The sequence below is a fragment of the Microcaecilia unicolor genome, chromosome 1 (genome assembly GCF_901765095.1).
Source record: "Microcaecilia unicolor chromosome 1, aMicUni1.1, whole genome shotgun sequence".
Classification (NCBI taxonomy): domain Eukaryota; kingdom Metazoa; phylum Chordata; class Amphibia; order Gymnophiona; family Siphonopidae; genus Microcaecilia; species Microcaecilia unicolor.
In genome coordinates, this window is record NC_044031.1 from 282,941,180 (window position 1) to 283,085,358 (window position 144,179).

Genomic DNA, 144,179 nt, shown 5'->3' on the forward strand with positions numbered 1-144,179 from the left:
TGTTGAATTATTTACACAACACAAGTTGGTGGAGACAGGATTCAAGTGATGGGCCTTCTTGACATTACAAACATAATTTATTTTGGACATGTTGAATGCTCTTCACATAGGATGCAAGAGATAGCTACAGCCAGATTTGGGGGGGGGGGGGGGCTGAGGGGGTGGGTATGCAGTACACAAGCACAAATGCTGTGTGACCTGAGGTGGCCATGGGGAGAGAGAATGGCATGGTGGCCATTCTGTGGAACATTTCCACTGTTGCTGGGAGATGGGAATGGGCAGTGGGATAAAGCAGGCGTGCCTTTGGATGGCTCAATGTACTTTGGTGAGCTGCAGCCAAAGTTCCCATCGTATGTAGGTGTGGGGCATCTGGGGGGGGGGGGGGGTCCTGATATGTGCAGCCCTTCATTGCAGCATTGAATGGTTAGTGGAGAGTATCACCATCGCCCTACAATGGCCTTGCGAAACTAAAGAAATGGTCTCCATCAGCAAGTGAGAGAACTCTGGACAAAGAAGGCCACCTTTGATTTACACTTAGCTAAGCAGACCTACTTTAAGGAGGGCAACTGAGCTAGTAAGTTTCTTACATCACAACTTAAAGCTAAGTGATTCCAAGCTCATGTGGTTTCTATTCAAGACGATCAGGGTAGTAATCATAAGAATCCTGCTGCAATGAGATATTGCTTCTTAAGATACTATCTGACATTATGGGTCAGATTCTATATTTGGTGCTGAAAAAATCAGCTCAGATGTAAAATGCTGATATGCGTATTCTATAAACCTCACCTAAAGTTAGGCACAGTTTATAGAATACGCATAGTGATATCCAGGCAACTAAAGTTTAGGTACAGCCATTTACATCAATAAAAAGCTGGTGTAAATGCCCACGCCTAACTTTAGGCACGGAATAGATTGTTCTATAACCCTGCGCATAAATTTTAGGAAAGCCCATGACCACCCATGCTTCTCCAATGGCCATGCACACTTTTGAGATCCGCACAATAGAATTTACATGGACTGTTTTATAGAATACGCTTAGTGAGTAGTGCACGTAAATTCCAATTAGTGGCAATTAATGCTGATAATTGCTTGTTAACATCCAATAGTCGCCACTGATTGACTTGTCAACCAATTGAGTTGCATGCACAAATCAGAATATACATAGATTTGCGCGTACAACTCTAGTTGCACTATAGAATTTGCAGGTAAACACATCTGAAATCTCAGTTTCAGGGGAGGAATTGCAGTAATATATAAAGAATACTCGATTTTCCACATTATCAGATCAACAGAGGAATACTTTGGATGAGGACGTTCAGGTACAGGAGGAGCAAAAGGCTAAAGAGTAGCTTAAACCTGGCAATTCAGGCCTGGATGACCTCAGCTCTATATTTTATACAAAAGAAATCAGGTTTCCTGGCACCTTTCTTAACCCTTGTTTTCAATAGGATCTGGCGTGGAGATGCCCTGGTCCCATCTATGATAGAGGCAGGGATAACTGTTATTCCAAAGATGAGTAAAGGTCCTAAAGTTTGTAGTTCCTCCTCAATTTGGATGTAAAACATTTAGCTAGTATCTTAGCAACTAGAGCTAATACTTTCATTGGGGATACCAATGGAGAGGATCAATGTGGTTTTATTCCAGGCAGGAGTACAAGTGACAATGTTCACAGAGTCCTACACCTAATTTGATATGTCAGCAGAAGGGCTTACCCCTCACTATTTTAGAAATCAATGCTGAAAAAGAATTTGATAGGGTGAGTGTTTTGGATCTAAGTTTTGTTGGTGAACATCAGCTTTTTATTCTTCTCTGAGTGCACGTGTCTGAGTAAATGGTGGTTACTCTCGCCAATTGGTTGAACCCCTAGCATCCCTCATAAAGGCAGTCTAGATATTAAGGAGGTTATGGTGGGAGGGGAGAAATTTAAGATTTCACTCATTGCATATGATATTTTGTTGACTGAGGTGGACCCTGAAAACTCGCTGTGGCATATAGTTAATATTCTGAAATCCTATGGAGGAGTATCTAGGTTCAAAATGAATATTATGACATCTGAACTCTTGAATGTGAACTTAAGACCAGATTTAGTTCAAAGACTCAACGCTAAAATTTCTTTCTACTAGGCAAAGGGTAGCTTTAAATACTTAGTGATCCAGATCAGCCCTGAGTTTAAGAGACTGTATAAGCTTAATGATACATTATTTCAAGACTTCTCCCATGACTTAGATAGATGGCATGGGATAACTCACACGTGGATGGGGAGAATAGCAGTCAGTAAAATGATGATGTTACCCAAATTTTTATACATGTGTCAAACCCTACCTTTATCGCTACTGAAATGAGTTTTGCACTATTTACAATGGAAGGTCTTTTCCTATATTTGGAAGAAGAGTCTGCCTAGAGTAGTAGCAAGGCCGTACCTTGCTAAGGATGTAAAAAAGATGGAAGCGGTGCAAAGAAAAGCTACAAGAATGGTATGGGATTTGCGTTCCAAGACGTATGAGGAGAGACTTGCTGACCTGAACATGTATACCCTGGAGGAAAGGAGGAACAGGGGTGATATGATACAGACGTTCAAATATTTGAAAGGTATTAATCCGCAAACAAATCTTTTCTGGAGATGGGAAGGCGGTAGAACGAGAGGACATGAAATGAGATTGAAGGGGGGCAGACTCATGAAAAATGTCAGGAAGTATTTTTTCACAGAGAGAGTGGTGGATGCTTGGAATGCCCTCCCGCGGGAGGTGGTGGAGAAGAAAACGCTAACGGAATTCAAACATGCGTGGGATATACATAAAGGAATCCTGTGCAGAAGGAATGGATCCTCAGAAGCTTAGCCGAAATTGGGTGGTGGAGCCAGTGGGGGGAAGAGGGGTTGGTGGTGGGGAGGCGAAGATAGTGGTGGGCAGACTTATACGGTTTGTGCCAGATCCGATGGTGGGAGGCAGGACTGGTGGTTGGGAGGCGGGGAATAGTGCCGGGCAGACTTAAACGGTCTGTGCCAGAGCTGGTGGTGGGAGGCGGGGCTGGTGGTTGGGAGGAGGGGATAGTGCTGGCCAGACTTATACGGTCTGTGCCCTGAAAAAGACAGGTACAAATCAAGGTAAGGTATACACATGAGTTTATCTTGTTGGGCAGACTGGATGGACCGTGCGGGTCTTTTTCTGCCGTCATCTACTATGTTACTATGTAGTAGAAGTAGTGTTATATCTAAGAAGACCCCAGGAAGGGATGGGAGTGCCAGATCTTCAACACTATCTTTGGGCTGAACAGGTCAAATCCCTTATGGTTTGGGAAATGGAAACCCCAAAGGCATGAGTCCCTATCGAATATGCTATGTTAGGGTACGCTGTTTTGTGGGCACCAGCAGAGTTATGGGGAGTAGAGAGATTGCCATCCCATTTTGAGTCACTCAATAAATATAAGGTGTACAATCCATAAACTTTTGATGGAGGCAAAAGAGGTCTCTCTAAGGGCCCCCTTATCAGTACTGCATCACTATGATTCTGCTTAGGACTGTGCTAGACAACTTAGATGGGAGCAGAAGGGAATCAATTAAGTACACCATTTGTTTGCTGATTTGACCCTCCAGTTCTTTCAGAACCTGAGAGATACTTTTGGTATTCTGAATACAGAATTTATTTTTACCTGCAATTATGCCTTCTACTTCAGAGCAAAAATCCTGGCTGACAATGAAAGATGCACCTTTCAATGAACTAATGCATAGGAAGCCCAGACAGCGAAAACTAATATCCTTGATATATGGTTTACTTGACAGACACAGGGCCACTAAACCTAAATACCTCACTAACTGGGAACATAATTTGGGAAGAACCTTTACTGAGGAGGAGTGGTCAAATATTTAAATCAACACATTAAGAATTTCTATTTTGGCCAACCTTGTAGAAAACGGGATAAAATCTCTATATAGATGGTATCTTCTTCCTGATAAAGTAGTTTCTTTTCACCTGTCCTTGGGGAACCTATGCTGGAGGGGATGCAGGTAAAAAGTTACTTATTTTCAAATTTGGTGGGAGTGCCCTTTGGTACATTTGGGAGAAGTGCACAAGGATGCTTTCTGAAATATTTGGCCTAAGCATTAGGACTGGCCCTGCTTTATTCCTCTTATACTCACTATTAGATTCCATGCCCATGAATGTTCTTAAGGTTCTCCTGCCTTGTTTAGCAGTCCTTAGAAGGAAGGTAGCTAAACTTTGGAGATCCACTTTGCTCCCTTCTATGCAAGTTTGCGGAAGATTCTGGGATGCGTGTTATTTGAGGGAAGTTGACATGAAAGGCTGCAGACATTTGAGAAATTGTGGACATCTTCCTTGGCCTGCTGTAAGAGATACTGAGTCCAGTCTAAATGGGGCCCAGCATTGTTTTTTCTGTGTTGAATCACACCCTATTATCTCCCATTCTATGACATTTTATTTGTATTTGCTTTTTCACTTTAATTTAGTTTATCCTGCTGACTATCAGGCTCATTTTCAAAAGAGAAAAACATCCAAGAAGTGACATAAGTCTGCATTTGGACATTTATCTCACAAAAACGTCCAAATCAGTAGTTTCAAAACCTCTTTTTAAACATTTTTCTCTGAAGTCTATCAGAAGAATGTCTAAATCTAAGGGTACATGCCAGGGGCATTTGGGCGTTCCGAATACTTGGTCGTCTTTCAGCCATAATGGAACAAAACAAAAATGTCCAGGACTAAAACTTAAATGTTTTGAGCTAGACCTGTTTTTATAAAAAAACAGCTGCAGTGGGACTTGAATTCACTACCCCAGGATCAAGGTCCACTGCACTAACCACTAGGCTACTCTTCCACTCCATACAAAAAGCTGCCCTTACTCCCCCAGTGGTCACTAACCCCCTCCCACCCCCAAAAAATGTGATTAAAAATATTACTTGCCAGACTCTGATGTTATACTCAGGTCCATTAGAATAGCATGCAGGTCCGCGTGGAGTAGTCTAGTAGTGGTGCAGTGCACTGCAGACAGGTGAACCTAGGCTTCTACCTCCCCCTACCTGTTACACTTGTGGAGGAAACTGTGAGTCTTCCAAAACCTACCAGAAACCTACTGTACCAACATATTGGTGTTCCCTTCACCTGTAAGGGCTATGGTAGTGGTGTACAGTTGGGGGTAGTGGGTTTTGGGGGGGGGGGGGCTCAGCAGACAAGGTAGGGAGCAATGGTGAGATGGTGTACCTAGGGGCATTTTATAAAGTCCACTGCAGTGCTCCTAAGGATGCCCTATTGTTTTCCTGGGATGTCACTTTTCCCACTATTCTACCTGATGCCAAGCTTTCCATTTTTTTCTTTTATAACATCTGAGCCTTTATCTATTGTTTATCAGTAGATTTGGGCTTTGAATTCAGATCTATAGATAAAAATGAGGTCTCATTATATATATCTAAATACCAGAGTGCTATTTTTCCATACTTCATAGCAAGAGTGTACATTCCCTAGTTACCTGTCCCAATACAACTGAAGCTTTACCTCCTCAGTGCAGGCAAATGGTTTCATCCCAGTGTGGATTCTCTGATGCAGTGTGAGGCTATCTTCCCAATCAAAGCTTTTACCACACTCAGGACATGTAAATGGTTTCACTCCTGTGTGTATTCACTGGTGCATTGTGAGGTTTACCTTCTGACAAAGCTTTTACCAGACTCTATACATGCCAATGGTTTCTCTCCCGTGTGGACTTTCTGATGCGCTTTGAGATTTACATCACAACCAAAGCTTTTACCACACTTAGAACATGTGAATGGTTTCACTCTATTGTAGATTTTCTAGTGTATTTGGACGTTTTTTGTTTGAAAATGGACCAAACAATAAAACGTCCAAATCACAAAATGCTTTTCCAAACAGCATTTTCAAAAGGAAAAGATAGACTTTTTTTGTAGAAAATGACCTTTCCTGTTCTGATTTTGGACGTTTTACAAAGAAGTCCCAATTCAGACATAAATGTCATATCCAAAAATGCCCCTTGTGTATTTGACTTGCCCAAAGTCACAAGGAGCAGCAGTGGGAATTGAATCCATGTTGCCAGGACCAAAGGCCGCTGCATTAACCATTAAGCCACTCCTCCTCTATTTTGGATGTTTTAGATTTGGACATTTTTTGTTCAAAAATGGACCAAAAACAAAACGTCCAAATCACAAAACGTCCATAGTATTTTCGAACACAAAAGACAGACGTCTATATTTTTCGAAAATGACCTTCTTTCCTGTTCAGAATTTGAACGTTTTTGTAAAACGTCCAAATTCTGATTTAGACGTTCTATCGAAAATGCCCCTCTATGTTACTGTGTGTTATATTTGTTATGTTATATCCCAAAAAATAGAGTTCAGAGTTGGTGCACATCACCAAGAGGCCAACCAATAACAAACGCCGTGATTACAATGTAACAAAAGTAAAAACAAGCAAATAAAAGAAATCACTTTAAAAGATATTTTCTAAAAAATAGGATTTCAACATTTTACGAAACCAACGATAAGGATTTGATCAAATTTCTATATTGGGTTTGAACTTAGAATAATCATGGGGGTCCATGGTTATGATTATTATGATTAATAAGATTGTTGGTTTCCTCTGAGACCAATCTACTATATATCTAAACTATATATGGATGCTTCCTGTTTTTTCTTTATCATTCTCATCATTCTCATTCTCTACATAGATATTTCAGTGGGTGGGGGAGGGAGGGGGTGAGAGCCTTTTTTCAGATTTGACTGTTGTGTATGTTACCAGTTGTATATTGTTGTTTGTATTCAAGTTAAAAGTTTCAATAAAGATAAAGTTTTTTTTAAGTAGGAATACGCTTTCCATGCAGCTACTTTTTATGCACGTATACCTATGCACACTATTGTAAGAGCCCTTTTCTGCATGTAAAACCTGATTTACAGTCAGAAAAAGCTTTATAAAATTACCCCTCACATGCGTTAACTGTACTGCAGGCCAACCTTAGGAGTCGGCACTCAAGAAAAAGATCAAGGTGTCATTGTAGAGAATATACTGAAATCTTCTGCCCAATGTGCGGCGGTGGCCAAAAAAGCAAACAGAATGCTAGGAATTATTAGGAAAGGGATGCAAAATAAGACCAAAAATATTACAATGCCTCTGTGTCACTCCATGGTGTGACCTCACCTTAAGTATTACATTCAGTTCTGGTTGTATCTCCAAAAAGTATAGCAGAATTAGAAAAGGTTCAAAGAAGAGCGACCATAATGATAAAGGGGATGGAACTCCTCCCATATGAGGAAAAGTTAAAGAGGTTAGAATTCTTCAGCTGGAAAGAGACAGCTGAGGGGGGATATGATTGAGGTCTATAAAATCCTGAGTGGTGTAGAACGGGCAGAATATAATCGATTTTTCACTCTTTCAAAAAAAATACAAAGACCAGGATACACTCAATGAAATTACATGGAAATACTTTTAAAACAAATAGGAGGAAATATTTTTTTCACTCAAAGAATAGTTAAGCTCTGGAACTTGCAGCCGGAGGATGTCGTAACAGCAGTTAGCGTATCTGGGTTTAAAACAGGTTTATTCCTGGAGAAAAAGTCCATAGTCTGTTATTGAGATGGACATGGGGGAAGCCACTGCTTGCCCCGGGATTGGTAGCATGGAATGTTGCTACTAGTTGGGTTTCTGCCAGGTACTTGTGACCTGGATTGGCCACTGTTAGAAACAGGATACTGGGCTAGATGGACACTGGTCTGACCCAGTATGGCTATTCTTATGTTCTTACATTCTAAGAGGTGTTCCTTGGGGTGAGGTGGGGTTAAGGAGAGGCTTTCACTTGGAGACCCGCTTTTGAATTTTCAAATGCACAGATCTATTTTTCTCAGAAAAAAAATACACTGGGGAAATCAGCATGGCTAACTGTGTGGGGTTAATTTACTTGAGGCCCCTTCAAAGTCAGAGGATATATGTGTACTTTCTGGATGAAAATTGGGGGGGGGGGGGGGGGGGGGGGGGGGGGGGAAACATTTGCAGGTAAAAAGTACCTACAGACTTTGCACTAATATGGACAGTTGGAATTAACCCACCCAGCATTTAGGATTGTTTCCTCTTAAAAGGCTTTCTTCAGTTCTAGACTTATAAACATTATTAAACCTTAACCACCTTCCCAAATGATGGCTCATGCCAGCAAAACATAAATAGAAATTAGAAAAGATCAAACACTAGAGATGATTAGGAATCATCTCACATTATGGTACAATTATGTGACTCACAGTTATGTTTTCTTCTTTCTAAATTGGCAATATTTTATTTTGAAGACTTCTCTGCATCGAAATTACTCTGCATAGGGAGTTCTGTAATATGGCATGCAGGCTGATCAGAGCTGGACACAATACAAGGCAATCCTTTCACTATTGATAAGAATTACAGTGTATGTATATCAAGGGCTTGATTCACTAAAGCCTTTCTCCTATTCCATGTCTATGGGAAAAGATCTTGAAGTATCAGGCCCTACCAGTGTATTCAAACCGTTTGAATGACTAATATTCATCAGGAAAAGGCCAGCTTGGTTAGTCTTAATTCAAGCCAAGATTTTGGCCACTCAAACAATGCAAAATAATTTCTTGAGAATTCAAATGAAATGTTATTCGTTAGGCCAGGCAAATTTTCCAGGAGCATTTGTGAGCCATACCAGCTCTAGGAACTCTTAGACTTGAAATGCTGATAGACTTTACTACCTCTAGAGACTTTGATCTGGATGGTGACTGGGATAACATGGCTGCCCTTGAACTAGGCCAATAACACAGTAGCAAGGTTAAGCAGGAGTAACCTTCCTACCCTGAGTACCACAAGTTATTCGGCTTTTTTCCAGGACTTAGGAGATCACAATTCATATACCCTTGGAAAGATAGGCCTGAGATCTCAGAGGTAATGAAGGGCACTCTCTTACCTCAGGGCAGGATCCACTTAAAGAAGTGTTTCCAAACTTTTTTCTGATGTGACCCCATTTTAGGCATTGAAAATTCACGTGACCCCAAATGATAAGCAAAGCCAATTACTACTCAAATAAGCATATTCATTATGTTTCTTTAGATCAATAACCTATAAATATATAAATCTATATTTATTAAAGCAATTATCTGATGTACTCACCGTGCTAAGACACACAAGCTTACAACACAAATGACTGTTCTCAGACTCTCCCACAGCACAGCTTCTGAGCTATTGAGCAGGTTAGCCTTCCTTCTTTTAGGTGCAGGCTGTGTGTGCGGGGAAGGAAGAAATAAGAGGTATCTACAAGTACCTAGCTGAGGTCTCTGTGTGCAAGTTTATGTTTGTTTAAAAAACTTGCTATGGAAAAATTATGTTCTTACCTGATAATTTTCTTTCCTTTAATCATAACAGACCAGTCCAGACTAATGGGTTATGTCCATCTACAAGTGGAAGGAGACAGAGAAAATAGTTCCAAGTAAACCGCCCCTTAAGGGTATCGTGCAACCTAGAATGTTCAGTATTTCGAATAGCCAAGCAATGGTGCTCTGAAGTCTAGAAGAAAACACAGTTAATACCAAAAAGGCAAACTCTTGGAGCCAATATGCAGAACCTCACTGTTCCTGCTTGGCCAAAGGCAACTGCAACCTCCCCTCACAATAAAGTAAACGGGAGGGAATGGTCCATACTAAGCTTGCTCAAGCACATAGAGATCTACCCCTGAATCCAGGGAAAGAACTCCGTGATGTCAAGTAATAGGAGTCATACAGAGCTGGCACGACAACAAGTGGCAGGAGATTGAATAGAGAAGATGAAGTAGGCAGTGCTGTAGGACATTCCAGAGTATTGAAGCATTGTGGAACAGCCAGGGATACCTAAAGGAAACAACACTCTGACAGACTTTAGCCAGGGAGGGCATCTGGACTGGTCTGGTATGATTAAAGGAAAGAAAATTATCAGGTAAGAACATAAATTTTCCTTCCTTGTCATCTATACCAGACCAGTCCAGACTAATGGGATGTAGCAAAGCAGTTTCCCAAAGAGGGGGGGGGGGGGGGGGGGGGGGGAAGAAAAGAAAAATGCAGAAGGTTGAAAAATCATCAAAGCTATACACACAGCAAAAAACTGATCAGCAGAAAGGGATTTGAATATCTGAACCACCAGGCTACCAATATGGAACAGAGTTAGACATTAGAAAAGGAACTGAAGCCATAGGACGTAAAACAAACATCCTGAGCAAAAGAAATATTACGTACCCCTGTCTTGAGTCCAGTATGGTCGGATTAAGCGACCCTAACAAGTACTAGGAGTACGCAACCCCAAACAGCGCGCCACACTTCATTGAAGAAAGATAGCTAGGCCCAGGAACCACCCAGACCCGCACCTAGTGAGAGAATCAAACTCCACAGAAGAAGAAGAGACTCCAGAGTCGAGAGAACCAACTAACTGGAGCACTAGTCTCTCCAGGAGAACCATGAAGAAAAGGGCAGCAGCATACCAGGGTACAACCGTAGAAAGAATACTCCTCAACCAGCTCGCTCTGGACTTAGGGATGAAAGAACAGAGCCAAGAGAGCAAAAGGAGACAAAAAAAAAAAAAGAGAGTCAAGAGCCATACTGTGGAGAAAAGATCCCCAAGGTGCCCAGTAGCCACAAAAGGATCAGAGACGAATTCAAATTCCAGCAATGGAGAAGCTTCTCACCAGCCACCAAGAGGCTACGGCAAGAAAAGGTGCCACAGGAATGGTGGCTAACAGGAGACAAGACAGCCTTGTCTAGCAGTCTAAACTGCGGTATGCCACAACTGCTGAAAAGTTACTGTATCCAACCCACAGAAAAAAGCTGGGATTGACCAACAAGGTGAAACAGTGCCCAACAGGCAAAGGTGAAAATATGCTCCACAGTCAGAGACTGAACTGTGCTCAAGGGACAGAAAGAAGCTGCGCTCATCAGGCAGAGTAGGATCCGTGCTCAACGAGAACAAATGGATTTGCACTCAAAGCACACAAACTGAGCCACACACCACGGGCAGAGAAAGAGTTGCACGCCTCTGGCAAAGATAGAAATGCCCTGAACAAGCAGAGATGAAGCTGAGAGTAACAGACAGAGGATGAGCAGTGCCCCACTGAAAGAGCTGGATGTTAGAGGTACCTGCAGAACTGAAGCTGCGGTAGCAATGGAACTGTGTATAAAACGCAGACATGCAAACAAGGAGCTGTGCTCCTGACACCGGCAAGGAACTGCGCTCTAGACGCCAGCAAGGAGCAGCGCTCCACACGCCGACAAGGAACTATGCTTCCTACGCAGACATGAAGCTGTATAGCACCTGCAGTCACAGAGCTGTGCTCCACTTCACCCAATTTGCAGAGAAGAGTTGTGCTAAACATATAGATATGGAGCTACACTCAACTGGCGGTGGAGCTGTGCTCTGCACGCAGACAGGGAGCTGCGTTCCATACGCAAAGAGAGAGAGAGCTGCATGCCACACACAGACAAGGAGCTGCATTCCACAGGCAGACACAGGACTGTGCCCCATGCTGAGACCTGCAGAGAAAGAACTACACTCAACATGTGACAATGGAGCTGCGTTCAACGGTTGCAGAGAAGAAAGGTTGCAGAATAAGCAGTGAAGGAACTTCACTCAACATGCCATGACAGAGCTGTCCTCAACATACAGCGATGGAACTAAAGCCAACCTGGAACTGTGGAACTGTGCCCAGCATGCAGCGATGGAGCCATGCCCAACATGGAACGGTGAAACTGCATGGATTAATGAAGCTGTGCTCAACATGCAGCGATGGAGCAGCGCTCAACATGCAACGCTGGAGCTGCGCTCAACATGCAGCGATGGAGCTGTGCTCAATATGCAGCGATGGAACCGTGCTCAACATACAGCGATGAAGCCGTGTTCAACATACGGCGATGGAGCCATGCTCAACATACAGGGATGAAGCTGTGCTCATCATACAGCAATGGAGCCATGCTCAACATACAGGGATGGACCCATGCTCAACATACAGCGATGGAGCCATACTCAACATATAGGGATGGAGCCGTGCTCAACATACAGCGATGGAGCCATGCTCAACATACAGGGGTGGAGCCGTACTCAACGTACAGTGATGGATCCATGCTCAATATACAGCGATGGAGCCGTGCTCAACATACAGCGATGGAGCTGTGCTCAACATACAGCAATGGAGTTGTGCTCAACATAGAGCGATGGAGCTGTGCTCAAATGTAGCGATGGAGCTGTGCTCAAATGTAGCGATGGAGCTGTGCTCAACATGTAGCGATGGAGCTGTGATCAACATGCAGCAATGGAGCTGTGCTCAAATGTAGCGATGGAGCCATGCTCAACATACAGCGATGGAGCCGTGCTCAACATACAGCGATGGAGCCATGCTCAACATACGGCGATGGAGCCGTGCTCAACATACAGGGATGAAGCTGTGCTCAACATACAGCGGTGGAGCCTTGCTCAACATACAGGGATGGAGCCATACTCAACATATAGGGATGGAGCTGTGCTCAACATAGAGTGATGGAGCTGTGCTTAACATAAAGGGATGGAGCCGTGCTCAACATACAGCGATGGAGCTGTGCTCAATATACAGCGATGGAGCCGTGCTCAACATACAGTCAAGGAGCCGTGCTGAACATAGAGTGATGGAGCCGTGCTCAACATAGAGCGATGGAGCTGTGCTCAAATGTAGCGATGGAGCTGTGCTCAACATGTAGCGATGGAGCTGTGATCAACATATTAATAGAACTAAAAAAATGAACTTGCGGAGCTACTGTTAGAAATATGCAATCTGTCCCTAAAATCGAGTGTAGTACCGGAAGACTGGAGGGTAGCCAATGTTACTCCGATTTTTAAGAAGGGTTCCAGAGGAGATCCGGGAAATTATAGACCGGTGAGTCTGACGTCGGTGCCGGGCAAGATGGTGGAGGCTATTATTAAGAATAAAATTGCAGAGCATATACAAAAACATGGACTGATGAGACAAAGTCAGCACGGATTTAGTGAAGGGAAGTCTTGCCTCACCAATCTAATGCATTTTTTTGAGGGGGTAAGCAAACATGTGGACAATGGGGAGCCGGTTGATATTGTATATCTGGATTTTCAGAAGGCGTTTGACAAAGTGCCGCACGAAAGACTCCTGAAGAAATTGCAGAGTCATGGAATCGGAGGTAGGGTATTATTATGGATTAAGAACTGGTTGAAAGATAGGAAGCAGAGAGTAGGATTGCGTGGCCAGTATTCTCAGTGGAGGAGGGTAGTTAGTGGGGTCCCGCAGGGGTCTGTGCTGGGTCCGTTGCTTTTTAATGTATTTATAAATGACCTAGAGATGGGAATAACTAGTGAGGTAATTAAATTCGCCGATGACACAAAATTATTCAGGGTCGTCAAGTCGCAGGAGGAATGTGAACGATTACAGGAGGACCTTGCGAGACTGGGAGAATGGGCGTGCAAGTGGCAGATGAAGTTCAATGTTGACAAGTGCAAAGTGATGCATGTGGGTAAGAGGAACCCGAATTATAGCTACGTCTTGCAAGGTTCCGCGTTAGGAGTTACGGATCAAGAAAGGGATCTGGGTGTCGTCGTCGATGATACGCTGAAACCTTCTGCTCAGTGTGCTGCTGCGGCTAGGAAAGCAATAGAATGTTGGGTGTTATTAGGAAGGGTATGGAGTCCAGGTGTGCGGATGTTATAATGCCGTTGTATCGCTCCATGGTGCGACCGCACCTGGAGTATTGTGTTCAGTACTGGTCTCCGTATCTCAAAAAAGATATAGTAGAATTGGAAAAGGTACAGCGAAGGGCGACGAAAATGATAGTGGGGATGGGACGACTTTCCTATGAAGAGAGGCTGAGAAGGCTAGGGCTTTTCAGCTTGGAGAAGAGACGGCTGAGGGGAGATATGATAGAAGTGTATAAAATAATGAGTGGAATGGATCGGGTGGATGTGAAGCGACTGTTCACGCTATCCAAAAATAATAGGACTAGAGGGCATGAGTTGAAGCTACAGTGTGGTAAATTTAAAACGAATCGGAGAAAATTTTTCTTCACCCAACGTGTAATTAGACTCTGGAATTCATTGCCGGAGAACGTGGTACGGGCGGTTAGCTTGACGGAGTTTAAAAAGGGTTAGATAGATTCCTAAAGGACAAGTCCATAGACCGCTATTAAATGGACTTGGAAAAATTCCGCATTTTTAGGTATAACTTGTCTGGAATGTTTTTACGTTTGGGGAGCGTGCCAGGTGCCCTTGACCTGGATTGGCCACTGTCGGTGACAGGATGCTGGGCTAGATGGACCTTTGGTCTTTCCCAGTATGGCACTACTTATGTACTTATGTACTTATGTACTAACATGCAGCAATGGAGCTGTGCTCAAATGTAGCAATGGAGCCGTGCTCAACATACAGCGATGGAGCCGTGCTCAACATACAGCGATGGAGCCATGCTCAACATACGGCGATGGAGCCATGCTCAACATACAGGGATGAAGCTGTGCTCAACATACAGCGGTGGAGCCTTGCTCAACATACAGGGATGGAGCCGTACTCAACATATAGGGATGGAGCTGTGCTCAACATAGAGTGATGGAGCTGTGCTCAACATAAAGGGATGGAGCCGTGCTCAACATACAGCGATGGAGCTGTGCTCAATATACAGCGATGGAGCCATGCTCAACATACAGTCAAGGAGCCGTGCTGAACATAGAGTGATGGAGCCGTGCTCAACAAAGAGCGATGGAGCTGTGCTCAAATGTAGCGATGGAGCTGTGATCAACATGTAGCGATGGAGCTGTGATCAACATGCAGCAATGGAGCTGTGATCAACAAGCAAAATGCACAGATGGAGTCCCGGGGAACAGCCAGAGAAGAAGGTGCTGCCAGGAGGTCAACAGGAAAGGAGCACAACTTGTGGAAATGCAGACCTGGCGCTGCACTCCCCTGGTCCAGAGGGACTAAAACTACAAGAAGAGAAAACCCCGTGCCCCAAGAAACACTCTCGGCCCTCAAGTGGTCTCTGAGCCACAATGACCGGCCTCCTAGGCAACCGATATGGAGCAGCAGTCAACGTAGAGAAAGAACTCCCGCCAAGAGGGAGGTAAGCATCACGGAGCTGGAATCCTCAGACCATAGGGAGAAAGGCAGTGAGGAAGAAACAACTCTCGCCAGGCCAGGAACAAAGAGGAAGCTGGCCACTAACACCAAACTGAGGAAAAAGCAGCTAAGGGAGAGTCAAACTCCAGACCTAAAACAGAGCCACTTCCCTGCAGACAATTACAGAAAAGCGCAGAGCTAAGAGGCGATAATCCAGATGCACAGCAATAGATCTGCTCAGCAGGAAAGAACTGCGTCCCTTACAGAAAAATGAAGGAGTGCCAAATGTGCCAGGAGAGAGGTGCCTGAAACTACAAAAGGCAAAATCCGCCTGTGCCAGGTTAAAACTCCCACTCGAAAACAAGGGAAGCAAGGAACAGCTGTGGCAAACTAGTCCTAAAAAGGCACATTCCTGTAAAGAGACAATGAACTGAGTCCAAGCAAAAGACTGGCAAGAATGGCGCTCCCGAGGGTACTCAGAAGAGGGATTTGAGCTAGTAGTTGCACACCAAGGGCAACTTGGACCCTCACTAGAAGGAAAGTACCTTGCAGACAAACCAGAGCACACAGGAGGGATCCACGGGGATGAGAGAACCAGAACCTCCCTAAGGAAGGGAGGAAAAACTGCTGCCAAAACAAGAATCAAATAGCAGGGGCGTCTCAAGCAAGATGTCAGAAGCAGCAGAGATAGGTCAGTCTGAAAAAGAACTGACCAACAGCCATGTAAAACTGACAGGAATGAAAAAGACCGAGCCTGTAGCCAAACAGAGCCAGCGAGAGACTTCCCCCACTTTGGAAATGGCAGACTGAGACCTCCAAACCGCAAAGGTACAAGTTCCAGCAACGGTACCAGCTCAGAAGGGTCCAAGATCAGAATCAGACGCCGGCCAGCGAAATTCAAAAAAACTTCGCAAGCGGCCCCCTAGAATACATTGCCAAAGGTGGGAAAATAAATCAGGTAACAGGCAAGAGAAAGAAGGAAAAACAAAGTTTCTTCTTTTTTGTTTTTTAAACAACCTTCTTTACTAGAGACTGGAATTAAAAAAGGTTTACCTCAAAGGCAGAAAAGGAGGGAAAAACAGTTTCCTTTTTTATAAACAACCTTCTTCACTAGTGACAGAAATTTAGTAAAGGTTTACCTCAGAGGCAGAAAAGGAGGGAAAAAACAAAGTTTCCTTTTTTTTTTTCTTTTATAAACAACCTTCTTCACTAGTGACAGGAATAAATAAAGGCTTACTTCAGAGGCAGAAATTCAGATATACCTACCACCACAGAAGAGAAGAACCCCACAGGGGAGACAAGTTACTCCATGTCACAATTAACCATCACCCTGCTAGAAAGACAGCCAAGGGAGGATGGGGAGAGGAGGGAACCAGGGTCACTGGATATCACCCTAGCTGGCAGATGAGGAACTCAGGAGCACTGAGTATCATCTAAAACGCCCCAATATGACTACCCAGTGGCATTCCTAGGGGGAGGTGGTGGGTGCGGTCCGCCCCGGGTGCACGCTGTTGGGTGGTGCTGTGCGCCTGTCCGCTACGTTCTTTCTGTGCTCCCTCTGCCCCGGAACAGAGGCAGGGGGGGGGGCACGCTGCACCTGGGGGGGCGGGGCGCATCGGCGATCCGCTCCGGGTGTCAGCCTCCCTAGGACCGCCACTGTGGCTACCAGCATACCCCTGGCTCCACTGGCACCAGAAGAATCTGGGACAGGAGCTACCAGCCAGCAATCCAGAGCAGCTGCATGATCTGTCCACCATCCGCTAGGAGACAGAGAAAATACTGAATATTCCAGGCTGCATGATACCCTTAAGGGGCGGTTTACTTGGAACTATTTTCTCTGTCTCCTTCTGCTGGTAGATGGACATAACCCATCAGTCTGGACTGGTCTGGTATAGATGGCAAGGAAACCACTAATTCTGACTTGCAGGTCTAAGTGCTTTACAATCTAAAACAATATGCAAATATAGAAAATGAACATTTGTTAAAAGGACAGTGAGACTCCACACACACAAGAACACATACAGTCTGACCAATAGGTCAATTCTACTGCTCCAACAGGGTACTCAGATGTCCCATCCAACACATCACCCTGCTGGTTCACTGAGGAAAGAAGCAAGGAGGGCCAGGGAGAAATGCCATCACAGTGGGACATTATAAGCCAGTCTAAAATAATATGTTTTTTTAAATAATTTTAAACTTGGCAAAAGACAGTTCAGAGCGAATATCAGGTAGAAGATCATTGCATAATTTTGGTGATAGAAAAAGAAAGCAGAATGTCGAGTAGATTCATAATAGAAACATAGAAGCATGATGGAAGATAAGAGCCAAATGGTCCATCCAGTCTGTCCATCCTCAGCAACCACTATCTCCTTCTTTCCCTAAGAGATCCCACGTACCTGTCCCACACTTTCTTAAATTCAGACACAGTCCTTGTCTCCACTACTACTACTACTTAACATTTCTAGAGCGCTACTAGGGTTACGCAGCGCTGTACAGTTTAACAAAGAAGGACAGTCCCTGCTCGAGGAGCTTACAATCTAAAGGACGAAATGTCAAGTTGGGCAGTCTAGATTTCCTAAATAGAGGTATAGTGGTTAGGTGCCGAAGGCGACATTGAAGAGGTAGGCTTTGAGCAAGGATTTGAAGATGGGCAGGGAGGGGGCCTGGCGTATGGGCTCAGGGAGTTTTTTCCAAGCATGGGGTGAGGCGAGGCAGAAAGGGCGGAGCCTGGAGTTGGCGGTGGTGGAGAAGGGTACTGAAAGGAGGGATTTGTCTTGAGAGCGGAGGTTGCAGGTAGGAACGTAAGGGGAGATGAGGGTGGAGAGGTAGGAAGGGGCTGCAGATCGAGTGCATTTGAAGGTCAGTAGGAGAAGCTTGAACTGTATGCGGTACCTGATCGGAAGCCAGTGAAGTGACTTGAGTAGAGGGGTGATATGAGTATATCGGTCCAGGCGGAAGATAAGACGTGCAGCAGAGTTCTGAATGGACTGAAGGGGGGATAGATGGCTAAGTGGGAGGCCAGTAAGGAGTAGGTTGCAGTAGTCAAGGTGAGAGGTAATGAGAGAGTGGATGACAGTTCGGGTGGTGTGCTCAGAGAGGAAAGGGCAAATTTTGCTAATGTTGTAGAGGAAGAAGCGACAGGTCTTGGTTATCTGCTGGATAAGCGCAGAGAAGGAGAGGGAGGAGTCGAAGATGACTCCGAGGTTGTGGGCAGATGAGACGGGGACGATGAGGGTGTTATCAACTGAGATAGAGAGTGGGGGAAGAAGAGAAGTGGGTTTGGGTGGGAAGACAATAAGCTCGGTCTTGACCATGTTCAGTTCAGGTGGCAGTTGGACATCCAGGCAGCAATGTCGGATAAGCAGGCCGATACTTTGGCCTGGGTTTCCGCAGTGATGTCTGGTGAGGAGAGATAAAGCTGGGTGTCGTCAGCATAAAGATGGTATTGGAAACCATGAGATGAGATCAGGGAGCCCAGGCCAACTCACCCGGGTGGCTATTCCACGCATCCACCACCCTTTCTGTGAAAAAGTGTTTCTTTGGATTACTCCTAAGTCGATAACCTCTTAACTTCAGCCTGTGCCCTCTCATTCCAGAGTTTTCCTTCATTTGAAAAAGCCTCACCTCCTGTACATTAATGCCTCTGAGGTATTTAAACGTCTCTATCATATCCCCTCTCTCTCGCCTTTCTTCCAGAGTATACATATTGAGGTCTATGTCTGTCCTCACATGCTCTATGACAGAGACTGCTGACCAGTTTAGTAGCTGCCCTCTGGACCAACTCCATCCTGTTTACATCTTTTTGTAGGTGTGGTCTCCAGAATTCTAAATGGGGCCTCATCAGAGACTTATACGAAGACACTATCACCTCTTTTCTCCTGCTGGCCATTCCTCTGTTAATGCGCCTGAGCATCCTTCTGGCTGTGACTGTCACCTTTTCTACCTGTTTGGCCACCTTAATATCATCAAATATGATTACCCCCAAGTCCCGCTCTTCTTTTGCACACAGAAGTACTACACCCCCTATACTATACCATTATCTTGGATTTTTGTAACCCAAGTGCATGACCCTTCAAGCTTAGCTAGATCTCTCCTCATGCTATCTACACCCTCTGGGCTGTCCACTCTATTACAGAGTTTGGTACCATCTGCAAAGAGGCAAACCTTACCAGACAGTCCTTCTGCAATATCAATCACAAAGAAGTTAAAAAGAGCTGGCCCAAGGATTGATTCCTGTTATACACCACTGATAAAATCCTTTTCTTCCGAGCACACTCCATTTACCACTACTCTCTGTCTCCTTCCATTTAACTAGTTTTTAAACCAGTCTGTCACCTTAGGGCACTCAGTTTGTTTATCAGTCGCGTGTATGGAACCATGTCAAAGGCTTTGCTAAAATCCAAGTACACCACATCTAGAGCCCCTCCCATATCCAACTGTTTGGTCACCCAGTCAATCAGATTTGTCTGACGAGACTTGCCTCTAGTGAAACAATGCTGCCTTGGGTCCTGCAGTCCATTTGATTCTAGAAACCTCACAATCCTCTGTTTTAGAAGTGTTTCCATTAGTTTACTCACCACTGAGGTTAGGCTAACAGGTCTGTAATTTCCAACCTCCTCCTTACTTCCGCTCATCTGCAGAGGGACCACATTCACCCTTCTCCATTCCTCCAGGATATTGAAAAGGTCAGACAATGGAGCTGCCAGAACCTCTACGAGTTCCTTGAGTACCCTCGGATGTATCCAATCAGGCCCCATTGCTTTGTCTATTTTTAGTTTAACTAGCTCCGCACGAACACAGTGTTCTGAGAATCGGTCCTGATCTACCATGCATTTGTTTTCTGCGGTCCTACCCCTGACCTTTCATTTGTGAACACAGAGCAGAAATAATTAAGCAGTTCAGCTTTAGCCTTATCAGCTTCTACATATCCCCCCCTTCACCCTTGAACCTCACATTGCCTCATAATGGGCAGACTTTGGATTAGACAGAACAAGACATATGTACAAGTGTGTATATGTGAGTGAGTGCTAGGGATGTTTGTGTGCTTAGGTGGATTTAGGTGGTGGTATCTTTGACTATGTCAGGAGGGAGTGTGTGTGTGTGCGTGTGTGTGTGTGTGCGTGACTGGATGCTTTTTGACTTTTGAGTGACTGGGGGAAGTTTAGAAGTGCATGGGTGGGGGTTGGTGTTTGAATATGTTGTGTGTGGACAAGTAACAGGGTGAATTTGGGGTGTACATGTCCCCTTCCCCTTTTTTCTTTTCCCTCCATTCTGTCTCTTCTCAATGTCTTCTTTATCTTTTTTCTTTTCCTTATATCCCCTCTCTTGTCCTCATCTTACACCCAAGGCTCATGACACTCAGACGCAGCCACTCCTCCCCAGTTCATCCCCCACCTCAAACAATCGCAGGATCATCTCATTTTGGTCTTTTCTAGGTTCATTCCCTCTCTTCCCCTTCTTCTTCAGGCTGAACTTCCCAGACTCATCCTCTCATTCATAAAGGCTTTTTCTGTTCCCTCACCCCCCAGTTATCTCTGACAGATACATCCATGCCCTCAGTTTACCCTCCCCCAGTTTCATTCCTTGTCTCGCCCTCTCCAAGGCTGACCCTCACTTTCTGGATTATCTCATTTTGGTCTTTTCTAGGTTCATTCCCTCTCTTTCACTTCTTCTTCAGGCTGAACTTCCCAGACTCATCCTCTCATTCATAAAGGCTTTTTCTGTTCCCTCACCCCCCAATTACCTCTGACAGATACATCCATGCCCTCAGTTTACCCTCCCCCAGTTTCATTCCTTGTCTCGTCCTCTCCAAGGGTGACCCTCACTTTCTTTTTTTTTCTCATGCGCTTTGCAATGCATCTCTCTTTTTCTGTCTCCCTTCTTTTTCTCCTCTCTCTTTTTGTGTCCCCTGCCATGCAGTTTCTCTCCTTATCTCTGTTCTTCTCGTGCAGCATGTCCTCTGTATCCTATCCTTCCACTTCCTTCCTCCTCCTTACTGCCTTTCCGGGTTCGTTGGAGATGGCAGCGGCAGTGGTAAAAGTAATAGCAAGCTGCATGAGCCCATCTCCCTGGACACAATGCTGCTAGTTCTGTCTGCCCCTTCAACACAGGAAGTTTACAGCAGAGGGGACAGGGCTAGCAGAACTAGTACCATCACGTGTAGGGAGCAGGACCCACATGGCTTCCTATTACTTTTACGGCTGCTGCTGCTGCCAATGGACCAGGAAGACACAGGGTACAGTGGTGGTTGGTAGCAGGAGAGAGGAGAAGATTATGGTTGTGCTGGGCTGATAGCTTGCAACCCCAAACAAGGTTTTGTGACCCCAGTTGGGGAACCATTGATTTAAACCATCCAAGATAGATGTTTGCCAGTAGCAATCTGCACAATAGACCATAAGACTAGTGTGAGCAGAGCACATGTTTTCCTGGAAGAATAGCACAATGGTTTTGTTACAGAACTGTGAATGTCCATAAGCAGGATTCAGATTCTGCTATCACTCCTTGTGCAACCTTCACTTTCAGTACAGCACTCAAACTGAGATTGGAGGCTTTTTCTCAGTTCAAATCTCTATTCTCCCTCTGTTTGTGTTCATCCATAATTAAGCTCCTCCCTTGTCCACCAAGTAACCTGTATTCCCCTCTCCCATGCTGCTCCTCTTAACCATTGACTAGAACTTCTTCTGCTATTTGTATAGCTTTAACTATGTACAATGTTTTGTATAAGAATGTTTAATTATGTAACAGTGGTGTCTGGTGCTGTAGGAAAGGCACATGGAGGTTTTCTGTGTTGTCAGCTGAAACTGCAAAGGGATTCCCCCAGTAACCACCAACTCGCAGCTGTTTATTTTGATCTTGTTTCTGTTTGTTCCTTTGTCATATTATCTATTTATTTTTGCTGTTGTTACACTATAGTAACTGCTCAGGTTGTTTTTTTATTTTTCCCAGCAAATAAATCTCGGTTCCTATAAACAACTGCTGTTTTTGTGTTCTGTGATTACTCATCTCCAAGTTCTTGTAGCATTCATTTTTGCCTCTGTGGTTTTTGCTGCTCTGAGTCAGAAGTCTATAAGAGATTTCTTTGAATTTTGTGTCCCTCCCAGTCTCTCCTCCTGAGCAGCTGCCAAGTTAACAGGGTGGAGCTGGATATTTTTTTTTTTTAAGACAGGCTGATTCATATTAACTCCTTTAAAACACATAGACACACCACCGCCCCCCTCCCCATCATACTGCCAGACCCAACCACAGGAAACTCATAACTTCAGGAGCAGAGCCCAACCCTGCTTAGTACAGCTCCATCCACCAAGCCAGGGAGTGAAAAATACAGGGACACAGAACACAAGGTAAGCTGGCTTCAATTTCTCTGAGATCCTCAGAATACCTGGGGTTTTCTCTCTTTGCAATTTGGGTTCAAGTCCAGAGCCTCTGCTGGATATTTATAATGCACTCTGCAAGTGTCTGTATGTTCCCAGGAGTGAGACTAGATAACAGAGAGAAAGAGAGAGAGAAGAGATATGCCTTAATATTACACTAAAGTCGGGGATTTAAGCAGGGAGAGTGGGAAAAGTGTAATTTTATTTAAAATTTTCATGCCAAAGAAGAGATAGTCACTCTCCTGGAGAGAGAGAGAGAATTTGTAGCTCCCAGTCTCACTAGTGGCAGAGATTGCAGCTTCTTTCATTGGAGGGTTCAGAGCAATGCTATCAGCACACACCTTGCATGCTACCTATTCCAGATCTGCACAAGTACTGTATGTAATCGATCATGTACAACAGAAATGTTCAATCCAGAAAAGGAGAGGCAATAGAGGTCTATAGATGACAGCAATCAAAGAACAGAACGGATCTCAGTCAATGTTCAGAAACCATAAAGCTTTATTTAAAAAAAACCCAACATGGCCACATTTCGTCTTTCAAGCAGGAGGAGAAACTGTGTTTTTTGGAACTTTGATTATCAAGAATTTGTGTAGCAGCTGAGAGTGATTCAGTGCCACTAGACACTAACCACTTCTAGGTGTATGTGCCCATAGGGACCCTAGCAATGTAAAGTAAATCCCCTGATGCAGCCTCTTGGGAGGTGAAATGTGGCCACGTTGGGTTATTTTTTAATAAAGTTTTATGGTTTCTGAACGTTGACTGAGGTCCGTTCTGTTCTTTGACAACAGAAATGTACAACACATATACTAACATATTATAATCCTCAAGTTAAGTCTGGATAAAACTGTAGATTAGTCTTTCACAACCAAGTTGACTTTTTGTTTGTTTGTTTTTAACTGCTTTCCAGTGGCTTATGGTAAAGTTGATCTTTAGTGGTGGCATTTTGCAAAGCTTCATTGTTTCACAAATGTAACAGAAATAGTCAAGAAGGAAGGAGGGGCTCTGTGGTGATTTTCAATTTAAAAAATTATGCTCTAATTAAAATAAAACAACAAATCTACACTTGACAAAAAGGCAAAATGTTTTGAACCATTATATAGTGCTCAACAGCAAAAGGCAGTCTCATGGCACTCCCAACTTCCTTTTTCAAATCTCCTCTGGGGTATGAGTATGTTTTGGCATTCATGATATGAATGCTCATCACTGTATATCAGGGTAGTTTGGGTGTGATCTCTGTCTCTTAAACTTACTGTAACTGATCTTCTTAATAGCTGCATTGTATCCAAAAGAGCTTCCCTCTGGAACTTGTAAGATGTAAATTTATATAATAAACCTATGTAGATGTGCCTGTTAGGCTGCCTATGTTAGTCATGGCAGTGTAGCAAATTTAAATAAACCATAACTGTAAACCATATGTATATATAGTATATATGCACTCATGTTCTGCAGTTGGGCATAAGCATATATAACATATATGAAGCTGACATCTCCACTGAAGCAAGAATGTTCTCAACCATCACAATTCACTATATGAGCCCTCCAAAAAACTCTAACGACTAGATTCTACATATCACGCCTAAAAATTCCACGCTGAAATTAAATATGCCTAGGTGTATTCTATAAAGTACGCCTAAATTTAGGCATACTTTATAGAATAAGCCTAAAGTTCTGCGCAGTTTCTAGAATACGCTGAATGCCTGTCCATGTGACTATATTTAGTCGTGGGCAGTTACGCCAAGTACAACTTGATGTAAATTCCAACGTCTAAATTAGGTGCGGACTGGTGTATTCTATAACGCACATAGATTTTAGAAATTCCCATGACCATGTCCCCTTTTCACCCATGTGACTTAGAATTTACACGCGCATCACATTATAGAATATGATGATTAGACAGATGTGCGTGTAAATTCTAATTAATGCCAATTAGTGTCAATAATTGCTTGTTAATTGGCAGTTACTGGCACTGATTGGCTTGTTAACTAATTAAGTTGCACGTGCACATACAGAATACACCTGGATTTGTGCATGCAACCTAAGTCACACTATATAGAATCTGGGGTAAATACCTACTGTTCCTATATATAGGTGACACCTGCAGGCATAAGTGCTATTGTAGTGGTGTACAGTGGGTTTTGGAGGGCTCACCATAACAGTGAGATGTGTACCTAGGACCTTTTAAATGCAGTGCTCCCTAGGCTGCTCCATGCTTTGCTGGGACGTCTGTGTAGCCAGAATGCTGGTTCCCCCCCCCCGGCCCCCCCCCCCCCCCCCCCCCCGCCGTGCGTTTCTTCCTTGGATTTTCTTTTTCAAAAATGGTCCTAAAAGATAGAAGCACCGAGAACAATGTCTAGCAAATGGCCATTTTCGAAACAAAAAGTTGGATGTTTTTCTGGTTTGAAAATGACCACATTTGCTACTGGATTTTCGGACATTTTTTGCAAAATGTCTAAAATTGGATTTAAACATCATATCAAAAATGCCCCTCCACATCTGCTATATCCAACTTTCACCAATTTTCATCAATATCAAATATTAACCAGGCATCAGGTTTCACCAGGCAGGGAGGGAAAAACAAGCACAAGTTCTTGTGTGGTGCGGTGAGCATCTAGTAATGAAATTCTCAGATCGTTTTGAGGTCCCTTGAAGTCTGAGGCCAGTAGAAGGCTGCACAGTGAATTTTTCGAGTCCTTCTCCTTTCTGTATTTTAGGAATCGGAAAATAGATTTGGGTTTGAACTTGAGAATTCAAATAGATCTTGGGTTGGTTTGGGTTTGGGAAACCTGGATGGATAAACACAAGGTAATTCTTACAGTTACAAGTATGCCCTAAGAGACATCACAATTAGTGCCTACATAAATGTACAAAAATCACCAGCATTTGGTATTTAAATACATGGGAATTCTGGGTGCTTGTAATTTGTTCATTTAGGAGCTAACCATATGCAGATTTGAGCGCGTTCTTGTAACCACAAGCATGCCTTCAAGCATGGGCAGAGTAGTATTTAAAAATGGATCTGGAATTGCTAAATCTAAACGAGACTGCTCTGTTCAGACTTGCAAATCTAAATCCAAAACTAAATCTAAATCCATTTCTCCCTCCCTGTCTTAAGTGTTCTACTTGAAAATGCTCTTGCAGTGTAAGTGCAGTTTGCAGGCATGCTGAGGAAGGTGTGGCAGCCCTGGCTCTGACAGCAACTCAGAAGGCTGTTTGCCAGTGTGGTCATTCTGAAAAATAGCTGGAGATAGCACTCATTTTTTTCAGATGTAGAAAAATCATCCATGGCTGAATCTGTCTGTAAGACGGGAAGTTCCGCTAAATCCCACTGCACAATACAATTCTTTGTGCTAATCCTAAGCCAGGACAGGTCCTCAGGGTAAACAGCTTGCTTTTTCCTGTCAGGAAATTTTTTAGCTGCACAGAGGTGTGCCCCAGAGATTTTTCACATCTGTCTATGTAGTAATGCACTTGCAAAACCTGCCTCTCCTTTCCGATACTCTATTACAACCCGTTCCAGAATTTTTCCAAAATGCTGCTGGATGTAATCCTCCTTGCTTAGTAACAGGCATTTTTTATTCTTTTTAAGCAATGGTTTTCGAACATCTTTCCCCTGCCTTCTTTGTGGCACATTAAAAAATATATTTCTCTTTCTTTGGGCTCTGAGTTAAAAAGTGAGTGTACAAAACATATGTTTTTAAGTTTAGTAGTGAGTATAGTTTTGGCTTCATTGCTCATAATGCAAAAGCGGAATGCTTCTTCGAGTTTCTACATTTCCAGAGGGAGCCTTGATGCTAGCCCAGTATTATTTTTGAAATAACTTGCATTCAGATGCATTGTGGTGTTTGTTATCCTGCTTCTTGTAAGTGGGGGGTCAATACAAGCACCAAAGGGGATGAAAAAGGAAGTCACAAAGCCAGGGGTCAGGGCCGGTCTTAGGCAGAGGTGACCAAAGCAGCTGCATAGGGCCCCGCGCCTAAGGGGGCCCCGCTCTGCCTCCGCTCCGACCTCCGCTCGCCTCAGACAACCATCCGCATCATTCATGATGATCCCGCGGCTCGGCCACTCCACTTCTGGGGAGGGGAGGTTTCATGATAGCATTGTGCTTATTATTTCAATCATTTTTTGTCCAAGTTTAGCTTCATTTGACTTTATTTGAAATTTCATAAATAAAAAAATTTCTAAAAATGGAATAATCTTATCAATGGGGTGGAGCTAGGGTGGGGGCGGAGCTAGGGCGGGGCTAGGATGGGGCCCCACCAAATTGGTCTGCACAGGGCCCCGCACTTGCTAAGACCGGCCCTGCCAGGGGTGACTTATCTGTAAGCTGAACTACCTGGCAGCACTGCACTTCTTGTATTTTCAGGTAAGGACAGTGCTCTGGCACCATGCAGCAGTGGCATTCCCAGCCTGGATGGCACCCGGGGCGGATCGCCGATGTGCCCCCCCCGAGTGCAGCGCGCCCCCCCACCTGCAAAATGACACCTTCCCCCCCTGGCAAAATGACACCCCCCCCGGGTGCACGCCGTGGGGGGGGGGGTGCTGCGGCGCGCGCCTGTGGGCTCTGACTTCGCTAACTTCGCTCGTTCGCTGCAGCTCCCTGTTCCGGGGCAGAGGGAGCTGCAGCGAACGAGCGAAGTTAGCGAAGTCGGAACCCACAGGCGTGCGCCGCGGCACCCCCCAGCGGCGTGCACCCGGGGCGGACCGCCCCCACCGCCCCCCCCTTGGTACGCCACTGCCATGCAGAGATGCCAAGTTATTCTGTTCCAGGCTGGAGATTTTGGGATGGTCTTGGTTTTGAACTTGCATTCTAAAACAGTGTGGAATTTGTAGTATCTGATCCTGTCCATTGAAATGCACCAGGATGGAGTGGTCAGAAATCCAGGAGTGTCCCAGAATCTTCAGCCTGAAACTGGGTAACTTGACAAACCTGGATGGATAAACACCAGGTAATTCTTACAGTTACAAGCACGCCCTAAGAGATATACACAATCAGTGCCTGCATAAATGTACAAAAGTCACCAGCATTTGGTACTTAAATACATGGGAATTCTGGGTGCTTGTAATTTGTTCATTTAGGAGCTAATCATATGCAGATTTGAGCATGTTCTTGTAACCACAAGCATGCCTGCAAGCATGGGCAGAGTAGTATTTAAAAATGGATTTGGGTTTGATCTGGGAATAGCCACAAGGAGGCCTCAGGGGCCCCATCACTTTGGGCTTAAGCCCCTCCAAGATTGTGTTACCTGTGGAATGGCTGGTGAGGATGCCTAAGCCCTGCGAGCTCAAGAAGTGCACTGCCTGAGCCCTCCCCTGTGCTACCTGAGCAGTGAGGAAATCAGTGGTGTGCTTTAGCCACTGAAGCAGGCACTCTGCACTTGCTCAGTTCAGAAGCATGTTGCTGACTTCCTCACTGCTCAGGCATTAAGAGACTTGACCAATGTCACAAGGAGTTGCAGTGGGAATCTAGGTTGCCAGGATCAAAGCCCAATGTACTAACCATTAGACTACTCCTCCACTCCATATGTTAAATGCCTGATCATTTAATCACTTCAATGCAATATTACAAGCAACAGTGTATCAAATGTCTATAAATAAAATAAAGATTAATTTTACTTACATAACTTGGGTGCACCTGACAGTTACAGATACAGGCTGCACAATGAGGTTTTGTTAAATGAGCAAGATTGCAGTGCTCTTGAATTTGATTAGTAGTATGGGTGTGGTCAATGGGGAGGAACATTTTCTCTTCACACAGGCTGATGGCACCAATGCACCTGTAAGTAGACGATAAAGGGAGGACTGGGTTGATTCACTGGCTCCCAACAAGGTTAATAGAAACAGAGGATCTGATATTCCAAACCCCCCCCCCCCCCCCAAGCTCCTTAATTTAGGCTCCTAGATCTGTGCCCTATTTTCAGTCACACTTAGGAGCCTAAGTTTTCCACTGAAAATGTATCTTAATTTAGGAGCCTAAAAGTTATGGGCCCCATATTTATTTAATGTATTTATAAAATTTATAACCCGCCTAAAACTAAGCGGGTAACAATGTAACATTCACAAATTAACGTATAACATAAACAACAAAAATACCCACTGTTTCCCAACCAACCAGAAACTTTAAAAAGTCTCACCACAAAATATTAAAAGGCCTGAACAAGTAAGTGTCTTCAGAAACTTCTTAAAATGTCCTGCACTGGTACAGTAGCGCAGATAATTAGGCAACACATTCTACAATCCAGGACCTGCAACCTAGAAGGCTATTCGCAAAAAGCTGAGCTCCTAAAGTTATGCTCTTATGTTAGCCTCTGAAATTTGTGCCCTATTTTCAGACACATTTAGGAGTGTAAGTTTTCAGTTAGGAGATTAGGGGTTGATATTCAAAGTGATGTAACTGGCCAAAAATGGCTCCTGGCTGTTTATTTTATTTTAGTTACATTTGTACCCCGTGCTTTCCCACTCATGGCAGGCTCAATGCAGTTTATATATACAGGTACTTATTTGTACCTGGGGCAATGGAGGGTTAAGTGACTTGCCCAGAGTCACAAGGAGCTGTGCGTGAAGTGGGAATCAAACTCAGTTCCCCAAGACCAGAGTCCACCACCCTAACCACTAGGCTACTCCTCCACTTAAATTGCGTGTTTGGGGCTAATTGCTAATTTTCAGGCCTGTCATTTATTTGCTTAGATTTATGAGCTTAATGTATGAGCCTACTGCTGAAAATCAGTGCTAAGCTCCTAACTTTTTTTTCCTGCCCTAAATCCATCTCTGTTGCCATCCACTTTTTGTGCTTCTAAATTTAAGTTTAATGACATTTTGAGTAAAAACTTATACATTCAGCCCTAGTAAATTTTCAAAGAGGCTAATTTAAGAGTATGATTCTCAAAGTCCAGAGCATAAATCCTTTGAAAATTGTGCCCTATTTATACTTCTAAATTTAGGAATTTACTGGTCAATATTCAAGATGATTTAACCATCCAGAAACAGCTGCTGACCGGTTAAATGACTTGTTCGAGGCTATCCACTAAATTTCAGTGGTACTTAACCAGTTATCACTGCTGAAAATTTGTGACGACTACGTGAAAGCCAGCTATTTTGGGGGCATTCCGGGGTGGAATCGGCACTTGGCCAATATTCAGCACTTACTCAGCCAAGGTAACCGCATAAATGGGACCACATAATAGACAGTCAAATCTTGAGGCAACCCATGGCCGGTTAAGTTCTGAATATCGACAACCAGCCATTAGCCAGGTCTGCATAAACCGGCTATTCAATGCTGAAACCCGTATATGGCCCAGCACTGAGTGTCCGGGAACAACGCTGGCAGTGGTCATCAAAGTACTCACCACCATAGTCTGAATATTTACCCCGTAGTGATATTTTGAGTAGGAACTCAGCGCTAGCAAATTTTCAAAGTGGTCAATTTAGGTACATTATTCTTAAATTTAAGAGCATAAAGCCTTTAAATATCAGACCCAATAGGGTCTGAGTTGTTAAGTGTTTTCAAGTTGGTATCAACTCATAGTGACCCTATGGACAGTTGCCCCAAACTGTAGTTTTTAGTCAGGCAGCTAATTGTTGATAGAGTGGCATCCACAGATATTATTGTATCAATCCATCACATTTTGGATCTTCCACTTTTGCGCTGACCTTCAGCCATGCCAAGCATGTCATTTTTCTCTAATGATCTTTCTCTTTGTTTGATGTGTCGAAAGTATGAAAGTCAAAGTATTGTCATTTGAACTTCCAAGAAAAGCTTAGATTTGATTTCCTCCAATACCAATTGATTTGTTCTTTGGGCAGTCCATGTTATACACAGCATCATAATTCAAAGGCATCAGTTTTGTTCCTGTCTTGCTTTTTCATTATCCAACTTTCATATCCATATGACATTATTGAATACCATGGATTAGACAAGTCAAATCTTTATATGTTGAGATACATCTCTGCCCCTGAAGATCTTGTCTAGGTCAAAGTAGTTCTGCCAACAACAATACCTTATTAGATTTCTTGACTGCTTGCTGTTCCATTATGGATTATTGATTAACGCAGGTTGAAGTTGTCTACTATTTCTATTATTTCTCCATCAAGGATGAAATTATTGATTTTACCAGGATCTTTGCCTTTTTCACGTTAAGGTGCAGGCTAATTTTGAGACTATGTTCCTTGACTTTCATAATCAGAAATTTTAGATCATCTTCATTTTCAGCCAGTAATGTAGCATCATCAGCATTGTGAAGGCTGTTGATGAGTCTCCCACTAATTTTCACACCTCAGGTTTCTTCTTACAGTCCTGCTTCTTTGATGATCTGTTCTGCATATAGATAGAACAGATAAGTATGCAGCCTTGTCACACACGAACTACTCCCTTTCTCCTTGTTCTGTTTCAAATTTGGTTTTTGATCAATATAGAGGTTATGCATGAGAGGTATCAGGTATTCTGATGTAAACATGATTCTTAATTCTTCATGTTTTACAGAAAGGTTTTGCTGTAGCCAATGAAACACATTGGTACCCTTTTGGCAGTTGTCATCTTGTCAAGGATCTACCTCACATTTATGATGATGTCTCTTGTTCCTCACCCTTTCCTGAACTCTGCTTGAACTTCAGGAAGTTCTTGTTTCAGTTGTGGTTGCAATCTCCACTGAATGATCTTGAGTAGAATCTTACTTGCATGGTACAATAATTTCCAGTCAGTTGCATCATCTTTCGTAGTACTGGTATGAACACAGTCAGTCGGCCATGATGTTGTCTTCATCTCCAGGCTGTCTAATTTTGTTAATTGCAATGCCATAGATTGGATTGATCCCTGGCTTTCCATTCACTTCCAAGAGTGCAATCAACTTTTAATGTATAAATAATAAAAGAAAATCTATACATTTAAATCCAGGTGTATTCACAGTCTGTTGAACAGCATTATTTTAAGATTACAAATTTCAAGCGGAGAAGAAAACAAGTTGGGAAGAGTTACTCAATGCATTTTGGGTTTAGGTATACCCAAAACTGGGCCAATCTGACACAACTTTGGGAAGAACGGTAACAAATTTCAAGGCAAATCAGTAGCGGTTGTGGACGGCGCCCTTTTTGCATCAACCAAACGAAAAAGAATCTAAAATGTAAAAGTCCTTACCGAATTTGAAAAAACGAAGAATGCACTAAAAAAACAAGTCGCACATGTTCGGTGCGGTATTGTAAAGTAGAATGCATTAAAGAATCGTTAAACTGGTGTAATCCCCATCGATAATCTGCCCGTAAAGCATGTGCAGAGCCTTAAAACCTTTAAAAAAACCTACAAAACAAACACGTCCTTTATGGACGGCCTTGCCCCCCCCCCCGCCCCGCCCGAGGTCACCGCTGCTCCCTGCTACCCCCTGCATTAAAAATCAAAACTTAAGGCTGCCCCGGCCCCCTCCCTTCCTCTCTTCCTTTCTTTATTTCTCCCCAGCTCCACCTCCCACCATCCTCCGCCCCCGTGCCCCGCTCCCGCCGCCCCCCTGAGGTCGTCACTGCCGCTCCCCCCTCCACCGGGCCCCCTCCCTCTTACCAGGCCCGCGCAGTGCCTCTCAACTCTGTGTGAAGGCGCTGCACGGGCAAGAACAGCTGATACCTCTTCGCGGAGTCTTCGGGCATCCCTCCTTTCATCCTGGGCCCGCCCCCGTCTGACTTAGGTTACTTACATCAGATGGGAGCGGGGAGGATGGTGGGAGGCGGAGCTGGGGGAGATAGAGAAAGGAAGAGAGGAAGGGAGGGGGGCCGGGGCTGCTAAAATTTTGATTTTTCATTCAGGGGGAAGCGGGGAGCAGCGGGGATCTTGGGCGGGGGGGGGGGGGGGGGCAAGGCCATCCATACAGGACGCTCCTGACGAGTGCCTTTGTCCCCTCCCGATCCTTTTTTTTCCTTTTATTTTAATGCAGGGGGAGCGGGGAGCAGCGGCAACCTCGGGCGTCAATAAAGGACGCTCCAGACGTGTGTTTTTGCCCCCTTTTGCGATTTTTTTTTTGTTTTTACATTTTACTTTTTAGCCGGGCAGCCCCAACGAAAGGTACAGACCTCTCGTTAGCTTTCCGGTAGTTTTCCAGCGTTAGGGCAAGTGGAAAACTTTAGTGCATCTCATTTCAATAGGGTTTTTCTACACTAATTGCTCATCTGCATTCCGTTTTCGTTAGCTGCTAGTGTTGTCGGAAAATGGCCTTTAATGCATGCCAAGGTTAAAAATTTGTTCGTTAAAGGGTCGTTAAAGGCTCGTTTTGTTTAGTGCATCTGGGCCGCAGATGGTAAAACAGGCACTTTGTCCTGACAAATATGCCTAAAAATGTGGAAAGTTTGTAACTTCCACTTTTTAATTCGTATTTGCTATTAATACCCCTTTTAAATTGAAGTTAACTGAATAGCAGACAGCTGCCCAAGAAAATTAATTTCTTTCCTTCTTTTAATATGCACCGTAAAGCAAAGGTAGAGTTTGGGATTTTTAAGAACTTTTTTTATTCCGAGGTTGCTTCCCCCCCTCCCCCAAACCAAACCTGCCTGAAAGAAGTAAGAACCCAAGTATCTGGCATAGGGCGAGTCTTCACCAAGAAGAGCGGGAAACGTTTTGCCGAGTGACGTGGGGAGGGGGGACTGAGCACGCGCCGGCCCGTGACTCATACAGAGGGAGCAATGAGCTCCTGCAGGAGGTTAGAGAGCCTCTCTGTCTGCTTCCCTTTGGCTTTTTCTGAAAATAACAGCTCACTGCCAGAGGATATATTCCAGTAGACGAAGAAGAAAGCCTTATAAGACAGCTGAGCTGGAGACGCTTTTCACATTTTCCATTACTTTCAGCAGTGTGTCATTTGGCGGGCTAAATGTACTCTCCCTGACTCCCTCACCTCGTGCGTGCTTCTCAAGAGAGGGGCACGCCCAGATACAGAAGCAAACCACCCTTTAAAAAATATGATTATTAGAAACAGACTAGGCGTTGGAGAAACCGGAGAGCCACTCCTTTGCGGGGAGAAACTTCTTCCCCCCCTAGTTCAGACTCTTTATAGTAAGTGAAGTGAGAGCAGAAAAGGGAGCTTCTCTCCTGGTCTGTGTTTTTTTGCCTAGCTCCCTTTATGAGACTGAAGAGAGTGTGTTGGAATACGGACACTTTAGTTTCTTCTCCAGGGGGCTTGATATTTTTGGTGACAGCTGTGCTTCTTATATTCAACACTAGTGAGGAGGCAATAGTATTTTTCTTTTGTTTTTGTAGAAACATCTGCAGTGTAAAAATTAAGACCTGATAAACCTTACAGTATCTCTGATGTGAAATTAACTACGTTGTCTATTTGTACTACCAACAAACGACAGGAGTTATGATTTTTTTTCGCACTGCTCAGAAAATACAAGAAGCCATGGCATGGATTAAAAGGCAGAGGCAAAGCCAGTGGGAGGGGCATCCCACAAGAGGCACTATTTCCACATAAACTCAAGTGCTCAAAGTACTGGGAGTTCAGTGTAATTGGGAACACATTAAGGACAAGATTTAAAACAAACAAAAAAAAAACACCATGCAAAGCCATTGAAAGATAATTTTATTTTGCCTTCATAAATGAAGCATTTTTGCCTCTTGGGGTCACAGTCCATAATAGTCCACTCAGTGAGATAATGTAGGTTGGAGGTATGGCCTCCTGGACAAAAGAAAAGGATGATTTAGACTTGGTTGTCAAATCCTATTTCAGCAATTGTCCTGCTTATTGCAACAGTTGAAACACTTTAAAGTAGGAATTGTGAAGACAAGTCTGGCTCACCTGATCACTCTGACTATGCTAAATATTTGAACACCATCTTTTGGCATTGAAGCAATTGAATAACATTGTGGTTGTAAAGAGAATAATGTAACAATGCTCTTGACAGCCTATAAAGCTGAACAGATTTCATTGATAACAGGAACTAAAGGACAGTGAAAATAAATTGGAAGGTATTCATAATGACAGATTGTGACCTCTCATCAGAGCTCGCTGCCATTCAACGTAAGGAAGGCACCAAGAGCACGGATCATTGTATCCATGCAGGTGACCATCCTGCTTATAATCAAAAGAGAAAAACGCCTATATTGTGACCCAGATCGGGAGATGGGCGTCTTTCTCCCGTGGGCGCCCAAATCGGTATAATCGAAAGCCGATTTTGGGTGTTTCCAACTGCAATCCATCGCGGAAACGGGTAAAGTTGATGGGGGCGTGTCGGAGGCGTGGTGAAGGCGGAACTGGGGCGTGGTTATCGGCCGAGGAGAGATGGGCGTCTTTAGCTGATAATCGAAAAAAAGGCGTTTCTACCGCGATTTTGAGTCACTTTTTGTGGACCCTTTTTTTTCACAAACAAGTCCCAAAAAAGATGACCACTGGAGGGAATCGGGGATGACCTCCCCGGACTCCCCCAGTGGTCACTAACCCCCTCCCACCAAAAAAACCCCCACTTTAAAAACTTTTTTTCCAGCCTCTATGCCAGCCTCAAATGCCGTACCCACCTCCATGACAGCAGAATGTGTTCTATCCTGTGACAGCCTTTCCCTGGGTCAGATGTGGCTCTCGGGTGCACTACAGAGTCACATCAGCATTGCATTGTGGTGGGTGTAGGGTATTGGGCTCTGTGATTTCATTAGCTTGTGTTACAGTCTCATGATGTTGGTAGTTGGTAGGCTGTTCTCCCATGGTGCTTTTCCCCCTGCCTACTGGGTCAGAGTGTGCCCTGTTGTGTTTCCTGTTGTAGTCCATGCGGTAGTGGCCATTTTTGTAAGCCAGTTTTAGTTCCCTTTCCTGTGTTAACCACGTTAGAGAACTTAGTTCTTACCTTGAATGTGGCTGAAAGAGGGCATTGTACAGCATTCTGCCAGCTCTGACCTACTGCTAATCTCAGTACCAGGGAGACTCGTTGCTAGTGGGGCACAACCTCTGCAGTTAACTGTGAGTAAACGTGCTTATTCCAATAAAGGACGTTTTCAGAGAGATTAGTCTTCAGGTGTCAACTGGTGTGCCAATGTTATCCAGCAGCAACAAGTCCTAGAGGCCTGCGTGTATGCAGGCCCCTGGAGCACTTTTAGTGGGTACCGCAGTGCACTTCAGCCAGGTGGATCCAGGCCCATCCCCCCTACCTGTAACACTTGTGCTGGTAAATGGGAGGTCTCCAAAACCCACTGTACCCACATGTAGGTGCCCCCTTCACCCCTAAGAGCTATGGTAGTGTTGTACATTTGTGGGTAGTGGGTTTTGGGGGAGGGGGGTTGGGTGCTCAGCACCCGTCATAAGGGAGCTATGCATGTAGGAGCGTTGTCTGAAGTCCACCGCACTGACCTCTAGGGTGCCCAGTTGGTGTCCTGGCATGTCAGGGGGGCGAGTGTACTACGAATCGTGGCCCCTCCCACGACCAAATGGCTCGGATTAGGACGTTTTTGAGCTGGGCATTTTCAGTTTCCATTATCGCTAAAAGAAACAAACGCCCAGCTCAAAAACGTCCATTTTTTCAAAAATATGGTCTGTCCCGCCTCTTCACATACCCGTTTTCGGACATAGATGCCCATGGAGATAGGCGTTCACATTCAATTATGCCCCTCCACATATACTACTGCAAGGCCTGCTGACTTACAAAATATTTCTCCATATACAATACTTCCATTGTATGCATAGTATAGTGACTAGACATTTCAGATTGTAAGCTCCTTGAGCACGGACTGTCTTTTTGAGTTTGGTGTACAGCGCTGCGTATGCCTTGTAGCACTATAGAAATGATAAATAGTAGTAGTAGTAGTGCTATTACAAACCAGTACATTGTGGTAGTCTTTTGATTTATTTAGATTTAGCTCATGCCTTTTTTTTCCAGTTGTAGCTGAAGGCGAGTTACATTCAGGTATAATGGCACATAATTCTATTAGTTAAAACTTGCCAAATTAACAGGGCAGAGCAGATAATTTTTAGTTTAAGACAGACTGATTCATATTCACTTCTTAAAACACATGGACAACCCCCCTCCCTCCCATCACATTGCCAGCCCCTGACACAGGAAACTGAAAACCACAGAAGCAAAGCCCATAGCCTGCCTAGTGGAGCTGCATCTTCTAATAATCCAGTGAGTCGGTTTCATTCTAAACACAAACTATGCACAAATCAAACCTGCTGAGATCCTTAGAGTCTGCTTTTGCTGCAGGTTTGCTCTCCTTGTTATTTTTAAAATTTGTTTATTTATTTGATAGAATTTAATATATCACCCTTCAAATTTAATGTGATTTACACCCAACCATAATAAACTAGTAGAAACAAACCAATTTCAAACTCTTACACAACAGGCCACAAAAGGGTGGGAATGCATAGCAGAAAACTATATACCAAGGACTTCTTATAGCAGAGATACATGGTGAAAGCTATTTTGGTTCAAACCAGAGATTTGACAGGTAGTGCAACCCTATAGTTCACCCAGCAGAACCACACCTGTAACTTTGGATCCTGTGGCTACACCTTCCTTGCTAAACAGGCCTAGTTTCTTGGAGGCGAGGCTGTGAGTTTTGGGCTGTGAATGTTTTTTTGCTAGAAATGGGGGTAGACTCTGTACTATAAAGTAGGTGTGGGGTGTAAAGTTGTTACCTTACTCAAGATTAGCTGAAATGGCTGATTCAATCCTGGTACCATGCCACTGCAGAAATGGATTTTGAATCAGAATTTTTGGAGGGAAAATCAATAGGGATGTGCATTTGGTTCATATGGGAACCTAAAATTTAAAGCACATGCATATCGCTTGTACACGTGCATACCTATAAATTAATGTGCATTAAATCTATTTGCACAAAAAATCACAAGTTTGTGGAAAAGCATGACAAAATACACAAAAGTTGCTAAAACGTCATCTAAGATGAAGGCCAACCAAGTCTTTTTTTTGATCATGCATACTTTATTCAGAACTATAAACCCAGACTGATCATTTAACTTAGAAACAGAGAAAAATGAAGGCAGATAAAGCTGCAAAGGACTCAAATACAAATCTACTTATGCAGCACACAACTGTGGAACACACTACGAAAAGCCGTGAAAACAACGTACGACCACCTAAACTTCCGTAAATCGCTAAAAACCAACCTGTTCAAAAAGGCATACCACATTGACCCAACCTAAATGCCTAAACCTTGCAACACAACGAAACCAAAGCCTGATACAGACATTGCATAACTCTTCCTCTCAATGAATCCCAATGTGTCTATAACACCTGAACCTTCTTCAAACACAATAAATCTATGTATTTGTTTCTATGCCGGAGATGGCGAACACCTCTACGGTACCATGTAAGCCACATTGAGCCTGCAAATAGGTGGGAAAATGTGGGATACAAATGTAACAAATAAATAAATAAACCATATGGCCTAACCAGTATGCTTGTTCATGCCATCTACTATCCCTTCCTCTTAGAGATTCTATGTACAGGTCCCATGCTTTCTTGAATTCAGATACAGACTTCATCTCTACTGGGAGACCATTCTATGCATTCTCCACCCTTTCTGAGAATAAATATTTCCTCAGGTTACTTCTTACTCTGTCTCCTTTTACCTTCATTCTATGTCCCATCATTCCAGAGCTTTCAATTGAAAAAAATTTGTTTCCTGTGCATTTATGCCACATAGGTATTTAAAAGTCTCTATTATATCTCTCCTCTGCTGCCTTTCTCCCAAAGTGTACATATTAAGATATTTAAGTCCGTCTCCATATGCTTTATGTTGAAGACCACTGACTATTTTAGTAGTCACTCTCTGGAATGGCTCCATCCTTTTATATCTCATTGAGGTGAGGTACTGTCATTAGGTGGGAGAAAGTGAGTGCGTTTGTAAAAGTTTCCATATTTCCAAATTTGGAAGAATACTTAATGGTTTTCGAAGTGATACTACACAGACCTTGCATTTTACATCAAAAGAACATTTTTTATAAAACATTTAGGGGTTGTTATTTAAAACGATTTAACCAGGCAGGAGTGTCTCCTGCCCATTTAAATCACACTACCTGGCCCTAGAGCAGATATTCAGCAGCATTTAACTGCATAGTGCAGCTGCATATCTGCTCCAGTTAGTATCTGGGCAGTCCAGGGGTGCAGTTGGGGTGGAGCAGGAAGTTGTTCAGGCAGTGCAGATCTTCTGTGTCAGGCCCAAGGTAGCTAACGGGGCGTGTTGGACCACATATACTAGGGAATTCTATAAATAGTGCTTAAATTTAGGCACCAATTCTGCACCCAACCTTTGACATGGAAAAACATTCTCAGAAATGCAAGGTGCTGAAATGGGGCTGAAACGGCAAATCGACATGGAGGTACAATTACGCGCCCAGTTATAGGATAGCGCCTAAGTATATCCACTTGCAAATGCAAAGGGGGTGTTCCCATGGGAGGGGCAGGGGTGTTCTGGAACATTGCACGCAGTATTATAGATTGCCGTGGAGGTGCACTCAACTTGCCTACCAGGATTTACACCTGGTTTCAGTTGGTGTAATTGGGCATGGAATTCGGCCCCTAATGCTATTCTATATAGAGTGCTCATCCTGGAGCGTCCTTAATAGAACAATGCTGGGTGCCATTTACTGAGTCCAGCCCATAATGCTGTCCTAACTATGCTTGGTTAGCTATCTGGCTGCAGCATCGAATATCAGCTATACCCAGATAGCTCCTCGGTACCGTCAAACACCCTGATATTCAGTGCCTGTGCCCAGATAGGGGCTAGAACTGAATATCCAGGTGTAACTTCATTGGTGTTTAAAGAAATGCTGATTGTTGTCAGAGCCGGTGGTGGGAGGTGGGACTGGTGGTTGGGAGGCGGGAATAATGCTGGGCAGACTTATACGGTCTGTGCTCTGAAGAGGACAGGTACAAATCAAAGTAGGGTATACACAAAAAGTAGCACATATGAGTTTATCTTGTTGGGCAGACTGGATGGACCGTGCAGGTCTTTTTCTGCCGTCATCTACTATGTTACTATGTTACTATTAGATACTTTACTTATATCACTGATACTGAAGCTGATGCATTCTTATATTCTGCAACAACCTTATAGTTCAGTGCGGATTGCATGTATTAAAGAGTTCAGACAAACCCGTAGAATCAATTATCAATTCCAAAGATAGAATACAACATTTCAGCTTCTCATAAATTATAATATCATTCTAAGCAGCTAGAACATATTTATTAAAAATATATGTTTTAAAAATTCTCCTAAAAGCCATATGATCTGGAATTATTCGAATCTTAGCTGGTAAAGAATCCTATACTTGTTCTGCAAAGCACTGAAAAGTAATTGAAAACATCTGCTTAAAATATATTCTGCTAGGACTAGGAAACTGTAATAGCACAGGATTTCTAGTAGACGTATTCCTTGAATGAGAGCGAAGGCTAATGAAATCCTTCATGTATATTGGAACCTCACCATACAGTATTTTAAAAACAAAAATGCACAATTTAAAATGAAATCAAGTCTTGGCTGGCAACCAAATCAGCAAGGATGAAGCCCTAACAAACGTATGGCTGAAAATAAAAGGTGGACAGCTGTGTTTTAATCTTGTGAATCTTCTCACCTTATCTTTGGAAGTTTTGGGGAATACATTTACCTGTCACATTGAACTGAACCAAAGGCCTGCCTGCTGCATTTGATCCCAACCTGTTCCAGCGCCAAAACCATGCAGTGAGGAGATGGTATAAAAATGAATTCTGGTGGGAACTGAGAAAACCCCTGTTGAATAGATTGTGCAACACTTTGATGTGCTCTGAGGAAATATGATTGTGGGTAAAAATTACCAAGGTGTGGTTAACCATCTTCCCACATCTTGTACAAACAAGCACACACCTCTATGAAATCATCTCCACATTCAGCCAAGCAGCCTGCAAACTGATTACATCCTTTTAGAGTAGTGTTAATCTTTTCAAATCAGAGTCTTTGACAATCTACCAGACAACCTCAGCACCTTAATGCTGGGCCTATTCAAGGTTGGCGCAGTTGCTAGACTTGGGGGTCAGAGCTACTGTTTCATAATTTCTTGTGTGAGGAACCAAATCAGTGCATAACAGGAACACTGCATCTATGCAGGGGAAGTGGGAAGTAGAAAAAATGGCTGAATGTGAAGAATGTAGCTTTCATTCAGAGTTTGAAGGAAACAAGGAAAATTGCTGTCTTCCAAGTCATAGAGGAAGCCAGAAAAATGGCTATTTTCCAGGGCTTGAGGAAGATAAGAAAATATATAAAGCATGAACAGAAGTTGGATCAAACATACAGTGCACTATGTTCCTGTTTGCTAAGGTGTGCTAAGGATTTGGCATGCATGTGTGATAATTGCTAACATTCATGTGTGGTAACTGCAAAACTTCTCATTAACTGTTGGAGACAATGCTGGCATTTTTGGGAGGGTTGCCATACAGTTATCAGAGAGAAAAATTCACTATTAAATGTTAATTGTACAGTAAATAATGCATAATACAGATAGCTACAGCTGATGAGATGGCATCAACTGCTCCATGTTATCTGCTGCACTAGCAGGTACCACATGATAATGGCCTCCATGTTAATTGTAAGTCCCCACCCATTTGACATCCCAAAATGGCAATTTCCACATTAGGGGCCTGATTCTATATTTGGTGCCAAAAAAATCAGCGCAGATAGAAAACTCGCCTACACATATTCTATAAACTGCACCTAAAGTTAGGCGCGGTTTATAGACCTATCCATATAACTAAAATTTAGACACAGCCATCTACACCAATGAAAAGTTGTAAATGGCTGCCCATGCACTTAGGCGCGGAACAGGGTTATTGAATAACTGTGCGTAAATTTTAGGAACACCTATGACCCACCCATTCACCTCCCATGGCCACACCCACTTTTGAGATCCATGCAGTAGAATTTAGGAGGACTACTTTATAGAATGCGCTTAGTGAGTAGTGCATGTAAATTCTAATTAGTGCCAATTAGTGCCATTAATTGCTTCTTAACATCCAATTATTGGCACCGATTGGTTTGTTAACCAATTGAGTTGTGCGTGCAAATCAGAATACACCCCAGATCTGCACACGCAACTCTAGTCACAGTAGATAGAATTTGCAAGTAGCTGTTTAGCACAGCAATTAACGTACATTAACACCGTGTGATAATTCCCACATTAACCAGCTAATACAGCTTTGTAAATAGGGAAAGATGTGTGCTACATGAGTTTCAATTGTGAAGAAAGTCATTCTCATCCCCAAGTACTCCTGGGGGAATTCTGCACAAAAATTTTAAAATTATGTGCATGATATTTGAAATGTTTTCAAAATTCTGCACCTCTGTGCCACATAATCACTGTCCTTGAATCATAATGAATTAAACTACAATATGCAGGATTTTTTAGGATTCAGGGCAGAATTCCCCTAGAGGTACCCTAATACACATGATGACTATAGGTCCTGGTTTGGGGGGATTTTCCATTATACATTTTTGGAGGTCAGGATCAGCTTGGGTTTGCAGACAATGCTGAATTCTTGCAGCTGCTAATAGTGGTAGTAACAACCCAAACCAATCAGCCAGCTCTGCCTCTCTTCCTCAGGCAGCCTGCCTGCTCTCTCCAGATCATAATTCAGCCTACCTGCTACTGAAAACAGTTAGTGAGCCTTCCCTGCACCTTTCCCACAAGCAAACAGTCAATTCTGCTTAGCTCTTTTTGCAGTCTTCTAATGCATAGAACTGTTCATAGATTTGGACTCCACATAGCACTCAGTGTGTTTAATCCATGTTGGTGCCTATGCTGTCCCTCTGAGCTCTCATTTCGTTCTTCTGAGAATAGCATGTGACTACAGACACTGCAAGGCTCAAACATATTGAGAAACACATGGTATCTGACTAAACAAAGATACTGCAGATAAAGTAAACACAACAACAAAAAACAAACAACAACAAAAAAACTAACTGGTGTGCTGTACTGTGACTTTTACATTTTTTGATTCAGGCAGCTGGCCAAATTCTGTGAGCTACACCAGCTACACCTGCAGGCAGGTGGAATGCTACACAAATTCTGCATTTCACAGAATTCCCCACGGAGTGAACAGGATAGCCCTGATACAATTGTAATACCTTAACATACATACCACATCTGCTCCACATGCTGCTTTTCTAGTGCATTGCTTTCTGGTGCTAGGCAGGGCTGGGTTTTGAAGGGCTCACATTTACCACCAAAAGTGTAACATGTGGGGGGGGGGGGGGGGGGGGGATGGGCCTGGATCCACATGCCTGAAATGCACTGCACCCACTAAAACTGCTCCAGTGACCTGCATGCTGCTGTCATGGAGCTGGGTATGACATTTGAGGCTGGCATAGAGGCTGGCACAAAATATTTAAAAGGTTTTTTTTAGGGTGTGAGGGGGTTAGTGACCACTGGGGGAGTAAGGGGAGGTCATCCCCGAATCCCTCCGGTGGTCATCTGGTCAGTTTGGGTACCTTTTTGAGGCTTGGTCGTAAGAAAAAATGGACCAAGTAAAGTCGCCCAAGTGCTCATCAGGAACACCCTTCTTTTTTCCATGATCGGTCGAGGATGCCCATGTGTTATGCACGCCCCAGTCCCGCCTTCGCTACGCTTCCGACACGTCCCTGTGAACTTTGGTCGTCCCTGCGACGGAAAGCAGTTGGGGATGCCCAAAATCAGCTTTCGGTTATGCCGATTTGGGCGACCCTGTAAGAATGACGCCCATCTCCCGATTTGTGTCAAAAGATGGGCGCCCTTCTGTTTCGAAAATAAGCCTGATAGTGGAAAGAATTAGTTTATGAAGTGGGAGTTCAGGATCCTGGGGCTAGGGACCTCTTGATCACTGTAGTTAGCCTGCACAGAGGTTTGCTGTCCTTCTACTAGCCACCTGACTGTGTCATTGGAAGTGTGATCTTATGTTCCAGAATGCTGTTAGATTAGGCTGTATTACGTTTTGATGGCAGTACTACAGAAAATACAGCTCATATGCCAATCTTTCTTCAGAATTGTAGTACAAGTCATAGGCCTAAAAAACACCCCAAAACAAACAAACAAAAAAAACCCCAAAGAACTTGTCCACAGCCTGTGCATATGATGAAAATCAAAAACTTTCTTGAATAAGGCTTGCAGTTTGTATGTAAGAGTCCGACTCCTGATTAGTTGGTATTGTGGGCCTTTCTCGCTAATGAGAAACTGGAGAGGAAGAGTAGGAAATAATTCAAGTAGGTGCAGGGTTGACATCACCAGGTATCTGCAAAGGCAAAACTGAAATAGGAGCCCCACGATGGCCTTGAAAATATCTACTTACCTGTTCATTAGTTTTATTGCTTCTACCTTTCATCTTTGTCAGTTTCCTAGGATCCTTTCTCTTCAACTCTTGATATATTTAAATTGTTTTATGCTTGTTTCTGGAATAAAAGGTATACACTTTTTTTTGTTAAGGTCAGGCAGCTACTTATGAAAAACCTTTCTATCAGCCCACGCCCTATTTCCCTCTGCTACAAGGTTTGTATGTATCAGTTGATGCTTGCTTGCAGTTCTGGTAATGATTACCATAACATAATCAGAGAATCCTTAAGAGGGCAATTTTCAAGGCCAGTTTCCATAGGTAAAGTGCTTTCTGCTGTTTGAAAAGTACCTACCCTGGAGGTGGGGAAAAGTATGCAACTTGTTATACAACTCCCCCACCCAACTCTGACAGGAGACCTTTCCAAGGGCATTTTGGCCCAAGTAGGAAAAATAAAACCCTGCATAGACTACATTTTTAAATGTTTGTATGATATTTTCCTTTATAACTTTACCATGCACACAGTGCATATGTACTGCTCCAGTTGGTATCTATGACTGTAACCAAAGCAGAACTATGTGTGGAATTTTGTTTTGATTATTGACACACCCTAAGGCCCATCTAGTCTGCCCAATTTCTACACTAGTGCATTTCCATAACTACAAGAAAGTGAAGAAGAAAGGAACAGTCTCTGCTGGAGTGAAAAGCAAATGGATTAGCTGAAAAGGCCAAATATGTAGTCCAATTTCGAACGTTTATCAAAGCACAATTTTCTTATAAGGTTAAATAAAATCATGCGTTGATTAACATTTGATGTTCGGTCTTCTCTGCTAATTTGTTTTCAGTGCCATAGACTCCGGTTGATCTCTAGCTGTCGCTTTGCTTCCTCACACCTAGGGATCCTCTGGACTTATGTCAGGGCTTGCTTGAATTGTCACTGTTTTTGCCTTCATCAGGGATGCTATCCCATGCACCCATTACCCTTCCAACAACAAAAAAATATTTTCTAACATTACTCCTGAGTCTACCCTCTTTAACCTCACTTTATAACTTCTTTTTCTAGAACTTTCTGCTGAAAAAGGTTTGCTCCTTCCACATTATTTATACCATCAGAGACGTTAAATGTGTCCATCATAACTTCCTCCTTTTCCTCCATTTCAAATGTTCTTTTCTACTGTCTTTTACAAATTAATTCTTCGCATTTCAGTTACCTAAATGTCAACAAAAGTATGTTTTATTACAGCTGCTGCATTTTTCATCGTGATAAATGGCAATACTTAACAGTCTTAGCAGCTATTAACAGAAATGTATTTCTTTACAAGAAAAGGCCTGGTATCTTACCTTAAAATATAGTTTTGGATTATGCAAGGGTTCCTCCCCCCGTGATTTTCTATGTGACCAAACTCTTTTAGGTCCATAGTATACCCTCTGTAGTGGGGGTGGGGAAATGAATGCTTCCTAAAGCAGCCGCCATACGCAGAACCTTCTATAACAGTTTTTCACTAGAGCTTATACAGCGATCAAGGGTTTCAAGCACTGCAGGGCTTGATTCTGTAAAGGTTCAGGTTTAAAGATGGATGAAGCTAGAACCTCCTGCTATGGGTGCATATTGGAGTATCTAAATATTTCATAACTTCAAAATAAGTCATGATTATTTTGTGCTCTTGTAGGTAGAATAACCCAGTGGGCACTGAAGTTATAGTGGTACAGAATCAGGGCTTTTTTTGAGGGGGTACTTGGGGGGTACTGAGTACCGGCACCTTTTCCATTGTCTGCTAAAATTGACCCATGGTCCCCAAGTTTTAATGAAAGAGCTTAGGCCCTACACACCGATTCTGCCTTGTCATAGATTCTGTGACTGGTTTTGTAGGGCAGCTGGCTATTGTGGGGTGGGTCCCTCAGTGATCACCCCAACCCTCAAGGGTGGCCTGGCATTTGAGTACCGGCACCTTTTTCTCTAGAGAAAACACACTGTACAGAATACAAAGACCAGGAACCAACTGATCCTTGTGCTTTGAAATGAACTACTCTTGTATAAACTCCCTGTTCTCTCTTTGAGGCAGTAGTGAGAATTGGTATGATTCTGTGCAGTGCTAGAAGCTGCTTTAATTGTATCAAATTCCTGCTTTAGTTTGCTTAGCTCATGTTTTATACTAGCAAGCTGAAGACAGATAGGATAACCTTTAAGCCTCCAGATGGTGTACCTTAGAACTAAAGCACCACAATTATTACACAGAATAGAAGTAATCTTGATTGATTGGAATGGGTATGAACAGGTGTACTATGATAGGTTTAACAGTCTGTAAGATTGCCTGTGTATGACTGAGGAGTAACGTTTATGAATTTTGTGTGCTACTCCTGAATTGTCCAGCTATAACAAATGACTTTACTGCTGTACTTTATAAAATATGAATAAAGTATACAGAATCAATGAAAAACAGAATCAATGAAAAAAAAAACCTCCCTGTTCTTTTTGTTCAGGACCAAATGTAGATTAGATTTCTGTTGTTCACTCTTTAGTTCTGGAGTTGATCCCATGGTTTCATTCATGAACAGTATACTTAAGCTTGTATTAGTTGCTTCTGAAGTAGTTGATCCAGAGGTGTAGCCAGGTTTTGATCTCAGGGGGAGCAGACTTTTATAAAATAGGCGCCGGTTGGTGTCAGCTAGACAGCAGTGTCTGTTTTGTTGCTCAGAGGCTGTGGCGGGCAACGATTAATACAGGCTGTCTCTGTTACGTCCTGCCTACAAGGAAACAGTAAGTTACATCAGGAGGCAGGACACAGAAGAGGTCCCTGGACTGGCCAGAGCAGGCAACCTGTCTTCTTAACTTCAAATAAAAATATTCAAATCGTGACCATCACCTCAGGAATAGCACACACAGTCCTTCCACTGCTAGATACCTTGTTTAAATCAAGATGGGCTTTTGTTTGTGTGGTGACTCTACAGGATGTGAAGAACACTAGTCTTGAGCATTTTTATTTTGGGTGACAAGGGCCACCTTTGCCCCAGAGCAGTGGCGTAGGAAGGGGGGGGGGTGGTCCACCCTGGGTGCACGCCGCTGGGGGGTGTCAGCGCTTCGCTGGTTCCTTGCTCTCTCTGCCCTGGAACAGGTTACTTCCTGTTCCAGGGCAGAGAGAGCAAGGAACCAGCAAGGTGCCGACACCCCCCAGCGGCGTGCACTCGGCGGATTGGCCCTCCCGCCCGCCCCTCACGGCCTTCCAGGTATGTTCTCGCGGGCGGGGGGGGGGTGTTGCGCTACAGAGGGGGGAGGGTGCGTCGCGCTGCACCCGGGGGGGTGCGCAGCGGCGACCCGCCCCGGGTGTCAGCTGCCCTCGCGACGCCACTGCCCCAGAGCCTACTTTCAAATAGGGCTAGACACTTTGTGAAATAACACAAACCCCTGCAAAAAGACACCCAAAACCTATACTGAAAACTTACCACACCATAATAGCCCTAACCCACCTATGAAAAGACAGTGCTATAAATATTACAGTGGGACCTAGAGAAGTGTTTCCATAGGTGGTCCTGGAGTACCTCCTTGCCATTCAGGTTTTCAGGCTATCCACAATGATAGCATGAAAAGATTTGCATGTAATGGAGGCAGTATATGCAAATCAATGTCATGCATATTTATTATGGATATCCTGAAAACCTGACTGACAAGGGGGTACTCCAGGACTGCCCCAGAACACAAAACTTACCACACCATAACAGCCCTAACCCACCTATCAGACGACAGTGTTATATATAGTACACTGGGCTCTGGAGCACCAATATACTTACTATTGGGAAACTGGAACAAGCTGCACCGTTACACATTCCTACACAGATACTACATGCTAGCAGAATCCTTCACCTCAGTCACACATGCAGAACATGGACAGACCCTCATCTATATAACATAAGAGTAGCCATACTGGGTCACCTGTTTCCAATGTAGCCAACCCAGGTCACAAGCACCTGGCAGAAACCCAAATTGTGACAACATTCCATGCTACCAATCTAATGCAGAATAGGGAGCCACAAAAAAACAAAAACAACAAAAATTGAAATAGAGACCCCTCCCTGCCCAAGGAAGCCAGACTCTAAACAGTGCAATACTGGTAAAAAAACAAAAACAAAGAGACAGTCATGCATTTTCTCCTGTACTTTGTAAAATAAAAATAGAAAAAATGTACATTTTACAAAGCAGGTACATCTCAGTCCTTACAAAGTATTAAATAAAAATAATTTTTTCTACCTTTGTGGTCTGGAAATGTGGCTGGTTCCAGTCTTTTTTCCCATGTTCCATGAGTCATCCTTACAAATTCTTTTCCAGGTTGGCCTTTCCATTTCTTCGCTTGCCTCTTGTCTTCTTTCTTTCCTTCTGTACATCTGTCTCCAAGTGCACCATCCTTTTTTTCTCTGCACCACTATTTGTCCTGTCCAGCATCTCCCTTCTGTGTCCCTTTTCCCTATCCTACTCCCAAGTTCAGCATCTGCCCTTTCTGTGTCCCCATCTCACCCCTTTTTCAGCACAAGCCTATCTGGTCTCCTCATCTTCCCCTTTTCCCAGCAGTATCCCTGTTATCATCTTCTCCCTTTTCCAGCATTACCTCTTTGTCCCCATCTCACCCCTTTTTCACCATTGTCCCTATATCCCCCTTCCAGTGGTGCCCCTCTGTGTCCCTATCTCCTCCTCCCCTTTTCAGTAGTTTCCTATCTCCTCCTCCCCTTTCCAGTAGTGCCCTCTTTGTGTCCCTATCTCCTTCCCCCCTTTCCAGTAGTGCCCCTCTGTGTCCCTATCCCCCTCCTTTTCAGTAGAGCCCCTATCTCTCCCCCTTTTCCATAGTGCCCTGTGTCGCCATTTCTTCATTTTCTAGCATTGCCTCTTTGTGTTCTAGTGTCCCTACCCTCTCCCTGTCCAGTATTGACTCTGTGTCCTTCTCCCTCCTTGTCCAGCATTTACTATATCCATCTCTCTCCCCATGTTAACCTTCTTCCCCGTCCCTTTCAGCGCTCCCCATCCTCCGTAGGGCCACATATCTCCCTGGCCTGCTCCCACGGTCCATCCTCTGGCAGCTCCAAGGAGGTTTTAATAGACAGGAGACCAAGTGACGTCAAAATGTTAAAACCAACTAGGCCAGTCTCAGTTTCCTTCCCCACACAGCTGTCATCGCCGCATTCTCAAAAGAAAGCAAGCAAACCTATGAGTTGCTGCATCCACGTTGTCACTCTTTATTATTGGTAGCATTTGTATTTAATCTCACTTATATTTTCAAACATGTCAATTTGTGCAGTATACGGATGTACACAGAAGTATAATAACAGAATAACTTTTCATAGGAAGAGTAGTAATTTGTTATAAATCGTAATTGGTGTGTCATTTGGAGGGGCTGGTTATAGGGATACTCTAGCATGTGTTATACGTAAGCCACACTGAATCCGACGTTGCGTGGGATAATGTGTGATATACATGTAAAAAAAAAAAAATCCTTTATCCTCCACAACACTGCCTATCCTGCTGGATAGTGATGGCAGAAGGAAAGCAAGTTTGGTCTAGTGAAGACTAACTCAAAATAACTTGTTCCTTAGCTGGGCCCTAGTATCACTATATTAAAAATGCAACCATACTATGCCTCTGTGGCTATGTTCCACTAATGTTAAACAATTAACTGGATTTCTTGAAAGGATTATGTAAACGTAGGATGCATGACTAGGGACACAAACATATACTTATTTATCCAACATCACAATTCCTCATGTACTGTCACAAAACAACTTTTTTAGGGTGGATAGTGTTCCTTTTATTATCGACCAGATAGAGATAAGAGCTTTCAGTTTTGGCACAGTATAAGTCATCTTAAGAACAAAATATAAGAAAACAAATGGACTGCATTAGGGGCTTATTGCCCATTTTATGTTTAAACAAAAGAGATCTGCATGAAACAAAATATTTAATTTTATTTTGACTTATAAAATTACATGCTCCTGAAACATGTTCAAAAAACAGAATAATCCATTTGTATATCTAAAAGGTAAACTTCTACAACACAGATGAAGATGTGATTCCATGTGCCCCAATGAAAGGAGAGTTTAATTCTACTTCCATTTAATTTTAGTATATTCTATCATCTGAAACAGCTTTAGCATTTTTACAGATGGACCAACAATAAACAATGACAACGTGTATGCAGCAGATTGTAAGTTTGCTTGCTTTGAACGTCAACAACGGCTGCACGGGGGTAGGGGGGAGTGGAAACAGATTACTAAAATTGGCTTCACCCTCTCTTCTGCCCGTCTCTCCCATTCCGTCCGCGTGGTCACTTTTTACTTCCCTGAAGCCTTCTCCATCTCCCTCCTATGCAGCACCGTCGATTCACAGTCAGCCTTCTGCCAGCGTCGGGGCCTCTCTCTTCTCAGGCGTGTCCGGCCTACTCCATTGCAACTTCCTGTTTTGCGCAGAGGTGGGACGCGCCTGAGGAGAGAGAGGCCCTGATGCTGGCAGAAGGCTGACTGTGAATCGCCGGTGCTGCGCAGGAGGGAGATGGAGAAGGCTTCAGGGAAGTAAAAAGTGACCAAGCGGATGGGACGGGAGAGACGGGCAGAAGAGGACTCAGGAGGGAGGGAGCAGAAAAAATATTTATTGTTACGAGGCGCATAGGCACCAATTTTTCAAAACAGCTGTTTAGTGGAGCCACCGCTCCCCCTGCGCCCCACCTAGCTATGCTTCTGAGTTGATCCACAAATGGAACTGTCTTCCCCTCCCCCCCAACCCAGTGAAGTTAATTACTCCAGGATTAATTTGGCACTCCTAGTGTGAATGTGCCAGTGAATCTGGAGTGAAACCCCAAAGTTCTAAGAATTGATAAATAATCTGTACCTACCATTGTTCTAACCATTCTAGAAGAAGCTTGAAACTGATATGAGGAGACTAGTAGTGATGATGCTTCTCAAATTTGTATTTAATTGCTCACCTTTCCAAATCCAAGCTCAAGGCAAGTTTGATTCAGGTACAGGATGCATTTCTCTGCCAAAGAGGGCTCATAGTCTCATACTTATGTTTGCTAATGAGATTTACGTTTATTAAAGCAATTTGCTACAATCCCCATTATTTTTAGTGGGACCTTTTACTAATTAGGAACCATGTATTCTAACCCAGACTAAGGTTTTATAGCTGCTGCACAGTAATTGCCAAAATTACTGCATGGTAACTGCAAAAGCTCTGTGTTAAGTGTTGGAAAGGCTGTCATGTAGCTAACACAAAGAAAAAGCAGTTACCATGCATTAATTGCATGGCAGATGATGCATGATTCAGTTAACTACAATTACCCCCCGGATTCTAAAGTTGCTTGCTCAAGTTGTGCATGCAGCTTAATTGAGTAACGAGCCCTTAACTAGCAATAACTGGATGCTAACCAATTATTGCAGTTAATTGGCTCCAATTAGAATTTGTGTGCACATTTGGCTGCGTAGTATTCTATAAGGATCATTGCCTAACTTTTATAGGGGGTATGGCCAGGGGTGTGTTGTGGCATTCCAAAAGGTTACATGCGAATTTACAGAATATGGCCTCAGCGCACCCAAGTTCAGCACCAGCATGTACTCCTGGCTTTTTACCAGGCATAAGTCTGGCGCCTAAAAGTCTGATGCAGAATTGGCACTGAGCACAATTCTAGAAAGTGTGTGTACCCTTTATAGAATCGCGCTTAGTGCTGATGTTTTTGGGCACTGAAGTTTGATCATTTACTGAATCTAGTTTTTAATGTGTAGTAACTACCTCTGAATTAATGGTGACCATCTCTGTGTTAGCTGTGGTAATTTCCATGTGAAGCAGATAACACGCTTTAATAATGAGGCTCTAAGGGGGGGTGGGGCAATTCTACAACTGGATATCTATTCCATAAAGGAACATAGGCACTTACTTTCCTTTATAGAACACTAGCCTAACAGTGAACATTATAATTTAGGCATGAGAATGTATGCCAACCATAGAGCTGGTGTGTGTACACACCTAAATACTGGCGATAGGTGTATAATCTAGAGTATTCTATAAGTTATTTGCCTATTATTATTTATTTGGATTTTGCTCACACCTTTTCGGTAGCAGCTCAAGATGAGCTACATTCAGGTACACTAGGCATTTCCCTGTTCTTGGAAGGCTCACAGTCTAGTTTTGTACCGGAGGCAATGGAGGTATAAGTGACTTGTCTAAGATCACAAGGCGCAGCAGAGGGATTTGAATCGGGCATCTCTGGATGTCAAGACCAACACTCTAACCACTAGGCCACGCCTCTACTCTAAGTCCCACCCACACTCTGGCCAGACTCCTCCCACGTGTATGCCTATCTGTAAAATAAGCACTATGTAAGATACCTGCATATCTAAAGAATAGTGCTTAGGCAGAACTTTGGCATATTTGGCATAACTGTTCATGCATACTTTATAGAATTACAAAATACCAAAAACTCTCTCTGATCCAATCGCTAACAATGTTATAATAATCATCTGTTCAATGGAGTACAAAGAATCCCCAGGGGGGAAAAGCCTCAGAACCCTTTCCTCTGCTCCTGTAAGAAGGAGAACATTTGGTAGGAATGTCGGGGTGAGATTACTTCACCGGCATAAAAAAAACCTCCCGAGAACAATTATGTTAAAGCTCCAGCTTGAACCAGCTTTTAAAGGGCTCCTGCGCTAACCCAGTGGTAACCAGGCAGTGTGTAACTCTGCTCGATTACCACTGGGTAAGCTCGAATGGCGCGTACTAGGAGTGGGAACTACCACCAGGCTTCTGCGGTATCCCGAAGGTAGTCCCGATTTAATGCACACTATGGGCTTCTTATCATGTCGCACATGCTAATCATTAGTGTGTGATAAATCCATTAGCACACCTTAGTAAAATGACCCCGTAATAAGGAAACAATACATTAAAAAAACAAAAAAACAAAAAAAAAAACTTACCAGTCCATCCCTTCAACCCAGTCCTCAAATTATAGAAGAGGGCAAAGAACAATATCAGGAAAATTACATAACAAAAAAAAAAATAGCCTACATCAGTGGCAATAGAGGCAGTGCATGCAAATCTCTCTCATGAATATTCATTGTGGATATCCTGAAAATCTGACTGGCTGGGGTGCCTCCAGGACCAGGTTTGGGAACCTCTGGCGTACATGGAAGTAACTAAATGGGATATTATTCCTATGAAGTTCTTGCTGGCTCAGATGCTAATGGAGAAAAGTAGACAATTGATCAGAATAAAAAAAAAAGTACTTTACAGATTGATATTTAATAACACATTCGCAGGGGTAATTCAACCAAAACAAAACACCAAGCTGTATTGCATGAGGTCGAAATAAAAGAAATTGTTGCCTCCTGTTTGTGTGGGACATGAGACATTCAGAAAGACTTGAACCCTGCAGTTTAGAAAAGGAATTCCTCTGTTTTGGAAGAAAAGCATTAACAGCCAATCTCTGTCTGGTTCTAATATTATTACTGTTTCAGTTTCAAGGCTTGGAGACCACCTGGTTCTTTTGAATTTCAGGCCAGCCCGATGTTTGTCCCATGTTTCCACATCATTGAAACTTTCTGTTTCCCATTTTGCTTTTCTCTCAGGTTTCTCTGTGGTTGCAGTGACTCTTAGACGCCATCATGCTGGTGTTGCTGGCTGGTATCTTTGTGGTCCACATTGCTACGGTGATCATGCTCTTTATCTCCACCATTTCCAATGTAAGTGAGACAATTAAATTTAAGTAGTATTTAAAATTCTATGATCATAAACTTGTTCAACATGGAAGTTCTGTCTTGCAGATGCTGTGAGCCACATATGTAGAGAAGTTTTGTTTCAGGCATTGCATTTTAATCATTCATGTATTCTGAAATATTAGTAGACAGTTTCTTGGTAACAAAAACTACACAATCCAAATATCTGTCATGAAGGGAATGAAAGTAGAAAGCAGGGCATGGCAATAAATATTTCCTATGCCAGGCTGAGTTTTGCAATGAGGTGGAAGAGGCCTGCAGGATGGATGATGTAGCCATGCTGAGAACAGCCAAACCACTACATAACTGGGATGCTGTTTACTAATGCATGTGAAATTTGGGATGATGGAGATACAGTTAGGATTATCAGATGGCTCCATATGATGAGCACTGAGGCTGAACCATTCCAGGTGTAGCAATGCTCCAATGTTTCTATCTATATCCTTCCAAAATAGAAACCTTCTGGAATCTGCTCCTAACTTGTGAGGTGTATTAAAGCGATGTAATTGTGGATAGGCCTAGATGTCCATCACTGCCAATTGGGTGTTCCCATTTTGTGTTTTGGAGGGAACTATAAGAAGCCCTGTAATTAGGAGGTTCAGGTCTTTATCAGTGGGGGAAGCTGAAGGAGCTTTTGGGTTCCAGGCTGCTAAGAAGCAGTAGGGGGCTGCCTCTTATCTTGGCTGGCTAAGCTTTGTACAAAAAGAGGGTAGTTTCCAAGGCCAGTCTGACCTGACTAATACAGGGGAGTAAAGAGGAGTAAGAGGAAGGCAGATCTCAGTGGTGTAGCCAGAAGGCAGAGTTTGGGTGGGTGAGTGGGTAGGTTAAGAGGGCATGGATTTTATCACATGGCTCCCTCTCCAACTTAAAAATTAAATTATTTAGCTTGTGAGGATCCCCAAGCCCTACCAGCTGACGATTCGGCAGTTTGCTGACTCCTTTCAGAAAACTATGCTAATCAGTGGATCGTGCTGTGGCAGTCTATCAAGATATTCACTGGCATTATCTAGATGGTGACACTAAATATCTTGCCCAGCAGCTTTTATCTGGATAGGAGGTGCTGCTTCCTGGATAAATACTTTAAAATATTGGCCTGTATGTGTTTTTTGGAATGTATTTTGTGAGCGTCTTTCAGAGAAGAGAACCCGGCATCTGAGGTACCCAGTCCAGGATCCACAGAGAAAAGAAGATGAGGAGAAGGACCAGTCCAGTGGCTTAAAGAGGGAACAATTTTTTAATTTTGAAAAGAGACTTTGAAAATGAGTTTAAATTGAACCGGCATCTGAAGTATCCAGTCCAGAACCTATACAGAAGAGAAGATGAGAAGGACCAGTTCATTAGGAAGTGGCATAAAGAGGGAACAGTTTTTTGATTTTGAAAAGATACTTTGAAAATGACTTTGTTACTGCACATTGATATTCCTGTTAACACTTGTTTTCACATTGACAAATGGGATTGAATGAGGCACACAAATAGATGATGTCATCACATGTTGCCGAGTTGGGACCAGTCACATAGCTAGACCTCGGGTTTGGTGGTGGGGCGGCTGAGCACACATTGGTGGGTGGGGGACAAAATTTTGCATCGCCCCCTGGCTCCTGCCCCCTGCCCCCCTCTTCACCCCACATACTGTACTGGTGGGGGTCTTCAAGTCTTGCCTACAGAAGCACTCTCCATCCATGGCCTGAACTTTCCCTAGGTGGCAGCCACCGCCACACTGGGCCTCCTTCCCAATGAATGATTGGTTTACATGAAAATGGGTATATGTAGGAGAGGTTCCCCCCTCCCAATTTTATGAAAACCGAACAAGCAAAGGGGATGGGGGAGGCCCGTGCAGTGCTGGTGATCCAGGGAAAGTGCAGGCTATGGGTGGAGGATCACTTCCCCTGGTGGAGCTTGGAGACCCTGCCAGCCAAAGCAGCAGACTGTGCTGCAAATTTGGAGAGACCTGAACTTAAATTGGGGGGGGGGGGGGGGCAAGGCCCCTGTAACTATGCCACTGCTTGGAACAGGTTTCCCAGAGCTCAGAAGTAAGTTTAAAGTTCTGAGCATGCACAACCCTTCCCATGCACAGCATTCTGCTCAGCACCTCAAGTTTATCTGATCTACTGAACAGAAGCAAAACGAAGATCTTCAATTTGTATAAGAGGATTTCCTCTGTGTGTTATCCGGTATTTTTCATGATCATATCATTCTTAAGAAGAAAAAAAAAGATTTTATTTTTTATTACTTTCTACTGGTCGCAACTGAAGTCAGTGTTTTGAAAGATCCAGAACTTTGATATCTATTCAAACTGTTCAATCTGCCTGGGCTTTGACCATAACCAAGCTGAATGTGCTTATATGCTCTGCGAGCTCAAAAGGATCACCTATGACAAAAACACTATGAAGCACAGAAGAGGCATCTGCTTGACTGAAAGGAAGAAAAGAAACTTCCTCTATGTAGAGATCTGCTGACTGTGCATTTAAGCAGACCCTCCTAGGAGGAGATTTCATGCACCTCCCTGCCAGTGACTTTAAGAGACCAGCTGCAAAGTCAGTCCAACTAGTGCCTAGCCCCATGGAAGTTTCCAAATTCAAAGCACAGTCATCTTCAGGATCCCCACACAGGCTAGAAGTGAAGACATTTTCCATAACATCTTCAAAAGCACATAAAAGGCAGAAGCGCATTAATGTAGACGTTTATTGAAGGGTATTCCCCAAGTGCAGGCCTGTGCATTCATCTCCATTACAGCCTACTTCATTAAAAAAAAATAAAAACAGCACCAGGACATTATGGCTGGCACAATTCGAGCACAGTCAGAGCAGTCAATGCACCAGATGCACAGCACGGACTGTCTGTGGCAGATTAATTTTGCATAGTACCTTTTGGGCATTGATAGCATAGGTACAGTGCAGGACTCCTCTTGCTCCCCAGTTCAGTTTCAGTCCTCCCCTGCTCAGTAGCCGGCTGCCCAACCTCTATTGTCTTCAACTCCAGTTCTGGGTATGGTAGTAGTCATAAGATAACATAACAATAATATTTGTATACTGCTATAACCACAAAGTTCTAAGCAGTTCACAATATTCATTAAGAAGCCAGGACAATCTCCCAGGAATTACATCATAAATTAAATATCAATCAAAAAGTCTAGTTGTTTAGACAAGACGAACTTCTGGAAAAGTTAGGTTTTAAGAATTCCTCCTAAATAAAGCATAGGAGTCAGCTTTTTAAAAAAGCATATTGAAAATTCTTGCCAAAATTTAGGGGCTTGATATGCCAACAATAACTCGTGCATTGTCAGTCTCTTACAGCCTTTAGCAGAAGGAAAACTAAAAGGAGAATTATTAATTGTTCTCTGAGACCTGGACAAAGACATGAACTGAAAATTATCTAACATATAATTCAGAACAGCTCCATCTAATTTTAAATAAAAAGCATGCAAACTGAAAACTCTGGCCTCTATCTGTAGCCAGTGTAATTTTACAAAGTACTCCGAGATCTTATCTGATTTTCTTAAAGAGAAAATTAGATTGCACAGCAGTATTCTGAATTATGTGAAGCTTGCTTAGCATTTGCTATACGCTTCCCAAGATAATCAAATTACAGTAATCTAACTTCGACAATATCAACGATTTAACTAGGAGTCTAAATTTATCAGTTTCAAAAAGGCATCTCACTTGTCTCAACTTTCCCAGAGAAACAGTACTGTCTGCATAAACCCCTAGAATTTTAATTACAGAAGAAAGAGCATATTTTGTATGATTAACCTGGATATAATCCAATAAAGGATTGGGGTTGTTGGACAACAGCAAGAACTTAGTCTTCTCTGAATTTAACTTAAGTTTGTGGTTCAACATCCAAGATAAAGTAAGATCTAAACATTTCTCAACTGACAGAGTGACCTGACTTATGGTCTGATAAACAGCAATCATGCCCTCTCTGCCTGTTTCGCTGCTCCATCTCCCATTGTCCAGCCTCTCTCCCTTCCTCCCTTCTGCCCCTGGGTCTATCATCTGTCACTCTTCCCTCCCATGCAGCATCTCTTCCTCCCTCCCTCCACTCCACCTCAGGGTCCAACATCTCTCCCTCTCTCTTCCCTCCCTCCTAGTGGTTAGTGCAGCAGACTTTGATCCTGGGGAACTGGGTTTGATTCCCTCTGCAGCTCTTTGTGACTCTGGGCAAGTCACTTAACCCTCCATTGCCCCAGGTACAAATATACCCATATATACTATGTAAACCACTTTGAATGTAGTTGCAAAAAACACAGAAAGGTGGTATATCAAATTCCCTTTCCATTCCCTTTTTCCATCATCTCTCTCCTTCCCCTCTGTTCATGGTCCTGCTATCTCTCCCTCCAGTCCCTCCCTCCCTCATTCATGCATTTCCCCTCTCAACCCCCCCCCCCCCACCCCAGTCTACATTAAAATGTATTTTTCTTCACAGGGATCATCGACATAGCAGTGATTCTGATACACTGCCTGTGGCCAGCCCTGGAACTTTCCTTATGCCATGTTCCGCAGGCAGAAACAGGAAGTTATTTAGAGGGGGAGGGACGCAGCAGAGGGAAAGGACGGAGGCCAGCCATAGGCAATGTATCAGAATTGCTGCCGTGCTGGTGACCCTTGTGAAGAAAAATATGTTTAAACTCCAGCTAATCTAGCTTTATGGAAGCACGCTTTGCTGGATAACCACATCCAGAACATTTGGCCTCATTTCGTACTTTTGTTCACACTGCTGTTTGGATCAGTCCACAATCAGACACAGTGTATTTGATCAAGTGTGCCGCCCAAATTATTGTGTTATTGCAGCTCTTGTATCTTTTGATGATCAGGTTGCTGCTGAACAATTGACAATTCATAAAGAAATGAATAGCCCTGAGCTTGAAAGTCAATCAACCTGCTTGTTGATGGAAAAATCATTGTTGCTTACCTCTAACAGGTGTTTTTCATAGATCACAGGATTGATCAGGCACGAAATCCTTCCCATCTCCCTGAGAGTTGCAGTCTATAAACCTGAGAAGACCATGCTGTGTGGGAATGGCTGTGCACACTTATTTTTATTACATTTGTACCCCGTGCTTTCCCACTCATGACAGGCTCAATGCGGCTTACATGGGGCAATGGAGGGTTAAGTGACTTGCCCAGAGTCAGAAGGAGCTGCCTGTGCCTGAAGTGGGAATCAAACTCAGTTCCCCAGGACCAGAGTCCACCACCCTAACCACTAGGCCACTCCTCCACTTAGAACGTTACAGTACTGGTCTCTGGTTTCTGGAAGGGGAATGGGGGAAAGGGGAATGGGACTTGATATGCCACCTTTCTGTGGTTTTTTCAACTACATTCAAAGCAGTTTACATAGTATGTACAGGTACTTATTTGTACCTGGGTTCAATGGTAGGTTAAAGAGAGCAGTTCCTTCCATGTGATGTACTTCCATTTATGTGCCTGATCAATCTTACTGTCTATGGAAAATAACTATTGCAGGTGAGCACTTTTAAACTGGGGATTTCAGCATAATAAAGGTAATTTTTTAACGTAAAAGCACATCTGAGTGGATATTTGTTTTTGAGTGGAGTGGAGTTTTTCTAAAGTCACTGAGTGATGACCTTGGGACACTTTCCAGCTTATAATCGAAAGAGAAAAATGCCTATATTTCGACCCAAATCGGGAGATGGGCATTTTTCTCGCAAAGACGCCCAAATCGGTATAATCAAAAGCCAATTTTGGGCGTTTCCAACTGCACTCCGTCGCGGAAATGAATAAAGTTGACGGGGGCGTGTCGGAGGCGTGTCGGAGGCGGGACTGGAGCATGGTTATCAGCCGAGGAGAGATGGGCGTCTGTAGCTGATAATAAAAAAAAGGTGTTTTTACCGTGATTTTGGGTCACTTTTTTTGGACCCTTTTTTTTCACGAACAAGTCCCAAAAAAGTGCCCCAACTGCCCAGATGACCACTGGAGGGAATCGGGGATGACGTTCCCGGACTCCCCCAGTGGTCACTAACCCCTCCTACCAAAACCCCCCCCACTTTAAAAACTTTTTTCTCAGCCTGTATGCCAGCCTCAAATGCCGTACCCACCTCCATGACAGCAGAATGTGTTCTATCCTGTGACAGCCTTTCCCTGGGTCAGATGTGGCTCTCGGGTGCACTACAGAGTCACATCAGCATTGCATTGTGGTGGGTGTAGGGTATTGGGCTCTGTGATTTCATTAGCTTGTGTTACAGTCTCATGATGTTAGTAGTTGGTAGGCTCTTCTCCCATGGTGCTTTTCCCCCTGCCTACTGGGTCAGAGTGTGCCCTGTTGTGTTTCCTGTTGTAGTCCATGCGCTCATTAAAAGTTATTTGGTTAGTTCTCTCGCCGCCTTCTAAAGCTAGATGGGGAATCTACAAGGTCTAGTGCTTTTTTCTTGACTTCACCAGCACTCTGGAATTCACTACCACAGCATCTTCAGCTTGAAACATCTGATACTTCATTTCATGCACAATTAAAGATCCACCTGTTTCAGCAGGCTTTTTATGTTTAGGCCAGGGTTGGCTCTGGAGCGGGAGGTCAGGGATGGATTTAGTTGTGTGAACTGTGAGTTTATCTGACTCTGGTATGAGTTTTTAATCTCTCAGTATGGATGTCTTTCATTATCTTTCTTGTATGATTGGGTTGTGATTGAATTGTAAGATAGCTATGTCTCTGACTACGCTTTTGAGTGTGTTCCTTGTATGATTGGGATAGTGTTTGTATGGTAAGCTAGTTAATTCTTTCCTATCTTCGAATGGCATTCCTTTCTGTTTCTTCTTGTTTTTAATTTTTAAATTGTAAACCGCTTTAATTTGCGTGCAAGGTCAGGCAAGATTTCCCCACACTAAAGCCGTGCTGACTTGGTCTCAGTAATCTATGTCCTTGGATGTGCTCTGTAATTTTGTTTTTAATAATAGCCTCTACCATTTTCTCCGGCACAGACGTCAGACTCACCGGTCTATAATTTCCCGGATCTCCCCTGGAACCTTTTTTAAAAGTCAGCGTTACATTAGCCACCCTCCAATCTTCCAGTACCACGCCTGATTTTAAGGATAAATTGCATATCACTAACCGTAGCTCTGCAAGCTCATTTTTCAGTTCTATCAGTACTCTAGGATGTATACCATCCGGTCCAGGAGATTTGCTACTCTTCAGTTTGCTGAACTGCCCCATTACGTCCTCCAGTTTTACCGTGAATTCAGTAAGTTTCTCCTACTTGTCCGCTTGAAATACCATTTCCAACACCGGTATCCCACCCAAATCTTCCTCGGTAAAGACCGAAGCAAAGAATTCATTCAATTAATTTTTTTAATAAAGACTGCTGGACTTATATCTTCGTTGGTTATTCGTCTTTTGTCAGCCTCTACTTTTGCCTGTTGTGCTTGTTCTTCGTAGAGGTTTTTCCTGTTTTACATTTTGGACTCCTCTCTGTTACCTTTCACTTAACAATACAGTTATTTCATTTCATTTCATATTCTGCCGAGGGAGTGACAGACAAGAACATTCATACACTAAAACAAGAATTATATTTTTATGGATTTATTTTAGGTATCTTACTTCTTTTCAGTGGTAGTTCATGGCAAGTTACATTTAGGTATTCCCTTGTCCCTTTATCTAACAGTTGGATACATAGAAATAAAAGTAAAAAAAAAAAAATAAGAAGTTGTAGGTGATACCTTTCTATTGACTAACAGTTAGGGCTGTTCATTTAATGATTTTTAACATGATTAACGTGTTAAAGTTTTTAACACGCTAATAATTTTAATGTGATTAACTGCATCATGCTGCTTTCTCCTACAGCTGCCCGCCTTCCGCCCCGGTGCTCCTGCTGCTTTTCCTCTCATACTCACCACCGTACACTGGCAGCATTTTCTCTCCTGCCACCCTGCTCTCTGGCATCTCATCCCACTCGACTGAACTTGCCTTGTACACATGGCAGCATTAAGTACATGGCGCCCCACTCCTCTCTGTAAATGGAGCCCTCCCTCTCTAGCGTCCCGACTTCTTTGATGAAACTTCCCGTTTCCTGCTGCAGGAGGGCTCCGGTTACAGAGAGGAGTGAAGCAATGTGTGGGGGGTGGAATGAGATGCCAGAGAGCTCGGTGACAGCAGAGAAAAGGCTGCAGTGTGTGGCGGGCAGGTGTGCAGCGGACAGAACAGAACAGGAGCATCGGGGAGGGAGGGGGACAGCAGTAAGAGAGAAAAATATATGCAGAAGGGAGGAAGAGTCTGAGAGAGTCACGGGGTGGTAGGAAAGAAAAGAAAAGAAAAGGCTGTCAGTGTGTGTGTGTGGGGGTGGGGGGGTGGGGGGGGGGGGGGTTAGGAGAAAATGTGGGCCAGTTAAAGAGAAAAAGCTGCAGGAGCTCCCCTGGGGAGGAGAAATGAGATTGTGTCAATGGAGAGGAGAGGAAGGGAAGGAATAAGATGAGAGGCTGCCTATAGAGAGGAAGGGAACGAGAAGAGATGGTACCCACAGGGTGGGAGGAGAGACTGGAGGAGATGGTGCCCACAGAGGCGAGGGGAGTTGAGACCGAAGGAGAGAGGAGATGGTGCCCATGGATGAAGGGGAAGGGAAGGGATAGAAACAAGACAGATATAAGGAGGAAGAAAAATGGCAGAAAGTTGAATGTGAAAGATATTATAGGGGAAGAAGTGAAGAAGAGAGGAGGAGAGAAAAGAAATAGTGAGGAGAGAGGAGGCCCTGAAAGTAGAGTTCAGAGCACAGGCAGAGGAACAGAACCAGAGACAGGGAATAAGATGATTAGAAAAATAAAATAAAGGTAAGAGAAATTATTTTATTTTCAGTTTAGTAACTAAAATACAGTATGTCAGTTTTGAGAATTTACATCTGCAGTCTATATTTTGCACTATACAGGTGAAAATGTAAGGGGGACACTTTATGCGATCAAATAAAAATTTTAATCGGTGAACAGCCCTACTAACAATATATTTGCAACTAACTTTCAATAGCTGTGCTTTCTTCATTAAGAGGCCTTTTACTAATCTGCATTAAGCACTAACCGGCGCTTAACATGGGAAAAAAGGCTTACCGCAAAACACATTAAACCATTTTGCGGTAATTTGCCTGTCAGCACGTGCTAATCAGGCACTATTGAATTTTTAAACATTTTTTCGGGAGGGTGCCTGTCATGTAGGCCTATTCTATAAAGTGCGCCTAAACTTTATAGAATAGGCCTACATTTCCATGTGGTTTATAGAATACACTTATTGCCCATCAGCTCAACTTGGTGTACCAGCACCTAAGTTAGATGCAGAACAGGTATATTCTATAACCCTGTGAGTAAATTTTTGGAATGCCCGTGACACACCTATTCCATGCCCATGGCCATGCCCCCTTTTTCACAATGAGCATTAGAATTTACATGCACCACGTTATAGAATGCACTTAGCGAGTTCTGTGCGTAAGTTCTAATTAATGTCAATTAGTGCTAATAATTGCTCATTAACATCCAATTAACAGTGCTGATTGGTTTGTTAACCAATTAGGTTATGCGCACTGTTATGGAATACACTTAGATTTCCACACGAAAATGTAGGCGCAATATATAGAATCCGGGGGAATATGGCTGTTAAGGTGTTATCTTGGGCAAGAGTAGTGGAAACTGAGGCTGATGGCAGACAGACTTCTATGGTCTGTGTCCTGCAAATGGCAAAAGACTGAAAGAAGATTCAGCAACTCCAGCATTGGGGGAACCGAGGCCAATGCTGGACGGACCTCTACAGTCTGTATCCCGCAAATGGCAAAAGATAGGTGAAGCTTTGGCAACTCCAGTGTTGTAGATCACTTTATCGTCACATGCTGCAAGTATTATTTAATTATTTACTACAATTGTATCCTGCCTTTATCCAAGGCAGGTAATAATAGTCACATACATAGTTTCAAACAAGTAACAATCGCTAAGCATATAATGTTAAAGCATGAGTAACAAAATGGTCTTAACCAAGAAAGAAAATAGAAAAAGAAAAACCACAGAAAAGGCAAACAAGAGTCAATCAGATAAGTCTTCAAGTAGCCAAAAATATTTTCACAAACAGATGCGTTTTTAGCAGCCGCTTGATTTGTTTTATGTCTTCACATAATCTCAGGTATCTGGGTAAAGCATTCCATAAGGACGGGGAAGCATTAGAGAAGGACCACAGTTTTGGCTCTACGTAATTACATGATTTAGCGGCAGGTAAATAGAGCTGATGAGACGTTTCGGATCTTAGTGCTGTGCAGGTTAGCAGGGAGGGGAAGACATCTTGACTGTAAGTTGAACACTGTCAGTAATACTTGGGGATGAAATGTGGATGTAACCAAGACTAAACCATGTTTGGCTGCCTATATGGGTGACATGGTGGAGACTTGACAACCAGCATTTAAGCATGGGTGGGGCCTGCACAAAGTGGCGAGCATGACTTTAACCACCTTCTTGAGGAGACTGGATGGATCATGCAGGACTTTTTCTGTCATCATTTACTGTGTTACTGACATTATTTGTCAGAGTTTTGATCATGGCCAGAATTCTGTTCTTTATTGATATTTCTGCTACATTTGATAACCCTGCATCATATGATTTTGTTCATCAGTCTTGATGTAATGAGGATGACAGGAGGGTCCTGGACTAGTTTTCATAATTTCTTTCAGAGAGATATCAGCAGGATTTCATTCATGGTGAATTGTCATCAAATTATCTGCTAAACAGTAGGGTTCCCCGAGGTTCTGTGCTGTGCTTTTTTAATTTGTACTTGGTGTTGATCTGTAGGTTATAAGCTAATTGTATATTATAGAATTTATGCCGATAAACAGTTTTCCATGCCGATTATGTCCAATCTGAATGATTTTTCATGAAAATAGTATTTAACAGCTGTTCAGGAACGGATGAATGAAAATCAACTGGCCATTAATGTAGGTAAGACTGAGCTGATGGTGCTAAGTGGGTCTAAAGTGTCAGGCTGCCCCTAGGTTGTTCAGTTGGGTACACATCAGACTGCAGTAGCCCCCCACCCCAAGCCACAAATAAAGGATGCTGCATGCTCTCCATACATTCTGTTTGTTGTGAAGACTGTGGGTTTACTTGCCCATAAGATAATTTTAGAACTATATTGCAGGCTCTAATTATTTCAAGATTATATTACTGTAACCTGTTATATCTAGGGTTACCAAAAATGAATTTCCAAGCAATACAGATAGTTCAGAACATGGCAGCACATCTGTTGTTGGGGGGTATCTTGTTATGAACATTTTCCTTCTCACTTGGCCGCATTGCTCTGGCTTCCAGTAGCCTGGAGGATGAAATTCAAAACATTAACTTTGATTCACCAGTCACTGAATGGTGTTGCTCCACAGTGTATAAATATCGTATCAAGAATCTGTAGGCTAGTGCAGCCATTCAGATCAGAGGGCTCTTTCCAGTTATATATTCCATCAATCAGACAAAACCACTTAGTCAGAACATGTGCTTGTACCTTTCCAGTAGCTGGCCCGGCAGAATGGAAGTTGAGGAGTTGAGGAAAATTGAAAGTATCACAGATTTCAGAAATTAATTAAAGGCAAAGCTTGTTATTGTAAGAAGATTTAATGTAATTAAATTGTGGTGTTTTAAATGGGTGTTTTATTTTAAGGGGTACAAGTAATTATGCAAATAGAGAAAAGGCTTGGAATGCAGAATACATGATATGGCAATATCCTGTCTTTGTTATACTAAGAACCCCATCCTTCAGTACCCCACTCATCAACTTCCAGGGGCGTGATATCCAAGTAACCATCTCCACCGTTTGAAGTCTACTCTCCAAAAATGATAACATCCATTTCCAGGTTGTCGCCCTCACAACAATAACTAGTAACTCACTGCACTGAATACGGAGAACAAATCCAATAATAGCTCAAGGGAAAAATGTGTATCCAAGGACTTAAATCTATCATCATAGTGGAAGTCAGGGAGAAATTGCTTTCACTGTGCTCAAAACTGGCCACACATACACAATGGAGTGGGGGGGGGGGGGGGGGGGGGGGAATCACCTAATAGCTAACACAGTAGGTGGAGAGCTTGGGGAATAGGGTTGAATTCCTACTGCAGGCTTCCTGTGCCATTGAGCAAGTCACTTAACACCCCATTGACCCAGGTACAGAACTTAGATTATGAGGCCACCAGCAACAGAGAAAGTAGCTGCATATAATATACATAAACTGCTTTGGTTTGTGGTATATCAAATCCATGACCCTTTGTGGGAGAGGAGGGTTCACATATCTTTTTCTGAATTATATTGTTCAACATTTAACAGGTCCTCTTTTCTGCGAGGCTTCTTATTACTCCTCAAGCTCCCACCTTTCCCTGTTGCTGTATATGTCTGGTTGCCCCTTTTGCCTTTCTGAGCCACCACTTTCTTTATCACTACTCCAGTTTCTCTCTCCCCTACCACAGAAGGGTCTTTCCCTTACCCCAGCAACTTTGAGTTTCTACTCCAAGGACACTGGAACTTGTCCTCTCCCTGCAAGGATTTCTCTGCCTCCTTTCTTTCTATCTGACCAGAAAGTTGAATTTAGACATGCATGATTATTGTAGAGGAAATATGAACTGGGGGCCACACAAATCTGTTAAGCCTGGGAGCTATGTCCCAGACTAGTCATGGTGAAGAATTCTGCTACTGGGTTTCATTCAATTAGTGATTTATTGAATGTACAGCATGAGATAAGGAGATGCACCTGAGGTCAAGAAGAGGAATGACATACTCAGGGCCGGTCTTAGCAAGTGTGGGGCCCTGTGCAGACCAATTTGGTGGGGCCCCCTCCTAGCCCTTCCCCTACCATAGCTCCGCCCCACCCTAGCTCCACCCCATTGATAAGATTATTCCATTTTTAGAAAATTTTTTATTTATGCAATTTCAAATAAAGACAAATGAAGCTAAACTTGTACAACTTGTACAAAAAAACTGATTGAAATAATAATCCCAATGCTATCATGAACCCCCCCTCCCCAGAAATTCAGTTCAAGTCCACTACAATTAGTAGTTCCAATTCTCATAACAAAGGAGAAAAAAGGAAAAATACTAAGAAAAGATCTAGTACTTTCAAATTCCCCTATTTTTTTTAATTTAAAAAGGTTCCTTGGAAATGGATTTTATATGTGCTCTTTTCCTCTCCTAAGCTGAGCATGCTTAGAGAAATGCCCCTCTTTCTTGAGGCTACAATGCTATTTGCTTTGGAAACTCAAATTCTCCTAAATACACATGATCTGGCCAGCTTAGCAAGATAAGTACCTTTAGACGGACAATTTTTAGTCTGCCCACTTGGGATTCTTTAGGTTTTCAATAACTTTGGGCAAATTAACAGTAAAGTCTGACACTACTAGCCCTCTCCACTTGCCCCTGTCCCCACCCCTCACATACACACACACACCACTTTAGCTAATCTCTTGATCTTTTCCTGTCACTGCCCTTCATAAAACACTGAATTTTGACTTAATCACTGATGGGAGAATAATAGACTACTGCAATAGTATCAACACGGGCATTCGGCATTCACTCAGTCACCCCCTTCTAATCCAAACACCACACCAGAAGCCAATTTCTTTAACGAATGTGGATTTATTTAGGCCGCAGCCAGGTCCCAAAATTTTATTTACCGTAAACCTTCACATAAACAATCATTGGTAAACATCATTGATAAACATCATTGATAAACATCATTGATAAACATCTCCCTCCGAGTACACAGCCCTTCTTGCTTATATTACTACAGGCTGTGCCGTCCAAGCACCCTGTTCCTCCTCAGTGCTGTCTGCTATAGCACGCTGTGCAATCAAATGCATCCCGTACAAGGATGCATTTACCACTTTCACCAAAGCTATTGGCCCCCTGGCCGTCCAAGCCAGGAGACTAGCCGTGTCCATCTTGTTCTGTAATCCTGCCCGCATGCAGGCATAACATTTCGCTCAGTATTGTAACTTTCAACAGGTCATTAACATATACATAGTAACTCACTTTGCCATATTATCCGCTGAGGTGCTGTGTACTCGTCGCTAATGTTACCTAAGTTCCATAGCTTATGCCTTGCTGCGACAACGACCCTTCCCCCGTACCTCATGGGCGGGAGGGCGGGTCAACACTGCTCCCTCTGCTTGCTGAAATCCAAATGGCGCTGTGTCTCCCTTCACAGCCCTTCTTCACCCCTCCTCCCTACCCGCCCCTTTACCCATCACCCTTCAATCTCTTATCCTTCCTATCCACTCCCACTCCTCCCTCCCTCTCCCCCCTCCCACCCCAGGTTCTTCCTGAGCCTTCAGCCCGGTTGTAATCGGCTCCCCTTAAAGGGTGAGCCTTTCCATCAACACGGGCATTCGGCATTCACTCAGTCACCCCCTTCTAATCCAAACACCACACCAGAAGCCAATTTCTTTAACGAATGTGGATTTATTTAGGCCGCAGCCAGGTCCCAAAATTTTATTTACCGTAAACCTTCACATAAACAATCATTGGTAAACATCATTGATAAACATCATTGATAAACATCATTGATAAACATCTCCCTCCGAGTACACAGCCCTTCTTGCTTATATTACTACAGGCTGTGCCGTCCAAGCACCCTGTTCCTCCTCAGTGCTGTCTGCTATAGCACGCTGTGCAATCAAATGCATCCCGTACAAGGATGCATTTACCACTTTCACCAAAGCTATTGGCCCCCTGGCCGTCCAAGCCAGGAGACTAGCCGTGTCCATCTTGTTCTGTAATCCTGCCCGCATGCAGGCATAACATTTCGCTCAGTATTGTAACTTTCAACAGGTCATTAACATATACATAGTAACTCACTTTGCCATATTATCCGCTGAGGTGCTGTGTACTCGTCGCTAATGTTACCTAAGTTCCATAGCTTATGCCACAGCCCACGGCAACGACTCCTCGTTCGCCGCGGGCTCCCCCCAAACCCTGGCTGCGACCTACCACCAGCGTAATGGCTTCAATAAAATTATGTAAATCAAAGTTGAATATATCCAGGCCCACATCAGACAGGTGGACCCCATCCGATCTATATAAACCCGCACAAGATTCTTTAAGGAACTCATGCACAATGATGGTTGGCAACAATTGAGCCCACAGCATCCCTCTCTTACCCAACCATCGTACAGCGACCTTCCCCCTTGGAAAGCCCAAATTCACCCCATCGGGCCGTAATTCACCCCATCAGGCCGTACAGCTGCCCTCTTATGTGCCCAATGCACATAAGAGTGACCACAGATCCATATCTGGTACTGTTCCACCACGTCACCTGCAAGTCACATGCAAATAACATATTATCAAATATGGCAAGTCACATGCAATTAACATATTATCAACTATGGCAACAACAGGAAAGCCAACCCAAGTAAAGAACCACCCACCCTAACAAGGCTAACCCTAACAGGGGTACTAACGTGGAGGCCGAATGTATCTTTTGTACGCATTCGATCCCCACCGGCCTAACCGTTTAATTTGTTCACATGGAACCCCATGCAGAGCAGCCGAAGTCGCCGCCCCAATCCTGAATGAGTGCGAACTAAATGTCGCAGATTCCAAGCCCGCCCGAGTAACACACAACTGCAATACTTTGATGAATTGAAATCGAGTCAATGGGGACGCATTAGTATGAAGCAGCAGCCAGACACCCCCCATTGGTCTAATCTGCAGGTACTGCTGCAGATTATATAAAGGACATGAAGTTTCCGGTGAGTGTGGTCTAATCCACATGTGTGTACCTCTAGCCAACTGGTCAGTTTTTGAGCTCCGTATGAGTAAATCAATCCCCGTCTGTGTAATAGTCACATCCCGCATTAACAAACCCTTGTCAGCCCCCGCAGACTTAGACTGGGCCACCAACTCACTCACCCTAAGGGCCCCATGAAAGGCCAATGCGAAAGCACAGCGGAATAGCCGTACCTCCATAACTGCAAACAAGGCACCCAGATCACCATGTAAAATAGGCTGACGCTTATCCACTGAGGAACCCACTACCCTGTGCCACCCTTTCATCATCCTTGACACTACAAAAGCCTTACTAGCAATTGTAATGGCCACCTGTGCCCTACTGCGACCCTCCCTTCGAGCCGCTGATATAAAGCCCACTAATGCACCCTCCCTTCGAGCCGCTGATATAAAGCCCACTAATGCATCCGTGGTGAACAACCCTCCATTACCAGACTCCATCATGTGCTGCATGTAAAACAGAAAAGCTGAGATATACTTCTTCCTTGTTGCCGGCGACAATGCCTGAAGAGCTAACTCCCACACTTCACGGGGCCATAAGTCCAAACGATGTCTGGCACTGTTGTCGGCCTGTTGTCTGCCATGGGAGCCTTGGATCTGAAATCCGCAAATTTAAAGCGAGAAAGAGCATCCGCTATAATATTCTGCTTCCCAGGAATATGCTTCGCCTTTAAGGATATATTCCAACGCAGACACTGCAACACTATCGCTCTTATTAATAACTGGCACAGTATTGGCAGATAATCTGTCCAAACTCTCTACTACTGCCATATTATCTGAATTAAAGACAATAGCTTTATTTGCCAAACCCAACCCCCAAATATGTAAAGCCACCAATATGGGGAATAACTCCAAAAAGGGAATAACTCCAAAAAGGTTATATCCCGTACAATCCCTGCCTGAATCCATGCCTCCGGCCACTTTTCAGCACACCATGCTCCTTGAAAATATATACCAAAACCTTCACCCCCTGCCGCATCTGTAAACAGTTCCAATGCATCTGCGGGCTGCGGAAGGTCGTGCCAAAAAGTTCTACCATTAAACTGCTCTAAGAATACACCCCAGACCTCTAGATCCTGCCTAATACTTTGTGTCACTCGAATATGATAGTGAGCTTTCAGTACCCCCCTTGTCGCTAAAGCCAGCTTTCTGGCGAAAATGCGACCCATTGGCATTACCCTGGTAGCAAAACATAACAAACCTAAGAGCTCCTGAAATTGTTTAAGAGTAGCTTTTTTAACTTGTTGCATCGCCCGCACTGCCTCCAGCAAGCGTCTAATTTTTTCCGCTGGCAGACGAGAACACTGGGCCGGCACATCCAACTCTATACCTAGGAACGTTATCACATTCACAGGCCCAACAGTCTTATCCTCAGCCAACGGTATCCCAAAATGAGTCGCCACTCGCTTGAAAGTGCTCAACAAAACCGCGCAGTCTCCCGCATCCTTACGAACAAGAAATCATCCAAATAATGGACTACCGCCCCTACTGAAGTGACCTGCTCAACCACCCAATGTACAAAGGAACTAAATTGCTCAAAAAAGGCTCGGGACACATTTATCAAAGTAAAAGTGCTCAATGAAACGGAACCCCAGCAGCGGAAAAGAATCTGGATGCACCGGTAACCAGCGAAAAGCCGACTCCACGTCAGCCTTAGCTAAAGAAGCCTGACTCCCATGACCCCTGATTACTTCTATCGCCTTATCCACAGAAGCATAGTGCACCGAACAAGTTATAGGATCGATAAAATCATTAACCGACTGCCCCACGGGATAAGAAAGATTATGTATGAATCGAAACTTCCCGGGCTCCTTTTTTGGAACAATCCCAATTGTCGAAACTATCATGGCTTCAAAAGGTGGCTCACGAAACGGCCCTGCTATTCTACCCTTAAGCAACTCCTTCTGAATTTTCTCTGCTGCAATCTGATGATGAGCATGTATTGAGACAGCATTTCTGGGGTAATGTGTAGAATGCAATAAAGGGCCCTGATAAGGAATAACATAACCCAAAGTAAAACCGGATGTGATGGCCTCCGCACTTATCCTACCATAGTAACGTGCCAGCCATACCTGCATACGCTCTAACTTAATTGGCGAAGGCGCCAGCTGACCCCAACTACTGACCAGTGTATCCCGACGGCATAGTCGAGTACCCTGGCTGCTGCTTCCTGTCCCTTTGCTGCCGACATCGCCCTGCTGAATGTCCCCCCCCACACACTGGACAGACATGCCTGAATTTACAGGGGTGCCATGCGCAATGTCCATTGTTGAATTGTCTACAAATTCGCTTTCCTGCCAGCGCCCCAAATTGCCTTTGAGATGCCGGCCCAGACTGAAAGGGCTAGCTGCCCCGCCACCCCGTACCTTCCATGTAATTAACCCCCTATCCTGTGTGAAAGGTCTCTGTACGGACATCTCATCCAGCCATAGATCCACCACTCGATGCTTCCAAGAGATATCAGGATTATCGGCCATGCTTTTCCGAAACTTAATATCATAGTTTAGCCAAGCCCATCCCCCATATCTCTTGTGTGCCCGAATGATGGAATCCATGTACCTTATTAAATAAGGACTCATGTCCGGCTCCTTTTCAATAACCACTGTCATAAATATATGAAATGCCGATGTCCAGTTGGCAAATAGACCGGAATATCTTGGGTTTCTTTTCCCTTTCCAAGAAGAGAGTCAAGAAGAGAGTCATCTTATCTTTCAAAGAAGCAGTCTCATCCTCCGCCTCTCGTAACAAAAGGGAAAAGATATCCATGAATTCTCGGTTCCAAATCTTTTCTTTCAGATTCTTGGAAACACAAGAAGACAACGTATACACCCCACATAGCACATCACTTTTTGGATCTATGACACTTTTTGTCGTCTCTTGACGAAGACCCAGCAGTACTCCCGTCTCACCTGCCCCCCCTGCCGGAACCCCTAATCCTACCCCTGGCCCCCCCACATGCCCTGCCTCCGCAAAGTCATCGGCCAATGAGTCAGATGGGCGCACCGGATCACCCATAGTTTGTAATCTCTGTGTAACAGATGACATTCCGTACTGTTCTATTTGCTTCCGGAGCTCCATCATCAATGCATCCAAACCTTCTTTTTCCCTCCCGGAGCTTCCCGCAGCCTGCTTGCTCCTTCCAGACACAGCCGTGCCTCTCTTAGCCACAGCCTTCGTGGGCACTGGAACTGTGGCCTTTTTTGGCGCTGCAGATCTGGATTTACGCTGAGATGGCATATCTGCAACACAGAACTAATATGACAAAATGTAAATAAAGTTAACACCTGCTCTCTACCACCTACCTATAAGATTGCTAATCACTATGCCGTCCCATATCTCGAAACCTAATAATGACCAAATCACATGAATTAGTATAAAGTACACCCATCAATACCCAGTGGGATACAAATGTAAGAAATACAGACATAAAATAACCTAAACTAAAATTATCCCTGAAGCCGAAAATCGCATCCTACTATTTCTAACCGCCAGCATCACTAACGGTAACCGTTCCGGAGCTTCCCGCAGCCTGCTTACTCCTTCCAGACACAGCCGTGCCTCTCTTAGCCACCGCCTTCGTGGGCACTGGAACTGTGGCCTTTTTTGGCGCTGCAGATCTGGATTTACGCTGAGATGGCATATCTGCAACACAGAACTAATATGACAAAATGTAAATAAAGTTTGTACCCCTGCTTTAACACCTGCTCTCTACCCCCAGCCTATAACATCTTGAATCAGTATGCCGTCACATATATCGAAACCTAATAATGACCAAATCACATGAATTAGCATAAAGTATAAATAACCTAAACAAAATTATCCCTGAAACCGAAAATCGCATCCTACTATTTCCCACCGCCAGCATCCCTAACTGTAACCAATCCTGAAAATATACCCCTTAACGTTCCTGAACATCCATTATTAACATTCCTGAAAATCCATTACCAACCACTGCCCAATAACTAAAAGAAATCCCTATTGAACATATGCTGCCAATATATGAACCACCAACACTGCTCCCTCTGCTTGCTGAAATCCAAATGGCGCTGTGTCTCCCTTCACAGCCCTTCTTCACCCCTCCTCCCTACCCGCCCCTTTACCCATCACCCTTCAATCTCTTATCCTTCCTATCCACTCCCACTCCTCCCTCCCTCTCCCCCCTCCCACCCCAGGTTCTTCCTGAGCCTTCAGCCCGGTTGTAATCGGCTCCCCTTAAAGGGTGAGCCTTTCCATTTACCTTTAAAATGGCACAAAAGGGGTTTGAAACTTCCTTTTTCCTTATAAGAAAAGCTATCATCATACCTGGCTTGCCTTTGAATGGCAGTGGCACAAACTTGCTCCAGCTCGAGCTCCACTTGACTGTCTTTATTTATTTTTAAGTCACACTCACTCTCACACCGGCTCACCTCCGACCAGGCTCCAGGCAGCTTTCCCGCTCAATGACTCCCGCCCGCCAAACAGGAAATACCTCATCAGAAGGCGGGACATTGAGCGGGAAGTGAAACGCTGGGGTGAGCCGTCGCTGCAACTCTCTGTCGGGAGCCAGGGCCATTGCACTGGCGCTGCAACTGTCTGTCGGGGCCATCGGTGCAACTGTCGGGGTCCGGGGAGGCGAGAGGCTGCTGACGGCGGGTTCAGCGGGGGGTGGGCACCATGCCACAATGTGGCGGGAGCGGAGCGGCGGCGGCCGAGCGGGATCATGATGCAGTCGTCCGAGCCGGGGTCGGTCGGAGTGAGGCAGAGTTGAGGCACTCTGCGCGGGGCCCCCCTAAGCGCGGGGCCCTATGCGGCCGCCTTGGTCACCTCTGCCTAAGACCGGCCCTGGACATACTCAAGAAGACAGAAGTGTGCCTTAGGATGTTGATGAGCATAGAAATGAGTGCCACAGTTTAAAACACAGAAACATTTCAGTATGTGAATTTCATAGAGTGTCGTAATGTGGGACTCTGTGTGAAAATAACATGTGAGTTTGAAAATGTTCACAAATTGTTCTGCATCACACAACAACCAAATCATGGGTTTTAATTAATGATAACACTTAGGGTCCCTTTTACAAAGTTGTGGTCAGCACTAGTGCACACTTACCTTAGCTTAAAAAGTCTTACCGCGGGACATACTGAGGTGTCTTGTGTAAGTTTGGTGTGCATGCATGCAAACCATGCATAAAAGAATTAAATTTTTCTCGGAGGGCGTGTGTCTGGGGTGGAGAGTGGATATGATAGTGTGAATTAGCACATCCACATTGCCACATGCTAACTGATCATCATTTATTTAAACTTGCTGTACCGCTTAGTTGCACCTTGAGTATTGTGTTCAATTCTGGTCGCCGCATCTCAAGAAGGATATAGTAGAACTGGAAAAGGTGCAGCGAAGGGCGACAAAAATGATAGCGGGGATGGGACAACTTCCCTATGAAGAAAGACTAAGGAGGCTAGGGCTTTTCAGCTTGGAGAAGAGACGGCTGAGGGGGGACATGATAGAGGTATATAAAATAATGAGTGGAGTGGAACAGGTGGATGTGAAGCGTCTGTTCACGCTTTCCAAAAATACTAGGACTAGGGGGCATGCGATGAAACTACAGTGTAGTAAATTTAAAACAAATAGGAGAAAAAATTTCTTCACCCGACATGTAATTAAACTCTGGAATTCGTTGCCGGAGAACGTAGTGAGTTTAAAAAGGAGTTGGATGGTTTCCTAAAGGACAAGTCCATAGACCACTAGTAAATAGACTTGGGAAAACTTCACAATTACAGGAATAGCATGTATAAAATGTTTGTAAGTTTGGGTAGCTTGTCAGGTGCCCTTGACCTGGATTAGCTGCTGTCGGGGACAGGATGCTGGGCTTGATTGACCTTTGGTCTTTTCCCAGTATAGCATTACTTATGTACTTATGTGCTGGGAGGGGGGTAGAACAAAATGGGTATGTGCCTGGGATAAGGGTTTAAGCTGAGCCTGGAGGGGGCAAGAGCAGGGGCTGGATGTATGCCTCTGGGGGGGGGGGGGGGCTGAGCCTGGTGGGAGAAGAGCAAGCAAGGCATATGCCAGGGAGGCTGTTAAGGAGGAGAGGAGAGGGTATATGCTTTTTTTGGATGGGGAGGGGCCAGAGTTAGGTATGTGTGGGGCCAGGAGGGGAGTGTGTCTTGGGAGGAGAAAGGCTAAGAGTACATGCAGAGGGGAAGAGAAAGCTGGGGCAGTACCACAGCAGGATTCAGGAGAACAAGCTATGGGGGTAGGTTTGAGATGAGTAAGAGCTATAGTGGAGTGAGTGCCTTAGTGGCTGTGAGAGCTGTGTTCCAGGCAGGGTTTGAAAGAGTACTATGGATGTGCATACTGTATGTGTTTGTTGGTGGGAGGGTGGAGAAGGGAATTTGAGAGAGAGAGAGAGCTATCGGGGGGAAGGGGGAGAGAGAGAGAGAAAGAGAGAGAGAGAGAGAGAGAGAGAGAGAGAGAGAGAGAGCAATCACTATGGGGTCTGTGCTGACTGAGTGTTTGAGGGGTTGTGTACTTTGTGTGCTGAGGCAGATCTGAGAGAGGGATTGAAATAAAACTGGTGGAGACGGAGAAAGAATGCTTTCCACTCTTGAGGCAGGGCAGAGAAAATGGGGCGGGGGGAATTGAACCTATGGGGGAGGGAGAAGAGAGAAATCAAGCCTAGGGTGGATTTCTAGCTAGGATGGGGAGTAATGAGGTGGTGGGTGTGGGGGGTATGGGGGGGGGGGGTAGGGAGGAGGTCTAGGCCTTTATGATGAGGGAATTCTATACATAATGTATAAAAAATGCAGATTTTTCAGGTTTTTTTTGCACACAGAATTCCCCCAAGAGTATAAGGCACATACTTTCTCTCTGTCTGTCTATCTCTTTTAAGACGTTAAAGACAGTATTCTATCTCTTATTTCATTTTCCTTCACAGTGGGATGATTCATGCAGGTTTTTTTGTCAGATTCAGGTTGTCAATTTACTCATAAGAACTTTTATTTTTATTTCAGGTCTGGATCAAAACCCAAAGTGATTATTCTGAAGGAATATGGAAACAGTGTGGTCCTAATGGGGAATGTTATGCTATACCTAACATTGAAGGCAATGAAAGTAAGGAATTTCTGCATTCAGCTATTGGTTGTCTCAATTATCTATGGTAGCTGCAGCATAATTTGGGTTATCATGTTTGCTAGAGCTTTTCTTTTACACTTGATGGGCTGGTATATGTATACTGAGAAGTTACAGATTTATGTGAAAAGCTGTGGGTTGTTCCATATAGCTGTTTCTTGTAGGGGTCTGTTGGTTGATTACAGAAGGATGGGTTTCTTTAATGGCCTGTCTTCATGTCATGTTTGGGTATGCAGTGTAGTACAGCAAATTTATTAGACACAGAGCGGAAGGACAGATTTGTTTCCGAATGATCTTGCTCCATCCAAGCCTTGAAAACAAAATTCGCTCTGATTTTAGGGATACTTTTAATACTATGTTTTACTTTGTAGGGGGCCAGAATATAAGGCATTTAAAAAAGGAACCCTTCCCAAATAATTTGCAAGGGCAAAGACTCTGGCTTTCACGCTTCATTTGTGGTGTGAATATTCCATCTCACTTTTGGAGTCTTTCTCAATCTCCGTAGACCCCAGTGCATAACACTACGGTTATTGCTGTGCCTGCTGTTCATCTTTATTCCCATTGCGTAATGATTAGTACTCAAATTCTCCTTGTTTCTAGTTCTCTCATTTTGCAGTGATTTTTCTGAATCACCGTCTCTTTCTTTTTGCTGTCTCTAGGTGCACTGAAGGCAGTTCAGGCCTTCATGATCCTTGCAATCATCTTCTCTGTCATTGCCCTGGCAGCGTTCACTGGTCAGCTTTTCACTCTGGAGAAGGGGTGTCGCTTCTATGTCACTGGAGCCATGATGTTTGTCTGCTGTAAGTAATAGTAAAGAAAGCAATGTAAACAACGTTAGCAAATCACTTCTTACCAACACAGTAGACATTGAGACATACAAAAAAACTAAACAGAAGATGAGACTGCCACTGAAATGTAGGTGGAAAACAATGACCACAAATGCTTGCAGTCTAAGCAACAAAGTTCATGATCTGCAAGCCCTGATGTTAGAGGCAGGCTTAGACATTGTTGCCATCATGGAGATATGGTTCAGTGATTTCCATGAATGGGATGCAAACATACCAGGCTACAATCTATTTAGGAAGGATAGAGATGGTTGAAAAGGTGGAGGAGTAGCTCTGCATGTGAGAAACAATATCACAATGACTGAAATGCAGGAGGCTTGGGGAAAGGAAGAAGGGATATGGATCACCTTGAAAAGAGAAAATGGAACCTCTGTCCAAATGGGTGTTGTCTACAGCCCTCTGACTCAGAGGAACTAGATAAAGATCTGGCTATAGATATCCAAAAACTGGGAAAGTGGAGGTGCTGTTGCTGGGAGATTTCGACCTGCTGGATGCGGATTGGAAAGTTCCATCTGCGGAATCAGAAAGATCATGGATACTTTTCAAAGTGCTCTGCTCAGATAAATGGTGAGGGAACCCACGATCTGGATCTGGTGCTCACAAATGGGGAAAGTGTGTCTAATGTCTGAGTGGGTGCCCACCTGGGCAGTAACAGCTAAAGTGGAGGGCATCCACTCAAAACTCAAAGTCCTGGATTTCAAATATGCTGACTTTAGTAAAATGGGGGAGTACCTGAAGAAAGAGCTGATGGACTGGGAGGACATACGAAAAGTGGAAAGGCAGTGCTCAAAGCTGAAAGGAGCTGTAAATATAGCTACTGACCTTTATGTGAGGAGATTAAATAAATGCAAGAGAAAAAGGAAACCGATATGGTTCTCCAAACAAAACAACAACAACAACAACAACAACAACAACAACAACAACAACAAAGAACCTTCTTCAAAGCCTGCCTTTCAGTGAATGAATGGGTTCCCTGGTCACTCACAATTTACAATGTAATCTGCCACTCAGAAAAGATACTGACCATTCAAAATGGCTGTCCAGAAAATAAAATAATATTTGGGGGCCCTTTTACTAAGATGCAGTAAAATGGTCATTCCCGTGCACTAAGTCCATTTTTACCGCATGAGTAAAATGGCCATTTTCTAGCTTTAATGGCTACATGCTAATTTTCCCATCAGTGTGTGTGCCCTTAACTACACCTATTTTGTAGGTGGTAACAGTTCATGCACTAATCACGTACTAATCGTTTAGCGTGCAGTAATGTAGTGCTAACCGATCAGTGTAGACTTCGCCTACTCTCTGCCCCAACCTGCTCCCAATGCTCATAAGGAAGGTTTATTTTTTTAGTGTGTGGGAAGCATGCACTGATTTGAAAATTACCTTGAGATGCCTCAGCGTACCCTGTGGGAAGCACTTATTTTCTGCGGTAAACACACGTTAGTACTTACTGCGGCTTAGTAAAAGGGCCCCTTAATGAACAGGTTCAGCACGATAGGCAAAAACAAGACAAAACAAAACAAAGCAAAAAAACAAAACAAAAACAAATAAAAACAATAAAAATGGAAATAAAGATCAGTAGTTCAGATATACCGCAGTATGGATCCTAAGACTCTGCTAATTCCATGCCTCTCTTTTGAATTGTACAGACCTATTTGCTGCTCTTAGTCTGCAGTTTATTTCTTCTTTCTTCTTCATTCTGGATGAAATGGACTCCCTTTTCACTCTAGTAGTTTATGGGACATTGCAGAAATCTGTAGATAGAAACTCACCCCCCCCCCCCCACCCCACGAGTTTATTGAGCTCCTTTAACTCTTCTGGCTCATGAAAACTCTTTAGAGATCTGTAGAGATGGGCCCCTGGTTTTGCTGGCGGGGGTCCCCAACCCCCACCAGCTGAAGCATTGTCTAGCTCCGGTCTCTGGCGCTGCCGCATTGCCTGCTCTGCTCTGTCTTCCCCTCATGTCCGTCATGCTCCTTTTAGTGAATCTCTCAATTTCACTAAAAGGAGCGTACAGGACGTGAGAGGAAGACATAAGTACATAAGTAATGCCACACTGGGAAAAGACCAACAGTCCATCGAGCCCAGCATTTTGTTCCCGACAGCAGCCAATCCAGGTCAAGGGCACCTGGCAAGCTTCCCAAACGTACAAACATTCTATACATGTTATTCCTGGAATTGTGGATTTTTCCCAAGTCCATTTACTAGTGGTCTATGGACTTGTCCTTTAGGAAACCGTCCAACTCCTTTTTAAACTCTGCCAAGCTAACCGCCTTCACTACGTTCTCCGGCAACAAATTCCAGAGTTTAATTATGTGTCGGGTGAAGAAATTTTTTCTCCTATTTGTTTTAAATTTACTACACTGTAGTTTCATTGCATGCCCCCTAGTCCTAGTATTTTTGGAAAGCGTGAACAGACGTTTCACATCCACCTGTTCCACTCCACTCATTATTTTATATACCTCTATCATGTCTCCCCTCAGCCGTCTGTTCTCCAAGCTGAAAAGCCCTAGCCTCCTTAGTCTTTCTTCATAGGGAAGTTGTCCTATCTCCGCTATCATTTTTGTCGCCCTTCGCTTCACCTTTTCCAGTTCTACTATATCCTTCTTGAGATGTGGCGACCAGAATTGAACACAATACTCAAGGTGCGGTCGCACCATGGAGCGATACAACGGCATTATAACATCCTCACACCTGTTCTCCAAACCTTTCCTAATAATACCCAACATTCTATTCGCTTTCCTAGCCGCAGCAGCACACTGAGCAGAAGGTTTCAGTGTATTATCAACAACGACACCCAGATCCCTTTCTTGGTCCGTAACTCCTAACATGGAACCTTGCATGACGTAGCTATAATTCGGGTTCTTTTTTCCCACCTGCATCACCTTGTACTTGTTCACATTAAACATCATCTGCCATTTAGCCGCCCAGTCTCCCAGTCTCGTAAGGTCCTTCTGTAATTTTTCACAATCCTGTTGCGAGTTAACGACTTTGAATAACTTTGTGTCATCAGCAAATTTAATTACCTCGCTAGTTACTCCCATCTCTAAATCATTTATAAATATATTAAAAAGCAGTGGTCCTAGCACAGACCCCTGAGGAACCCCACTAACTACCCTTCTCCATTGTGAATACTGCCCATTTAACCCCACTCTCTGTTTCCTATCCTTCAACCAGTTTTTAATCCACAATAGGACATTTCCTCCTATCCCATGACCCTCCAATTTCCTCTGTAGCCTTTGATGAGGTACCTTGTCAAACGCCTTTTGAAAATCCAGATACACAGACAGAGCAGGCGAGGCAATGCGGCGGCGCTGGAGACCAGAGTACACACTGGCTTACCTGCAAGTTATCAATTGATATTATTAGAGAGCATTTTCAGCAGTGGCACTACCTGGAGAATCCCCAGCTATCCTCTTAGTGTTGTTATCCTTTAGTGTGGCGATTTTTCTTTTGATTCTCTCACATTACCCTTACTCCAGATGCAGTAAGGATTTTGGGGGGCATTCTTACTAAACTGCAGTAAGTGCTAGTGCGTGCTTACCGCAACTTAAAAGATCTTACCGTAGGATGCGCTCAGGTGTCCTGTGGTAAGTTCCTAATTGGTACGTGCTACCTGCGCACTAAAAAATATTGGTGTCAGGGGGTGGAGAATGGGGTTCCTGCGCTAATCAGCATGTTCACATTACCCATTTTACTTCTACCTCGTCATCTGCTAATCAGAATTTTTATCTAATAAAACATTTTTGAACTGTTTGGGCCCACAAAAACATAAGACACTTACATGGGAGCCTTGAAAAAGAACTTGACTCTCATAGCATGTATCTGACTCTGTTTCCCTTTTTATGCAGCTAAGTTGATCAAGCTATGTCCAGGAACACCTGAATCTTCTGCCCACAGAATAAAAAAATCTTTTTTTCAAAATATGTAATTTATCTTTTTTGGTCATAACAGTAGCTAAAAGGGTGGCCCTCTCAAGAAAATTATGCTCAGAGGTCTGAAATTTCAGTGAGATCCAAACTATCTGGAGTAACAATGTTATCAAATCCACCATCTTGCTCATTTACTGGACAGATGGCACAAGAAATGAAGTAAGGCAATGGTCTCAGCATTAGCAATACACAGAACCTCCTTGAAATAACTAACCAACACAATTTGAGCAGAATGTAACCTAGGCACTGGAAAGTTCAAAAAGCAAAGGTTCCTAGCCCTAGAAACATTTTCTAAGATTTCAATCTAATGATGAAGAAACAAACTGTCACTGATGGCCAAAGCCTCCACACACAGATTGAACTTTCTGGGCTTTAGTTACTAGGTCATACGTCAGAAGCAACCATCTGTTCTCCAAATCTTCAAGTGCAATATCTTAAAAAAATAAAAATAAAAAAATTACAAAGCTGTGATACTGTTCCGCTTAATAGTCTTTCAGTTCTAGTAACAATTTTCTATATTTTTAACAGGAAATTTATTGACTAGGAGAGGAAAGTTTCTCTCCACAGCAAATATCAGCAGAGATAGTGATATTCTGAGATACTAAAGGGCCACTGGGGTTCACAGCAGACTGAGGCAACCCAGAGCTACTGCAGGCCCAACGCGGCCTCTAGCGGTAGTTCTGCCTCAAGTGTGTGCCATTTCTGGCTCAATGAAAAAGTTTTACCATGGCGCTAACCCAGCGATAATTGGGCAGCGCATTACCGCGGGAGCCCTTACTGCCACTTCAGTGGGTGGTAGTAAGTGCTCCGCTGCATGGCCTCGCAGTAAGAGTAATCTTACTGCATGGCCATTTTACCTGCTGTGGGAAAAAGGGCCCTGGTGTGCCGGAAAAATGGTCCCCGCCTCTACTGCAGGGCCCTTTTTCCCACAGCTTGATAAAAGGATCCTTTAATATGGTGACACAAGGCCATTTTCTACTTCATTATGGCGGTGTCAAATACTATCAAACGTTCCTATTCTCAGATACCTATAACTGATCTTCTTTGCATTAGCCAGATGTGAAACCTTGCATGCATCATACCCCTATTGTATTTCCCCTCACCCTCTGTCCCATCTAATATTATAGTTCTACCCCTCCCCCCCTCATCCCTCACTGATGATATTTGTCAGCATTTCCTCCCTATCCTTTTCTTGTTTAGAATGTAAGCCTTCGGTTTTTTGCAATTGCCCCCTAGCCTTAATAGGCTATCACAGTGGTACCAACTGATTAGGGATAACAAGAAGCCCCTTATTTGTTTAAGTTAGCGGAAGTATGGAGTGGGGATACAGTTGAGCACATTTCTAAAGGGAGGTTGACTGAGGTATTTGAAGGTCTCCATCGGGTGACCCCAAATGCCGCTTTGCAGGATATTCAGTATAGGATTTGACATAGAGTGCACATCACCAAGGAGAAGGGGAGGGTAATGGGCTTATGGCAAGATGATACATGTAACAGGTGCAAGATTAGTATGGGTACTTTTTTTACACTCTTTTATGGAGTGCCTGTCTTTGCGAGCACTCTGGACAGGTGCGCTGGGTGCCATTGAAGACATCTTGCAGTGTGCAATAGAATGGCACTACTCAGTTGTGCTAATGGGGTGTGCAGCCTCACTTTGTGAGCAGGGGTTGGGTGATGCCCAATGCAAATTCATTCTGTTGGAAACTTTGTTGGTAAAGAAATGTGTCCTGAAGCCTGGGTGGATCCTTCTCCCCCTTCTTTGGCCCTTTGGCAGAGAGTTATGAGGGAAATGGCCAGTTGGGTACTCACTTCTCTCAAGTTTTCAACTTCCTTGGGCAGCGCCAGTATCGTGATTTATGAGGTAGGGCGCTCTCTTTGCTTCCACTAGTTGGCTCAATGGACTAAGTTGATGATCCCATGATGGACAGACAGTAAGAAAGGGGTGGTTTCAAGAGGCAGGGGGTTTGTTTTCAGGGTGGTTTTGGTTTATTTAGAGGTTTTTGGGGTAGGGAGGAGGAAATAGAAAAGTTGTGGAGGCAAAGATTTTCATTGGCACGTAGTTGTAAAATGTGATTTGATATGTTGATTTGGAGGGGCTTGATATGTTCTATAAATGTTCTATTGTTTTTGTCTCTATGCACCAATAAAGATATTTTCAAAAAAATATATATAAACCTTCAAACTAAGGAATGTAGGAGACAGAGTAGGGAGGTGTTGTACTGTAATCATAGAAATATTTCACATTTTTTATTGAGCAGAAAGCAAGAGTTTCACTGTGATGTTTCCTAAAGCATGTACTGTCACTTTTGCCCCTACAGGGATATGTGTGCTGATCGCAGTTTCAATCTACACGCAACGATTTTCACACAGACCGATACAAAATGTAGAGACATATCATGCCTACTGCTTTATCCTGGCCTGGATCTGTTTTTGCTTCAGCTTTCTTACGGGGATCCTATACTTCGTACTGCGAAAGAAATAAGGATCACAGGAATTGGGTGGGGGGAGGGGTCTCTGATGGAGAACAGATTGGCATAATCCCACAATCTCATCAAGCACAAGCCTAAAAACACTAAGGAGAGACAACAGTGGCTCTACTATACTGGGAGGAAGAGGACGCTTGTGCCAAAGCTACAGCTGACCTATTAGAAGTGGCTCTCCACAAGTCACACATTAAAGAAAGCTCTGATCAAAACCGCGAGTATCAGCAAAGTCTACCCCTTTCACAGAACTGTGGGCTATGTGGTACAACCTGTTTTTGTATTTACCATGGCATGTAATATTTTGCTATAGACACTCTGCTCCACTTATAGAGTCATATATTGAATTTTTTTTTTTAAAATTTGTGCCTGAAATGAGTTAATCGGTGAGGAAAACAGACACATAAACAATATAGTCTGATGTGAACGTATCAATTACCAGAGTTCAGCTATGGCAGTTTTGGGTATAGCTTCATTTTGTGGCTAGAGTACTTGCCCTTCTTTTCATGGTTGTCATGGAGTTCCTCTACTGCATATTTATTTCAATTTCAAAAGGCAGAATCATGATGACGTTTCTTCCAAAATTACTTTGTAGTTAAAAATAATAATTATAATAATAATAATTTAGGGTTCAGTTCAGTAGCAGGAAAGCTCTGAGGAATCTGTCGTATGCCTTGGCATCATACTGTATCCCAAAAGAGGATTTTGACTTGAGGTGTAAAAAATTAATAAAAGCATGGCGGAAACAGTACAAAATTATAAAGAATAAATAAATTGTAAAGCAGGTACCAACTGATAAGAACTGAAAGTGAAGTATAAAAGCGGTTGCATTGTCAGATGTCTAGGCTGTTTGATTCACAGTTCCAGTGCTGCATTTATGTATTGGAGAAAAAAAAACTTTAAAATACAGCAGAACTAAAACAATTAGCTAGTAAACATGCAGAAATCAATGCACATCGAATGAACAGTGTTTTTAGTCAGAATGTATGTGGGAAAGTACAGGAAAACCTAGGTATATAGTTTTTCCACCCCAACACACATGCAGACCTTTTAAATAATAAAGGGCCTCTTTTTCCAAAATGCCCAAGCGATTCCCGGTGCGGCAATGCCAACGAAGCCCATTCACTTTGGACTTTGCCGGCATTGCTGCGTGAGAATTGCTAGTGTGGTTTGGTAAAAGAGGCTCAAAGTTTAAAAAATGTATAACATTCCTAACCTGAAAAAAGTACTGAAAGTTGAAATACCATAATATTAAGACTATAGTTTTAAATGTATTTTTGAAGGAGAAGCCATCATCTTTATTCTATTAATGCTGTTCTATGACCTTAAATGGGACGGTGGCCATATGGAAGGTTTTCCAGAAACCTTCTCTATCAGACACAGAATCCACATGCAACCAGGACCAGCGTGTCTCTGTACAGGAAGAATCCTTGGTTTTCTTGCCTCATAACTGGTTTGCATAAAGAACTTGTATAGACCTGTGGGTTTCAAAGCATCTTCCTTTTCCTCATCACCCCATCCCTTACTCTCTAGCAAAAAAATGTTCTTCAATACACAGGTATTAAATCAGTGTAAAGGCAACTGACTCTTTTAGTTTTCTAATTTTGTGATTATAGCATATTAAGAATAAAAATAAATAAAGTTACATTTTGAATGTAAGATATCACAGCAATAATGGTTTCTAGGTAGGGTATATCCTGAATTATGGATGGGTCGATGCTCAAAACCTAACGCTGGTGCTAGAGGCGATTATGGCCGGCATTAGTGAGCACAGAATGCCCAGAGGGTTCTAGCGTAGGAGACTATTGTGTATGCCAAAGATTACCACAAATAGCATGCAAATGTAGTCAAATGTTTGTTAATGAGGTCATTTTCTATTCCCTCCTAATGCTCAGAGAACAGCGCCCAAAACAAAACCGTCTTTACCGCTGAAAACCTAATGCCAGCTTGGAGCAGGCGTAGGGGTGTTTGAAGAGAGGATTTCCCATTATTTTTTTTCTTTAAAATCTGCCAGTTTTTATTTAATTTGGAAGCAGAAGGAAACCCGCGAAAGCCCCTAAAGGCTGGTAGTGAGAGACGAATGTGTGAGAGTCAGAGCAAACCCAAAAGAGAAAGCACACATTGACCCCATTTTCTGCACATAAATATATGCCTTCCAAGTAAAACAAATTGTAAAGCTTATATTTAAAGGCACAAAAAAGTGGAACCAATGTGTGCTTCACTTTTGGGTTTGCCTGGCACATGCACACAAGAGCTGCACTTACCACAAAACTCTTTTGTACATCCCCCCCCCCCCCCCCCCCCCCCCCCGCTTTTGCTTTTACAGTGCACATACAATTTGAATACCATTTCCTTTGAGCACTGGTGAACTAGTTTTCTGCACTGTCCCAGCGGTATGGATTGTGCTGTACTGGTTTTACCATGGGAAGTCTGAGTATTGGCAGCCTACTGTACTAAACTTTTATCTCAAAGACATGTGAGTGAAAACAAAAGCCCTTAGGAAGTCCTACATCTATTGTCTGATGCAAGTAACTGCCCCACCCAGGAAGTAATTACTGGCAACAGACATTCCCCCACAAGACGCTATTGCTTTTGTGAAAATTCATTTTGAAACAGCTGTGCAGGAAAACAGATGTGAACATTTGAGTTCTATCAGCACCTTTTGTTCAATATTGTCAGAGCGAGGGAGCCTCTCACATTCAAGCAGTTTCCATTTACTCTTTTCAGAACTTCTCTTACACTTATCGGTCGCTATTCAAAAGCACTTATCTAGTTAGCGGGTGTTGCTAACTGGATGAGTGCTGGAGAGCAGGATATTCAGGGGCACTAAGGGCCCTTTTTACTAAGCTGCGGTAAAAGGGGGCCTGCGCTTGTGTCAGCGTGTGTTTTTGACACACGCTGAGGTCCCCTTTTACCGCAGTGGGTAAAAGGTTGTCTTTTTTTCCCTAAGAAATGGCCATGTGGTAAGTGAACTACTTGCCACGTGGCCATTTAGGTTGGGGGAGGAGCACTTACTGCAACCTATTGAGGTGGCGGAAAGGGCTCCCGTGCTAACATGACGGAGTGTGCGGCACTGCCCGATTACTGCTGGGTAAACACCACTGGGCTGCTGTGGTAGCCCGGTGGTCGTTCCGAATTAGCGAGCAGTAAACCTGCTTTGGTCTTATTACTGCTTAGTAAAAGATCCCCTAAGTGCACAGTGCCTCTGAATATTCCCTCTAACCATCTTGACACTATCTGGATAGTGTAGGCGTAGTCCATGGGTGGAGATTAGGTGAAGTAAGAGGTTATCCCATTAGCGGCAACATTTAAGCCGCTAACCACATAGCTAACCAGACAAAGTTAGAATAGCAAAAAAGCTATCCAAACTTTGATTAGATCTCCAGTTAGCAGTTTGTATATCACCGCTTAGTGGATAGCAAAGTAAGTCTGTTGGATATGCAGCACCAACCGGTATCCAGGTAGGTTTTTTTTTAATCTGTGGTGGCTGGCATTTTAAAACACAGTGACCATTGCAGGCTGAATTTCTGCCCCTTAATGTACTGCCAGAAAGAGACAGTTCTAATTTTTTTCTTGGACTGTACAGCAATCATGGCAGTGATAACACTTTAAACAAAACTGTATCGCTAGTTAGCGCAATGGTGAGGGTTTGGGTTCCAAGCAGTTATTCCCAGTCTATGATAGTCCAATGGTGGAGAGCAGCACCCTGTGCAATTTGGTACAATGGCAACTGCTGCCATGTTTAAGGGTTGCCCATCTGTCTCTCCACAGACACATGTGACTACAAGAGGATGAGATGCATGCATTCTCTCGTGCTCACACATTCTCCTTAGAAGTCAACTGTATTTCACATGTGCCGTTGTTCTAGAGTTTGGCTTATTCTTTGATGGAATAAGATATTATTGTATACACTAACTGTAAATATTTTGATACAAGCATTTATAATCCTAGGTATTAAAAACATGCTCTCCCTTTAAGCTGTTTGTAATGTATTTGAGTGGAGAAATAAGTTCTTGACTGTGCATGCTGCCACCAAGGTCCTTGTCTTGTTTGCAGAGAATGGGGTTAGAGTTCCTAAACCAGTCTTGATATATTGTGCTGTACGTTTGAATTTTTACTATATGTAAATCGCTTTGATGGCTTCGGCCTTAGGCGATCAATCAAATAAATGGAACCTTGAACCGTGACCTAGATTTATTTATTATGGAGAACCTGAAAACCGGATTGATTAGGTTAGGTATGCTTCCAAAGCAGGGATGGGAACCACTAGATATGAAGATCCTTTCAAGGATAGTGAAGAGGCAGGAGAGAGAGGGCCAGTTCTCTCAAGAGGCTATTGGGTGAACTACAGGAACAGGTGTCCCAGATAGGAATTATTCAGAACACTGGTGACTTCATCAACTTGCAGAGCCCATATTATGTTTACATTTATTGAGACTTGTTAGACTGCATATACCAAACAAATGGATATAAGTGGTGTACAATATACTAAAATTATAAAACATAAAGGAAAAAAAGAGAAAAGGAACCGCATAAAAGGAGAGGACACTTCCACACAAAACAGACCATTCAGCTAAAATCATTCAAAGGTTACTCCCAGAAAAACAGAGCAGTCCTGCAACTGGACCACCCCCATCACTCAGGACAGAAAGGCTAACTGGAAAAAAATGAGTCTGAGTTGAATTTAGTGAAGGATTGTTTGTTCCAAATGTGGCTAGGAAGGTCATTCCATAACCTCGGGGAAAGACAATAAAACACGCTGTGCCTTGTTGATTCATAATGAGCTATCAGAATGAGGGAGTACTAGATTATTAGAGTCTAGAGAATGAAGGGTATGAGTAGGTGCATAGGGAATTATTAGGAATAGTAAGCCTTAGGGGTATGTATCAAGATTTTGAACTGCATACGACAATACAGATATTGGGACCCAAGATATTTAACCATGTTATATCAGATCTAAAGTGTAGTATGTAATAATAATCATTTTTTAAAAAAGGGGTCCAAACCTTGATCACATTATCAGTGATCCCATGTCATACTGAGCCATGCTAGCTGGGGTCTTCATTGGAGGAGTAACCCAATTGTTAGGGCAGTGGGCTGGTTCGAATCTTGCTGTGGATCCTTGTGATCTTGAATAAGTAACCCTCCATTGCTCAGATATAAGCTTAGATTGCAAGCTCTCCAGCGACACAGAAATACCTAATGTGTCTGAAGGTGGCTTGCTTTGAGCTACAAGTGAAAAAGGTATGAGCCAAATCCAAATAAATAAGTAAAAATATTTACAAAGACATCAAAGGATGCAAACTGATTAGAAAGAAATGAAAAAGCAATCTGCTGGAAGGAAAAGTTTTACTGGTTTCTACTGGTGGGCAAATATCACATCACCTTGGACTATTTTCCATGAGGAAATGGTGTACTGTCCTGCTACTAAGTGAAGACACAGTAAGTGAACCTCTAGGAACTGCTGACATAAGAGCATAGCCATACTGGGTCAGACCAATGGCCCATGTAGCTCAGTATCCTGCTTCCAACAGTGGCCAATCCAGGACACAAGTACTGGCAGAAACCCAAATAGTAGCAACATTCCATGCTACCAATCCCAGGGCAAGCAGTGGATGTCTGTCTCAGTAGCAGCCTATGGACTTTTCCTCCAGGAACTTGTCCAAACCTTTTTTAAACCCAGATATGCTAACCACTATTACTACATCCTCTGGCAGCAAGTTCCAGATCTTAACTATTCGTTGAGTGAAAAATATTTCCTACTATGTATTTCCATGTAACTTCAAAAGAGATCCACCCTACATGGGACTCAAACACACAATCCATGACTTAGGTAGACACTGTTTTATCCATTAGGCCACTGTGGCTTGTACATCAAGGTTGAGAAAGTAACAACTGCTTACATACATACAGAGGGTCTGAGCTACTAAAGATCTTTATTTTGTGTTTGTGGGGAGAATGCTTAGTATGTCTGGCTCATAGGGGTCCGTTTACAAAGGCACGCTGAAAAATGGCTTGCGGTAGTGCAGGCGTGGGTTTTGGCCTCGCGCCGATCTATTTTTTTAGTGTTCCTGTAAAAAAAGGCCTCTTTTTTTCGGGGGGGGGGGGGGGGGGGGGGCCAAAATGGACATGTGGCAAAATCAAAATGGCTGTGCATCCATTTTGGGTCTGGACCTTACCGCCAGCCATAGACCTAGCGGTAAAGAATCTGGGCAGTAATGACCTACGCGTGTCAAATGCCACTAGGAGTGTGTCCATTATGCGCGCCAGAAAATAAAAAATATTATTTCAGATGCACATAGCGGACGTGTGCCAAAATTGAAATGACCACAAGGACCACGCGGTAACCGGGTGGTAACTCCAATTTGGCGTGCGTTCTGCACGTATAGGCGCCTAGGCAGCTTAGCAAAAGGGGCCCATAGTTTGTTAGGCTACAACCTCCACCACCCTCAATGGACCCTAATATTCAGAGTGTGGGAGGGAGCTGTGCTAACTGCTGCAATCAGTGGTCAGCCTGAATATTCAATGCCGTGCCATTTCCGGTGACTGACATTGAATTGCCTGGTGCTTTTTGGCCTATTTAAATTTAGCAGATCAAGCTGATATTCAGCACTGGCTGGTTAAGTTTAAACTGGCCAACTATAGATCTGCTATGTCGGTGGGCTAATTTGGCCGTCAAATGTATCCGGTGATTCACTGATTATTAGCAGATAGCCGGCTAGTTCATGCAATATAACCGGTTAACCAGCAAAATTTAGCAGGAGATAACTGGCTATTGCCACTGAATATTGCTGGATAGTCGGTACCGTGCCATTTAACTGGCCAGGAGCCGTTCCTTGCTGGTTAAATAGTTTTAAATATCGGGGAGGGGGAATGACTTCAACCTTCTTCCAGCTTCCTAAAATTTCTTTCTACATTGTAACCCTCAGGGGAGGAGTCAAATAAACAAAACCACACACAAACACATACACACACACGGTGGAAGTAATTATATTTTTTTTATAAAGGATTTTCCACACAGAAAAGGCCTTTTATAAAATTACCCCAAGGTTATGCACATAAAAATACTTTTACGCAACCTGCATACAGCCGTCTTCAGAAATGGGGTTTGGGCCTGCACAGGCGGAGTTACAGTTTACATTCTTACTTTATATAATACTAGTAAAAAAGGCCGTTTCTGTTAGAAATGAAACGGGCGCTAGCAAGGTTTTCCTTGGAGTGTATGTTTCAGAAAGAGCGTGTGTGAGAGATGGAACGTGTGCGTCAGAGAGAGAATGTGAGAGAGAGAGACAGAGTGTACGTGTTTGTGCGAGACAGAGAGTGTGTGAGAGACAGTGTTTGTGTTTCTGTGTGACACTGTGTGAGAGAGAGGGACAAAGACAGTGAGTGTGTGAGTGAGAGTGTATGTGGCAGACAGAGAATGAGTGACTGCGTGTGTGGTGTGAGGAACCCCCTCACCCCCTCCCTCCCTCTCCCCTGCCCCCTTGCAGCCAGGCATGTGCAGCGACCCTCCTCTCCCCGTATTCCCCCTGCAGCCACCCATGCCCATCAACCCTCCTCTCCCCCTGCTGCGTCCTTCCTGTCTCCCCTGCTCCCCCTGCAGCCACCCATGTGGTCTCAGGCCCCCCCCTCAGCATCCCTCCTGTCCCCCTGCAGGCACGCATGTGCAGTGTCCCTCCTCTCTCCCCTGTCCCCCCTGCAGCCAGCCATGTCCAGCGACCCTTCTGTCCCCCTGCCCCCCCTGCAGCTACCCATGTCCAGTGACCCTCCTCTCCTGTGCAGCCACCCATGTCTGAGGACACTCCTCTCCTTTTTCCCTGTTCCTCTCTTGTGGCCAGCCATGTCCATCGACCCACCTGTCCCCCCTGATGACCACCAACCCTTCTGTCCCCCTGCCCGCCCTGCAGTGTCCGTCCAGTATCCCCTGTCCCCCTTGCAGGCACCCATGTGGTGTGTGGAGCCCCATCCCTATCTCCCTGTTCCCTGCCCCCCCTGCAGCCACCCATGTGCAGTGACCCTCCCCTCCCCCTGCTTTATTTATTTATTTATTTGCATTTGTATCCCACATTTTCCCACCTATTTGCGGGCTCAGTGTGGCTTACAATACATTTTAAAAGATGGAAGTGCAGTTGGTTGCAGTACAGTTATGGATTACATTGTGAAGAATTATATAAGACAGAGTAAGCTCAGGATATTCTTAGGGGATCGGACAGTGGAATATAACAGGGGTGAGTTGAGAGGGGGGCAAAACATAATCGAGGGAACAGGGAGGTCTGACAATTTTGTCAGTGGGTAGGGTTTAAGAGTGGTGAGAGCGCGGGAGTAGAGGTTCAGAGAGTGTATTGGTGCGTGTCTATGAGATTGTGTGGGCTTTATGTGTTTTGATCCTTGCTGTAGATTTTCTCGAAGAGATAAGTCTTTAGTAGTTTGCGGAAGTCGGTCAGTTTGTAGGTAATTTTCAGGCTGCGGGGTAGTGTATTCCAGTATTGTGTGCTCATGTATGTAAAAGTTGATCCGTGCAGTGCTTTGTTTTTTATGCCTTTGCATTTAGGGAAATGGAGATTGAGGAAGGTTCGGGACGATCTTTTAGCGTTTCTGGGTGGCAGGTCAATCAGGTCGGACATGTATGCAGGGGCTTCACCGTGAATGATTTTGTGGACTAAGGTGCATACTTTAAACGTGATGCATTCCTTGAGTGGTAGCCAGTGTAGTTTCTCCCATAAGGGTTTTGCACTTTCGTATTTTGGTTTTCCGAAGATGAGTCTGGCTGCTGTATTCTGGGCTGTTTGAAGTTTCTTCAGTATTTGTTCCTTGCATCCTGCGTATAATGAGTTGCAATAGTCCAGGTGACTGAGTACGAGTGATTGAACTAGACTACGGAAGACAGATCTTGGGAAGAATGGTCTGATTCTTTTCAGTTTCCACATGGAGTAGAACATTTTTTTTGTTGTGTTGTTCGCATGAGTCTCGAGAGTTAGGTGGCGGTCGATAGTGACTCCAAGGATTTTTAAGGTTTCTGAGATTGGCAGATTTAGTTTAGGTGTGTTGATGGCGGTGAATTTGTTCGTGTTGTATTGGGAGGTAAGTATGAGGCATTTAGTCTTTTCTGTATTCAGTTTCAGTCGGAATGCATCTGCCCAGGTATTCATGATGTGTAGACTTTGGCTGATTTCATTAGCGACTTCATTGATGTCTTTTTTGAATGGTATATATATCGTTACATCATCGGCATATATATGTGGATTGAGGTTATGGTTAGATAAAAGTTTTGCCAGGGGGGTCATCATTAGATTGAAAATAGTTGGTGAGAGGGGGGATCCTTGCGGTACTCCACAGTCAGGTGTCCATGCAGCTGACGTAGTTGAGTTTGATGTGACTTGATATGAACGTGATGTTAAGAACCCCTTGAACCAGTTTAGAACATTACCTCCGATGCCAAAGTATTCGAGAATGTTTAGTAGGATTTCGTGGTCTACCATATCAAAGGCACTTGTCATGTCAAATTGTAGTAGGAGTATGTTGGTGCCGGTTGCGATCATTTGTTTGAATTTGGTCATTAGGGTAATTAGCACTGTTTCTGTGCTATGATTTGACCGGAATCCTGATTGGGAGTCGTGTAGTATGGAGAACTTGTTGAGATAGTTTGTAAGTTGTTTGGTAACCATCCCTTTGGTTATTTTAGTTATTAGTGGTATAGATGCTACTGGTCTGTAGTTTGTTATTTCGCTTGTCTTTTTCTTTGTGTCCTTGGGTATTGGGGTGAGTAGTATGTTTCCTTTTTCTTTTGGGAAGAGTCCATTTTGTAGCATTAAGTTCATGTAGTTAGTTAGGTCTATTATGAATTGTTGAGGGGCTGATTTCATGAGGTTGTTTGGGCAGATATCTAGTTTGCATTGGGATTTGGCGAATCTCTTGAGCGTTTTAGAGATTAGGTCATCTGATAATTGTTCGAATTCGGTCCAGATCCTGTCTGCTGGGTATATTCCGTCTTCTGGGTCTAGACAATTTAGGAGTGTTGTGTATTCCGTGGGGCTGGTGGGTATTTTGAGCCGTAGTTGTATGATTTTTTCCTTGAAGTATTTCGCGAGGTCATCGACCCCTGGTGTATCTCTGCTGTTGGTTGTTACTGGTGTGGTGTCTAGCAATTTGTTTACGAGATAGAAGAGTTTGTGTGTGTCTTTGTAGTTTGGTCCAATCATTGTTTTATAGTGTAGTCTTTTAGTTTGTTTAATGGTGTATTTGTATTTCCTCCGGAGTGATTTCCAGGCATTCAGTGTGTGTTCATCTTTCTTTTTATTCCATGTGCGTTCTAGTTTTCTGACTTGTGTTTTGAGTTTTTTCAGTTCTTCGGTGAACCATGAATTTGTTTTTTTCCTGTGTGATGTTCTAGTTTGGATTGGGGCGATTGTGTCTAATGTTGTCCTACATATGTCGTCCCATTCTTGGAGGAATTGGATGGTGTTTGTATTTGTTGACCATTCGCTTTGGTAGACCTGTTGCCAGAATGTTGTGGGGTCTATTTTTCCTCTCGTGGTGTATGTTGTTCGTTCATGTTTGTTACTTGCGTTTCTGTGTATTTTTCGCCAGTGGAGGGAGACCATCGCTTTGTAGTGGTCTGTCCATGGTGTGGGTGTCCATCTTGTATCTGTAAGTAGGAGGGTAAGGTCTGGGTCGAATTTGTGTGTAATGATGTCCAGTGTGTGTCCTTTTTCGTGTGTTGGTTGATTATTAGGTGCGTGTAGATCCCAGAGTTTTAAGAAGTCTTTGCATTCTTGTGTGCCTGTTGAAGAGTCGTCTTCAAGGTGTAGGTTGATGTCTCCTATTATGAGGATGTTTGAGGCAGAGACACATGTATTGGAGATGAAGTCTGTGAGTTGCGTTTGGGAGTCTTTCCATTTTCCTGGTGGCCTGTAGAATAGTATTGTGTTGAGGTGTCCTTGTAGGTTTGTATGAGTGATTCTTGTTGAGGCGATCTCGAGTTGTGGTGAGGTGGATTCGCCAGTGGTAGTTATGGTAAACTCAGATTTGTAAATTATGGCTATTCCGCCGCCTCTTTTTCCAGTTCTTGCCCAATGGTTGATTTTGTATTCTGGTGGGCATGTCTCTTTGATGGTGGGGTCTGTGGGGCCATGGAATCATGTTTCGGTGATAAACAGAAAGTCTAAATTCTCTGTGGTAATCCAGTCTAGTATGTCTATTGAATTACTTACTGCTGATCTTGCGTTGATGTATCCTATTCGGATGAAGCGGTATGGTTCTGTAGGGAGGTTAGATGTATTTATTTTTATTAGTTGTTTGTTATTTCGTTGGTTGAATTTGTTGTTGTTGTTTTTCTTTTTTTCTTTCTGTTGGTGAGGTTCATATGTGGAGTTTTTTCTTTTAGGTTGGTTGTTGTATTTTTGGTCTGGTGGGTTGTTGATTGTTTGTGCATAGAGTTGGTGGGTTGTGGTTGGGTTGTTATTGATGTTATTGATGCTTCCTTCCAGCCATCCATGTCCAGCGAGACCCCCCTTCCCCCCCAGCTGGCGCAGCACCCAAAGAAAGCCCCTTGTCCCCCCCTTCGCGCATCACCTGACCCCCCACCGTGGCACATCACCAAGCCCCTCCCCCCTCATCAACCCCCTCGCCACCCGCAACCGCTAATACAAACTGTGTCTGGCGGCTGCTGATTCTGCTATTCAGCAGCAGCAGCCCATACATAAAGAAAACCAAAAAAAAAAAATCCTCCTAAAACGCACCTCTGTTGAGAAGCATCTCACATTGGCTGAAGTCTCAGCATGCGCTCCTCCTCTCCCCTCTGACGTCTCGGCGTTTCTCCGGGGTCTTCCGGCAGGGGCACTGACGTTGAGGGGAGAGGAGGAGCGGCTGCAGAGACATCAGCCAATGTGAGATGGTTCTCCACGGAAGTGCGTTTTAGGAGGTTGTTTTTTTGTTTGTTTGTTTTCTTTATGTACGGGCTGCTGCTGCTGAATAGAAGCAGCAGCAGCCGCCGGACAGAGTTTGTATTAGCGGTCAAGGGTGGCGAGGCGGTCGATGTGGAGGGGGAGGGGCTTGGTGAAGCGGTGGGGGAGGGGTTGGGTGATGCGGCGAGGAGGGAAGGGGGTAGGGGCTTTCTGATGCCCCGTTGCATGGGTTGTTGTGGTGATGCGGCGGGGGGGGGGGGGGCACTTAGAGGTGCACCGCCGAGGCTGTTTGTGTGTGTGTGTTTGTGTGTGTGTGTGTGTTTGTATGTATGTGTTTGTGTGTGTGTGTTTGTGTGTATGTGTGTGTTTGTTTGTTTGTGTGTGTGTTTGTTTGTTTGTGTGTATGTGTTTGTGTGTGTTTGTTTATGTGTATGTTTTTGTGTGTGTGTGTGTTTGTGTTTCTGTGTGTGTTTGTGTGTGTGTGTGTTTGTGTGTGTGCATTTGTGTGTGTGCGTTTGTGTGTGCGTTTATGTGTGTGCGTTTATGTGTGTGTGTTTATGTGTGTGTGTGTTTGCGTTTGTGTGTGTGTGTTTGTGTGTGTTTGTGTGTGTGTGTGTGTGTGTGTTTGTGTGTGTGTTTGCGTGTGTGTGTGTTTGTGTGTGTGTTTATGTGTGTGTGTGTGTATGTGTGTGTGTGTGTTTGTGTGTGTGCGTTTGTGTGTGTTTGTGTGTGTGTTTGCGTTTGTGTGTGTGTGTTTGTGTGTGTGCTTTTGTGTGTGTTTGTGTGTGTGTTTGCGTTTGTGTGTTTGAGTGTGTGTGCGTTTGTTTGTGTGTGTGTTTATGTGTGTGTGTGTGCGTTTGTGTGTGTGTTTGCGTGTGTGTGTGTTTGTGTGTGTGTTTATGTGTGTGTGTGTGTTGTTCTTAATCTACCCCTCTGTGTACCCCCGTGGGATCCTTCCACACGGAGGTATACAGAGGGTCTGTTCTTCTATGATCTTGTGGACTGCCTCCCTGAATTCCTGTGAGACCCCTTCCCATGGGTATCGCTGTTGGGGAGGCATCAGAAGGCGCAGTTCAAGTCTAATTCCCATGACCACAGCTTTCTGTCTTTTTGGGTCTAAATGAATCTTTGGCCATTTGTGTTCCCACATATATGCTTATTAGAAATCACCCCTGATTAAATCAGTGTGGAATCTTACTTGTGTATGGAGTATTTTGTAGAACAAATGACAGGTATAGAATAAATAGAAATAAAGACAGAGATAGTTTACAGAAATACGATTTTTATTCTTACCAAAATCAAGTCTTCAATTCGGTACATTCATCAGACAGATTTTAGGTTCAACTGCACAGAGCTCTGCCGTCGGAGAAGCGTTGGGGAAAGTTCCAACAATCTGCCTAATTCTCATCTCTTTTATAGGCGCAGGTCTCAATACAAGTCAATGGCAAGACACTTTTTTTCCTTAATATTGCACAACCTCTGAATCATACTTTTCTACCGGTCAGGTGCCCATTTGTACCCACCTCTCCTTTCCGTTTTAGCTATTGCAAGTTATTGCGCAATTTCCCTTTTTGTAAACAACTCTTTTTTTTTTTTTCCTCTTTTTTTTTTTCCCTTTTATAAAGATATCTTAATATGGACATATCAGTGTCATATCATCTTGTAATCTGGGTGCCATCTTATAGAAAGACAAACTCCATTTTAAAAAAACAACCTTTATCCATTTTTGTCCATTATTCCTACATCATAGGTGCTACATTCAATTTGAAAGTTGTACCAGGTTTTGTTAAGACTCATCATGCAGTCCTGCTTTTGCAGGTTCTCAACTATAAGGCCATTAGCTGGTTATCAGGCCTAGTCAGGGCTTCTCAGCTGGTTAAAGCCGTGTAACTTGGCCCACCACCATTCCAGTGGATAGGTCTCAAGCTAAAACACATATTAACAGTGTGTTTATGTGTGTGTGTGTGTGTTTATGTGTATGCGTGTGTTTGTGTTTGTGTGTGTGTTTATGTGTGTGTGTGTTTATGTGTGTGTGTGTGTTTATGTGTGTTTGTGTGTGCGTTTGTGTGTGTGTTTATGTGTGTTTGTGTGTGTGTTTGTTTGTGTGTGTGTGTTTGTGTGTGTGTGTTTATGTGTGTTTGTGTGTGTGTTTGTTTGTGTGTGTGTGTTTCTGTGTGTGTGTGTGTTTTTGTGTGTGTGTTTATGTGTGTGTGTTTATGTGTGTGTTTGCGTGTGTGTTTATGTGTGTGTGTGTGTTTCTGTGTTTCTGTGTGTGTGTTTTTCTGTGTGTATGTGTGTGTTTCTGTGTGTGTGTGTTTGTGTGTGTGTGTGTGGGGGGGGGTTGCGGGTGGCTTTTGTGGTTGTGTGGTTGTGTGGTTGGGGAGTTTGCCAGCAGTCTGTAGCGATTCCTAGGCAGGGGGGGGGTTGTGGAAACACTCCCCCTGACTGGGTCGTTGTTTGTTGGAGGGGGTTGCCAGTTGGTAGGGGTGCCTTTATGGATCCCTTTACTCTCTGTGTTCCGCCCTCGAGGGCGGGGCAGAGAGACATGGTGAGTTGGATGGCTTCACCACCATGAACTTACGAACTGTTTAGGGATTTTGCAGATGGCTTCAGCAGATTGTCTTCAGAATGTTGAGGTAGCGTTTTATGTACAGACTAGTAAAAAAGGCCCGTTTCTGACACAAATGAAACGGGCGCTAGCAAGGTTTTCCTCGGAGTGTGTATGTTTGGGAGAGTGTATGTGAGAGTGACTGAGAGTCAGAGTGAAAGTGTGAATGTGTGAGAGAGAGAGTGAGTCTCTCCCTGAGCCCTGCCCTCCCAATCCATGGCCATCCATGTTTCTCTGTCACCTGCCCCCTCCATTCATCCCTATCCTGCATTTCCCCTCTCTGCCTGAGGCCTGCCCTGCAATCCATATCCATCCATGCCCATCTGTCCCCTCCATTCATCCCTATCCAGCAATTCCCCTCTCCCTGAGTCCTGCCCTTCCAATCCATGCCCATCCATGCTCCTCTGTCACCTGGCCCCTCCATTCATCCCTATCCAGCAATTGCCCTCTCTCCCTTAGGCCTGCCCTACAATCCATATCCATCCATGCCCATCTGTCCCCTCTATTCATCCCTATCCAGCAATTTCCCTCTCTCCCTGAGTCCTGCCCTCCCAATCCATGCCCATCCATGCTCCTCTGTCCCTTGCCCCCTCCATTCATCCCTTTTCAGCAATTTCCCTCTTTCCCTGAGCCCTGCCCTCCCAATCCATGCTCCTCTGTCCCCTGCTGCCTCCATTCATCCTTTTCCAGCAAGTCCCCTCTCTCCCTTCCATGGCCCCCCTCGCATCCATGCTCCTCTCTCTCCCATGTCCCAGCCTGGCCCGCCCTCTTCTCCCCCCCCCCTTCGCATCCATGCATCCCTTTTTTGTTTTTTTTATTCTTTTTAACTTTACCTTCGTGGCGTTTCCGGCAGCGAAGCGTCAGGGAAGGAGGCGGCGCTCCCGACGTCTAGCTTTCCCTTCGCTGTGTTCCGCCTTTTTTTGAAGGCGGAACACAGCGAAGGGAAGGCTAGACGTCGGGAGCGCCGCCTCCTTCCCTGATGCTTCGCTTCCGGATTTGTTTGTTTAGACGCAAGGGCGGGGCAGAGACGGCTGGGTGGCTTCACACCACGAACGCCACGAACCCTACAGCCAGGGACTCACGTCAGATGGCTTCAGAACGTTGTCCTCATTAGAACGTTCACGGTGCGTTTTATTATATGTACAGATGGGGCGTGGCTGAGGGCGGGTCTATGAGTGAGGGTGACTGGTCCTAGCCTATGAAGACTACAGGATTTTTGTGCTTCTCTGCCTTGGAGTGAGCTTCAGAACGTTCAAGGTGGGATTTATTAATATAGATCATTGTATGCATGGACTTCATCTCCCAGATTCTATATATCATGCCCAAATTTGCATGCCAAAATATGGGATTGGATCTGAGATGTGTGCTCAAATAAATGAGCTTACGAGCCATTAACAAGCAATAACTAGTTGCTAACAACCAATCACACCTTTTGGAGTTACGTGCACATCTGCATATGCATGATGCACCCAAATTGTTTAGCGCACAACTGAAAAGGGGGTGTGCCATGGGAGGAGCATGGGCGGGCCAGGGGTGTTTCGATAAATTGCACGCAGCAATACTGAATACTTGGGATCTGCACCCAACTTGGGTAATGGGATTTATACCAGGTTTTAGCAGGTATAACTCCAGCACCCAAAGTTAGGCGTGAAATCCATGCCTATGTGCCATTCTATAAAGGGCATGCACCCTTTATAGGAATGCGCTCCATGCAGATTTTTTTTTGGCACACAAGTTTAGGCACCATTTACTGTGCTAATATTTATGCCTCCTGTTCAGCAGGTGTAAATATCTGTGGCTTCATCCCACGGGCATAGCTACGTGAGGGCATGGGCCCCAGTAGATTTGGCCCTGCCCCCCCCCCCCGCCGCCAACTCCTTCGACCCCCCTCCCGCCGCCAACCCTCCTCCACTGCCGCTGTCGCCGTTGGGTACCTTTGCTGGCGGGGGGTCCCCAACCCCTGCCAGCCAAAGTCCTCTTCTTCGGCGCGGCCCCTTTGCTGATCTGCAAGGCTTCTCTTTCTACGTGCAGGACGTCAGACTCACAGAAACAGAAGCCTTGCAGATCAGCAATGCGGCTGTGCCGGAGAAGAGGACTTTGGAAGCAAAGGTACCCGACGACGATGACGGTGGAGGCGGAGGGGGGGGTCGAAAGGGTTTGCGCCGGGGAGGTCAAAGGTGGTGGTGGTGGCGACAGTGGGGGGTGGGGGTGGGGTCAAAAATGGCAGGGGGGGGGGTCGGCAGCGCCGGGAGGGGAGCTAAAATGTGCCCCCTCGCTTCGGGCTCTGGACCCCCCTCCTTCCGAAGTCTGGCTACGCCCCTGCTTCATCCTAGCAGCAATTTTCACTGCTTTGCCAATATAGTTTAAAATATGTGCCCTTCTGGCCTTTACACATAGGTGACCCGAGGGTAATACTCTAAGAGGGCATCTAGGCAGGAAAGGCAGGTGGGTGCATTTGCTGTGCCTTTTTTATAAAGACATGCTACAAGGTGATAACGTAAGTAACTGTGAAAGTAAATCAAACACTATAAATATCCTTTCACACTAAGGAGCCCTTTTACAACGCGTCGGTAAGTTCAATATAGGTTTACCATATGCTAAATCGGAACTACCGCTGGCCCAATGCAGCTGTTGGCAATAGTTCCGGCTTGAGCGTGCTCCATTTCTGGTGCTTTAGAAACATAATTTCTAGCGTGGCACTAACCTGGCTGTAATCAGACATCACTGCATGCTACCCGGTTACTGCTGGGTTACCGCAGGAGCAATGATCCCTGATGCATGTCCAAGCAGTAAGAGTTCTCTTGCTGCATGGCCATTTTTTTTTTTTGGGGGGGGGGGGGGGGGGCTTTTTACTTGCTGTGGTAAAAAGGGCCTAGTGCACAGGGAAAATGGCCCCGCCACTAGCAGAGGGCCCTTGTTCCCGCAGCTTAGTAAAAGGACCCCTAAATTAATAGTTTAAATTAGTGAGATCATCAGAAGATGAATAAAATACAGTAGATCACAGTTGACAAAACTTCCACCACAACTTCTTCATAGATCAAATTTCCAAATTTCTTGCATTAGATATGTACCTGAATTAATCAACAACTTAAAAATGCAAGCATTTATCTGAACAAAACACTCCCCAAAGTAATTAAGTTCAGGAAACCTCCCAACGTGATATCATGTTTCCACTCTGCTGCATCAGGGAAAAGGCTCCTGCCAAAAAAATCATGAAACTTCAATCATTGTCCCAGAAATTTCAGCATTCAGCTTTCTTTTGACAGTCTTCATTCACTATTTAGCAGGCCCAAACTAAACATCTAAATATTGCCACTAAATAGATATTTGTGGATTGATGCCCTCAACCTACGCTCTAGATAGTAGTGGAGCAGTTAGATGAATTTTCAGTCCTCCACATTTAGCAGCTAAAAAAATCTAATGATAAAGAAGTTATATGTTTACTGACTACTGGCAAACATATAACTTCTTTTAAAAATTGACCTATATGTTTTCTGAGCACCTTTTATGTGTGGATACATTGGGGTAATTTTTAACATTCTTCTACATGCTCAATTCACTCATAGAATTTCTCCTACATATTTTATTTATTACACTTTATTTACCGCCTTTTTGAAGAAATTCACCCAAGGCTCTGTACAACAAGATTATTCTGAGCATAAGGAATAGACAATATCAATAGAAAAAATATTCAATTAACAGTAAAGATTATGACTTTGAGGGGCAAAACATCCAAGTCAGATTTGAGACATCTCACAACTAATTCTTGAACAGGAAATATGTGAGAAGGTCATCCTTGTTTGGATTATTTGTAGTAAATAATTAGCAGATTTTAGTACACACAGCTTCAGCTTTAGAAATGTTAATTTCTTTCTTCATCTCTCTCTCATTCACCCCTGAATAAGTCACTGCTGAGTCACTTTAAAGTTGAAGTAACAAAACATCTGTTTACTCACAGTTTGTAGTTAGATTATAATCAGACAGGCTTATATATACATATTACTATACATTTGTATTATCAGCTCCTTCCATGTGCTTAGATGGTAATGGATGCTCACACCACCATAGATCCTCTCAGGTTAGGAGAGATCATGAGCTCCATGTGCTCCATGTGCTGCATCTGCTGCATCTATCCCCCACAGGAAGTTGCATAGCTGTGTGACCTCTCTAAGTAATTCACATCAGAGGTCACAGAGTAATCACAGAGAAATAATAGGTGACAGGCAATGCATGTAAAATACAATAAATTCCAACAAACCCCTTCTCATGCATAACTGTCATGCAATTATTTATTCATACAAAGTCCAAGCTTTATACGCAGATTCACAAAATGTTCTCTGGGTAACGGTTTGGTCATGATGTCAGCTGTCATCTCACTGGTGTGACAATAGTGTAGACTGATGACCCCTTCTTTCGCCAACTCTCGCACGTTGTGGTATTTCGTTGCGATGTGCTTGGTACGTGACTGAACCTTGTCATTCTGTGACAGTCGGATGCAGCTCTGATTATCTTCCATTATCTGGATTGGCCTCTTTTCAGCTATTCCAAAATCCAGCAAAAGTTTTTCAATCCACATCAGTTCTCTGCACGCTTCCGATACAGCCACATATTCAGCTTCTGTAGAAGACAGACTCACAATACTTTGTTTATGACTGGCCCATGAAATTTGTACATTTCCATACATAAACACATATCCACTTGTGGATTTATAATCAGAATGATCCCCTGCCCAATCTGAATCACAGTAACATATTAGTTTTGGATTACTATTGGCTGAAATCTTTAATTTACAATCAATGGTACCCTTTAAATACCTTACCATCCTTTTAACTGCAGTCCAATCTGATTTGGTAGGTGAGCTGACCCTTCTGCTCAAAATTCCTACTGCATTTGCTATATCAGCCCTGTACGTGGTAGCTAGATATAAAAGCTTACCTATGGCTGATCTATATTGGATGTTATCTGGTAAAGGTTCTCTTACTGTTTCATCCTTCAGAAAATCAGTGATCATGGGAGTGCTTACAACTTGGGCATCTTGCATACCTAAACTTTCAATAAGCTCATTTATTTTCTGCTTCTGGCTTAGAAGATAAGAACCATCATTTTGTTTCTCAATTTCTATACCAAGATAGTATGACACATTTCCAAGTTCTTTTATCTCAACATTCTGGTTTAAACACTTTACAATGCCCTTGTACTCTTGCTCACTTTCGCTTGCAATGAGCAGATCATCAACAAAAGCTAAAATGTATGCATATTGTCCATTTGTGCACCTAGTGTACAAGCATTTATCTGCTTCACCTTGCTTAAATCCTAAATTTGTCAATATTTCATGCAATTTTTCATTCCAACATTTTGCACTTTGCTTTAATCCATAAAGACCTTTGTTTAATTTACACACTAGCTGTCTTTGTTTTGTATTTATGAAACCTGTTGGTTGTTCCATGTACAAGTCTTCAGTTATATCTCCGTGAAGAAATGCTGTTTTCACATCAATGTGGTTGACTTGCATGCCTTTTGAGACTGCAATGCTCAGAAGTGTTCTGATTGTCGTGTGTTTCACTACAGGTGCAAACACTTCATCAAAATCTTCTCCATATTTTTGAAGATATCCCTTTGCCACTAATCTGGCTTTATACCTTTCCACTTTTCCTTGTGCATTCCTTTTTAACTTGAATACCCATTTGCATCCTATAGCTTTCTTGCCAGGAGGTAATTTTGTAAGAATCCAAGTATTATTTTTATCCAATGCATCAATTTCTTCTTGTGCAGCTTTATGCCATTCAGCAGCTTCTTCTGCTGGCATTTTCTCAATCTCATCCCATGTTAAGGGCTCTTGAGCTTCTGCTGACTTTGTTAGGTAAGACAGTCTTGGGGGTGGAACACCTTTGTTTTCCCTGGATGAGCGTCTGACAACAGGTTGGTCTGACCTTTCTGCATCCTCTAAATCTGAGAGTCCTTCTCCAATTGATTCCCCTTCTCCAACTGTACTGTCTTCTTCAATGATCCTTTCTGTGTCTGCTTCCTCTGCCTGTTCCTCGTTAGATACAGATGAGTTGCTTTCAGACATCTGCCTTGGTATGGCATTTATATACACTGGCATGTCTATTATGGTTCTAGTTTCATATTCTGGATGATAAGGCTCATCTGGGATAATCCAGCCTTTATCAACCCTTTTGTTTTCATCAAAATATGTAACATGTCTTATGCCAACAATGCCAGTTTTCAGATTCAAAATTCTATATCCTTTGTGTCCTGGAGCATAGCCAACTAAAATGCCCCTTTCTGTTGTGGAATCCAGCTTATGCCTTCTTTGTTTTGGTATATGAGCATATGCTGTACTTCCAAATGTTCTTATGTGTGACAGGTTTGGCTTCCTACCATGCCATGTCTCATGTGGTGTGCGCTCCGCGCCTTTAGTTGGCATTCTGTTTTGTAGGTACACTGCTGTGAGAATGGCTTCCCCCCATAGTCTTTTAGGGAGATTGCTATCTGACAGCATACATCTGGTCATTTCCACAAGTGACCTAAATTTTCTCTCTGCAACAGAATTTTGCTCTGGTGTATAAGCTACTGTTGTGATATGCTGAATGCCTTCTTGTTCTAGAAATGTGCGCATGCTTTGTGAAGTGAACTCACCACCATTGTCGGTCTGAAGAACCTTTGGTTTTCTTTCAAATTTATTGCTCACCATGGCTACGTATTTCTTCAGCATGTCTGTGACTTGACTTTTCTCTTTCAGCAAATAGGCCACACAATATCTAGAGAAATCATCCAAGAATATTAGCACAAATCTGTTATTTCCCAATGATGGGATATTAAACGGTCCACATAAGTCACTGTGTATTAAGTCCAGCACTTTATTACTCCTATTTCCTGTGTATGCAGGAAATGAGGGTCTTACACCTTTTTGAGTAACACAGTCTATGCATTTCTCCATTTTACCAGCATCTGCACTTATCTGAATGCCGGTGGCCAGTTGCTTACTGTGAAGATCCTGGATCACCTTAGAATCACGATGTCCCAGGCGGCGGTGCCAGATTTCCAGACTACATTTACCATCATTCTTCCTTACTTGCGCCATATGTGAGGCTTCACCTGAAATGTTCAGCTTATAAACATCATTATGCATAAAAGCTTCAGCATACACTTCATCATTTTTAGAGATTGTGCACTTACTGTTTTCAAAATGAATCACAAATCCCTTCTTATCTAATGTAGATACACTAAGCATATTGCAAACTGCTTGGGGAATATACAAGACATCACTTACAGGAATTTCTTTAACTTCATTAGACACTTTGCATTTTAAGAATCCAATACCTTTTGCTTGGATCTTAGCAGTCCCTGCGTTTGCAGTTTTAAGAATACCTTCCTCTGGACACATTTCCTGAAAGAAATTCTTACAATTGGTTAAATGGCATGTGCTCCCTGAATCCAAAATCCAAGTACTTTCATTTGAATTATTATTTACCATAGTCAAAGATTTTTCTGCCATTAGAAAGCCCTTGTGTTTATCTTTGTCCTTCATACATTTCCTGGTTTGAAAATTCTTTAGTTCCATTGGCTTAGGTGAGCTAGAGGGAGTGTTTTGTGTTTCCTTACACCATTTAGATACATGTCCCTCCTTTCCACATGAGTAGCAAATCAGCTTGCCCTTGGGTGGAGTTTTCCCATAGCTCCGCCTTCCTCTGTTCTTTGCCAAGAAATTTGTTTCATTTCTCTCTGACTTGCTTTGAGAACACATCTCCTCAGAATCATTTATTATGCATTCCTGCCTTAGTTTTGATGTTGTCTGTTCAAAAGATTGCCCTTCAATGGCCTCATTTACAGACCTAAAAACATCAAACTTCTTTGATAGTGAGGTAAAAAGAAATGCTCTTTTCAATGCATCACACATGGGAATTCCAGAAAGTTCTAGCTTTTGAAATGAAGACATAAGATACATAATGTGATCATTACATTTACTTTTATCCCTTAATTTGGTTTCATTCAACTCTGCCAGCCAAATTGGTTGCTGCTTTGCATATGTAGTTGCATACATAGTTCTCAGTTTATATAAAATGTCCTTTGGTGTATCTTTTCCCTCTACTAATATGGCTTGTTTCTCTGAGAGAGCTTCCAAAAGCATACACTTCACATAATAGTTTGCATTGTCCCATTCAGCCATATTTTCATCTGTTCTGTCTTGGTCTAAGCATATATATAATCCTTTTGCTCGAAGGAGACATATGAATCTTAGTTCCCACTGCTGATAATTAAACTCAGTTAATTTAGGCACCTTGAGAGAATAGAAAAATGGTGAATTTCTTCCCTCAGCCATTTTCTTAGCCTTCTGTCTGCTGTGTGGGGGGAGAGAGAGACAGACTGAACCTTTCCTTTAAAACTTAAGAGAAAAATGTGGCCTTTTTTTCTGCCTGGTAATATTTCTCTTCTTTTTCAATTCCTGGACCCTGGGCCCATAACCCTTTTGTTGGATTATTTGTAGTAAATAATTAGCAGATTTTAGTACACACAGCTTCAGCTTTAGAAATGTTAATTTCTTTCTTCATCTCTCTCTCATTCACCCCTGAATAATTCACTGCTGAGTCACTTTAAAGTTGAAGTAACAAAACATCTGTTTACTCACAGTTGTAGTTAGATTATAATCAGACAGGCTTATATATACATATTACTATACATTTGTATTATCAGCTCCTTCCATGTGCTTAGATGGTAATGGATGCTCACACCACCATAGATCCTCTCAGGTTAGGAGAGATCATGAGCTCCATGTGCTCCATGTGCTGCATCTGCTGCATCTATCCCCCACAGGAAGTTGCATAGCTGTGTGACCTCTCTAAGTAATTCACATCAGAGGTCACAGAGTAATCACAGAGAAATAATAGGTGACAGGCAATGCATGTAAAATACAATAAATTCCAACAATCCTTATGCTGGAAACGCCCATCCTGAACAGCCATTTTACCATGTTGCATTATGAACCACCTAAAAGTTTTGTGATAGCGCAAAATACAAAATTTTAAAATAAATAAATAAATAAAGAATGTTTACAAACTGAAATGTTTAAATTATAAACGGGGCAAAGCAAGGCACAGGGGTATCTGTTCAGCAGCAGTCTTAGGGCCCCTTTTACTAAGCTGCGTAGGCGCCTACGCGCGCCCAACGTGTGCCAAATTGGAGTTACCGCCCGGTTCCTGCGTGGCCCTTGATGTCATTTCAATTTCGGCGCGTGTCTGTTAGGTGCATTTGAAAAATATTTTTTATTTTCTGGCACACATAGCAGACGTGCGCCAAGTGGCATCTGACGCATGTAGGTTATTACCGCCCAAATTCTTTACCGCTAAGTCTATGGCTGGCGGTAAGGTCTCAGACCCGAAATGGACGCACAACAACTTTGATTTTGCCGCACGTCCATTTTTGGCAAAAAAAAGGCATTTTTTTTGCAGGTACGCAGAAAAATGGATCTGCGCGCATCCAAAACCCATGCATACACTACCACAAGCCATTTTTCAGCACACCTTTGTAAAAGGACCCCTTAGAAAACAGCCACACAGATGTCATTGTAGATCAGAGAGGTAACCTGCTGGTTAGTGCAGTAGATTGTAAACTAAGGGACACTGGTTCAAATCTCACTGTAGCTTTTTTTTTTTTTTTTTTTAAAGTAAATGTTATCCCTTTAGGACCAGAAAGAACACCACTTCAATAGCCTTCAGGCTTCCAGGTGTCTTACATGTTTAGGTACAGTAAGTACCGGTATTTTCCTGTTCCCAGAGGGAGTTCCAATAAAAAAAAATAATAGTTACAATAGGATTTGAACCTATGTCCCATAATTTATACTTTTCTGTAGTAACCAGTAAGCTACTCCTTTGTTCTAAACACCTATAATACCCGCAGCTGACATGAAGCTGGTTTTCCTTTTCAGTTGCACTTTCAGGGAAGAGGGAGTAGGACAGCAACCACTGGGGAGATTAAGGAGGGTTTACATCTAATACCTGTAGTGGCCAGTTGCTCAATCAGAGCACCTTTTGTAACTTGGACATGACTGAAACAGGTCTAGGTAAAAACATCCTTCTTTTTAGATATGGACGTTTCTTCTCCTTCAAAAATTGCTGTTGGATGTCCTACTTTTGGGACCTCCCTAATCCTGCCCAAAACACGCCCATAACATGCCCCCTTGCTATTCGGATGAACTGCAGTGTGACACTTCCAAATTCTGACTTTCCAAAATTGGAATTTGGAAGTTTTTAGCAGATTAACTTTATTTTTTTAAGGCATTCTCAGATGTCCATGAGCACCGTAGTAATGATGTTTACAATGGCATAATACACAATAGAACACCTTAATAGACAGCATAGGATGTAAGTGAAAGTGAAACATATAGAAAGATAAAATAGAGTGATAGGAGTTAGAGAATAAGGGGACTAACCAAAAGAAAGTTGCAAGTGGAGTCAGAAAGGTACATAATTTGGACTTTTTCCACTGCAGTTTGTCCAAATAACAAGGGGGCGTGTTGGAAGCGTGTTTTGGGTGTGACTAGGATGAGCCCAAAATTAGGGTGTTTTTCAGTAATGGAACGGGAAGAAACATCCAAGGCAAAAAAGAAGGATGTTTTTATCTCGACCTTTTCAATCACGTCCAGGGTACAAAACGGTGCCCTGAAAGAGCAGCTGACCACTGGAGAGATTAAAGCATGATCCCTCCTTAATCTCTCAGTGGTTACTGACCTCCTCCCACCTCCCTAAGAAGTAAATTTGACAGTGGATACCAGCTTCTGGTATATTATGTTCATTCCTAATAGAGCAGAAAGCAAGTATAAGGAGTAGCCTCATGGACTTTGAACATCGGGACCCAGGTGTGACTCCCACTTTAACTCTTTTATTTCTGTATAAATATGTGAGCCCTCCTGGAACATAGAAATACCTACTGTACCTGAATTTATAAGACACCTGCAAGCATGATGGCTGTACAGTAGGTTTTTACCTGTTCCTGGAGGGCTCACAATAAAATAGAATTAAGGTGGGATTTGTACCTTGACCCCATTGTTTAAAGTCCACTGCACTGACCACTAGGCCGGACCTCTATTCTGCAGGGACATCCGTGTGACCATTGTTGTACAAATGATGCCAAACAGATGGTTATTTGCCTGATTTTTTGGCATTCATATTTTGGATGTTTCAATTTGAAAAATGACTTCATTTTGGACGTTTTCAGCACAAGAACATCCTTTTCACATATTTTCAAACAGGAAATTCCACCATTTTTCCTGTTAAAAAATGGCTGTGAGATGGATATTTTTTGGGGATGATGTGAGCAATTCTGATTTGGACGTTCTTTTGAAAATGTCCCTTCACATCATTATAATCAGCAGTATCTTTTTTCCTCTGAAAACTTAAGCATTAATTTTGCTGCTCTGATTTAGTATTTCAGCCAGGGGCGTAGCCACGGGTGGGCCTGGGCCCACCCACTTTGGGCTCAGGCCCACCCAGCAACGGTGCACCTCATAAATGCCCAAACCGCGACTTCAGCTTTCCCTTCTCCCAGCCACCGCTGGCGCGCCACAAGTTTTGTAGTGAATCCTCATCCAGAGAGGGGAGATCTATGCTAACCCAATATGTTTCACTATCTAAATCTGTACCTTCAGGAGGCTGATAGAAGACTGCAAAACCCCCCCAAACCCACAATTGTAGACATCCCTTTATCATCTTCAGGAACTTAACCCTTCTAATCCCTTCCCATGCACTTGCCAATTTAGCCAACAACACCCTCTCTTTATTACCATGCCAATATAATTTGTATTTATAACATAATTGAAATGTACCCATTCATTGGCATAATAATGTATTTTAAAATGGTCTGCAGCACAAGAAGCTTCTCTATATTATCATGAGAATTCAAATTATTAGTAATGGGATTATGAAAATCCAATTCAACCCAAAATTAAATTTGGGATCTATCAAATCTTATATTTTTTCAATTTCCCAATCACTCCACACATATAAACATAAAAAATGTGTATGAAAATTTTTATAAAGAGTGAATGTGCTCTGAAAACCCTTGTGACCTATTAGTGAACAAACTCTCACATTTTAAAATCACTGTTTGTCTATCATCGCACTTCCTCATAATTTAACATCAGTCCATGTCAGTCCATAAGTGTTCATTAATGTTCAAATGAATGAAAAGCTCTTTTCCCCAATCAGCATTTTTAAATTAAAAAAAGAACACTTATCTGTTGTATTGAAGCTGTATGTCCTCGTGATGCAATAGACACAATGCCTTATAGCCGCCAATAACCCCGACTTGGATCCAAGTGTCACAATACAAAGCTTCTTCGGGGGTACTAGCAGAATAGAAACCAAAGTACAAATCCAAGAGAAACTGCCATATTTATTTTTATTTTATTTATTTATTTCAGTACATTTCCTATACTGCCCTTTGAGTGCTACATCAGAATGGTTTACATAATACATATGATAACAGATTTAATAAAAACAACACAAAACAATTCACAAAAATAAAAACGAAAAGGATGCATAGGACAACAATAAATATGCTAAAACATTCATACTAAGATACAGAAGGGTATGGAATATTCTATGTCGTACATTATCTTAAAATGATACTTTCTACATTATACAATCAACCTCAAATATTGTGTTCAATTCTGGTCGCCGTATCTCAAAAAAGATATAGTGGAATTAGAAAAGGTACAGAGAAGGGCGATGAAAATGATAAATGGGATGGGAAGATTTCCCTAAGAGGAAAGGCTGAAGCAGCTAGGGCTTTTCAGCTTTCAGAAAAGAATGCTGAGGGGAGATGAATGCTGAGGGGAGATATGATAGAGGTCTATAAAATAATGAGTGGAGTGGAATGGGTAGACGTGAATTGCTTGTTTACTCTTTCCAAAAATACTAGGACTAGGTGGCATGTGATGAAGCTACAAAGTAGTAAATTTAAACAAATGAGAGAAAAACTTTCTTCATTCAACATGTGATTAAACTCTGGAATTCGATGCCAGAGAGTGTAGTAAAAGCAGTTAGCTTAGAGGTGTTTAAAAAAAGGTTTGGATGGCTTCCTAAAGGAAAAGTCTATAGACTATTATTAATATGGACTTGGGGAAAATCCACTGCTTATTTCTAGGATAAAAAAAAGATATGCACAGAGAGTATAGATGCAAATATAGTAACCGTAAGGGCTATTAACTAAGGTGAGGTAGAGTCTCATATATACTACACAATAGTATTTCTTTCACTCAACAGGTGAATCACTTATTCGTGTTCATTTCTTAATCATTGACTCAGCCTCCACCATCCTAAATCTGCTAACAAAATAGTGTATAACTAGTGACGTTTACAATGCCCTTAATGCGATAATGCACACTGCACTTATCTTAGGCAGGTTGGTGCGTTCTTAAACCCCGACAGGTCCCTGTTTCGTGTTCACTTTGTCAAGGTGGAGTGCCACCAAAACCGATTACTGCCTCAAACGTCTGTGTGTGATAATATGAGTAAGCACACACAGACGTTTGAGGCAGTAATCAGATTTGGTGGCACTCCCCCTTGACAAAGTGAACACGAAACGGGGACCTGTTGGGGTTCAAGAGCACACCAACCTGCCTAAGATAAGTGCAGATTTAGGATGGTGGAGGCTGAGTCAATGATTAAGAAATGAACACAAATAAGTGATTTATTTATTGTATTTGTACCCCACATTTTCCCACCTTTTTGCAGGCTCAATGTGGCTTACAGAGTATGGAAATGAAAACGTTGTAACATGATTTGAAAAAAAAAAAACAGTCATAAGCTGAGGTGAAAGAGGAATTCAGATGGAAAGGTGTTCGGTAAAGTCGTGTGAGAGGTGTTTTAGGTGTACTTGGGTAGTTTAAGGAATGATTTGTTTCATTGAGGGTGATTTTTGTAGGCTCTGTTGAAGAGATCCGCTTCAATCCGGCTTTCGCCCCCTACACTCGACAGAAACGGCACTATCTAAAGTCTGTAATGATCTGTTCCTTGCCAAATCCAAAGGTCATTACTCCATCCTCATCCTCCTCGACCTATCCGCTGCTTTTGACACTGTCAATCACAACTTACTTCTTGCCACACTGTCCTCATTTGGATTCCAGGGCTCTGTCCTCTCCTGGTTCTCCTTTTATCTCTCCCACCGCACCTTCAGTGTACATTCTCAAGGATCTTCCTCCACCCCCATCCCACTCTCTGTTGGCGTTCCTAAGGGATCTGTCCTTGGATCCCTTCTTTTTTCAATCTACACCTCTTCCCTGGGTTCGCTGATCTTATCCCATGGTTTCCAATATCATCTTTATGCTGATGACACCCAGCTTTATCTCTCCACACCTGACATCACTGCGGAAACCCAGGCCAAAGTATCGGCCTGCCTATCTGACATTGCTGCCTGGATGTCCAACCACCACCTGAAACTGAACATGGCTAAGACCGAGCTTATTGTCTTTCCACCCAAACCCACTTCTCCTCTCCCTCCACTCTCTATCTCTGTTGATAACACCCTCATCCTCCCCGTCTCATCTGCCCGCAACCTCGGAGTCTTCGACTCCTCCCTCTCCTTCTCTGCGCATATCCAGCAGATAGCCAAGACCTGTCGCTTCTTTCTCTATAACATCAGCAAAATTCGCCCTTTCCTCTCTGAGCATACCACCCGAACACTCTTCCACTCTCTCATTACCTCTCGCCTTGACTACTGCAACCTACTCCTCACTGGCCTCCCACTTAGCCATCTATCCCCCCTTCAATCCGTTCAGAACTCTGCTGCATGTCTTATCTTCCGTCAGGACCGATATGCCCATATCACCCCTCTCCTCAAGTCACTTCACTGGCTTCCGATCAGGTACCGCATACAGTTCAAGCTTCTCCTACTTACCTACAAATGCACTCGATCTGCAGCCCCTCATTACCTCTCTACCCTCATCTCCCCTTACGCTCCTACCCGTAACCTCTGCTCACAGGACAAATCCCTCCTCTCAGTACCCTTCTCCACCACCGCCAACTCCAGACTCCGCCCTTTCTGCCTCGCCTCACCCTATGCTTGGAATAAACTCCCTGAGCCCATACGCCAAGCCCCCTCGCTGCCCATCTTCAAATCCTTACTCAAAGCCCACCTCTTCAATGTCGCCTTTGGCACATAACCATTATATCTCCATTCAGGATATCTAGACTGCCCCAACTTTACATTTCATCCTTTAGATTGTAAGCTCCTTTGAGCGGGGACTATCCTTCTTTGTTAAACTGAACAGTGCTGCGTAACCCTAGTAGAGCTTTAGAAATGTTAAGTAGTAGTAGTAGTTTAAGGAATGATTTGTTTCATTGAGGGTGATTTTTGTAGACTCTGTTGAAGATATGTGTTTTCAGAGCCAGGGCCGTGCCGATGCGGTAAGCGGGGTAAGCGCCGCAGGGGGGCGCCCACCTCTGGAGGGCGCCGCCGCAGTGCTTACTCTCGCCCCGCGCCGCCGAGGCCTTTAAATCTTTTACCTGGTCGCAGCAGCATCAGTGAAAGCGCTGCCGACGTCTCCCTTCCCTTGCACTCATTGGTTCCCTCAGTGTCCCGCCTTCTTCTGACGTCAGAAGAAGGCGGACACTGAGGGAACCAAGAGTGGGAAGGGAAGGGAGACGTCGGCAGCGCTCCGCTTTCACTGACGCTGCTGCGACCGGAAGTAAAAGATTTAAAGGCCCCAGGGCGCGGAGGAAAGAGCAGAGAGGCATAGGCGCCCCGTATAAGAGGCTTGGGGAGGCTAAGCCTCCCCAGCCCAACCATGACCTTTAAAACCGGCTCCGGTCCCCACCTGGCAGTGTCGACGGCGTCCCTTGTGCCTTTGGGCAGCTTACCGACACATGCAGCACTTCTCTTGTTTCTCCTCTTCGTTGCCGTCGCGTCGTCCCCCCCCCGCTTCACGCGATTCGCGAACCGCGCTGCCGCTTAGCACTGCTTTAAAAAAAATTTTACACGTCAGCAGGAACAGGCTGCTTCAGCCAATCCCAGGAGCCTTCCTTCAGCCCTCAGGGGCGGAACACGCTGAAGGAAGGTACCTGGGATTGGCTGAAGCAGCCTGTTCCTGCTGACGTGTAAATTTTTTTTTAAGCAGTGCTAAGCGGTTCGCGAATCGCGTGAAGGGAGAGGACAATTTGCTGGAAATGGAGGGGAGGGGAGAGAGAGGAGGATTGCTGGCTATGGATGGAGGAGGGAAGGGCAGAGAGGGACAAGGATGGACATGGGGGCCCAGGGAGAGGACAATTTGCTGGAAATGGAGGGGAGGGGAGAGAGGAGGATTGCTGGCTATGGATGGAGGAGGGAAGGGCAGAGAGGGACAAGGATGGACATGGGGGCCCAAGGAGAGGACAAATTGCTGGAAATGGAGGGGAGGGAGAGAGGAGGATTGCTGGCTATGGATGGAGGAGGGAAGGGCAGAGAGGGACAAGGATGGACATGGGGGCCCAAGGAGAGGACAAATTGCTGGAAATGGAGGGGAGGGGAGGAGGATTGCTGGCTATGGATGGAGGAGGGAAGGGCAGAGAGGGACAAGGATGGACATGGGGCCCAAGGAGAGGACAAATTGCTGGAAATGGAGGGGAGGGGAGGGGAGGAGGATTGCTGGCTATGGATGGAGGAGGGAAGGGCAGAGAGGGACAAGGATGGACATGGGGGCCCAAGGAGAGGACAAATTGCTGGAAATGGAGGGGAGGGGGGAGGAGGATTGCTGGCTATGGATGGAGGAGGGAAGGGCAGAGAGGGACAAGGATGGACATGGGGGCCCAAGGAGAGGACAAATTGCTGGAAATGGAGGGGAGGGGAGAGAGGAGGATTGCTGGCTATGGATGGAGGAGGGAAGTGCAGAGAGGGACAAGGATGGACAAGGGGGCCCAGGGAGAGGACAATTTGCTGGAAATGGAGGGGAGGGGGGAGAGAGGAGGATTGCTGGCTATGGATGGAGGAGGGAAGGGCAGAGAGGGACAAGGATGGACATGGGGGCCCAAGGAGAGGACAAATTGCTGGAAATGGAGGGGAGGGGAGAGAGGAGGATTGCTGGCTATGGATGGAGGAGGGAAGGGCAGAGAGGGACAAGGATGGACATGGGGGCCCAAGGAGAGGACAAATTGCTGGAAATGGAGGGGAGGGGAGGAGGATTGCTGGCTATGGATGGAGGAGGGAAGGGCAGTGATGGACAAGGATGGACAAGGGGGCCCAGGGAGAGGACAATTTGCTGGAAATGGAGGGGAGGGGAGAGAGGAGGATTGCTGGCTATGGATGGAGGAGGGAAGGGCAGAGAGGGACAAGGATGGACATGGGGCCCAAGGAGAGGACAAATTGCTGGAAATGGAGGGGAGGGGAGAGAGGAGGATTGCTGGCTATGGATGGAGGAGGGAAGGGCAGAGAGGGACAAGGATGGACATGGGGGCCCAAGGAGAGGACAAATTGCTGGAAATGGAGGGGAGGGGAGAGAGGAGGATTGCTGGCTATGGATGGAGGAGGGAAGGGCAGAGAGGGACAAGGATGGACATGGGGCCCAAGGAGAGGACAAATTGCTGGAAATGGAGGGGAGGGGAGGGGAGGAGGATTGCTGGCTATGGATGGAGGAGGGAAGGGCAGAGAGGGACAAGGATGGACATGGGGGCCCAAGGAGAGGACAAATTGCTGGAAATGGAGGGGAGGGGGGGAGGAGGATTGCTGGCTATGGATGGAGGAGGGAAGGGCAGAGAGGGACAAGGATGGACATGGGGGCCCAAGGAGAGGACAAATTGCTGGAAATGGAGGGGAGGGGAGAGAGGAGGATTGCTGGCTATGGATGGAGGAGGGAAGTGCAGAGAGGGACAAGGATGGACAAGGGGGCCCAGGGAGAGGACAATTTGCTGGAAATGGAGGGGAGGGGAGAGAGGAGGATTGCTGGCTATGGATGGAGGAGGGAAGGGCAGAGAGGGACAAGGATGGACATGGGGGCCCAAGGAGAGGACAAATTGCTGGAAATGGAGGGGAGGGGAGGAGGATTGCTGGCTATGGATGGAGGAGGGAAGGGCAGAGAGGGACAAGGATGGACATGGGGCCCAAGGAGAGGACAAATTGCTGGAAATGGAGGGGAGGGAGGAGGATTGCTGGCTATGGATGGAGGAGGGAAGGGCAGAGAGGGACAAGGATGGACATGGGGGCCCAAGGAGAGGACAAATTGCTGGAAATGGAGGGGAGGGGGGGAGGAGGATTGCTGGCTATGGATGGAGGAGGGAAGGGCAGAGAGGGACAAGGATGGACATGGGGGCCCAAGGAGAGGACAAATTGCTGGAAATGGAGGGGAGGGGAGGAGGATTGCTGGCTATGGATGGAGGAGGGAAGGGCAGTGAGGGACAAGGATGGACATGGGGGCCCAAGGAGAGGACAAATTGCTGGAAATGGAGGGGAGGGGAGAGAGGAGGATTGCTGGCTATGGATGGAGGAGGGAAGCGCAGAGAGGGACAAGGATGGACATGGGGCCCAGGGAGAGGACAATTTGCTGGAAATGGAGGGGAGGGGAGAGAGGAGGATTGCTGGCTATGGATGGAGGAGGGAAGGGCAGAGAGGGACAAGGATGGACATGGATGGGAGGACAGGACCCAGGGAGAGAGAAGAAATTGCTGGAAATGGATATAGAGCAAGAAATGAAGAAGAAAGGAGGAAAGTAAAGAAATAAATGGAAAGGAAGCCCTGGAAACAGAGTTAAGAGGACAGATAGCAGCAGACTCAGATACTGGGCCAGCATGATCGGAAAAAGAAAGTCACCAGACAACAAAGGTAGAAAAAAATCATTTTATTTTCATTTTAGCGTTTGGAATATGTCTACTTTGAGAATTTACATCTGCTATCTTATTTTGCAATGTATAGCAATTTGTTTCTAAGAATATTGCTGACAATTCCTGTCAGTGTAGCAAGTGGTGAGCGATCATTTTCACCGGGGGGGGGGGGGGGGGGGGCGCCAACTGATAGTCTGCAGGGGGGCGCCAGAGACCCTAGGCACGGCCCTGTTCAGAGCTTTGCGAAAGCTTGTTAGATTGGTTATGGTTTTCAGGGCCATGGCTAGTGTGTTCCAAGACTGTGTGCTTTTGTACGCAAAGGTAGTAGCATAAGCCTGTTTGTATTTCATTCCTTTACAGCTGGGGAAGTTCAGGTTGAGGAATTTGCGGGCCGATCTTTTGGCATTCCTGGGCGGTAAGTCCACTAGGTTTAGCATCTGCATGAATGATTTTGTGTACAATCGTGCAGATCTTGAACTCAATTCGTTCCTTGAGCAGGAGCCAGTGCAGTTTCTCTCTGAGGGGTTTCGCACTTTCGTATTTAGGTGTTCCAAAAATGAGTCTGGCTGCGGTGTTCTGGGCTGTCTGGAGTTTTTTGATGGTCTGGTCTTTGCAGCCGGCGTACAGAGCGTTACAGTAGTCCAAGTGGCTTATTACTAGTGACTGTACTAAGGTGCGGAAGATGTTTCTTGGGAAGAAAGGTTTTATTCTTTTGAGTTTCCACATCGATTGGAACATTTTTTTTGTCGTGTTCTTCGCGTGGGTGTCGAAAGTGAGGTTTCGGTCAATGGTGACTCCAAGGATTTTCAGATTTTCTGAGATAGGAAGTGTGCAGTAGGGTGTGGTTATTGTAGGGTAGTTGTTTGTATTGTATTGGGAGGTGAGAACTAGACATTGAGTTTTTTCTGCGTTGAGTTTTAGCTTGAATGAGTCCACCCAAGAGTGCATAGTCTGGAAGCTCTGGTTGATCTCGTTGGTTATTTCATTTAAGTCGCTTTTGAACGGGATATGGATCGTAACATCATTGGCATATATGTAGGGGTTAAGGTTTTGGTTGGCTAGGAGTTTGGCTAGTGGTATCATCATTAGGTTGAAGATAGTTGGAGAGAGGGGGGATCCTTGGGAAACTTCGCATTCTGGTCTCCAAGGTGGTGATCTGTCCGTATTCGTTATTACCTGGTAGGATCTGGTGATGAGGAATCCTTCAAACCATTTGAGAACTGGGCCTCCGATTCCAAAGTACTCTAGTAGGTGTAATAGTATTCCATGATACACCATGTCGAAGGCACTAGACATGTCGAATTGTAGAATAAGTATGTTCTTGCCGGTTGCGATCGTTGTTTTGAATGTGTTCATTGCCGACACTAGTACAGTTTCAGTACTATGATTTGATCGAAATCCTGATTGAGACTCACGTAGAATTGAGTGTTTGGTCAGGTATTCCGTGAGTTGTTTCGTCACTATGCCTTCCATCAATTTTGTTGTGAGTGGGATGGAAGCGACTGGTCGGTAATTGGTTAAGTCCATTGTGCTTCACCTGTTGAGTGAAAGAAATACTATCGTGTAGTATATATGAGACTCTACTTCACCTTAGTTAACAGCCCTTACGGTTACTATATTTGCATCTATACGCTCTGTGCATATCTTTTTGTTATTTTGTGTAATTGGACAGTGACGGTCTACAATCATTTGACAGTATTTCTAGGATAAGCAGCATAAAATGTATTGTAGTTTTTTGGGATCTTTTTCCAGGTGCTTGTGACCTGGATTGGCCGCCGCTGTTAGAAACAGGACGCTGGGCTAGATGGACCTTTGGTCTGTCCTAGTATGGCAATAATTATGTACTTTTGTACTTAACCTGTAGTTGTTTCAGGCAACCTAAGTCATAATCCAATTTAATAGATAAAAACCAACCGAATTAATTTGACATTTAATCATAAACCTGTTTAAAAAAACAGGTCAACCCAGCCTTAAATTTGTTATAACTTCCTAGAGACCTTGTCCTACCCCTTTGTGGATGAAAAGTTGATGACAGCATCAGAACAGGCTGATATCTGGAATGCATGCTTAGCAATGGCATTAGAAAAAATGGCCCCTCTGAAGAAAGTCCTATACTCTACAAACAAGCGTTCCCCATGGGTCTCCCCAGAACTATGGGTCCCTAAGTGTCAAGGACGTCAACTTGAAAGAAAATGGTGAAAATCTCACCTAGATGAAGACAGGCTCAACTGTAAAAAACATATGACAATGTGCTGCCAGGCTTTAACAATAGCCAAAAAACAATATTTCTCTCAACACATAGAACAAGCTGCAAATTCAACCAAGCAACTATTAACATAGAAAACAGCCTACTGCAAACCCCAAAACAGAACCAGCTGTCCCAGTCACAAACTAACTAGCAATGAGTTTGCCACATACTTTGCCAATAAAGTTAAAGGTCTCTATCAGGACCTACAGACAGTCCCATCAAAGTTCCCATCAGTTAATGAAGAGAACATTCCCTCTTCCCCACCATGCACATCCATCTGGGACTCATTCAACTAGGTCACAGAAGAAGCTCTTGAAAAAATCCTGAAAGGCCTATGGCTCTCTTGATCACTGCCCAGCAAAGATAGAAAAGTGAGCGAGCATAGGCCTCATTGAAGGGGCCACAAAAATTGTTAGCACCTCTCTTGTGGAAGGACAGTGGCCAACAACACTAAATAGAGCTATGGTGCACCCCCTACTGAAAAAGAACTCACTTGACCAGGACGAGCTCAAAAACTACTGACCAGTCTCTTGCATTCCTTTCCTAGCAAAACTTATGGAACAGGCAGTCCACATTCAACTCAACAACTGACTAATTGAAAGTAATTGATTAGACCCATCATTCACTGTGATCCCATAAATTCAAACAACCTTAAAAACTGTCTCTTTCACCTAAAGCAGCTACGAAATCTCTCTCCATAGATTGAAAAAACGAGTCTGACCACAGTGGTCCATGCTATGATAACATTACGACTAAACTATTGTAGTGCCTCGTACACTGGTCAAACCAAAAAGAGTTTGTATCAGTTCCAACTAATTCAGAATACTGCAGCACAACTGATAGAAGGCTGCAAATGGTATGACCACATCACATCCTTCCTGCAAAACTACACTGGCTACCAGTACCTTACGGGGCTAAATTTAAAACTGTCTGATTTTCAAGGCCCTCAGACAAAATGGGCCAGAGTACTTAAAGAATAAGTTAGCCCTTTACATACCTTTGAGATCTCTAAAATCCTCTCAATGATCATCTATATCTGGCCCCTCAACAAAAAAAATTGAACCTTTCAGGAGTAGCCCCCTTGCTCTGGAATTTACTCCCAGAGGGGCTACATATAACTCAAGACTACCTTTACTTCAGGAAGCAGCTGAAACTCTGGATCTTCTCCCAAGCCTATAATACATAGGGTGACTGACTATACACTCATTTTGCACCCAGACTAGCTTGCTACACACACTGTAACTTAGACCAGTTCCCTATATCTTGATTAACTGTACAAAGAACTTGCCTTTAGTTTAGCCACCCATCTATTTATCCCAACTGACTCTGTACCACCCATCTGTATATCTGCATTTGGCCCCTCAGCTATATGATAAGCTGTATTGTAGAAAAGCATTACAATTATAGCAATGTTATTTGAACGTTCTAATTGTGTACTTATTAGCTATTCCATTAGTATTATGCTGACATCGTATTATTTTTATTTGAATTTCAGTGCAGTTAAATGTATATATTTTTAATCCTGTTTCATGGTAGTCCTCTTTTTGGGTTTCAGTTTGCTGTTTTCAGATTTACCTCATTCAACGTATTTATGTTTCAACTGTTTTATTGACACCTCAGTATGGTACAGCACAATAGTAAAAGCAGTATTACCGGACGTTTCTAATGTACAGTGCATAGATCTCCCAAAATTTTAACCAGGGTCAAACTTTTATTTTTATCCCTCCACACTTCCTCCCTCCCAGTCTCCACCCCACCCCCAGTTGTACTTCGCATTTATGGGAGCATAGTGGTGATGTACTGGATAGACTAAAACATGTAACCATTCATGACTCTCTGTGTATCTAAAAATCATCCATCTACTCAATATCCAATCTCCATCAAAAAGGGGACTTCTCATTAACCTAGAAATATCAGATCATGTTCATGTTTCCCTGTAACGGTGACTTATTACCAGAGCCATACCTCCACCATAACACCCTAACCCCTAAGCCTTCCAATCCCCATTCATTGTATTTATATTTATACTTGTTCATTTTGCTATTGTCATGCTGTTAGCAAAATTATAAATTTGATGTTAAACTGTACCTGCTGTACATCACATTGGGTGAATCTCTTTATAAAGGCGGTTAATAAGTCCCAATAAATAAATACATAAATAAATTAATTAATTAATAAGACCCTTCTTTATATAATTCCAGAGCAAATGAATTCCATAACATCGGCGCCACACAGCTAAATGCTGTATGGCGAGAGGAATCCAACCAAAGTCTATTATATGATGGTACTACCAAGCTATGTCCTTAAGAAGATCTTAGAGAATGAGAAGGCTGATATGATAGCTACAAAGAAAAAGATATTCTGGAATCCCTGAGTAATAGGCCCTATGTTCTATTAATAGAATTTTAAATCTTATAGTTCCCTCACAGGGATCTAATGTTGTTCCCATAATAAAGGTGTTACATGATCTTTGTACTTAGCATTATATAATACCTTAATTGCAGTGTTTTGGACCAGCTGTAAACGTTTTATCTGATTTTGAGGACAGCCAACCAAAAGTGAATTACAGTAGTCTATTCTACTAATCACTAACATATGTAAAAGAGTCTTGATAGAACAAGAGTCTAATACACTTATTGTTTATTACTACTATTTATAAGCGAGATATTGAATAATGTATGTAGGTACATCCTGGGAGTATTGATGGCTAAGAGAAAACAACAGTAGAAGAGTTGGAGCTGAATGGCATTTATGTTTTCCAAATGGTGATGCATAACTTGATGGGATATCCTTGTTGTAAGACCAAAGTAAATAATTTCTTAGCTTCTTGTTTAAAATCAAGGAGGAACAAATCTAGTGGAGGGGAAATGAGTCACGAGTTCAGCAAACAAAATCTAACCTTAAAACAACTAGCTGGTTGATATTCAGCAGAAGTTAACCAAGTCGACTTCAAGCTTCCCAATATGATTTGATAACAGCATTTTCTCAGTTATTACCTTACATGGACATAGTATTGCTTGTTAAACCCAAAGGCAATTCCTAAGGGTGGTTGAACTATTTGGTATAAACTGTGTTGTTTATGACTTCTTTTGTACTGCTTTGGGTTCTATTGATCTGTACATCTGTTGTGTTATTTGGTGCGTGAAAACAGTCAGGTGGGCTTATAGGGAGGGTGGGGGAGTATGGGAGGGGAAGGGTTCTTGTGGTATTTTCTCTGTAAAGGTTTTGGTTCTTGGTCTCCTCTGGCAGTATGATTACTTTAGGATCACTGTTTTATGAAAACATAGATTTGAATTTGATATCATGTGGAGATAGTGTAGACATTTTAGAGAAGCAGAGGTTAGTGCAGTTTAACCTGTCATTACAAATGCTTTCTTGAATATTTAAAATGTTCAATTGCTGCTGTCTGTTTGTATTACTCTGCCTATTATAATATCAGCATAGGGCTGAGGCCATGGGCTCCTGTATTTCAGTCAAGCTGAATTGAATCAAATCAAAAAACTTCTGAGTGAATCAGACAGCACTAGTGTGGACCAGTGCTTTGCTCTGGGAAAATAGGTGCTGAGACTCATGCTGAGGAAGCAGTAGGCAGTGGGGTAAGCAGGACTATTTTTTCAGCCAATACCATATAAGTACATAAGTATTGCCGTACTGGGACAGACTGAAGGTCCATCAAGCCCAGCATCCTGTTTCCAACAGTGGCCAATCCAGGTCACAACTACCTGGCAAGGTTCCAAAACAGTACAATACATTTTATGCTGCTTATCCTAGAAATAAGCAGTGGATTTTCCCCAAGTCCATTTTAATAATGATCTATGGACTTTTCCTTTAGGAAGCCATCCAAACCTTTTTTAAACCCTGCTAAGTTAACTGTTTTTACTACATTCTCTGGCAACGAATTCCAGAGTTTAAATACATGTTGAGTGAAGAAATATTTTATCCAATTCATTTTCAATTTAATACTTTATAGTTTCATTGTGTCCCCCCTAGTCCTAGTATTTTTGGAAAGAGCAAATAAGCGATTCACGCCTACTCGTTCCTCTTCACTCATTATTTTATAGACCTCTATCATATTTCTCCTCAGCCGTCTTTCTCCAAGCTGAAGAGCCCTAGCTGCTTTAGCCTTTCCTCATAGGGGAGTTGTTCCATCCTCTTTATCATTTTCATCACCCTTCTCTGTACCTTTTCTAATTCCACTATATCTTTTTGAGATGCAGTGAGCAGAATTGAACACAATATTCGAGGTGCAGTCACACCATGGAGTGATACAAAGGCATTATCAGGGCCGGTCTTAGCAAGTGTGGGGCCCTATGCAGACCAATTTGGTGGGGGCCCATCCTAGCCCCGCCCCACCCCAGATCCACCCCATTGATAATATTATTCAATTTTTAGAAATTTTTTTATTTATGAAATTTCAAATAAAGACAAATGAAGCTAAACTTGTACAGAAAAACTGATTGAAATAATAAGCACAATGCTATCATGAAACCCCCCCTCCCCAGAAATTATTCAGTTCAAGTCCACTACAATTAGTAGTTCCAATTCTCATAACCCCGGGGGGGGGGGGGGGGGGGCAGGTCAGAGGTGCGGACACACAATCTCTCCACTGCAAAACACTATACACAAACTTGTGCAAAAATACACTCATAACCTTACCAAACCATAACAGCACTAATTCCAAGGACAGGACGAGCACAACCTTATGCGTGGAAAGGCAGCAGTATAATTACACCAGGCTCTAAAACACCAATACACTACCTTGTGAAAAAACCAAAAAGGGCTGCAAATGCTACACGCTAGCAGGATACTGCACCTTGATCACACATGAAAAACACACGACACAACAGATATGAAGGCAAAATACTGAACTGGAAAGTTACCTCAAGAAGTCAGACTCAGCATGCAGCAATACTAGAAAAATTCTTTCCATTTGATATTTTTTCTCTCACCATGTCCACCATCCTCCTGTGTCCTTATGTGTTCTGTCTACCATCTGTAGCCCTGTCGCCTGGGATTGCAACAGTGAGGCCAGCAGAAGTTTCCCAGGCCCCACTGGCCTAAGAAGAGAGGAACACTGGAATAGCACGGCTGGTGGCATTTTCTAGTCCCTATCACTGAAAATCTGTTAGAGGCAGCCCAGCTTGTGCCACTGCTCCCCACCACTATGCTTCTCTGTTGGCACACCAAGTTTAGAACACGCCTACAGTGTCCTGATAGAGGAGGGGGCAGCAGAACAGGAACACCATCTTTGAACTCAGGTAACCTAATGGAGGGAGTAAGGCAGAAAGTGGATTTTCGGGACTGGAGCAACAGAACTAGTACAGTTCTCAGTCAGCTCCAAAAAACAAAAGTGGAGCCCAGACTGCAGCAACAACAGAGCAGGAGTTAATTCAAGCCAGGACCTGAAGCTGAGCAGGAGCAACAGCAAGGATGGGATTTCAGCAACATCTAAAGATGTAAATATCATTTGACATTGCTCCTTTAATTTGTATAACATGCCACCTGAAAGCTTTCACTCTGTAGCCTTCAATTTCACTCACTAGGATAGTGAATCTCATTCTTTGGGACTGGCAACCCTGAGAGTCTCTAATCCTGCTATTCCAGTGCACACACAGCTCTACTGATGCACTTCACCTCCATCCTACAGCACCCCGTATTAGTCCCCCTAAGTCCTACACACAGTTCTTATACCCTGCCATTCCAGTAGATGTTATATGGTTTTACCTCCACCAAACTTCATTGGAGAATAAGCTATGTAGCCAAACAGTCCCAAATGTCCGGCCTACAAAGAAGCAAACACAATTCTCCCTACCCTCCACTCCATGGTGCAGATCCCTGCTTAGCTTGGGTACATACTGCCCAATTAACTGGCCTCTATCAACTTTCTGAAATAATTTCAGCTCATGTTTATTGTCCCTGCTTTCTCTATCCCGCTCCTCTCTCTCCCTTCAGCAGTTCCTACATTTATCGCACACCCTTCTCCCATCTGAGCCCCCCCCCCCCCCCCACCTACCAGCTCTGTTCTCCTGCCGCCCACCACACTCACTGCCTTTAAAAAAACAATTTGGAAGCACCGGAGTGACAGGCAGTGCCTCACATCTGCCCTGCTACTAAAAATCTCTTCAACGTCGTTCAGACCTTCCCACATTGAGTCCCGCCCGCCCTCGTGGTAATTGGAAGTTACCTCAGAGGAGGGTGGGACTCATTGTGGGAAGTCCCAATGACGTCGAAGAGATTTTTAGACAGCAGGGCAGATGCGAGGCGCTGCCTGTCACTCCGGCGCTTCCAAATTATTTTTTTAAAGACAGGACAGGGTGGGAGCAGCAGGAATGGACTTGGAGCACCCCACCCCCCCTGCTGACATCTGGGGCGGACCGCCCCCACCACACCACCATCGTGCGCACCGTTGGGAGGAAGGGAGGACTGGAGCTCGGGCAGGCGGGGCTACCTGAGGCGCGCCGTGCGGGGCCCCCCTAAGCACGAGGCCCTATGCGGCCGCCTCGGTCGCCTCGCCTTAAGACCGGCCCTGGGCATTATAACATCCTCATTGTTGTTTTCCATTCCTTTCCTAATAATACCTAACACTCTATTTGCTTTCTTAGCCGCCGCCGCACACTGAGCAGAGGGTTTCAACATATCAGCAATGATGACCCCTAGATTCCTTTCCTCGTCGGTGACTCCTAATGTGGAACCTTGCAATACATAGCTATAATTCAGGTTCCTCTTTCCCACATGCATCATTTTACACTTGCTCACATTAAATGTCATCTACCACTTAGATGCCCAGTCTCCTAGTCACCTAAGGTCCTCTTGTAATTTTTCACAATCTTCTTGTGATTTAACAACTTTGAATAACTTTGTGTCATCAACAAATTTAATTACCTCACTAGTTACTTCCATCTCTAGACCATTTATAAATATGTTAAAAAGCAGCAGTCCCAGCACAGAAACCTGGGGAACCTGACTATCTACCCTTCTCCATTGGGAATACTGACCATTTAACCTTACTCTCTGTTTTCTATCTTTTAACCCGTTTTAAATCCACAATCTGATTCTACCTCCTATTCTACCTGTGTGTCTCTGAATCTGATAGTTTCAGGTTCAAGCCTAGCTGATGTACCAATGGAAAACAAATTCAATCCCTGAAATTCAGAGAACCATAAAGGAATTGAAAAGAGATGTTTTGGAGACTGGAAAAAGGTGTATGTGGGCCTTACTGGTGTATACTGGCTGAAGAATAGCCCTGGTGTGGGCAGACCCCTGTACAAGGTATGAAATCTGGTATGAAATGGTGTGCACAGTCTTACCTCTGTGCTTGCGGGTGATGTCTTGGCCTACAACACTTGGCACAGTTGCAGGGCCAACTGTGACCAGCACCTCTCTCTCAAGGGCTGTCAGGGTCATGTTGCTGCTGGGTCCCTGTTGTGCCCAGTGGATCTGTAAAGTTATCAGAGAAGTTGCAGAGGGGGTGGAGTTCAGGAGATAGCCTAGTGGTAAGAATGTTTGATTGACCCTACAGGGGTAGCCAGTTCCAATCACATCACTAACACCTATCACCCTGAGTTGTTCACCTCACCTGCTTGCATTTTGCACTTCCCACCCTAGGGAAGAAGGCTTCCCTATTCTAAGAGGCATTGCTATGCAGGGGAGAAGGTAGACTAATGATTGGTTAGAACACTTGAGTGATCATACAGGGGTGGTCAGTTCAAATCGCAGTACTGGTTCCTGTCATTTTCAATCATTTACACCACTCTGCACTGCCCCAGGAACTGCTGACTAATGCAATTAAGAACAAACTTGTGCACAGTAGCCTGTTCACTTTTTGTACTTACATCTGTTGGGAAGGAGGCTTGAACATTATATTGTGCAGTTAATCATTCCCAGGCCCTCTTGTATTTCAGGTATGAGCTCTTCCTGTGGCATTGGAAGATAAAATAGCACTTTTCCTTAGCTAAGATGAGCCTGGCTGATCGGATGGGGTCAGGTACTACTGATGATTTTGACAACAGGTTACAGATCATTAACAGCAGATAAGCAATTTCATGTTTGAGTTCTTTCAGTACCCTGGGGTGTATACCATCTGGTGTAGGTGATTTATCATTCTAAGTTGTCGATTTGGCTCAGTACGTCTTCCAGATTCACCGAGATTTCTTTCAGATCCTCCGCATCATCACCCTTGAAAACCATTTCTGGTACAGGTAGATTTCTTACATCTTCTTCTGTAAAAACTGAAGCAAAATAAGTGGACTTCCACTCAATCAAAAGCATATGTAAAAATTCATATTCCTCCCAAACCTCACCCCTGGGAAAGCCTCTTCATGTTTCAGGAAATAGTGCAGGCTCAATGGCTTAATGTGCTTTCTATTACGCACATATCAGATGAACAATGTTCTACAAGGCCACATCTACAGACAAAGCACTGTTTTAAAATTATTCTCAGAATGGGAGAAAAGTTTTAGGGGTCCTTTTGCTAAGCCGCTGTAAAAAGTGGCCAGCTGTAGTGTAGGCGCTTGTATTGGGTGCGCGCAAGGTCAGTTTTTCGCGTCTGCAAAAAGGGCTTTTTAAAATAGGATGGGAAAAGGGCATGTGGTAAAACTGAAACTGGCGCATGTCCAAAACTGGCCCGACCCCTTAACACCACCATTGATCTAGCGGTAAGGGCTCATGCACTCCACGAGCGGTGACTGATCAGTGTGTGGCAACTGCCAATTACCACTGGAGATGAAGTGTACGGGCACACACCAAATCTAAAATTACCACCGGGGGGGTGGGGGGGTGCGGTAGCCTGGCGGTAGTCTTGTTTAGGTGCATGCTGTACATGCGTAGCGCCTAATGCGCCTTTGTAAAAGGGTCTCTTAGTAAATAGGCTCTTAAAATAGACGTTAAATCCTTTGAAAAATGACCCCATAGAACCAAGACAGGGAATGAAACAGATTTTTAAAAAATTAGAAAGAAGTTATAACTGGTCCAGATTCCTGATGTCTAATTTGTTTGGCCTTGGTAGCAGTGCCATCTACTGGTCAAACATGAAATAAGCACCTAGTCAGAATCTTAACACTGAAGGATAGCACAGCTTATTCCATCATTAGCAAAACCTGCTACACTATGTGGGTGTCCATCTATAGTTCCTGTGGGCAGTCATCACACCTCAAGGTTCTTCTAAAAGAAAGTAAGCACAGTTTCAAGACCCTTGGGCATTACCTCTACTGCTTTGTTCTTTAATAACCACTTCTCACATAGTAGTATTGTTCCAGCACAACATAATTCTGTACTGGGAAACCTTCTTGGATACCCCCCTGCCCCCCCCAAAGTCATACAATTAAACATTCAATCACAGAGTCTGGTACTTCACTTGAATGCCATGGTACCAAACTGTGATAATATGGGCTGCAATTGCATGTTAATTAAGTACATATTAATTAAAATGCTACTACGGCCCTAGGAGGTGGTAAGGGCTCTGGGAGTAAATGGCCGTGTACCAATGTGTTGACAGTGCATGGCCATTTACTTCCCCTTTGAAAAACCCCTTTTACTCGCTGTGGTAAAAGGGAGCCTCAGCGATGCCACCGTGGGCCCCTTTTTACCACAGCTTGGTAAAAGGACCCCTTAGTTTCATTGCTATGGCCTTCTTCTCCTTGGATGCTTCTTTTACTTCTTTATGGACGAATGGTCCCACTGACTCCCTCACAGGCTTTCTGCTTCTACTTAAAATGAGTTTTTACCTCTATGGCAAGTTTTTTCCCCCCAAATTCTGTTTTAGACTTCCTTATCAATGCTTTGCAGCTAATTTGCTAGTGATTATGCTGTTTTTTTTTTTTAATTACATTTGTACTCCACACTTTCCCACTCATAGCAGGGTCAATGCAGCTTACATGTTATATACAGGTACTTATTTGTACCTGGGGCAATGGAGGGTTAAGTGACTTGCCCAGAGTCACAAGGAGCTGCCTGTGCCTGCAGTGGGAATCAAACCCAGTTCCCCAGGACCAAAGTCCACCACTCTAACCACTAGGCCACTCCTCTTCTTAATGTAGATCCTCTTTCGCTTTGTTTTGTTTTTGCTTTTTTTTTTTTTTTAAAGAATCTTCATTTGGCTTTTCAATTTCACCTTTAAACCATGACAACTGTCACTGAGCCTTTTTAAAACCTTTTATGTCTAGCTGCTAGACAATGTGGAGAATAAGGGATTAAATGCTGCTGTTACATTAGGCTAGGGATAGGCAAGGTGGGGGAGAGTTTGGTTTTGAGAACTGTATCACTTGTATTTGTTTGTAACCACCTCAGTGTTTGATTTACAGTAAGCAGGATATGAAATGTACGAAAATAAATATATAAATAACATTCTTTATAAAAGTATATTTCAAAGCAAAATCATTGCTGTGAGAAACCTAACTATGCCTCTGATGGGTGTAGCTAATTCTTGCAATAATGGCCATTTGAATATATGAAATTAAATATGTAATATTTAGCTATAAGCTAATTTTCTGTGATTAACAAGGGATGTAATAGCATTTTAATTAATATGTACTTAACATGCAATAGCAGCCCATATTATCACAGTTTGGTACCATGGCCTTCAAGTGAGGTACCAGTCTCTATGAATAAATGTTTAACTGTGCAACTTTTTTTTTTTTTGGGGGGGGGGGGGGGGTTATTGAAGAAGTTTTCCCAGTACAAAATTATGTTGTACTGGAACACTACTACTGGGTGAGAAGTGGTTATTAAAGAGCAAAGCAGTAGAGATAATGCTCAACGGTCTTGACATTTTTCTTCCCTTCTTTTGGAAGAACCTTGCAGTGTGATGACTACCTCTGGAAACTTATAGATGGACACCGTTTTGCTAACCATGCAATTAGCTGTGTTATCCTTCAGTGTCAGATTCTGGCCAGGTGCTTATTTCATGTTTGGCCAGTAGATGGCACTGCTACCAAGGCCAAACAAATTAGACATCAGGAATCTGGACCAGTTATAACTTCTTTCTAATTTTTAAAAATCTGTCTCATTTTCTATCTCGGTTGTATGGGGTCAGTTTTGAAAGTATTTAATGTCTATTTACTATGGCTTTTTTCCCATTCTGAGGATAATTTTTAAAACCATTTCTACAGGTAAAATAGTGCTTTCCCTATAGAGGTGGCCTCTTAGAAAATTGTCCACTGGATATTTGGGTAATAGAAGGCACATTGTGCTTTTGTGCCTGCACTATTGCCTGAAGCAAGAAGAGGCGTTCCCAGGGGTGGGGGTTGGGAGGGGTTTGAATTTTCACATATGCTTTTGGATTTATAAAACTACTAGTGAAAAAGGCCCGTTTCTGACAGGAATGAAACGGGCGCTAGCAAGGTTTTCCTCGGAGTGTGTATGTTTGAGAGAGTGTGTGTGAGATTGACTGTGTGAGAGAGAGTGAATGTGCGAGTGTGACAGAGAGAGAGAGAGAGAGAGTGAGACTGGGTGCGAGTGTGTCCGTGAGAGGGAGAGTGTGTGTGTGAGAATCAGAGTGTGTGCCAGGGGCCCCTCCCTCCTCCCTCCCAGTTCCATGGTCCCCCCCATCCCTCCCTCCATTCCTCCGAGTTCCAGGGTCATCCCCCCTCCCTCCGAGTTCCAGGGTCCCTTCCAGTTTCAGGGTCCCCCCCACCCTCCCTCATAGTTTGAGGGTCCCCACCCTCCCAGTTCCAGGGTCACCTTCCCTCCCTCCCTCCCAGTTCCATAGTCCCCCTTCCAGTTCCAGGGTCCCCCTCCCAGTTCCAGGGTCCCCCTCCCAGTTCCAGGGTCCCCCTACCAGTTCAAGGGTCCCTCCCCCTCCCTCCCAGTTCAATGTTCCTGTCCCCTCCCTTCCTCCCTCCCTCTGAGGTGCTGGGGGGGGGGGGGGTTGCTATTTGCTGTCAACCTAAGGAGAGACTGCTTCTGGCATCCAGCAGCTAAGTCCTGTTGTGACCCACAGGCAGCTGGAGCTCCCTCATACTGTGACACACATTGACAGGCAACGGCGGGGCTGACGCAGCCACGGGCACTTACCTGGATAAAGTTTGTATTGTTGACAAATTATCTGACAATACAGAGTTTAAAATTGCTGTTTGTACCAGGTAGAATATTTTTTAAAGCTGTTTTAGTGATATTTAATTTAGATTTCATGATATTCTTATGTACAGATGGGTAGCTTTCAAATAAATTAAAAAGGTGTGCAGTGAGAAACCAAAAACAAAAACCTTTTGTCCTTTACCTTTTAAGGTGCAGTTTATCCAGTAGAAACAGCTTTAGATGTGTTTCAGATGGAAGTAGGAAAAAAAAACGACAATGTAGATCAGCAGCTCCTAGGTGTGCTTGGTTTTGAGTGTATGGGAATGACGGCTGTGTTGGGGAGTGGAAACAGAGATTAACCAATGGGCTTCCTTGCTTACAGTGTAGTTGATTGGGTCACTTTCACTCGTGTGTAGTAATCGTCCTGCTGCATGGCCAGAGTCGGAGAGGACAGGGGGTGCGGCAGAATGGTGAGCGAGCGGGTGCGGGAGGGTGGGTGAGGGGGACTGTGGGTGGGAGGACGGGGTGCAGCGGCGATTTTGTTTGGTTTTGAGTGTTTTAGAATGACGGCAGCGTTGTGGAGTGGAAACAGAGATTAACCAATGGGCTTCCTTGATTCGTTGTGTCAGTGCTCCGCCCTCGACATCATCACGTTTGACGCGAGGGTGGGGCAGACACTCATGGGCATACCGGATATCTATGCCACTTCAGGTTTTCAGCTTGAGGCTTCATTAGAACGTTGGAGGTGCGTTTTATATATAGAGATGAGCATGATTTTCCTGAAAAGTCCTCTTACTTAAATCAGCTAGTCTGCAGATAGCTTTTTTGAGCTCATTTTCAAAGGCAAAGAATGCACATATTTTCTCTTTGAAAACCATGCTGGTAATTACCTGTAAATCCATGTGGGCCTTATCCTTTCTGAGTCTGTGGGGTAAAAAGCCTTATAAATCAAGTCTTATGGAGTCAGATTCCTAAATTAGCCTTGCTGAAAATTGATTAGGATTGAGCATCTAAATTAAGACATCTATTTTCACTTGGTGCCAAAAATGTAGGTGCCTAAAAAGTGGATAGATAGTGTAAATTTAGAAAAAGATTACTTTGTCCTCCCCTCTTCCCCCCTGGGTTGGTGGGAGGAAGGAGAGCAGTTTGAGGGGGAGGGACCCAGGATCAGCAGGCAGTGCAGCAAGGTGAGCCGCAGCACCCTCTGCTGCTGCAATGGAGAACTGAGAACCCCCCCGGGAACCTGGGAGTACTGCAGACTGTGACTCGCGGCTGCACTCTGGGTCACAGGGGAGGAGAAAGCAGATAGCAGCTGGGTGAGCCGCGCAACCGAAGGGTGCCACGGTGAAGACACAGAGGCGGGCCAGCCAACCTAGAAGTGCTGCAGACCGATAGTCACAGCTGCACACCGGGTCGCGGGGAAAGAGAGAGGCTGAAGCAATGTGGGCAGCGATGTCAACCGTGGCACTCTCTGGTGCCGCGGTGAAGAAGAGGAGGAGAGAGACAGGCAGGCAGGGCAATGACATGAGCTGCAGTGTCGCGATCAGGGCCGCTTTTACCAATGGGCAAAGGGGCAGCTGCCCCAGGCACCTTGCATATAGGGGACCCAGCTGCCCCATTGCACATACATATTCACAATGGATATCCAGAAAATCTGATGGGACTTAATGTGCAAGGACTGGGTTGAGAAGGCCTGCTCCATAAACTGCCTAAAGTTACATGCTGGGATGATGAGCATCAAGTGTAGATTCTATAATGGCAATAGCGTGCACAATTGCTGTTATAGAATACTAGCCGTGAGGCAAAAATAAAGTAACCTCTTAGAGTTTTATTTTTTGCTGTTTTCTCAGCAGCCGCTTTGAATTTCAATGAGAATTTTATGTACTTATTTAGTCATGATACTTACATATTACAATTGAACAATATTTAATTACGTTAAGCTATGTTGATGTTACTGACATTTTACTGTTACTATCTAGTGATTTTTGCACGTTAAAAATGTTTGAGCTAGAATACAGTAAAATAACATAATTCAAATGATCCAATTCACAATGTGTCATCATTTCACAGTCACTGAATGCTCAGAGAGTCCACTCGCAGCTTTCATACAGGCCTTCAGTCACGTTGGGGAGTTCTTAACAGCCTTGTCGATTGGTCCCTGTGGCAGGCAGTCCCAGATCATTTGCAGTGCTTCCTTGAGTTCGGTCATAGTTTGTGGCTGTAGTATTCTATATCCTACGTACCTATTCGCTAGGCACACCCCTGACCCACCCATGCCCCTTGCAGTTGTGCATTATAGATTTTGTGTGGACAATTTGTGCTATACTATTGGAGTTTTCTATACCGCTGTCATTCCCAAAGGATTCAGAGTGGTTTATGTTTTTAAAACAACTCCAATAATAAACGAGAAAGTGACAAAAAGCATAGCAACATAAAATATAAAAACTAAAAGTAAATTTAAAACATACAGACTATAAAATAAAACAGTTATTGTTCAACAATTTCTAAAAGAAAGATGAAGAGATACAGACTTCAATTACAGAGGAAGCTTATTCCATAATCTAGCTCCAACAGGCTTCTAAGATAGATTTAAACCGAAAAATTTTCAAAAAAAGCACAACTTCAGAGTTCTTGCAAAACCCAAAGTCCTCTCTGCAGATGCAAAAGCCAACAACTCAGTTAAACCTTCAACGTTCAAGCCAAGGATTGACTTAAAAATCAAACAAACCCCTCCGAAGGGACACCACCTTGTAGGGGTGGAGGGGCTTGTGTGTTTCAAAGACTTAGAGGGCTATGCTGAAGGGTTACCTATATCAGACAGGCCTCTGAGGAGAAACCAGACAAAGAGTGTCCCAAACTGGGAGAGTGGTAAGATGGTGACTTGAAGTTCGTATGCCCAATGGCCCAGCTGCCCTCTGAAGTTTCGTCTTCTTTACGTAAATTTCCTCTCTGCAATTGCAGTTACCTTAACTGAGAGGAAGGGGACAACCGGCAGTCAGCTGCCGATGGCCAATGTTTTATCCCCTGAGCAGCAAGTGCGGGACCGCTGCGCGACGAACTGCCCACAGATGAAAGGGTTGTCGAGTCCTTTGATTAGCACCGGCGAAGGAGCGTCGACGCTCTTGGACCTGGAAAAAACAACTCCATTGCTCCCGAATTATTCAACCACCATGCCCAAAGGAGTGGAGGAGTGAGTTAGAGGTATATGCTGAAACGGAGGACGTTTACAGCAGATTCCGAATCAGCGGAACCACTCCTAAACACCTATGAGAAATCAACTTGGAGTTTTTGGCTCCCGTGGAGGTTACATTGAATACCATCTGGAAGGCGCTTTGGGACCTTATGGTGGCAGTAAATAATTTTGTTTCAGATATAATTTTATTAGAGAGTTACATGGACAATTCAACTGAACCCTTTGAGAGTAAAAAATTGATATAATAAATGATTCTACATGAGCAAGAAGTGGTTATGATTTTGAAAATGATAATAGACCAGAATTTTTTAATAATAAAATAAATATTATTATAGATGATTAATATCGAGATTATTGTTTTTACCAGAGTTCCGGGTATGACTCCTAAAGTTTTCCTCAGAAATATTTCCTCAAATTATTACTTTAAAAGGAGTGAAGCCTGTGAAAACTGGGATTACTTTAATCAGTGGATTTGAATTAGAGACTTAAGTATAAGTATTGTTAAATAACTTCTGGTTTTTAAAAGAGAAAGAATGTAATCAGATGTATTATTTCTAACTAATATTGGACAATAAGTATGTTTTCAATGAAATGATTTGACTATACACCGTATTGGCCTTGAAGAAGCCAACCAGATGATCAATGTGGAATAATGAATTAGACGAGTAATATCTGGGGCTAATTAGGTTAATACCACAGGTTTTTTTTCTGTTTACTGTTTAATTGATCTCCTTATCTTGTTTCACTCTCCCTATTTAGTGGTCTAAGGAAGAGAATAGAATTACCTGACTGAAATAATTCCTACATATTACTTTCTCTGTATTTCCAGCAAGTTGTTTTATCGCTTGTAAAAATTTAAATGGTTATAAATAAAAAAATAAAATAAAATTCAAACAAAGAATTTTAAAGTCAATCTGTTTACTTATCATTAGGCAATGAAAGTCTCGATAGATGAGAAACATACTATCAAAGCGCCCAGTCTCACTAATCAGTCTAATAGTTGTATTCTGCATCAACTGCAGGCACTTTAACTGCTTTACTGAAACACAATAATAACGTGAATTATAGTAATCCAATTGTGTCAGCAAGACAGTTTGAGCAATAGATCTAAAATCATCTTTCATTAATGAAGATCTTATTGCTGGAAGCTTAAAAAAAAAACTTCCACTGAGGGTATTGATCTGTTTCTCAAAAGACTAATAGGGGCCCTTTTACTAAGCCACGTTTGTGCCTACTCATACACAATGTACATCGATTCGGAGTTACTGCCCAGCTACCGCGTGGCCTGGGTGGTAATGTCATTTTTTACGCGATTCCACTAAGTGCATCGGAAAATATATTTTATTTTCTGGCATACAGCGAAAACTGGGTGGTAATTGGCATTGTACGTGCGTTGACGACTACCACCCGGTTAACATATGAGACCTTACCACTAAGTGAATAGGTGTCGGTAAGGTCTCAGACCCAAAATGGATGCGTGCCAGCTTTGTTTTTGCCACACGTCCATAAAGGCCTTTATTACAGGTGCGCTGAAAAATGGACTTGTGTGCATCCAAAACACGCACCTACATTAGCGCAGCACATTTTTCAGCACACCTTAGTAAAAGGACTCCATACTGACTAATGGCAGTAACATGGGTAACTGTGAATTTATGCCAGTTAAGACCAATTGTAACAATAATTGGTCATTAATGCAATTAGTAATTAATTATGCAATTAAGCTGCATGTGTAACTGACTATTCTATAACTTGCATGTTCAACTGTGCACGTTAAGCATAAAATTGTGTATGCAAGTTTATAGACTTAAGGGGTACTGTATCTGTTTAGTTTAGGAGTGCTGTTTCACAGGGAGGGAGGGAGGGAGTGAGGGAGGGAGACAAACATGACAAAGCACAAAATTTCAGCTTTAACCAAAAACACATGATCAGTTTCAACCAAAACTGAAACTATGGCCATAACCTCTTTGCCAAAACCGAAACTGGGAAGAAAAAGGATTTGAGGTCAATTTTAGCACTATAACTGAAACTGAAATTCGGTCAGCCTCTAATTTCAACTTGAGATTGGTTAACAAGGGATATTATTACTGAAGATTTTTTTCTCCACTCTGTTTTCATCCTCCCCACCCTCTTTTTTTTTTAATAAGATCTTTTTTTTTTAATAAGAGTGACTTTTTTTAGTGTGGTTCAGTAGATTGGGGAGATCAAATCACTATAAGTGGAGTTTATGTTCTTTTTTATATCCAGTTTCCAAATAGCCTATTTACCCAGTTGAAGGGTAATATTGAGGTGATTATGATTGTTGGGAGGACAAGAGGTCTGAAAGTTAATTGGAGGGAGTGCAAGGCTGTAGATTTGCCTAGACCATCTGGTACCCTTGCACTGGCCCCTCAGCATCTATGTGTCTTTATAAAATAGAATCACAATATTCTACAGAAATGACACTCTCATTGATGTGCAGACATTTGTACATAATCAGGAGCAGGTGGAAATGTTAAGGAGGACAAAATTCAATTCACACATACATTTATATTTTTTAAAAATGTGAGGGGCATTTTTGATATGACATCTAAATCCGATTTTGAGTGTTTTGCTGAAAACATCCAAAAATCAAGTGGTGAAAATAGCGATTTTCAAACCAGAAAAGCGTCTATCTTTTTGTTTCAAAAATGGCCATTTGCTAGATGTTTTGTGCTCAGTGCATTTTTTTGTGTGTGTGACCATTAAAAAAAAAAAAAAGTCCAAGGGTAAAACACACAAAAACAAGCCATTGGGACATCTGGGAGGCCTGCATTGTTAGTAGACTGGCACAGACAACCCAGCAGAGCAGTGGGGCACCCTAGGGGGCAATGCAGTGGACTTCACATAAAAGATCCTAGGTAGACATCTCACCATTACCCCCTTAAATTGTATAGGCAGCCCTCCAAACCCCACCAAAAATCTACTGTACCCAACTATACAAAGGAATCCTGTGCAGAAGGAATGGATCCTCAGAAGCTTAGCCGAGATTGGGAGGCGGGGCTGGTGTTTGGGTGGTGGGGCTAGTTCTGGGCAAGACTTCTACGGTCTATGTCCTGAAAATGGCAGATACAAATCAAGGTAAGGTATACACAAGAAGTAGCACATATGAGTTTATCTTGTTGGGCAGACTAGATGGACCGTGCAGGTCTTTTTCTGCAGTCATCTACTATGTTACTATGTTAATACAATATCCCTTATGACTGCAGGTGTTACCTATATCTAGGTACAGTAGGTTTTTGATGGCTTTTGGAGGGCTCAGACTTTCCATCACAAGTGTACAACTTAGAGTGGGATATCGGCCTGGGTCCCCTTCTCTACAATGCAATGCACCGACCACTAGACTACTCCAGGGACCTGCTTGCTGCTCTAATATGATTGTCCATAACATCTGAAGCTGTATGTATGTACTGTTTCTTTCAGATCTTTGGGGGTTTGGAGGGGATCAGTGACCACTGGGAGAGTAAAGTGGATGCCATGCTTTAATGCCTCCAGTGGTCATCTGGTCATTTAGGGCACCTTTTTGTGAATTAGTCATGATTGAACCCAGGTCTAAACCAAAACATCTCATTTTTAGCTTTGGAAGTTTTTTGCTTTGTTTCATTATGGCAGATTCTGGGAACGCCCAAGTCCTGCCCCCAACATGCCCTCTTGTGATTTGGATGCACTGCAGACAAACTGCATAGGAAAATGTCTTAAAATGGATTTCAAAAGTAGCCAATTGGACATTGTGTCAAAAAAACAAAAAAAGTCCATCTGCCTCTTTGTGCCACTTTTTGGACTTTTTTTTTTTTTGTTTTGAAAATGAGCTCCTATATGTGTTATCCAAACACCTTCCCTGAGCATGCCTACTCTGCAAATACATATTGGCCTACACCAGGTGTCCTTTTAGGCATGTCCTAATTTTTTAAAGGCCTTTTACATGTGTAAAAATAGTGTTTTATGGGTAAAAAGGGTTATAAAATTGCCCTCATTACATCCAACTGAGATACGACCTCAAAAGCGGAGCACAATATTCCAAGTGAGTCCTCATCAATTATCTCTACGGGGGCATTATCACAACTCACTCTTTATTTTCTGCTTATACCTTTCCATATTTTGCCAGCCTTCTTCTGTGTTTGGCCACTGCCTTGTCACACAGCTTTGCCACCTTGAGGTTTATCTCTGGTCTGTGCCTATTAGCTTGTCCCATTGTGTAGAGCTCCTTTGAATTAAATTCACAGGAGTTCTACACAACAAGGGGAGAAGCTGATGGACTCAGACCAAAATGGTTCTCCTTCTTTGCTGTAGGTCTTTCATATTTCTGTGTTCTCAACAGATGTTTCTGCTGAGATCTAGGATCTTTTACTTTGTATCTATTAAAAATTAAAAATACAAGGTTGGAAAATAAAAAAGCATAGACCATTATTCTATTTGTTTTCAGATCACTTCTATTTTTTTTTTCATTTTTAAAAGAGTTTATGTATGAAGCTGGTGGCCGGATGGATGCAGGGCCATAAATTAAAGCTCAACCCGGAGAAAACTAAAATTTTGTGTTTTAATTACCATCCAGATTCAAATCCTCTGACAATCACAATTAATAATGCAGTGTTTACTCTTTCCCCAATCATTAAAATTTTGGGTGGGTTTATTTGGATTGTTCTGTCTCACTAGAATTTCATATAAACTCGGTCATAATTTTTTTTTATGATGAAAAAACAGTGCTTTATAAGGAAACTTTTTGATTTAGCTCAGTTTGAATGGTTGATTCATTCATTGATACTTCCATCACTTTGATTATTGTAATGTAGTGTACTTGGGCAATACCAAACATTCATTCAAAAGACTCAGACAGTGCAGAATATGGCAGACAGACTGATACAGTGGCGTACCAAGGGGGGGCGGTGGGGGTGGTCCGCCCCTGGTGCACGCCGCTGGGGGGTGCCGCGGCGCGCGCCTGCTACGAGAGTTTGCTAACTTCTCTCGTTCGCTGCAGCTCCCTCTGCCCCGGAACAGGTTCCTGTTCCGGGGCAGAGGGAGCTGCAGCGAACGAGCAAAGTTAGTAAACTCGCAGCAGACACCTGCGGCACCTCCCCCCCCAGCGGCATGCACCCTGGGGGGAGGGCTCTTTCACGGGGGGGGGTCTTTCGCCGGGGGGGGGGGTCCGTGCTACATCGGGGGGGGGGGGGGCGCTGCACCTGGGAGACGGGGCGCCGCCCCGGGTGTCCGCCCCCCTAGGAACGCCACTGGACTGATATGGTCAGTGGCAAGCTGAATAACATGAAATTCAGAAACCCCATCAAAGCACAATGTGTGTGTATATGTGCTTACAAAGTGGTGTGTTAGCATGGAGAAAACTAATGATTCTAAAACTGTGCTTAAATGCAATGCTTTTGTGCATGTTTTCAGAGCATACCTGCACAGGCCTGATTTTAGCCAGAGAGCTCTCTAACTATTGCCAAAACAGTTGGGTGGAGGACAAAAGAAGGTATCTAATATATCGGGATTGATTTGTACTGCTGTTCCCTGGACAGATCATTATATATTAAAATTGAATATAGTGGTCCCAACGAAATCATTGTTGATGGGTGACCATCAGACAAAATTGATCAGAGACAATTATAGTCTAATAAGTTAGGGGGGAAATGGATACCAGAGTTGGAGAAGATTGATGAAATGGATGTGAGGCAAGCAGTGCAGATTTAGTATTCCTCCATGGAGTCACTGGAAGTAACCCAGTTGCGAGCTTGATTTCCCTTAATGCTGCTATCCTCAATCAGTGGCTCTGCCCAACTCAAACATGACACCAGAAGTGACCCAGTTAGTCATTACACTTAAGTGCATGGTGGTGTTCCTGTGTTTTATCTAATGCTTTGTCAGTTTTTTCTGTTGCTTTTATTGCTGACCCTGTGACTTTTCACTGTGTGCCTTTCAGATTGGAAGCTTAGATTCCCTCAACTCTGCCTGCCCAGAATCAGTGGCTCCATCCACCTCACCAATATCACTGGAAGCAATTCAGTTAGACATTAAATTGCAGAGGTTTACCCAAGAAGCAGGTCATGTTCAGGGCATAGCCAGACAACAGATTTGGGGTGGGCCTAGGCAAGAAGTGGATGGGTACCAAGTGTTCCCCCCCCCCAACCACCAAAAAAATATCTCAGCTGGTGGGAAAACGCTTCTTTCCACCTTGGCAGTCTGCAGCAGGTATGCCCTGAAAACTGAGCATGCTTAGGTGCTGGTATCATGGAGAGTAGCGTTTTCATTACCATCAGGGGGAAGCCTTCAGCTGGTGGAGCTTGGGATCCCCACCAGATACCACTAAATGTGTGCTACTGTTGGGTGGGCCTGAACCCTAAGCGGGTGGGCCCTGGCCCACCTGTGGCTACGCCATGGATTCCTTGGGAAAGCGTCATAGGCCAACTCGTAGGGCAATCTATTCTTGCCTCACAAAGCCTCTTCTTTGGCTTGCTTATCTGTCCTTGTATCTCTTTGCTTATCTGACCTTGGAATTGTAGCATTAACTGATATACATCCCATCCCAGTATATTGGGGCATCAGCCTTTATCTCCTTATAACCACACATCTCATCACAAGGTAAGACAGCTTGTCTCTTGTTCTGTTAATACTCTTGCTTCCTCTCCTAAATCAATTTTCTTGCAGATATCTGGGGTTACAGTCACTAGTCCAATCTCTCTCCTAAACTGCAGATCCATTAGGAGTAAAACCACTTCTCTCTATGACAGTCTTTCTGCATTTAACAAGCAGGTCTTTTTGGTCAATTAAATGAGTGGTTAAGAAGAGGCAAAGATCATTACTCACTCAATGCTTGCCTCCCCCCCCCCCCCCCCCCACACTGTCTTCTCAACTTGTAGAGTTTTCCACAGAGGTGACAGGGTACTTGTCCTGCCCCCGGGCAGTTTTGGACTATTTTTATATTATAGCTCTAAAATGTGTTTAATATTATTCTCACTTCTTAGGATTTTAGTACTGCAGTTACTTTCTGTCATGGCATGTGAACAATACATTGTGTGTAATGTAGTCCCAAATGTATTACAGCTATACCTGCATAGTATATAAGCTTTACTTCTAGTGGTCTTTCCTCTGCAAAGATCTCCTTTCTCTCTCTCTTAGCTGAGCTTGAGTCCTTTGTCTACCTGCTTTCATTTCTAGATTGTCTTTACTATCTTTGTTCTGATGGGTCAGCCAAGATATGACCTTCTCCAAGACTTGGTCTCAGGCTCTGATCCTATTGGTCCCTTCGCCTTGCCCCCTGGCTTTCTGGGTATTCTTCTTGCTCCCTTCTGACCCTGCAAGCCAATTGCATCCATCTCGCCTTTGGAGCATGTGCTCCTCTGGTCTCCTGAAGTAAACTCATCTTTTTACCCACTACTACTACTACTACACTGCAAAACTCAGCATTTCATCTCTAAAACTGCTCCATCTACTTGCTAATTCTCCCACCTCTGCTATAAAGCCTTTTCTCATCAGACCTCCAGCTTCGTCTCCAGCTACAGCCTTCAGAAATTTAAAGTTTCTTACCTTATGCACCACGCTTCTGAGAGTCTACAAACTGTAAGTAAATCAGCTACATTTATTCAATAAAGTAAATTTCAGAAAAAGAACAGAGGCTTCTTGTGTGTGCTGCTGTGCAAAAGGTTATACTGCTTGGATATTAGAGCATGCATATGTTATAAGAGAGCTAGGAACAGTAAAAAGATGAATAGCTGTTAAAAGGAGATCTATGAAATTAACAAGCATAACATGCGTGCGTCTAAGGATGACTTCTGCAGTCTATATCAGCAGTGAAAGGTCATCAATCCAGAACTAATTAAATGTGCTGAATCATTCTGAGATTCAACAAGTCTATTTGGAACTGAATTCTGAACCTGTGAAAGGCTAAGGTGCCAAGTAAAGCAACATTTTATGACTTGCATTTATCAAGAAAGCTAAAGTTTGTAAAGATTTAAACCAGCATTTGAAATACTGAGAAAAGTAGTTCTACTGACCACATTCCAGAGAACAATTTAACTTAAGTACCATCTGTTGTTCTGCTAAGTGCCTTTCCCTGCTCCAGGACAGGTGCTCCCCTCCCCTCTGCATTGTGAGCAGTGGTCCAAGCAGCCAGGGAACTTTAGAAAGAAGAAAACATTTGTAACTTTCTTTCTAGTACATTGAACATAAAAAATTGGCAAACTTATGAGCATTTGAACTAAATATAAGAAATATTAAAGAAAGAAAAGCTTGCTTAAGTGAACATCGCAGAACTCATAGGCTGATGATCAAATTCTCCGCACTGTTCCGAACAGCGCTGAAAAATTAAAGCCGGAACAGCACGTGGAATTAAAGGCCTGCAAATTTATGCACGCTATTAGGTTTGATATTGAGGGGACTTCTGTGAGAGTGTTGTGCCTGGGCGTGCGCCCAAAGCACTTCAACATCCTTACCTTGCACCAGGCTCGATTTGACTCCTCTAGAAGTCAAGCATTTTATTGCACTGCGCCTTCTCTCTGGAACTCACTTCCAGCTGCAATATGCTTAGAACCTTTTGATCCTAAGTTCAGAACTTCTCTGAAGACTTATTTTTGCAAGCCTTTGGTACACAGGTGGGTGGCAGTGAGCCCTCAAGGGTTCACTGAACTCCACAATCTCTTTTCTTCTGCTGATTGTAATATTTAATGTGTATGATTTCCCTTAGCTAAATGCTTACACTGACTGAATGTAGTACCTCCCTAGCCTTTGACAGGGCCGCTGAGAGACTAGGCCGGGCCCGGGGCAAGGCCACCCCGCCTTTGCCCCCCACACCTCTACTGCCCCCGTCGCTCCCCCTGCCGCTGCATCCCCGGTCTCACTTCCCTCTCTCCATGGTTCCGGGCCCCCTGCATTCAAAGCGGCAGTCGCAGATCGCCTCTCTTCTGGCCTTCCCTCCCTGTGTCCCGCCCTTGTCTGATGTAACTTCCGGTTTCTGCGAGGGCGGGACACAGGGGGGGGAAGGCCTGAAGGGAGGCGATCTGTGACTGCCACTTCAAATGCAGGGGGCCCGGAGCTGAGGAGGCAGGCAGGTGAGACCGGGGACTGCAACGCCGGCGGCCTGACCCCGGCACTGGGCCCCCCTTAGAGGCCCGGGCCCGGGGAATTTTGTCCCCCCTGCCCCCCCCCTCGGCGGCCCTGGCCTCTGAACTTTCAACTACTTGCTTTCCTGTATTATAATTGTGCTCCTTTATTTTTTGAATTTGTATACGGCCTTGCTATTGCTTTAGGAAAGGCAGCTTATTTAACCTAATGAAGCTCTAAAACTACAGTTAGTAGGGTGAAACATCAACATTGGATTGATTAGCTACCTTGTGAGCGAACAAAACTAAGACAGAGAGGACATAGAGGAACAGTTGGAGTAACAATGATTTAGTTGTTCATCAAATTGAGGTGAAAAAGTACCAGACAGATGTAATGGTGGAGGAAAAAAGTGTACTATAATTGAGAAATAGAGCTTGCCGGTTTGACAAATCCAATTTTTTCAGTAGTAAAACGTTATCATGCACTCATAGAGAAAGCTTCTTCAGATGTCTGCTCAGGAGTTCGCAGAAGCTTTTCGGGATAAGGTGAGAAAGTTAATTGACAAATTTCCTTTAGATGCATGTGATAGTGTAAGGGATGGGATACTGGAGGGGGTGGAATGGAATGTGTTTCATGAAGTTTCAGTAATGCAAGTGGATAAGGTGATAAGTTCACTGAAAGATTCTTCATCTCTGTTGAATTTCTGTAAGACAAAGGTTTTGAAATGTTTAAAACAAAATATTGTGGGACCAGTATGGCAGATTGTGATTAAATCATAATCCTTAGGTATAGTACCTAGACTGTTAAAGATGGCAAGTATTCATCCTGTTTTGAAAGATCAGAAATTAGACACTTAAAATCCAAATCA

General features: G+C 43.6%; 1 protein-coding gene across 1 annotated transcript; it reads left to right on the forward strand.

Moving 5' to 3' along the window:
• The first annotated feature begins 22,275 nt into the window (after positions 1-22,275).
• Positions 22,276-84,708, forward strand: EMP1 (epithelial membrane protein 1). The gene is made up of 5 exons (XM_030207181.1): positions 22,276-22,414; positions 53,282-53,395; positions 76,144-76,243; positions 76,921-77,061; positions 83,356-84,708. The coding sequence occupies exons 2-5, from the start codon at positions 53,318-53,320 to the stop codon at positions 83,517-83,519; spliced, it is 483 nt and encodes a 160-aa protein (XP_030063041.1). The 5' UTR covers positions 22,276-22,414; positions 53,282-53,317; the 3' UTR covers positions 83,520-84,708.
• Positions 84,709-144,179: the final 59,471 nt, after the last annotated feature.

Bases quoted from the DNA above. Each gene is read 5' to 3' on its own strand.
- EMP1 (XM_030207181.1), top strand. From the start codon at position 53,318: ATGCTGGTGTTGCTGGCTGGTATCTTTGTGGTCCACATTGCTACGGTG. The intron at 53,396-76,143 runs GTAAGTGAGACA...TTTTTATTTCAG, and splicing joins TTATCTCCACCATTTCCAAT to GTCTGGATCAAAACCCAAAG. The intron at 77,062-83,355 runs GTAAGTAATAGT...TTGCCCCTACAG, and splicing joins AGCCATGATGTTTGTCTGCT to GGATATGTGTGCTGATCGCA.